Source organism: Mustela nivalis (genome assembly GCF_964662115.1).
Source record: "Mustela nivalis genome assembly, chromosome: 18".
Lineage (NCBI taxonomy): Eukaryota > Metazoa > Chordata > Mammalia > Carnivora > Mustelidae > Mustela > Mustela nivalis.
The window spans coordinates 26433208-26574172 of record NC_139037.1 but is presented as its reverse complement, the minus strand read 5'-3'; the positions used below and the strand labels follow the sequence as shown (position 1 = coordinate 26574172).

General features: G+C 45.9%; 5 protein-coding genes across 12 annotated transcripts in view; 3 read left to right on the top strand and 2 right to left on the bottom strand.

The window, feature by feature from the left end:
- CPNE2 (copine 2) overlaps nucleotides 1-19625 on the top strand; it is a 44563-nt gene extending 24938 nt beyond the window's left edge. The window contains exons 9-16 of one of the 2 annotated variants that reach the window (XM_082712431.1): nucleotides 76-162; nucleotides 1577-1636; nucleotides 2779-2912; nucleotides 4998-5052; nucleotides 9896-9947; nucleotides 11511-11644; nucleotides 17555-17788; nucleotides 19063-19625. In XM_082712431.1, the coding sequence (XP_082568557.1) occupies nucleotides 76-162; nucleotides 1577-1636; nucleotides 2779-2912; nucleotides 4998-5052; nucleotides 9896-9947; nucleotides 11511-11644; nucleotides 17555-17788; nucleotides 19063-19170 (864 nt within the window). In that variant the 3' untranslated portion in view covers nucleotides 19171-19625. Of the gene's footprint in view, nucleotides 1-75; nucleotides 163-1576; nucleotides 1637-2778; nucleotides 2913-4997; nucleotides 5053-9895; nucleotides 9948-11510; nucleotides 11645-17551; nucleotides 17789-19062 lie in introns of both variants that reach the window. The other variant, XM_082712430.1, reaches the window with a different exon arrangement.
- A 5644-nt stretch (nucleotides 19626-25269) lies between these two features.
- PSME3IP1 (proteasome activator subunit 3 interacting protein 1) lies at nucleotides 25270-60995 on the bottom strand. Of its 5 annotated transcripts, XM_082712481.1 has the most exons (8): nucleotides 60663-60879; nucleotides 59866-60068; nucleotides 49595-49736; nucleotides 48967-49065; nucleotides 48436-48557; nucleotides 43114-43247; nucleotides 35731-35795; nucleotides 25270-26022 (listed from the first exon to the last, which is right to left on the bottom strand). In XM_082712481.1, exons 3-8 carry the CDS (start codon nucleotides 49719-49721, stop codon nucleotides 25805-25807), a joined length of 765 nt encoding a protein of 254 aa, XP_082568607.1. In that variant the 5' UTR covers nucleotides 49722-49736; nucleotides 59866-60068; nucleotides 60663-60879; the 3' UTR covers nucleotides 25270-25804. The 5 variants fall into 5 exon arrangements, with proteins under 5 accessions (XP_082568607.1, XP_082568609.1, XP_082568608.1 ...); XM_082712483.1 differs by lacking the exons at nucleotides 59866-60068; nucleotides 60663-60879 and adding an exon at nucleotides 60973-60995; XM_082712482.1 differs by lacking the exon at nucleotides 59866-60068 and having other exon boundaries at nucleotides 60843-60931.
- Nucleotides 60996-61026: 31 nt separating this feature from the next.
- RSPRY1 (ring finger and SPRY domain containing 1) lies at nucleotides 61027-107029 on the top strand. Of its 2 annotated transcripts, none has more exons than XM_082712423.1 (15): nucleotides 61027-61507; nucleotides 75039-75543; nucleotides 80481-80533; nucleotides 81215-81327; nucleotides 82379-82505; nucleotides 83557-83615; nucleotides 85507-85573; nucleotides 85985-86116; nucleotides 87028-87143; nucleotides 88263-88406; nucleotides 94041-94152; nucleotides 96807-96909; nucleotides 97206-97358; nucleotides 102171-102275; nucleotides 105485-107029. In XM_082712423.1, exons 2-15 carry the CDS (start codon nucleotides 75194-75196, stop codon nucleotides 105579-105581), a joined length of 1731 nt encoding a protein of 576 aa, XP_082568549.1. In that variant the 5' UTR covers nucleotides 61027-61507; nucleotides 75039-75193; the 3' UTR covers nucleotides 105582-107029. The 2 variants fall into 2 exon arrangements, with proteins under 2 accessions (XP_082568549.1, XP_082568548.1); XM_082712422.1 differs by having other exon boundaries at nucleotides 61058-61605.
- A 4368-nt stretch (nucleotides 107030-111397) lies between these two features.
- Nucleotides 111398-117774, top strand: ARL2BP (ARF like GTPase 2 binding protein). Of its 2 annotated transcripts, none has more exons than XM_082712486.1 (6): nucleotides 111398-111796; nucleotides 112526-112587; nucleotides 114070-114176; nucleotides 115441-115526; nucleotides 115745-115841; nucleotides 116352-117774. In XM_082712486.1, exons 1-6 carry the CDS (start codon nucleotides 111759-111761, stop codon nucleotides 116451-116453), a joined length of 492 nt encoding a protein of 163 aa, XP_082568612.1. In that variant the 5' UTR covers nucleotides 111398-111758; the 3' UTR covers nucleotides 116454-117774. The 2 variants fall into 2 exon arrangements, with proteins under 2 accessions (XP_082568612.1, XP_082568613.1); XM_082712487.1 differs by lacking the exon at nucleotides 111398-111796 and adding an exon at nucleotides 111905-112206.
- A 2056-nt stretch (nucleotides 117775-119830) lies between these two features.
- On the bottom strand, nucleotides 119831-138125 carry PLLP (plasmolipin). Its single transcript, XM_082712485.1, has 4 exons — nucleotides 137813-138125; nucleotides 124940-125113; nucleotides 122442-122564; nucleotides 119831-120969 (listed from the first exon to the last, which is right to left on the bottom strand). The coding sequence occupies exons 1-4, from the start codon at nucleotides 137945-137947 to the stop codon at nucleotides 120853-120855; spliced, it is 549 nt and encodes a 182-aa protein (XP_082568611.1). The 5' UTR covers nucleotides 137948-138125; the 3' UTR covers nucleotides 119831-120852.
- Between the last annotated feature and the right edge of the window lie 2840 nt (nucleotides 138126-140965).

Genomic DNA, 140965 nt, shown 5'->3' with positions numbered 1-140965 from the left:
ATCCTGGGGCCCAGGAGAGGGTTAGTCGCCCATAGAAGCCCCAAGCTGAGCTTCTCTTTCTCTTATGTTTTCCAGCTGGAGTTTGAGTGCATCAACCCCAAGAAGCAAAGGAAGAAGAAGAACTATAAAAACTCGGGCATCATTATCCTGCGTTCCTGCAAGGTGAGCCAGCGGGGTGGGCCCAAAGCCGGGGCCTGGCTTGGGGTGGGGATCATACAGGGAGCTGTTGCCACAGAAGGTATAGACAGAGCATTGGGTGTGGAGCCAGCAAGGCCTGGATTCAAATCCTGGTTCTGCCACGTCCTAACCCTGGGATCTTCTGAACTTCACCTCTCGGGGCCTCAGTCTCCTCCTTATCTGTAGAATGGGGATGTTAACAAGGTAAAAAGCAAAGGTGAAGGGTTAGTCTCTTGTGAGGTTCAGGAGGGCATGAGATGACCTTCCAGGGCTTCTCCTGGTTGGAAGGTAACTGCTTCCCATGCTGGCAGCTTGCCCGTTGCATGTCTGGCTCCCCAGGGGCAGAGGGACGTCTGGCAGGGGCCCAGCCACCGAGGGCTCAGGTCGCTGTGATTCCTGTGCTACAGCTGGGGCCTCTAAGGCGTGGGAAGGGAGCGAAGTTCACAGCAGCGGTGGTCATGGCCATCCCTGGATGCTGGGTAGCCACCATCTGCTGGGATCGGGCAGGTAGCCCAGACCAGGGCAGCAAGTCCCCATACCCTCCCCGTGACGGCTGCCGGCCCCCGAACCCCCAGGGCCTCCGTGTCCTGGTCTGGCGACTATGCGGTCTGCCAGGGGCTTCCGTAACCGCTTGCTCAGTGAGGTCACAACGCCAGAGTGCCCTGGGAAAACTAAGCTAGCAGCTGGCAGCATCGTGGTGTGGAGTCCTTGTTCCTGAAGCTTCTGTTACTCCTGTTCCCTTTCATGATTTTTGTCACCTGCCTGCTTTACTACTTTTTGTGATCTGCCCTTCTCCCCCCATCCCATTCTTGGTTTCTTTTTTTATTTTCCCCTTAAATACATTTATTTTGGAAGGAACCCCCTTATAACTCCACCCAGATGGGAGGCCAGTATCCCTCCCAAAAGGAGCAAAGACCATCAACACAAGCAGGGTGTGTTAGCATCTTACCACTTGATAGTAGAAGGCCTCCACGTGGAGGCCTGGTCTTTCCCTACTCAGGGTGGAGGCCCTTCAGGGCTAAAGAGGGCTCTCAGGACTGAACAGCAACAAATTGAGACTTTTTCTCTGCCATGTAATTGGTAGGTACAATGGACACTAGGCCCTGGGGCCCTGCCTGGAATGAGCGTGTGTGTGTGTGTGTGTGTGTGTGTGTGAGAGAGAGAGAGAGAGAGAGAGAGAGAGACCCACCCGCATGGTTGATCTGAGTACTTTGTTATAGAGAGATCTGCATTTGGTTGTAATCAGCCCAGGTCTTCTCTTGGTCTCCTTGACTCTACCAAGGTTTAAGGCCCCAAAGCAATCAGCTCCCTCAAGGTCATTCTTGGGAACTATGGCCAGGTGGAGGGCTAGCCCTCGGATACAGGCCAGGGACCCACTGACTCCCCTGATTCCTTCTAGATCAACCGGGACTACTCCTTTCTGGACTACATCCTAGGAGGCTGCCAGCTCATGTTCACTGTAAGGCTCTGCCTGCCACCCCCTGACCCCCACCCCCAGCCCAGTGAGGGTCCTCCCTGAGGGCTTGGGCCACACAGGAGGGACTGGGGTGAACTTCAGGAAGGACTTCCCCAGGGCAATGGGAGTGTGTGGCCCAGAGGAGAGGGCAAAATGGCTGAGCCTGAGTCAGGCTTCACTGCAGGTCAGGGCATGGCTGCCTACCTCCCCGCCTTGCCTCACCGCTGTCCGCCACCCTCTCTTGATCCCATGGGACTGGAGGTCCTCTGCATGACTCTGTGGAGTCAGGGGATTGGCCTTGTTGACCTCTATGGGGCAACCACTGCCCCCTCACTCCGAGAGGCTGGGCCCTCCTGTTCCTTCTGCATATATTTTCAAAGGTTCACCAAGTGGATACCAAGCACCTCTCTGTGCCTGACCCACCCCACGTGACCACCTTCCAAGGTGGCCATCCCTCTCCCTAGAATCCGCCCCCACCCCCGCCCATCTGTGCTGGCCTTCCAGGGGCTGTGCTGGAGTTCCCTGGGGGCTGAGAGAGCAGATCTCAGCCTCAGACCCAGGGGAACCCCTTCTCTGGTAAGGTCTGCCTTGCCCTGGACCTGGCTCTTGGGGCATGTGTGTTGCCTTAGTGAGCACCCAATCTGGGAGATGGGCACTGGCCTGCCAGGCAGCCCCAGGGCCCAGGGCCCCGTGGGGGTCTGAGGGGCAAGTGGAGGTGGCTTGGGGTGGGAGTAAGGTACCTAGGAAGGCTTCAGTGGGACAGCACCAGCTGAACTGGGCCTGAATGATAGAGGAGAATGAGAGAGGGAGAAAAGATGGCCTGGCTCTTTAGGTAGAGGGAACCTCACGAATAAAGGCCTGGAAATGGAGCAGTGACAGTGAGGGGAGCAAAGGAATTTGGGACTGTGAGTTGACTTTGTATCACATCAGGGTAATAGACTTCATGCTTGGGCAGTAGGGAGCCACAGACAGCATTAGAGCTAAAGGAGTGATGCAGTTGCCAGGTTTCAGACCACCTTATGGAAGGGTGGGTTGGCACAGGGAGATGAGTGGCTTCCCATGTCCCGTCAACCTCTATTCCCTGGGGATGATATAGGAAGCTGGCGTGTCTGGCCACACTCTGGCCTTTTCCCCCTACTCTGCAGGTTGGGATAGACTTCACAGCCTCCAACGGGAACCCCCTCGACCCTTCCTCTTTGCACTATATCAACCCCATGGGCACCAACGAGTATCTGTCGGCCATCTGGGCTGTTGGGCAGATCATTCAGGACTATGACAGGTAAGCTTGAGGAGGGACTCCGAAGGTCAGCTCCAGCTCCATCCAGCTGGGAAGCTCAGCTTGTCAGAGCTGGAAGGGACCCAAAGATCCTTCCTACCCCTGTGGCAGACATTGCTAGTCGATTGTTGATCCCTTCCCTGTGGAGCCAGATCCACACTGGAATCCTTCTGCACATGGTACACCAAGGAGCCAGTAAAAAAAAGGAATCAAGATAGAGAATGAAACGTGTTGCTATTGTTGCAACTTTTCCTTTGAGAGCTGGGGAAATGTAGGCCTGGGATGCAGGCCTAGAGAATTTATCCAGTCAAACAGATTAGGAAGACCAGTACCCAGGCATTCTGATTCCTGAGCCTGGCACCAAATGTTCTAATATTTTCACTCCTGCTGGGAACTTGGAAGGAGCAGCCATCAGGTGTGGGCCCTCCACTTACCATGACCATGCTTCCTGGAGATCTTTGGGTTAATGTGCGGGGTCGGGGTAGAGGGGACAGTGGAAAGTCAGTGAAGGAAAGCTGTGTAGGGGGTTTGGCCTTGGAGAATCAAAAGTCACTTGAAGGGGATGGCATCATTGCCACAGCTGGTGCTTGCTGGGACCTCCAGGCTGGAGGGTGGAAGGATCAGGAGACTGAAACATAGGACACTATGAGGAAGGTACAAGTACCAGAGATTTGGCAGAAACAATAGGCTCAGGAGTCCTGCATGCACTTGGCCTCCTTGAGAGAGGAAGCCTGAGGACCAGCGTCTGACTCCCAGGGCCTAAGGCAGTTGTGTGGGGGGTGGTGGTTACTGTGTTCCCCGGCCACATTAAGAGAGGTATAGCACATAGGGCAAAGGAGGTGAAAGTCCCCATCTACATAGTTGGGTGGAAGAGTTTGCTGTTGCCACTTTGGAGTCCCTTGTATCCACCTGCCCTCTCAGTCCCTTCACCGAGCCTTCTCGTGGGCATTCAGACTTAGGAAGGAAGGCCTAAGTGAGCGCTGGGCACCTGCCCCAGCCCTATCCCTCTGATGCTCTTCCCCATCTCAGTGAGAGCCACCATCACTCACCCAAAACCCTTCGCTTTTTCCTTCCCTCATCTCCCCCATTGTTCTTTCCACAAATCCTTTCAAAACACTCCAATCTAACCCCTTCTCCCACCACCACCACTACCAGCCTGTTCAGACCACCATCCCCTCTTGTCCGGATCACTTCCATAGCTCCTCACTGGTCACCCTGCATCTGTCTTAGCCCCTGGCAGTTTGTTCTCAAACAACAGCCAGGGGATTGCTCAGTATCCACCTTGAGTGAAAGAACAGGTGAGACATGATCCCCGCCCTCAGGAGTTCCCACTCAAGGAGGAAGATGGGAAAAGTCACTGGAGTTTTGAGAGACTAGCTTACCTGTAAGGTAGGAGCTGTAGGAGCACTAGAGAGAGAGAGAGGAATTCTCAGGTCTCAGGGAAACTCACAGAGAGAAGGTGCCATTGGAATTGGGCCTTAAAGGATGAGTAGGAGTTTGTCACAGACAAGTAGTTCAAGAGGGGGCACAACATGATTGAAATTAGAGCGTGAGAGTGCCCTGTGTGTATGGGGCTCAGCTAGTGGTCTGTGGCCAGGATTGGGGCAGTGGGGAGTAAGGGAGGGGAAGGGGAAGCACGTGAGAGTAGGTCCTAGGGCTAGATCATGAAGGGCCTTGAAGCTAAGCCAGGGTTCTCAGAATTTTCCCCAGCCACAAAAGGGAGGTTCAGAGACAGGCAGTACATTTCCATAATGACTGTGGTGTGGTGGATGCCGGAGGTCCCAGTGTGAGAAGGATCTAGAAGCCGCACCCAGGTCCACTTGTTAGAAGTGCTGTGATTGATTAGTCATGTCTGCTGCAGGTGTAGGTTGGGTCAAGCCCCATCTGGTACTTGCAGGTGGGTGTGATCTTGGTAGATCATGCCAGCAGAGCTCTTTCTAGAAGTGGTGAGCTTTTTCCTTCTGTCCTTGGAGGTGTGCCCGGAGGAGGGGGCCCAGCCCTGGGTGGGGGCTGGGAGGGGTGAGTGTGGGCGGGTAAGGCCTCTGTCCTGCTGTCTCATAGTGGTTTTCTTCTCCTCTCTCTGATTAGTGATAAGATGTTTCCGGCTCTGGGCTTTGGAGCCCAGTTACCCCCAGACTGGAAGGTGAGTGGAGCTGGACTGTTTCCTTTTGGTCAAGGTGGGATTTGTATGTATGGCCTCTCTTGGATCTGCTTTGGAAGGGGCTGGGGATCCAGTCTTCCTGCCTTCTCTGGATTTACCGCCAACCTACACTCACGACCCAGCCTGAACTTCACGCAGGCACTGGGGCTGGAAGAATGAGCGGAACACTTATGGCCTCTGTCCCCTGGTATTCAGGTCAGGTGGAAAAACAAGTAGGATGCCGGATCTGGCAAACAAAAGTCTAGGACACCCAGTGAAGTTTGAATTTCAGATCAACTTCTCAAGTATAAGTATGTCCTAAGTATTGCCTGGGATATTAAAAAGTCACTCATTGCTTATCTGGAATTCACACATAATGGGGCATCCTATATTCTGTGTGGCAGCTCCAAAGACAGGCAGGGTCATCAGTGCTGAGATGGGGCAGCATGGGCCTGGGAGGAGCCCAGAGGAGGGCCCCAACCTGGCCTGGGGGTAGCCGGGAAGGCTTCCTGGAGGAGGCAGGGTCTAGGGGAAGGGAAGGAGGAGTTTGCAGAATGACTAGAGGTGGTGATGAAGCAGGGAGGGTGTTCAGAGCAGAGGGAACCCGTGCAGAGCCTGGGAGGAAGAGGGGCAGGGCGAGGTGGAGGAACAGCAAAGGTGGGCGTGATGGACTCTCCGTGGAGGATGGAGAGAGCCATGACTAGCGGGGTGGGAAGCTAGCTGTGCAGGGCCTCAAGCGCATGCTAAGTAGCAGTGGGCGGCCCCTGCGGGGTCTGTGTGGGGTGTTCTCAGCCGGCTGGCATTTTGCAGACCCGCTGCTGAGTGGGGACTGGCTGGGGTGAGGCTGGGCAGGATGGAGAGATGAAGAGGAGTCCTGTCCATTCTACAGGAGGAAAAACAGAGGCTCAGGGGACTTGCCTAAGGCCATGTTTAATTCCAGCTGGGCAAATGGACCCTTAAGTTTATTCTCAGAATCTGCTGCCTCTCCAGTGAGAAGCCTGGGGATGGGCACACCGGGCTCCTATGCCTGAGTGTCTCAGCTGGTGCCCCCTCTTGTCTGCCCTGCTGTGCCCCATGCTGTTTTCCAGAGTGAGCCTTTCCCTCCCATCCTCCCTGCGGGAGGACAGTCTTCACCTCGGATTTCAGGGAGTGGCTGTGTGGCCTACTGGCCATTGTATGATGGGGGACAGGATCCTACAGGACCAAAGCCGGGCCTCTGGGCAGATAGTGATGGCATTGGGGGCGGGGCAGGCTGGTGGGGCCAGGCCCGGGCAAGGCCCTGCAAGGCCCCGCAGGAGCCCGTTGCTAAGACACCAGCCAGCTTTGAAAGAACTCTGGTTGAATGAGATGTTTTCTCACTCAAAAGCCTCCTTGAAAATGTCACAGGGCAACTCTGGGGAGTCTCAGGGCTTGGCCAGGCTGGAGTGCCCAGTGCTGCCAGGAGGGTTGCCACAGCCAGGCTGCATGCGGACAGATGCTGCATCCCACCTCCCCTGCCAGCACTTCACCTCCCTCCTGTTCTAACTTGCCTGGCTCCCGCCACTTGAGCCTTTTTTCCCGTTCATTCCCACCTCAGGGCCTTTGCACATGGCCTTCCGCTGGCCTTTTGCTCCTTTTCACTAGAGGCCAAGGGGGCATTCCCTCTGGGAGGCCTTCCCCAAGGGAGCTCATGGGCAGCCCCTTCTCTTGTCCCTGTCCTCACAGAACTTGATGGTCACTTCTGTACGTGTGGGTTTGCTTATTTGTCATCTCTCTCCAGAGCTTAACCGTCTGGGAGAGCCCCTGTTTTCCACACACGCTGGGTGTGTCCTTGTTTGTTGACAGTGAATCTGGGGCCTAGCAGCCTGAGGAGACAGAGCTGTTGGTCCTCTGGGGATAGGAAGCTGGAAGGAACTTGCGAATCAGCCGCTTGCCCTTGGGACTTTTGTTCCTCCCTGGGGCTGGGCCGGGGGTACCCAAAAAGGACTTCTGTCCTGGTCTGCAGCTGAGGGACTCAGAAAGCCTTTCCTGAGGAGATGACATGAAGCCTGGATGTTCAGAATGAGCCATAGTTGGTCAAATGAAGAGAGGGGTCAGGTGGGAGGAAAGGGCTGGGATGGGGAAGAGCCCAGGCTGTGTCCCTCCCTGCTGTAAGGCTGGGATAACTGAGACTCGGAGAGGACTGTCCCTCTGGGATCCCTTCAGCTCCCTTTCTCATGCCCTGCCCCCCGACGGGGCCACAGGGAGCAGCGTTTTAAGTAACCCACTGACCTGGGCCCAGGCTGGGTGAACAGAAGCACTGATTGTCAGAAGGCAGCGGGGAGTCCCAGAACAAAGACCTGTGGCCAGCAGGTCCCCAGGGGCCCCTAATCTGGCTTAGGGCCTCCAGGAAACTTGTCCTGTTAACTGACCTTTCCCAGGCAAACCAGGGAAGTAAGCATGGGGGGTGGGGGGATGGACTGCTGTAGGGGCATGCACCTGTCTCCCAGATCGGAGCCTGGCTCTGCTGTGGCTCACTGGTGTCACCTGGGCATTCCCTGACCCCTTCTGAGCCTCAGTTTTTCTACCTGTGAAGTGGAGCTGCTGGAGGAGGTGACCTGAGGGGCCTCTGGGCTGGATGTGTGACTTTCACAGCCCCATCCACTTGGACCACCAGGCCTCTCTGCAAAGAAAGGGGAAGGGGGAGGAGTGAGGAATGAAGAGGTTGAGTGGCCCAGAAAGCAGAATATTACTCCATCCTTATCAGGAGGGGGCTTTCCCCCCTTGGTCTCTAAAATCTCAGAAAATCTGATTTTGTGGGAAGTCATTGGCCCAGGAAGGCTGGTTTCCTTGGCAACCATTTTCCTCTCTCAACCCCTCCATACGAGCCCCCCTCTTAGTCTCTATAGAGGCTCATCAGGTTGCCATGGCAATGAGGACCTCCAGCCCCCACAGCTGGAGCCCAGAGACAGGGGACAGGGTGAAGGGGGCCCCAGAGCAAGGGGAAGACCCAAGAGGGACATCAGGGGACTGGCTCCATGCCAGCTCTTAGGGCTGAGGGAGCAAAGAACAGAAGGCTCTTCCCCCAAACAGTGAAGGGTCTTCTCCTCAGGCCACCCACCACCCCTAGGGTCCTGCTGGGGTGAACTCCCCGTGCTGAGTTGCACCCCTCTTGGCCCAGGAGGGTTCCACAAAGGCCAGGATTCCCAACTCCCTCTCCAGGCATGGGGGGCTCAGGTCTTAGGCCTTTTCTGCTGTGTGGCCTTGGCACTTGGCTTTCCCTCTCTGGGCCTGTTTACTTGTGAAATGGGCACACTGGGCTTGGTGGGGCCTTCCAGCATGCACACGGTAACATCTGGGAGGGTTTGCGCCCAGACTAAAGCCCCCACCTGGTAGATATTCCCTTAGACCTCTTCATCTTCCTAATTTAAAACCCATGGGAGAGTGTGAGAAGACAGAGGAGGGTCAGTAAATATCCTCCAGTCTGAGAAGGCACTTTCAGACCAAGAAACGATGGAAGCCGCTCCATACTGTTGACACAGTTTAATTCAGGGTAGCTTACTGGGGGGCCGGCTCTCCAGGCGGCCGGCCTGCAGCCCTCCCCCAGCCAGGCGGGACCTCCAGCCACAGCTTGTAGAGAGCAAGGGGCATGGTGGTGAGGCCCGGGGTTGGTGATCTAAAGTGAGGCCGCCTGTGTGGCCGCCATCTCTACTGCTTAGCTCAAGTAGGGCCTTCTGTGCACCACTTGAGATCAGAATAAGCCCTCCGCCCTCCCCCGTGGGCACACATTAACCTCACGGGGCCCAGAACGCGCAGCCCCCGAGGAAGGGCATTGCGCAGGCACAAGCAAGATGGCGTCACTGTCTGCCCTCCTACAGAGAGGAACGCTTTGTGAGGTTAGTGGGTTCCTGGAACATGGGCTCAGGAGGCAGCCTGACCTCGGTTCTGGTCCCAACGTTGTCTTTCAGTAAATGTGAGACCCTGGGAACATTCTAGACCATTCTGCGTCCTGCGTCATCAGGAAACGGGGTAGTAAGAGACCTTTCCCCACTGAGTCATGGCCAGGAGCGAGGGGATGCCTGCAGAGCTCTGAACGTGGGGTGTGGTGTGCAGTTGGGAGGGGGGCTGGGTGGGCCTGAGACTGCAGCGGGAGGGAGAGTGGGGAGGCCTCCAGCTGAGCTGTGGCCCCCCAAAGCCCCAGGTTCTGCAGCCACCACAGTCTTACTGTGGCCCCGAACAGTGTCTGATTGGTGTTCCTCTGTGTTTTGGGATCGGGGCTCTTGCAGGATGATCCACAGGGCTGGGGTCTGGGGCTGGAGGCAGAGAAACAGGATGGGCACCCAGGGGAGCTGAGCAAGCCCTCTGTGTCCCCTGCCCCAGGATGCCTCCTGATACCCAGTCCCGCTGAGCAGGTTGTCTGCTAATCCCTGGTTGGGCTCGCTGGCATAATGCCGGCTCTTTTGCTAGCTCTCATGGTGTCCGTGAAGTTGGGGAAAGCTGGTGGGGCCCAAGAAGTGAAACTTCAGAGATAGATACGACCAAGAGGCTGTCCAAGTGCACCCACCTGGATGCCTCCAGAGGCTTCTCTGGCCCATTCTGGGACTCTTAGTGGGGTGGGGAGGCATAGGCAGTGCTGACCACCCCCCGCAAGAGATTGGGGAGATGTGCACCCATTATGGGGTGAAAGTAGTCCTTTCTGTGTGGCTCAGCCCCAGCTGTGCAGTTGAAAGCAGATGTTGAGGGGGGATCAGTAGCCTTGACCTGGGGTGGGGATGGGATGTGAAAAGCCAGGTGCCCTCAGAGGGAGCCTTGGCCGGGCTGTGGGTGGGCCCGGGTCCCAGACCCAGGGCCAGAAGGCTGCCAGCCCAGCATTTTCTTTACATTTCAGGTCTCCCATGAGTTTGCCATCAACTTCAACCCCACCAACCCCTTCTGCTCAGGTGAGTGCCAAACCCACCTGCACCTGCCCTGGTAGGAGGGAGGGGCAGAGTGTAGGTTTTGTCTTTTTCTCCCATCCCCTTCCCCTCATGCTTGCTCATAATGACAGATAGGGAAGAGCTGGAGGTTGGAGTCAGGTGGTCCTGGACCCTTTCCTAGCTGTGTGACCTTGGAGAGATCACAGCACCTCTCTGGTTACCTGCCCCAGGGAGTGTGATACCTGCTTAGTTCACCTCATTGGGTTGGTCAGGTAAGACTTAAGCGTTGACAGGAAGCCCTGTGTAGAACTGGAGGAGGTAAGGGCAACAAATTCTATACCTCCAACCGCTCTACCTGGCCTTGCTGGAAGAGCCCAGGTCTGCCCCTCCCTGTCCCTTTATCTTCCACCAGGTGCTTTGGCACTCAAGGACAGAGGGTTGCCGGTGTGGGAGTGGGGGCAGAAAGGGGCAGGCAGTGAACAGGGTGTCTGTGCACACCCTGCCCCCTCCGTCTCAGAGGATTTCAGAGCCTCCAGAATCAGTTAAGAAACTTGGAGGAGGAAGGGGGCTCCAGGTGGATATGGAAGAGGGTGCTGCCATCATGAGACCTTCCAGCCTAGGATTTTTTTTTTTTAAGATTTTTATTTATTTGTTTGACAGAAACAGTGAGAGAGGGAACACAGTAGGGAGAGTGGGAGAGGGAGAAGTAGGCTTCTGCTGAGCGGGGAGCCCGATGAGGGGCTTGATTCCAAGACCCTGGGATCATTACCTGAGGTGAAGGCAGACGCTTAATGACTGAGCCACCCGGGCACCCCTACCAGCCTATGATTTGGCTTGGATATAGCATCTGCCTTCCCTGGGTATTCCCAAAGCTGGGCCCAGTTTTTACTTGGAAGAGAAATGCATCAAGTCACCAACTTGAGAACGATGCTGTGATTCAGAAGCCCTGGTGTCTGTTGGCCAGAAATGTAGCCTCTATTACTCCTGGGCTTCGTCTGGTTTGGGGCAGGTCTCCAGAGACTTTGTCCAAAATCAGGTCGATCAGCTTCTTCCCCAGCCAGAGGCCCCTGGGACAGGACCACAAGGCTGTGGGATATTCTTCTTATAATGGTGGCTGTTTACAGAGCACCTACTATGTGCAGGGGCTGTGTAAGCCTCTCTGTCCACACCACCGCCCCGGCCGACCCACCGTGAACAACCGACAAAACCCATAGCATGTCCAGAATGGAGCTCAAGATGGCTAGCTGCCAAGTCCCTTCTCTGAGCCCCCCTCTGGCCAGCTGCCCAAGAGAGAAGATTATCAGTCCCATTGCCAGAAAGATTAAACAGCTTGCCTCAGGTCCCACAGCTAAGTAGTGGCGAAGGCAGGATTCGAACTCAGGTCTGTGTGACTCCATATTCATGGCTCTTTGCTTTATGGCATCTTGGCCCTGCCTTCTGGGAGCATGTGGTCTCATGGGACCCACGCTGGCCACTGTAGGGGCATTTGGGGCAAGCATGAAGTAGAGGGAGGGTCTGCAAATAGGATGAGGGTGGGTGAAGGGTTGAAGGGGGGACCAGGCTCATGCAGTCTTCTCTCCGAGGCAGGTGTGGATGGCATCGCCCAAGCATATTCAGCTTGCCTGCCCCACATCCGCTTCTATGGTCCCACCAACTTCTCTCCCATCGTCAACCACGTGGCACGGTTTGCGGCCCAGGCCACTCAGCAGCAGACGGCCACGGTGAGTAGGGAGCTGCAGCCTTGGATGTGCAGGAAAGGGCTGGCCCCAGGCTGAGGTCCGCCCTACTCTGCCCACCCACCCCCACCCCAGCCAGGGGGGCTGGTGTGCTGGAGAGTCGGACTTCTCTGTCTTAGTTTACCTGCGGGTGGGTATGATAAGGGGATTGAACCAAGCTCAACGTGATTGGTCCTGGCTTTCTGGAGCACAGACTTGAAAAAGACATACTGATTCCATTTGTGCTTAGCAGGACAGGGGGCTGTGATCAGTGGGAGGTGTCTTCCCAGGGCAGGGGGTATTCGTTAGTCCCGGGACACCTGGGAACCAAGAGAGGTCCCAGCATCCCTAAAGCTGACCCTGTGGGCCACGGTCTGGCCCTGTGTGTTTGCCATCACTTGGTCTGTGGCTGGCACTCAGCGTGCCTGGGGATGGATGAATCAGTCAACCCCGCCCTGGACGGTGCGCTGCGTAAGGCTCGGTAGGCAGGAGGAAGGGACTCAGCCAGGGCCTCTCCCAAAGGGAAAAGGACTTGGTCCTGTTGGGCCCACCAGTGGAGTGAGACACCTCCCTGGTTCCTGGGGAGCCGGAGGTTGGCTTCTGGGAGTGGTGGCCAAGATGGAGGAGGTGAAGGGGAGGTTACGAGAGAGAAGGGGACACCCAGGCTGAACTGGTGAGGACAGGACAGCAGGACACGGTCTGGTTGTTTGGGAGGCAGAAGGGACCTCTCTGGTTAGGCTGCCAGGATTTGGATCCTGTCCCCACTGCTTCCTTGGTGTGACTTGGGCAAAGCACATAACCTCCCCAAGCCTCTGTTCTGTTGTTCGTACGGTGGGACTGGTAAGACCTACTCTGAGGTGTTCAGATGAAACAGGCTCACACAGCCCCTGCTCTGGACAGGGAGGAAGAACAGGCCCAGCAGACCGCAGAGGCCGGGGCCGGCGGGAAGGAGGTCACTGGCAAGGGTGGAGGCAAAGGAAGGCGATCCTGTCTCTTCAGCCTCCGGTGCCAGGAGCTGCTGTAGCGCCAGCCTCCTGGAGACAAGCCCCTTCCTGCTCCCAGCCGATGTCCTTTATGAAAGAGGGAAGTAAAGCCCCCATGGGTGCTGAGGCTCTGGGGCCACCTGAGTGGGACAGCAACCAGGGAAGGCCCGGGAGGGGCTGGTTTTTGATTCCTGGGGGCGCAGGGCTGGAAGTAGTTGGAGAGGCAGCCCTTGGGCTCACACTGCTTGGATGCCTGTGGTCTGTCAGCCAGGCTGTTTTCCACCAGCTGAGAGAGGGGAGGGAGAAAGGGCCTCCCTTCTTGTTGAGAAGGAAGAACCGTGGTCTGGGAGCAGGAAGGAAGCCGGTGTCCTCGCCAGGCGGAGCCAGGGTAGGAAGGCGCGGGAGGTGTGCTCCGGAGAGAAAGGGGCCTGGGCTGGCTGGATCCTAGGTCGCCAGGGGGCTGGGACACTGGGGAGGGCCAAGAAGGGGCTCCTGGTTTTCCTGAAGAACAACTGCTAAGGCCTCCCCAGAGCGGGGAACTTGCCCTTTCTCTGCCTAGTCTTTATCTGCTCAGCACCCCAGCCCCTTTGAGGCAGCTTCCTGGTGGTCTTGAGGCAAGGGTCCGGCGCTCTCTGTGCCCCAGCCTCTTGGGTCATGACCCAGTCCTTCCAACCTGGGAAGGCAGCCTTCTCTGGGCACTCTCAGCCTCCAGAAGCCGTGCCCCCTACCTTGTGTGACGTGGGCCATGTCCCAGTGGGAGTGGGCCTGGAGAGTCTCTGATGTCACAGGAACGCTTCTCCACCTCTGGCCCATCTCTAGCCCGCATGTCCCCACACACCAGAGGCTGCACTGCCTGGCAGTTCAGCATCGAGCCCCTGGGCCCCATTGAACCCATTCAGACCCCAGCTCCTCCTCTGCCTGGCTGTGTGACCCACGGCAGCTTGCTGAAGCTCTCTGAGCCCGTTTCCTCATCTGCACCGTGGAGGTGCTGGAACAGGAGCTGCTGCTAGAAACACTGAGGATTCAACCAGATTGGCACGTGAATCGCTCAGCACGGTGCCTGGCACACAGCAAGCACTCGAGGACTGTGGGCGGCCGGACCTTCTGGGTACACCTCTGGCTAACACCGAGCACGGTTAGACCCGAGGCAGACGGAAATAATCTGTGCAGTAAGTGCTACTTTTATACAGCGGCAGTGAGGCGGCAACACTGGGTGGGGCATCACCTTCCCTGGCCCAAGACACATGCACACGCGTGCACGCCCACAGACAGACACTTGAGAGCATGTGGTGGGAGGCTTCGCTCTCCCGTTCACACACACAGCCCATTTTTCCAGAACAGGTTTCTGTGTGGCATAAGGGAGACTGTGATGCGCGGCCTCTGCCCTCCCAGAGCCTGTAGTCTGGGGCGGAGGGGATGGTGCGTGGCGGGGTCTGTCTGGTAAGCAGCCGCTGTGAGGCATGGCCATCACACCTGGGCTGACAGAGGCCTGGCCTCACAGTGGCACCTAACCCAGCAGGCTCAGGAAGGCACCTTGGAAGGGAGATGTCCAGGTTGAGACGTGGAGGATACTTAAGAGTTAGCTACATAAAAAGCATGCATGCTTGTGCTGTGGAGTGCCCCAGGCAGAGGGAATAGCATAGGCAAAGCCCAGGAGGCATGGTGTTTTGGACCTAACTGGAGGAGCGGGGAGAGGGGGTAAGGGAGCGCCAGCTACCACAGGGCCTTGGAAGGCAGTGAGGAACCTGGATTTTCTCTTGAGGGCCATGGGAGGCCATTGAGGGTATGAAGAGGTTCAGAAAGGGCTAGAGGACCCTCTTCCTTCCCTCTGCCCAGAAGCCCTGGGTCTTGCCATCCATAGCTCGTTGCTGGTTTGCTATCTAGGTATCTGGTGTCCTAGTGGAGGGCGAGCTGGGACTCAGGACCCTGGGAATTCCCCCCACCCTAAGGGTCTTTGGCAGCCAACTTCCAGAAATAAGCCAGGGAGCAGCTTCCCCAGACTCTGCCTGGAACTGTTGTGGTTGGTTTCTTACCGATATGATCATGTATTAAATGCTTTAGGGGAAATGGCTATTTATAGTCCCAGGAGCCTGAAGAACCTCTGGGTAAAGGCAAAAGCTACTCCATCCTTGAACTGTCGGGTGCTTTGCTTTGTGGTTGAACCGGACAGTGACTGGCTGTGTTTCTGGCGCAGGGACAGGGTGCTAGACCTGAGAGATGTGGAAGAGGGTGCAGAGGAGACCTCCCCCAGGGGTAATGCTGGCAGGGGAAGTGGAGCTCCGGGCTGGAGAGGGCCTTCGACCTGCTTGGGACAGAAGGTGTAGATGCTCAGTTGTGTCTAGGAGCTGTGGCTGGAAGGGTATACCCGGCAGGAGGAAGGGCACAGGAAGGGCACGGAGGTGGGAAAGCTTGGGGGGGGCGGTGTGCGGTAAGGGATACCAGGGTTGTCTGCAGGGACAGCAGAGCCCTTTCCCGCCTACTCCTGCCCAGTTATGCCCCTCCTTCTTCTTGTCTACGGCCCCCTCCCATTTCTGTTTGGGGGTGCGGCTGTAGACCCTGGCGTTGTAGTGGAACATAGAGGCTCCCAGACAACCTTGGCTCCGCCTGGGGGTGCGTGAGAAGCATGGGACATGTTAGCTGCAGGTCCCTTGCCAAGGCTGGCCCAGCTGGGCAGAAACTGAGATCAGGCACGTGGCTGTGGGTATTGCGGCTAGCTGGCGTGCGGGAGTGAGGGTTAATGTCTGGTGCCATGGCTCGGGCTCTTCCCTGGGCCACTATCCTAGACAGTGAGCCCATCTCACAGTGGGATGTGGGGTGAGAGGATGCAGAAAGCTCCTCCCAGCTGGGGCCCATTACTGGCGAGGTCAGGCCACCAAAATGGGGGTTGGGATGACGGGGACACTGTGGAAAGAGCCCCAGCTTTGGAGTCGGCAGGCTTGAGTTTGGATCAAGACTGTACCAGTTTCCAGCATGTCACTGAACCGCCGATTAGCGCCTTTCCTCAGCTCTGGAACAGATTCACAGCGTAAGGATGTTCAGGGAGGGTCTGTGCACTGCCGCGCATTAACAGGGACGTTCTTACCCAGTCAGGTGGTGGTCATGGTCCTGTGGGAACCCAGACACTGTTTGTGCCCACCTCCTTGGGAAGAAGGATCCAAGGCCTGAGGCTCCCATCTCAGAGTACAGACATGTGACTGAGTGAGAGGAGAAAGCTGAGGGCTGGGTGGGGAGGAGGGTGGGAGGCCAGCCCCACCCCGAGTGGTGAACCTGCTGATGAAGGCCAGGCATTCTCCCCCCTCGTCTTCCCTCCAGACAGCTTAGGTGCCCCAGAAATCTTGCCCTGGACTATTTCTGGCAGGATGGAAGTGGGGTTACTTGAGGGCCACTTAGGGAAGGGGTGCTAGAACGATGGTGGGCTGGGGGGGACAAGGGTGTAGATGGGCTTAGAAGGCCCCCCAACCACAGGGATGGGGGTGCTGACAGCTGCTGCCCTCCACTGCAGGGATGCAGGCTGCCATCTCCATAGCAACAGGTATCCCCAGCGCCAAGGGCTCTGTCTCTTAAAGGCACAGTGCAGGTGTTGCACTGCTGCGCCCGCTGGGCATAGAGGGTTTAAATGGCAGGTCTACACGTCTGAGTGGCTTGCTCACTCCTTCCAGGGCTGTGCGTGGGGGACAGGCAGGACAGCAGGGCATCCCAGGGGGCACTTGTAGCCTCTGTATGTTTTCCAGGGAGCAGATGGCTTTTCTGGGTAAGGAGGTGGCCAGGCATTGATTTGGGGTCTGGCTTGGTTCTGCCCTCTGTGACCTGGACTAGTCTGGGCCCTTCTCTCTTCTCCTAAGAGCCAGAAGATCAGACTAGAAGGTAAAAGCCTCAAAGAGTAGTAGGGCCATGTAGGGCCGTTCTGTTTATTTTACAGATGGGCAAAACCAGGTTCCTCAAAAAGGGGTCAGAGGGTGCTAAGCACAGTGCTGAGTTCACAGTAGGGTTTCAGCCTTAGTATCCTGGGGCCTATGCCTAGATCATTCAGGGATCCTTCTCAAACCTCATGTGCCCAGGCTGTCCCGGTCACAGTTCATGCTGTGGCCATGCATGCCCATGCTAATTATTCAGTATTTTAAGTAATTTTTTAAGGAAACAGTACAGTCCACTGTGAGTGAGAAGTTACCACTCGCCATATGTAGTATAACGGTAAAAACCAACACCACACCCTGTACCTGGTTGTTGAAGTCTAGCCAGAAGCTCGTCCCCTGAGGCTCTGCTTCTCACCGCCGCTGATAAAGGAAGCACACAGGACCCGAACTGAGACTGCCTGCTGAGGACAGGCTGTGCAAGCGAGGGACCGCAGCGGAAGTTATTTTGTGCCTTGAGGCTGTGTCTGCTCTGTGATGCCCTAGTCCACTTACTAGCAGCCGAGGCCACTAGCCGGAAGGGCGGGCCAGCCACACAGACAGGGTATCTTGTGTGTGGGTGGAGCAGAGAAGGCGAGGCTGGTCAGAGACGAGGCAGCCATAACATGCTGCCCTCCCTGGTCATGGAGGGCTGCTGTGGGCCAGGCATGTCTTCTCTGAGAGGTACAGCAGCTGTCCCCGTGCAGATGACGAAGCCGAGGCATGGTGACATCGGTCAGTTGCCCAGGGTCCCACGGCAGAGTAACCAGAGGGCCGGGCCTGGAGTTTGGGGCTCTGACTCCAAGCTGCAGAGTCTAAGATCTCAGCCAGGGCATGAGGAAGAGAGGGGTCTGTGCGGGGACCAGGTCAGGGTTCAGCCGTGGAGAGGCCTGCCGGGGTGGTGTGCTGACAGCGGGGACTGGGATTTGGCTACAGCTGGGGAAGAAGCACTGCCTTTCTCCCAGGGGTCAGAGGATTTGGGGGAGGCAAGGGAGGGGGAACCAGGGGCCTCAGAGCACCCGGCTGCCTCCTCCCTGCAGCAGTACTTCATCCTCCTCATCATCACGGACGGCGTCATCAGTGACATGGAGGAGACACGCCACGCCGTGGTGCAGGCTTCCAAGCTGCCCATGTCCATCATCATCGTGGGCGTGGGCAACGCTGACTTCGCCGCCATGGAGTTCCTGGACGGGGACAGCCGCACACTGCGCTCGCACACCGGGGAGGAGGCGGCCCGTGACATCGTGCAGTTCGTGCCCTTCCGAGAGTTCCGCAACGTGAGTGTGGGCCTGGGCTGCGGAGGGGGCACTTAGGGGACACCAGCAACCAGAGTTAGTAAGGATGAAAGTCTTGGGCTCCTCTGGTTTCCGCTCCATTGACCGTGTGCTGCACAGGGCCTGCCCCCATGAGGTCCTCCGAGCACATGAGCACTGGCTTCAGCAAGCTCATGGAACCCAGGGAACAGTGTCCAACCCACACTGGGGCTCTAGGGCAGGGTTTCATGGAGGCCCTGCCCTCCAACCAAGGCCCCGAACCAGAACTTGGAGTTATCCAGGTAGGGCAAAACATTCCAGGCAGATGGAGGTTGGGGGCAGCTGAGAGCAAAGGCCCAGGAGTCAGAGAGACTTTCGTGGTAGGCGCAGCTCACCCAGCCTCCTTCACAGATGAGATGGCCTGCTCCATGGAGGGGACTGGTGGTACCACCTTGTTCCTGGAGTTGGCTCTGGGCCTATCTGCAGGTAACCCAGGGTCTGCCCACCGCGTCACTGCCTAGCAGCTGGATCCACCAGGATCCCAGAGGGAGCAGTTTCAGACCCCTGTCACCTGGGGGCCTAACTCTTAATTAACTAGAAGCTTACTGCATAGCCTTGGACAAGTCCCTGACCTCTCAGACCTTGGTTCCCTCAGCCATAGAGCCTCTTGGGCTTGTGTGGCACAGATCCCACCAGCCAATCCTAGCAAGAACTTATCACTTTGTTATATACCCAGTAGTGCTCACGGGTCTGCCCAGTGTCCTCTGGGTTTTACCTGAGGTGGTCCAACTCCATCCTCTGGAGCCTTAGCTTCCTGAGGACAGATGCTGGGCCACGGGCCTCCATTCATGCACAGGCCACTGAGTAAGCACCTCCCCAGGGCTGGCCTGGGGCTGAGCATTCAGCAGTGAGCCAGACACTCCCAGCCCATTTATGTGGGCCAAGAAGGTGCTCAGGAAGTGTCTGTTAGGTGAGTAGGCTGGGTGGCTCACCTCCACTGACTCTTTCCCTGAAAAGCCTCCCACAGACACATTCATCCTAAGATGCGATCCCCAGGCCTCTCAGGTGCTCAAGGAAAGAAAGAGACTTCACATAAAAGAAAAGTACTGCTAGCAGTGGGGTTTCAGGCCCTGGACTGGGACAAGGGTTGCAAGTTCTAGAGCCCTGGCCCTCGGCCCTGATTCTGTCCTCCAGGGCCATCCGTATTCTCTAGGAGCAGACTGGGCACAGTGTCTCTCCCCACAGTCTTCCACTGACCTTTCCTTTTTCCCCTCTCCACCTCACCCTCGGCCCCGCAGGCAGCGAAAGAGACCTTGGCCAAAGCTGTGCTGGCGGAACTGCCCCAACAAGTCGTGCAGTATTTCAAGCATAAAAACCTGCCCCCCACGCACTCGGAGCCCGCCTGAGCGCCAGCCCGGGCCCAGCAGCAGCATGCCGGCTGGGCCTCCCGCCCTCCCCAGGAACGTGCACGCTCACCCTGCTTCCTTGTGGGTGGCCTTGTTTTTAACCGATCCACGTTTTCATTTTTTACAACCGGACTTCCACTCCCCCTCCTTCCCCCAGCCCAGCTGGGCTTCCTTTGTTGGAGCCGACAGATGATGCTTCCGGGCCAAACTGGCTTCCTCCCTACCCTTAAGTATTGAATGTACTTTGTATAATTTTAGTGGAATTATTGTTATTAAAGAGAAAATTTTTACAATCCTAACTGGCTTTTTCCAAGTAACTAGCTACAGACCCTGAAGGAGTGTGTGTCCCAGTGCATACTTTGTGTCATTGCCTGCACCTACTTCCTGCTTTGTTTTTTTTATACTGTGACTGTGTTCTATTTGTTATACTCAGGGTAATAAAGGAGTTTCCAATGTCCCTGTGTCAGTGCCTTCCTCAGCTGGGACCTGATGGGCTCACTGATCTGGGGAAGGAAACCTAAAAAGCTCTTTCCCCCAGCAAGGTGGGGCCATCGTTTCTTCGCAGGGGCACACGGTCCACACGCCCAGTATTCACTCTGATAAACCAGCATGGGACTTGGCACAGAGCACAGGCTCCATAGGTAACTGTGCACAGACAAAATGCCCCCGCTAGCAACCGGAGCCCCTGCAGAGCCTACAGTGGTCCCAGGGGCCTCAGGCCTAGCCACTAGCCCCTGTGCCCCAGGCTTCTGTGCATCCAATAACAACGGTTCTACTAAGTGCTGTTTCCAGCTCCCCATTAAGACCTCTGCAGGCATAATCTTGATGAACTCTTCCAGTAGCCGATAGCCTATGCCTGTGACCATTGCAGAGATGAACTGAGGAGAGCAGCTCATCCAATCCCACAGAGGCGGAGCCAGAACTTATATCTGGATCTGCCCGATCCCAGAGCCTATACTTACTCCACAGCATCTTCCTCTGACTCTGCAAGGGAGTCTGCTCGACTTGCTAATGAATTTGTCCTTTCTCTGCACTGAATCCAGGAGGTCTGTTATCTTGATCCACTCTCCCACGTCAGTCATTGTCACTGGGGCCTGCTAGACCTGAGCGCCCACCAGCATGCCACCTCTAGCCTCACGCCTGGTAGCCTCAGGAACTACCTGTTCTACCTGGTGAGAGCGAGTGAGGGAGACCTTCATCCTCAGCTTCCAATGCCCTACTGGTTCTGTTGCCACAAGTCAGCTGAACTATCCTTTAGGGACACCTTCATTTCTGAGAGGGCTGCAGGAGTGCACAGAGCCCCATTTCCCCCAAGGACCTTTGGGAAATTAGAGTACAACAGCCCAGGGAGCTAGCTGGCAACACGGGATAGAATTGCAGGGTGAGGGTATCTGGCTTCTTCGGTCCGGGCCTAACCCCTGCTTGGGCCAGCTATAAGACTGTGTGTCAGTCAAAACAACAGCACAAGTCTGCTTCTCTGCCCACTGCTCAGCAGCTGGGGTGAGCTGGATGTCACATCCAGAGAAGTTTGTACCCATCCAAACCTGGAATAATCTGTCAAATTCTGCAGTCAAATGCTTTACCCCTAAACCATACCCCCTAATCTGTCAAGCTATGATTTACCAGAGGTCTCTAAAGGGAAGTAGCTTTCTCCTCCTTAGCCCCCAGGGGACAGGCGTATTGGGGGAACCAATTCTCATGCAGACCTCTCCTCTATACCTCCCCGTGGGAGGAATTTACCAGACTGGTAAAACTGGACAGACAGACATCAACTGGGCCATGGGTTGAGTCCCTGCCTTATGCTGGTATCCATCCCCAACACTCAAAACTCTTATGGACCCCCTACCTTGGGTGTGGTGGCCATGGCCCTCACCTCCAGGTTTCACAGGAGCAGACCCCAACGTCTCTTTCTTCCCCCTTCTCTGCCCAGGTTGAGTGGATCAAATAAGCAAGTCCTCTCCCAGTTGGCTCAAGTTCACAGGGGAAAGCAATGTACCTGACTCCTGACCAGGCCAAATCACCACTTAAAACAAAACAACAAACCAAAATAAGTCCCAGGGATGCAACGTACAGTATGGTAACTACAGTTCATAACAACACTGTATTATATATCAGAAAACCACTAAGAGCATAGATCTTAAAAGCCCTCATCACAAGAAAAGTGGATAGATCGTTCGGTAATACATACAAATACTGAACTGTACACCTGAAACTAATGTCAATCATACCTCAATGAAAACAGACTTGGTGATGTTGATGCTTGGTTTCTGGTACATGGACAGCAAGCTGAAAAGTGAACTTGGAAATGGAAAAGATCCCTTCACCCTTGCATCACTGCTGCTAAGGCCTAGACACTAGCATTTGTTTTAAAATTTCCACTGAAACCAGAGAAGGCCATACTGAAAGAGTTAAAGGCTCAAAATTCTGGTCCTCTCAACTGTGCAACTTCATGCAAGTCACTGAACCACTATGAATTCCGATTTTCCCTATAAAATATAGAGAAGGGCTGTTTCACAGGACTTTTTTTTTTTTTAGGATGAAAGACACTATAGTCCACAAATGTCCCAAACCTGGGCACGGAATGGCTCAGTTAAGCAGCTGTCTTTGGCTTAGGTCATGATCTCAGGGTCCTGGGATTGAGCACGGAGTCGGGCTCCCTGGTTAGCAGGTAGCCTGCTTCTCCCTCTGTCCCTCTACCTCTCCCCCCAAAATAACTTAAATCCTTAAAAATCAAAAACCAAAACCAAACTGTGCCTGGCATACACAGCAGGCCTCAGTATCAAATGAATGAATGAAACAAATCCACATACGGCATAATGATGTGCCTATTACTGAAACAGCCAGTGTGAAGCCCTGCCAACAGCTCAGAGCTGTCTCTGCGTCTTGCTGCCCTTCTCCTCCACAAAGCTCTGAGGCTGGGCCACATTCTGCCTGTCACTGCTGTAACACTCCCATTCTCCTCACCCATAGCTCCAGCAGGTAAGGGAGCAAAACGTCAGCCCTTGCCAGCATCACTAAGGCATGAATGTGCAACTGGCTTGTGTTCACCCTGTGACTACAAGGATGTTGCCAAGATTCTAGCCTCCCACCAAGCAGAACTTACATTCCATACTGTTTCACGTAAGTAGGCTGGGCACGCCAGAAAATCAAGACAACACTCAAGTCCAAATGATGGTGCACTGCCACTGAGCTCTCCTTGTTGTTTTTCTGGAAGGGGCTTAAGACAACAGCTGAGCCATATACCCACGAGTAGGACACCCGAGCCAAGGAACCGGGTGTGCCTAAGCAATTAACATTTAGCTGAGAGGGAAGCGTACAGCAGAAGCTGGTGGTTGGAGCTCCGACGACCAGATCTGACCCTTCATCATGTCAGTGTTCTAGCTGTAACTGAGGAGTGCCAGTAGGAGGGGAAGACCTGTCATATAAATCCCCACTATGGAAGTTCTGGCCACCCTACCCAGAAACGGGGGAGGCCAGCACTATCAGGGCTACTGAGGATGGCTACCATTTACTGAGCACTGTGCCAGATCCCACACCCAGTCCCTAAACCAGGCTATCTTTCTCCCTCACCAGAAAGTTGTATCATCATTTCTATCCACCAATGATGGAACTGAAGCCCAGAAAGGTTAAGAAGCTTGCCCCACTGACCCAGCTAGTAAATGTCTGGCTCCAAGCTCCTAACCACTGCAGTATAATCCAGGGAAGGGGGAAGTAGGCTTCATTCTCAGGGAGAAGCAGAAGCATTGGGGGGGGGGGGGGGTTCTGAGGCAAAAGCAGCTTGTCCTGGGTAGAAAGGAGGTAGCCAGAAGGGAAGAACCCACGGAATGAGGATGCAAAGAGCTGGCCCAGGTCACCCCCTAGATAAGGGACCAACTTCCAGTCTAAGACGCACCTGAAGCCAGCTCTTCTCTCTCCTACTGGGACCCAAGAAGAAGGAAGGGAATGGAAACGGATCACCAGCCGCCTCTCTGGGTCCAGTCACCTCAGCTCCCCTGCTTTTTATAGATGGAAAAATGGATGCTCTGAATTTCATGCTTTCTCCCCACCCACGTGGGTAATAGGGTCAAAAGTCGGAAGTAGTTGATAGGGCATGGCGTGACACAGGCTAAATAATATAGAGAGAACTGGCAAACAGGCTTTCTCCCTTGCCTGGTTCAAGAGTTGTAAGAATATTACCACTCAGGGGCACCTGGGTAGTCGGTTAAGCAGCTGCCTTTGGCTCAGGTCATGATCCCAGGGTCCCAGGCTCTCTGCTCTGTGGGAAACCTGCTTCTCCCTCTCCCTCTGCCTACTTCTTATGCTCTATCAAATAAAATTAAAAAAAAAAAAATACTACCACTCAGGACAATGTAAGCAGGTTTACAGAAACCCCACCATACGGGTTGTCTTTAGCCTTTCTTTCCTAATTATAAAACCCCAATTATTTATTTATTCAGGCCTGAGGGCTGCACTTTATGGATTAAAGCAGTCCCTGTTTTTTCTATCCTTTGGGTTTGAACCACACCGTCTACACTGGCTGCTTTTCAAGGCTGCTTCCTCCCAGGGAGACCTAGTCTTGCTCTGCCAGTCATGGTTCTATGGGACATGGGTCTCCCAGGAGTCTACACCAACAGGGACAGTGAACACGATGAGACGATCACCACTGACAGCCTCCCGTGATACCAGAGAGCAGAAATCTCCCTCTGTGGAGCCTCAACCTTCTGAACACAATCTAGCTATGTTAGTAGACGGGGAGGGAGTTGGGACCCAAGATCCCGTACAGGAAAAGCAAGATCTTGTTCTCAGACAGGTGGATTAGCTTTCAAGTTTTAATCCCTATCACCTTTTGTCCCCTTCTCCTAACAAGAGAGGCCACAAGGTACAGTTATGGCTTCTTAAAAATCAAATCACAGGGGTGCCTGGGTGGCTCAGTTGGTTAAACATCTGCCTTAGGCTCAGGTCATGCTGGGATCGAGCCCCTCATCGGGCTCCTGGCTCAGTGGGGAGCCTGCTTCTCCCTCTCCCTCCCCACACCCCACTCATGCTCTCTCTCTCAAATAAAATCTTAAAAAAAAAAAAAAAAGTCAAACCACAAAGAGATGGTGACTCTGACTCCTCGGTCTGCCTCCTGAAACGGCGTGAGGTTGCTCTGGGTACATGCTGTAATGATGACAGCTCAATCGCAGGAACAATGGAGCAGAGAAGCAGAAGGTGCCTACACAGTTTTACCTAAATGTCTTGTTTGTTAGGATGGAGCCGAGGCGCCTGTGCTGACAGTCAGGAACAATTAGCACGGTCCTGAAAAGGAAGAAGGATTCACAAGGCATCACTTGTGGGTGAAGGGAAGTCACCATCTGCTAACGGGCACCAGAGTGTCACTGCATTGGAAGGGGAGAGGCAGTGGGTTGGAGGAGATCCAGGGGCCTCTCTGCCCACATTAAAAATGAGTAGCTGCTCTGCCTGCCAGCACCACAGTGTCAACACATTCTGTGTGTGTCTCTCTCCGTCTCACACCCAAAAAAGTAGAAACAATTGACGTAGGAACCCAGGGGAAGAGAGAACTGTACAGACTCATTCTCCCGGAGCAGGGGAGCTTATAGATGTTTTTGTTTTCGCTTTTCAAGATCATGCCTCCCTCTAATTTCATCTCTCTCCATCCCGGAGGGAGAGCCTCTGCCTCCCTTAAGGAGACAGGTGAATAGTGCTTCAAGGTCTTGGCTGTGCACAGTCGTGAAACAGCCCTGTGCAGGAAGGCGGGGCAAAGGGGAGGAAAGGACAGGGCAGCACCTTTAGGCCACAAAGAGCTTCCACAGTTAGGAGCCTCAACTATAAATGTTCCAAACAAAGAGGGGCCTTGACAGAGCACAGAGTCGAGTCAGAACAGGCAGATATGTCCCAATGGCTGGCACTCAGAATTCCAGAAGCTGCTAGAAATAAGTCATCTCATCTACATACCTACAAGGGCTCCTGCTTTCTGGTCATGATGAAATAAGGTAAGGCCCATGTTTGTTTCTCTAAGGTTTAGGGTCTTAAATGGCATTGGGTGGAGGGAGTAGGAGGAGAAGGAATAAGGAAAAACTCCACAATGAGTGCTGAGCGCTGAGTGACACCCCTGGCAGATGTAGTTTATAATCTTTACTTAGTCACACAACATTAAGAAACGGTCAGTTCCAAGGGGGCTTTCCTCCCTCCACCCCCCAAAATGCTCCACAGCGCAGTACAACCACACGGTGCGCTCAGCTAGAAGAGAAGGGTTAAATGATGTCTGTCCCATAACTGCCCTTGCTTCTCTGTGCCGTCAGGAAGGGAAACAAAGAAAACAAGAAAGCAACAGGATCCATACACTTTGCACACCAGCGGGTGGCTGTCTTCCCAGGCATTTCCGGGGGAACCTCAGCAGAGCCGCGGCCCCCGTCCCACCACCGCGGCAAGGGAAGGAAGAGGCAGCAAGACAGGGCCGCACACCTGCACTGGAGTAGAAAGAGAAACCAAACACAAGTTGGGCCACAGTGGATTCTGGCACATTTTTAGATGAGGTTAAAAATGTCACGGTGTGCACAGGAAGCGGGCAAAGGAGTTCTGAGGGAAGGGATGCCCGGAGGTGGAACAAACCGACCGGTCTACTCGGGCAGGAGCTTTGGGAGGGACAGAGGAGCTACGGGGCCTCTAGGAAGGTGTTGGTTCGGAAGATGGAGGAGACGATCTTGCCGGTGGCGTTGATCGTGCCTTCGCTGTCTGAGCTGGATTCGGAGTCGCTGCTCCCAGAGTAGGCGCCCAAGCCCGGGAGGATGCCGATGCAGACTGCAGCGGAGGGGCAGTGGATAGAAGGGGCGCTCAGGGACGTGCTGCCAAGAGACATGCAGGACGGGGCTTCTGCAAGACAGGAGGAAGGGCCGTGACTTCACCTGCTTTCCCAGAGCTGACCGAGAACTTGCCACTGTGCCCCAGGCTTTACCGTGAAGCCCCAACCACCCTATGCAGTCAGCACCACCGGCACCCGCGTCTGACAGCTGTTCCTTTTTCACCATTGACAAAACTGACACCATGCTCAGAGAATGTTTTAAGACCGTGCAGAATGTGACCAAATAGCTAGGGTTCTTCTTGCCCCGGGAAACCCAGAACCTTGGCAGTACCTGAGAGATGGAAAACCTCAATCTAGAAAACATGGGGACTTGAGGATGAGATGAAAACTTACAGACTCTACTCCACCCCTGTCATTGCCTCTACATGTTTCCAGCTTCAGTGAGTCTCTACAACAACCTGATATATAGGGATCCCCCATTTTACTGATGAGGGGGGTCAAAGGACTAGGCCAAGGTTAAAGGCCACTGAGAGTAAAAAATGTTAAACCAAACCTGACTCAAAAAATTGGGATGCCTAGGTGGCTCAGCCGGTTCAGCATCCAATTCTTTGTTTTGGCTCAGGTCATGAGATGGAGCCCCACATTAGGCTCCAACCTGGGCATGGAGCCTGCTTAGGATCCTCTCTCTCCCTATGCCTCTCAACACCCAACCCCCACCAACTCACACATGCATGCTCTCCTTCTCTTAAAAATAATATTAATAATAATGTACTAAAACAATACCAGAGCTCACCATGGAGTAAGGGTTGGAGTTCAAACCTTACTATCTCAGGCTGACAAGCATATACCTTTCTAGGCTTTTGCCTTAACAAGCCCCTAAGGAACACTTCATGTAAATGTGAAAAGGACACGTGGCTCCAAAGTACATGAAGTCAGGAGTAAGTCACAAAAATACCACTGAGAGGCAAAAAGAGATCTCCGGTGGCCAATACACGGAGTTCAGGAGCTCACTGTATTCACTTGTCTTACAGGAAGTTCTTTTTTTTTTTTTTTTTTAAAGATTTTATTTATTTATTTGAGAGAGAAATCACAAGTAGATGGAGAGGCAGGCAGAGAGAGAGAGAGAAGGAAGCAGGCTCCCTGCTGAGCAGAGTGCCCGATGCGGGCCTCGATCCCAGGACCCTGAGATCATGACCTGAGCCGAAGGCAGCGGCTTAACCCACTGAGCCACCCAGGCGCCCATTACAGGAAGTTCTAATAGGGGAAAAGATGCTGCTGAAGAAAAGCAGCAGCGAAACACGGAGACACAGAAAAGTGAAATGACAGCTGACACCGCTTGTAGAGATGGTGGTAACGAGACGACAGGAAAGCAGAGGCAGAGTGGCAACAAATACATGAAAGCAGATTTCTTTGGGATACAAAGAATTCTTCCAAAACCAACCAACCAACCAACCAACCAACCAATCAACCGCTGAATAGAAAAGGGGACAGGGTGCCTGGGTGGACTGAGTGTCTAACTCGTGATTTTGGCTCAAGTCATGATCTTGGGATCATGGGATTGAGCCCTGCGCTGGGCCCCACACTCAGCAGTCCTCTGCTTGAGGCCTCTCCCTCGGGCCCTCCCCACTTTGCTCACTTGTGCTCTAAAACAAACATAAATCTTTAAAAATAAGTGGAGAGAACTCATGAACAGTTCACAGGAAAAGAAAAAATGGCATTTAAACTTGGGAGAATGGGGGAACCTGGGTGGCTCAGTGGGTGAAGCATCTGCCTTCAGCTCAGGTCATGATCCCAGAGTTCCAGGATCAAGCCCCACATCGGGCTCCCCGCTGAGCAGGGAGCCTGTTTCTCCATTGGACCTTCCCCACTCTTGTGCTTTCTCTCAAGATAAATAAATAAAATCTTTAAAAATTAATAAAAAATAAATAAAATGAACTTGGGAGAATAAACAATCTATAAGGAGGGAAGTTATGGGCAACAGGCATCTTCGTGTGTTGCTCAGAAATGCAGGGCAGTGTCCTTCGAAATTAAACTATGTTCATATAAAGCCATTCCCTCCAGCACTGTTAATAGCAGGAACCAAAAGATTCATTATGACCGGGGGTAGGGGGCACCTGGGTGGCTCAGTGGGTTAAGCCTCTGCCTTCGGCTCAGGTCATGATCTCAGGGTCCCGGGATCGAGCCCCACATTGGGCTCCCTGCTCAGCAAGGAGCCTGCTACCCCCTCTCTCTCTGCCTGCCTCTCTGCCTACTTGTGATCTGTCAAATAAATGAATAAAATCTTAAAAAAAAAAAGACCAGTGTAAGGGACTATGATTCAGCCATAAAGAAGAGTAATGCCTCTGCGTACTGGTATGGAATGGTCTCCAAGACACCATGCTATATGAAAGAGGTAAGGCTATGTGTAAGCTACAGTCTGTGGGGAGAGGGAATGCCCACAGACACGCATGATAACATCGGAAACAATACATGTAAGACTCTAACAGTGACTGCCCGGGGAGATCAGCTGAGTGGTTAGATAATAGGGGAGACTTAACTTTTACTCCACATACTTTTGCCCCTTTTGAATTTTCTATTATGTGTGTATACTACCTATATAGATAATTTTTTAGAAAAGCAAACGCAAAAGTTCAAAGAACATCATCATCTACTTAAATTATGGAGGAAGAGTCCCACATTATCTGTCTAAGCCCAAGGGCAGCTCTGTATTACAGCCAGGCTGTAGAAGAAGGTAAAGTCTAATGATAAGAAGGCCTGCTGGTCTGTATTCTCCATCTGTAAGCCTGAAGGCAAGGGCTTTTTCTTTACCACTCTGTCCCTTGGGCACACAGCATGGGGCCTAGCACAGAGCAAGTCAGCATTTACAATGCATTGAAGACATTTTACAGAAGTTCACTGCAAATAGCTAAATTTGGGGGTGGTGGTGGTGAAAATTTGGGACACAACATCAAGTTGCACACCATTCACTACTTGAACATCCATTATATTATTTTCATATACTCAGTGACACTTTCATTCTGTTAGAAATATTTGGTTAAGGGGCACCTGGGTGGCTCAGTCCTTAAGTCTCTGCCTTCAGCTCAGGTCATAATCCCAGGGGCCTGGGATCCAGGCCTGTGTCAAGGGGAAGCCTGCTTCTCCATCTCCCACTATCCCTGCTTGTGTTCCCTCTCTCGCTGTGTCTCTGTCAAATAAATAAATACAATCTTAAATAAATAAAATAATTTAAAAAAAAAAGAAGAGAAAAAAAATATTTGGTTAAGGGGCACCTGGGTGGCTCAGTCAGTTTAGGGTCCACTGTCAGCTCAGAGGACCCCAGGGTCCTAGGATCAAGCCCCAAATCAGACTCCCAGGACAGTGGAAAGCCTGCCTGCCTCTTCCTCTCCTCTCCACTTGTGCTCACTCTCTGTCACTATCTCTCAAATAAATAAATAAATGAACAAATAAATAAAACCTTAAAAAAAAAACCCAAAAAACAAAAAAACAAAACAAAAAAAACTATTTGGTCAAAATAAAACCAACTGAATCCACAACCTGGGGCACCTGGTTGGCTCAGCATTAAGCGTCTGCCTTAGACTCAGGTCATGATCTCAGGGTTTTGGGATCGAGCCCCGATCAGACTCTCTGCTCAGCAGGGAGTCTGCTTTTCCCTCTCATTATCCCTCTCTGCTCTCCTTCTCTAAGATTTTGAAAAAATCTTTTTTAAAAAAGCTGCTATCTTATAAGGTATGAATCAGTTACCCAGAAAAGTAATTTATGCGAAACTGTTAAGTGAGATGTCATTTTATTAAGTATTTCAAGGGTGAATTGAATTTTAGTCTCTAGCTTAGACACAAAAGGAAGATTAAGTTCAGAGTATCTGTGCAAGTCTAGAGGTAGCCTAATGGAAGGATGGAAGCCAGCCACAGGATGAAACCAAGGAGGGGTGCCTGGGTAGCTCAGTCAGTTAAGCATCTGACTCTTGGTTTCAGCTTAGGTCATGAGACCTGTCATAAGACTGCCTGAGAGTCTCTCTCTCCCTCTCCACCCCGCCCCACCCCGCCAAATGAATAAAGAGAGAGAGAAAGAAGAGAGAAGAGAAAAAGAAAAACGAAACGAAACCCAAGGGATCTGGACCATGGTGGCATCAGCAGAGTTTCAGCAAAAAGACCAAATCCCTCGATTATCTAGGTTTCAAGAAAGAAAAGAGACTGCAATTCTGACAAATTTCATTCCAAAAATAGTTACACTGTCCAAAGAGAACAAAATGGTGCCCTCTGATCTCACCCATTTGGTGAAGTTTCCTGCCAACTTCTGCATTTGCAGGACCACGTTGTCATACCAAATTAACACCGAAAATTACTAACAGAGAATGTTTTTGGGATTCAAACAGACGCGTGACTTGACAGCCAATGGGGCCAATTGTGCATTCATTCACGGGCTCTGTTTGGAGCTGAAGCCCAGAGCCTCCAGTGGGGAAGCCTGAATCTCCATTAGTGTCACAGAGCTATCTTCTGGGAGAACCAAAGGAATAAAGCCTTCTGCCATGGACAAGACTCTCAAGCAAGCTTTCAGGGAATGTTCTTCCTGTGGGGCCTCAGTGTCTATCAGAAGAGGGTATTTCATGCCCAGCTGTAAGGATGCCGCTGTGAGAATGGAGTGGGGGAGGACAAAGGGATTAAGAAAGGTGGCTCTGAACATGGTGTCTACCCGAGATAGTTTAAAAAAGCCACACAAGTTTTCCTTTTCTACTGACTGATGCGAATAGTTCCTATAAGGGAATAAGCACCAGATACAGGGCTACTAATTAACCAGTTGAAGTACATTCAAGATTTCTGTAAAGTCTTATATACCTATGTGCATACAGACACAATATACACGTAATCCTATTTAAGCAGCCAATTTAGCAAGTTTCCTATATATTGAAAAGATACCAGTGAAATGGAGCTCCCATATGGCTGATAAGAATGTAAACTGACATAACTTCTTTGCAGGGCGGGTTGCAATATTTATCTGAATTACAAATGTATATCTTCTCCATCCCAATAATTCTTTTAAGTACTTACGCTAATATATCATGAATGTGATGAATGATGTATGTACAAAGTTATTTAATGAAACCTCAAACCAGAGAAAAAATGGAAACAATCTAAATGTTCATCATAAAAAAAACAGGATAGGGGCTCCTGGGGGGCTCAGTCTGTTAAGCGTCTGATTCTTGATTTCGGCTCAGGTCATGATCTCAGGGTTGTGAGATCGATCCCTGCACTGGGTTCTGTGCTCAGTGGGGAGTCTGCTTGAGATTCTCTCTCTCCCTCCGTCCCTTTCCCAACTTATGTACACAAGCTCTCGCTCTCTCTAAAATAAACAAATCTTAAAAAAAAAAATAAAAAGGATAAATATACTACGGTGCAGTCATATAATGGAATACTATACAGTCTTATAAAAAGAATGAAGCTCTTTGTGTAGAGATATGTAATGATCCCCAAGGTACAAGTGAATTAAGCAATGAACAGAAGAGTGTGTTAATTAAAATACTAACAATGATGACAGGAAGTACAAACCAACATATGAAGTATTCTGGCCAAAATACCAACTTGAATTAATTGAGCTCTAGATCTGGTTACCATTCTACAGGAAAAAGAGGAACAAAGGAACACTGTGGAGATGCGATCACCAAAATCTAGAGTATGGGAAACTGCACAGGACAAAGACCCAGTTTCTTCACAAAAACAAAGGAAACAAAAAAACAAAAAAGGAACAACTTCTTATAGGTCAAATGAGACTCAGAAGATGTAATAGCCTATTGTAAAATGCCACATGATGGCAATATTCTAATAGTGACCTATAGACTTATAGATTTAAGCAATCCCTATCAAAATCCCAACTGCCTTTTTTATTGAAATGGACAAGTTGATCCCCAAATTCATGTGGAAATGCAAGAGACCTCAAATAACAAAAAACGATCTTGAAAGAGAAAAAGTTGGAGGACTCACACTTCCCAATTTCAGAACTTCCCAGAGGCTATAGTGATCAAGACTGTATGGTAATGGCATAAAGAAGGACACATAGATCAACTGAAGAAAGGAGTCCAGAAATAAACCCATACATGTTAGTTAACTGATTTTCAGCAAAAATGCCATGACAATTCAGTCTGGTAAAAACAGCCTTTTCGGGCGCCTGGGTTAAGCCGCTGCCTTCGGCTCAGGTCATGGTCTCAGGGTCCTGGGATCGAGTCCCGCATCGGGCTCTCTGCTCAGCAGGGAGCCTGCTTCCTCCTCTTTCTCTCTCTCTGCCTGCCTCTCTGCCTACTTGTGATGTCTCTCTGTCAAATAAAAACAACAACAACAACAACAACAACAACAAAAAACCAGCCTTTTCAACAAATGGTGCAGACCAACTGGATATACATACAGAATGAAAATGCATCCCTACTTCAAACCATAAACAAAAAAATAATGCAAAATGAATCAAAGACCAAAATGTAAGAGCTAAAACCGTAAAACTTTTATAAGAAAACACAGGTGTAAGTTTATAAGAAAACACAGGTGTAACTTTTCAAGACCATGGATTAGGCAATCGTTTCTTAGACAGGACACCTAAAGCATAAGCAAACTAAATGAAAAATAGCTAATTTATATGTCCTCAAAATCTAAAAATTATATGTTTCAAAGGACTCAATCAAGAAAACGAAAACACAAAAAAGAAAAGAAAAAAGGAAAAAAGAAAAAGAAAATGAAAATACAACCCACAGTAAGGAAGACAGTATTTGTAAATCACTTATCTGACAAATGTCTAGTATCCAGAATACATAAAGGATTCTTACAGCTCAACAATAAAAACCCAAGTAACCAATTTATTTTTTTAATTTTTATTTTTTAAAGATTTTATTTATTTATTTGACAGACAGAGATCACAAGTAGGTGGAGAGGGAGGCAGGGAGAGAGGAAGCAGCAGGTTCCCTGCCGAGCAAAGCGACCGATGTAGGGCTCGATCCCAGGACCCTGAGATCATGACCGGAACCAAAGGCAGAGGCTTAACTCACTGAACCATCCACATGCCTGACAAGTAACCCAATTTAAAACAGGCTCAGGATTTGAGTAAATACTTCTCCAAAGAAGATATACAAATGACCAATAAGTACATAATGCCATCATCATTAGGGAAATGGAATATCGCGCTTCACACCCACAAAATTGAACAGAATAAAAAAAAGACAGTAACAAGTTGATAAGGATGTAAAGGGACGCCTGGATGGCTAAGGGTTTGGGGGTCTGCCTTTAGCTTGGGTCCTAATCTCAGGGTCCTGGGATCAAGCCCCACCCACATCAGGCTTCCTGCTCAGTAGGGAGTCTGCTTCTCCTTCTCCCTCTGCCCCCAACCCCCACTGCGCTCTCCCTTTCTCTCTTGTGCTCGCTTTCAAATAAATCAGTTTTTTGTTTTTGTTTTTTAAAAAAGGATGTAAATCGGGGCGCCTGGGTGCCTGCATCGGGCTCTCTGCTCAGCAGGGAGCCTGCTTCCCTCTCTCTCTCTCTCTGCCTGCCTCTCCGTCTACTTGTGATTTCTCTCTGTCAAATAAATAAATAAAATCTTTAAAAAATAAAAATAAAAAAATAAAAAAGGATGTAAATAAAGAAACTGGAACCTTGGGTGCCTAGGTGGCTCAGTGGGTTAAAGCCTCTCCCTTTGGCTCAGGTTATGATCCTGGAGTCCTGGGATCCAGCCCCGCATCGGGCTCTCTGCTCAGCAGGGAGCCTGCTTCCTCCTCTCTCTCTCTGCCTGCCTCTCTGCCTCCTTGTGATCTCTGTCTATCAAATAAATAAATAAAATCTTTAAAAAAAAAAAAGAAAAGAAACTGGAACCTTTATATATTGCTGATAGAATGTAAAAATGGTACAGCTGCTTGAGAAAACAGTTTGGCAATTCCTCAGAAAGTCAACCATATAAACACTGAGTTACCATATGACCTAGAAATGCCATTTCTTGGTATACGCCCAAGAGAACTGAAAATAGTTGCTCACACAAAAATTTGTACATGAACGTTCATAGCAGCATCATTTAGAATAGCCAAAAAGTGTAAACAACCCAAATGCCCATGAACTGATGACTAGACAAACAAAATGCAGCATACCATACAACGGAAGATTATTCAGCTGTAAAAAGCACGGATACATGTTACAACATGGATGACCTTTGTACAGTGAAAGGAAGCTAAATTCCAAACACCATACACTACATCATTTCATTTACATGAAATGTCCAGAAAGGACAAATCCAGAGAAAAGTAGAAGAGTGGCTGACAGTGGCTGGGGAGAGGGAAGAATGGGGAGTAACTGTTAAAGGCATGGGGCTTCTTTTTGGAGTGATGAAAATGTTTTGGAATTAAATAGTGATGATGAATACACATTCTTGTGAACATACTAAAAACCACTGCATCCTTTAAAAGAATGAATTTTATGGTTGTACCTCAATATTTTAAATTTTTTAATTTTAAAAGAATATATTTATAATTGCTTGTATATACATACAATAGCTCTGGATATATACGTAAGAAATACTGTTTCCCTCTCAGAAAGAACTGCATGGAAAAGGATACAGAATGTTGAAGGGGGACTAAGCCACCCAGGTGCCCCTCAATATCCTTTTTAAAAGCAAATTCTAGAGGTGCCTGGCTGGCTCAGTTAAGCCTCTGACTCTTGATTTCAGTTCAGGGAATGATCTCAGGGTTTGAGATCAAGCCCCAAGTTGGGCACCACACCCAGACTGTCTCTCTGCTCCCTGCTTAAGATTGTCTCTCTCCCTCTCCCTCTCCTATTCTCTCTCGCTCTTTAAAAAAAAAAAAAAAAGTAAATTCTAAGAGCAAAAAGTTATCAGCAACAGCTCACCATTACTGATGTCAGAAGATTTTTTTTTTTTTGCATTTTAAAAAGTTTTTACTTAAATTCCAGTTACAGGGCACCTGGGTGGCTCAGTGGGTTAAAGCCTCTGCCTTCAGCTCAGGTCAGGATCCCAGGGGCCTGGGATCGAGCCCCACATCAGACTCTCTGCTCAGCAGAGAATCTGCCTCCTCCTCTCTCTGCCTGCCTCTCTACGTACTTGTGATCTCTCTTTGTCAAATAAATAAATAAATAAATAAAATCTTTAAAAATAAATAAATTGTAGTTACTTGGCCAATACATTATTTTTAAATATCCATTATTTTTTCAGAGAGAAATAAATGTAAGCCCCATTTTAGAGATGACCCACTGAATTTAGCATACCATCTCAATCCCACAGAGGGTCACAGAACTAAAAACACTCCTGAACTTCTCATCCCTGATCCAGCCTTCAGGAACACTCACCTTCACTTACAACTCTGTGCCACTTAATACAGTGCCAGATTTGATTGCATACAAGTAACCACCCATGAAAGTGTACTTCTGTGAGACTGTATTAGGCTATTAGCCTCAATCCAATCCAAGATGAGCAAAAGCCAGGCATTCTACCTCTCATTGGTAGCCAACCAGGTGAAATCAAGAAACCTGACATTTGGAGGGGACTGAGAGAAACCCTTTGTAAGCAGGAATGATATGACCAGGGCTTTGTCTGTGGAAGCACTTCTGGGGGATCACTATTGTCATTTATCAATTCCACTGGTTTCTAACATATTAATCAGCAGGACAGCTAACATACCCGTGGGTGTAAATCCTGCTTGGTAGAAAAAAGCTTGCTTAGATCCTTCACAGATACAATGCAGCCCAGCCCTGTACTATGGTTCACGTGTATTATGAATAAATAGTGAAATGGAAGCTGCCACCTACCTTGACTCTTGTCATCTGGGTCAGGGTCCGATTTCAGTCTTTTCACACTGTTGCCACTCTCTGAGCTGTAACAAAAAATATGGTAATTTGAGCTATGTCCAATCTTGGGGATTAAAACTTCAGGAATCAGGAGCTCCAATAACCATTTATATGGGTCTCAGGTAGCCTCAAAGGGGTGGTCTGAAATGAAAAGTCTTCATTTCAGGTTCTTAATCTCCTTCCAGTTACATTATTGTTATAAAAACAACTTAAACTCCTGGCCAATTCAAGGAGTGGAGTATTGTATCTTCAAGCATCACCTAAACTTCAGATTCTTTGTTGTCCTTATCATTCATCTTGGTTAGAACCACAGATGGACCGTGGGAGTATGTGGACACACTCACAAAAGACAAAAATTTAGTTAAGTTCCTAAAGATTAACGGAAATCTCTCCTTTAGTGACATGCTAGAGAATCTGAAAGTCACTCAAAAGATCTTCACTGAATGTTGAAAGAATGTACTTTTCCTGCTGTGTAGCATAGAAAAGGCATAATCATACTTCCAGCTCCACCATTACGGCTAATATTGAGGGCAGTCAAAAAAAGAAAAAAAAGAATGCACTTCAACTAGGAAGAAATGATCTCAGAAAGAAGGCCGTAATCACAGAAGGAAGGGTTAGTGAACAAAGAAACCGGCAAATACAATCTAATTTGTGTGTTAAACATGACCATACTAAGTCCTGGGCAGCAGTAGTAGCATGTGAGAAAGACGTGATTATAGCTCCAAGTTCTAAGGTCCACGTATAATTTTGTAGGAAAGTAAGATAGCTATTTAACTTTAGGTTTTGCGAAGTATTCCTGGTAAGCTGCAAGTTTAGGCACCAAAAACAGAACACAAAACCTTGAAAGAAAACGAACAAAACGTTTTAAAATTTGTAATTTTTTATAAAAAACAGTAAGAGGAAAAAATATTTTTAAGGTAAAATGACAACATTAAGATAGCAGAAACTATAAAAGAAAATGCTAAAAAATCCAAGCCTACCTGTTAAAAAAGATCAACATCCTCAATTTAAAACCAGCTATTTGTAAGACACACCAAAAAATTTAACAAAAATAAAACAAAAACTTGAGACCCAGAAAGACTGAAAACAAAAGAAGAGGAACAGAGTTACCAAAACAAATACTAACCCAAAGAAGGCTGAGCTACCTATTATAATTTTAGGGAAAAAAAATTTAAGAGCAAAAACATTATAAGACATAAAGTAGGTCAGTTTATAATCAAACGTATTTTAATTCACTATGAAGAAATAACAATTCTGAACATGTATGCTCCTAATTAAAGAGCTTAAAATATATATTCAACAGAATTCTGAAGAAAAATCAAGAAAACATCACTATAATGAGAGATTTCAAAATACTCAAGTACTGAGAAAGCAAGCAGACAAAGATGTAAAAACACAGAAGATTTAAACAATACAATTAACAAGCTTTTTTGGTTTTACCTACATGAAAACTAGAACAATTGCAAAACACAGATTCTTCTCAAGCTCACTTAGAACATTTACAAAAATTAACCTCAGGAATGGGTCACAAAGGGAGTTTAAAGCAATTTAAAAATCAGTACATATAAATCACAATGCAAGTAAGGCAGAAATCAGCAACAAAAGACAAGTATTACGTATCACAGACTCTAAAACACCACTGCTATAAGGTGTTAAAATGTGGGGGTAGGGAGGGGGAGTGCCTGGGTGGCTCAGTGGGTTAAGCCTCTCTCTGGCTCATGATCTCAGGGTCCTGGGATCAAACACAGCATCAGGCTCTCTGCTCAGCAGGGAGCCTGCTTCTCCTCTCTCTCTGCCTGCCTCTCTGCCTACTTGTGATCTCTCTCTGTCAAATAAATAAATAAATAAATAAATATTTAAAAAAATGTGTGTGGGGGGAAGGTTCATCTTAGAACCTATGAAATATAGTTAGGTTACCCCGATATGTTTGGAAACTTTAAAAAACTGTTTCTAATTTAGGAGTCAAAGAAGAAACCATAATGGATATTTAAAAATACTTAGCTGGAAATACAAAATTGTGTACAATAAAAGCTGAGGAATAATTAGTTTTAGGTGCCTATAATTGAAAAGACAAGCTGAAAATTAATTAGCTAGGTACCTGACACTCATTTGTAACAGAAATTATAAGAGAATAAACTTGAGGGAAGTAAAGAATATCCCAAAGAAGTTAGGAGAAATTAAGAAACTAGCCAAAATATGAATAAAATAATCCATCAATATCTGGGATGAAAAAGGGAACAATTATAGATAAAGCTGCAATCAGAAAAAAAAATACCAACTTTAGCGAATGCATGTGAAACAAGACAAAATGGACAAACTCCCAGAAAATATAACTAAATAAAACTGACTCAAAAAAACCATGAAGATGGTCCCAGGGTCCTGAGATCAAGCCCTGCATTGGGCTCTCTGCTCAGCAGGGAGCCTGCTTCCTCCTCTCTCTCTGCCTGCCTCTCTGCCTACTTATGATCTGTCTGTCAAATAAATTAATAAATAATCTCTAAAAAACAAAAAAAACAAACATGAAGAAACCTAAATAGCCCTATAATCCCAAATCTTAAAAGGCAGGGACCAAATTGATTATATAGAGGAGTTCTACCAAATTTTCACAAAACAGAACATTACCATCTTACACAAACTCCTCCAGAGAACAGAAAAAGACAGAACACTCCCTAAATCCTTCTATGAAGCTACTTTTAATCTTCATATCAAAATCAGAAAAAGTAGAGGGGGGAGGGAAGAGACCAAGTCTCACTTATGAACACAGACGAAACAACCTATACAAAATATTAGCAAACCAAACCCAGTGGAGTTAATAATTATAATACAGCACAACATAGATTATAGTTAATAAGACTGTAATAATGTTTGGTAACTACACTTATAGAGAACCCTGAGTAATGCACAGAATTGCTGAATCATTACGTTATACATCTGAAACTAATAATGCTGTATGTTAATCATAATTCATTTTAAAAAATTATTTTATTTTATTTTATTTTTTTAAAGATTGTATTTATTTGACAGATCACAAGTAGGCAGAGAGATAGGCAGGGAGAGAGAGAGGAGGAAGCAGGCTCCCCACGGAGAAGAGAGCCCAATGCAGGGCCCAATCCCAGGACCCCGGGATCACCACCCGAGCCAAAAGCAGAGGCGCCCGGCCCCCCGCCAAAAATTTCAAAATAACACATCACAGCCAAGCTAGTTTTTTGGGTTTTTTTGTTGTTTTTTTAAGATTTTATTTATAGCAGGCTCCCTGCTGAGCAGAGCACCCAATGTGGGCCTCAATCCTAGGACCCTGAGATCATGACCTAAGGCAGAGCCTTAACACACTGAGCCACCTAGGCACCACAGCCAAGCTAGTTTTATCACAGGAATACAAGATAGAAAAATCCTTAAATTTTTCACCATAACAGAGTAAAAAAAAAAAAAGCCACAAATTCAAAAGCAGAAAAAAATTGACAAAATGTAACAATTTGTGCCTACAAAAAACCTTATCAAACTAAGAACATAATTTCCTTAAACTACTAAAAGATATCTGATCAGCATCTGAAGTTCATTTTTCAACCTATGATATGACAATGTGTAATAAAGCCTTCATGAGCTAAATAAATAAATAAATAAATAAAAATAAAAGAGATCTGAAAAAACGAAAACAATAACAACTATTCTTAATGGTAAGAAGTTATAAATGTTCTGTCTAAAACAAGAATGTGCACAGTAATTGTTTCTAACATTTTACTGGCGGTAATTGCTTGGTGCACTAAGATATGGAAAAAAAAAAAAAAAAAAAAAGAAATCAGGGGTTTCTGGGTGGCTCAATCAGTTAAGCATCTGCCTTTGGCTCAGGTCATGATCCAGGGTCCTGGGCCCACATTAGGTTCCCCGCTCAGTGGGGAGTCTGCTGCTCCCTCTCCTACTTCCTCTGTGCTCTATCAAATAAATAAATAAATAAATTCTTTAAAAGAAAAAAGGAAGTTAAAAGGTATAAGAGAATAAAGCTGTCATTATTCACAGATAGTGACTCTCTACATAGAAATTTCAAAGCAATCCACCGATAAAAGTTAGTAAGAGTTATTAGAGTATTACTGCTCAGGTTAGTAAGAGCTGTGTAGCTAGATGTAAATATTCCAAAATCAACTGCACTTTTATAAACCAGCAGAAAAATAAAATCTAAAACATCTAGGAATAAATCTAACAAAAGATATATACAACCTTTTGGAAAAAAATCTGTTAAGACTTGTATCAAGTGACATTAAAGAAACAAATAAATGTAGATATATGCCATGTGTAGAAAGACATCCATAAAGATCTGTTCTCTCCATAAATCCATCAACCCATTTAGTAAGATCCCAATAAACATGAGACCTTAATCTAAAATTTAATCTAAATCTAAAATTTTAACATATCAAAATCTAAAATGTATATGGAAGAACAAAGTGGTCAACAGTAGACAATACACCTCCAAGAAAAATGTAAGAGGACTTGTCCTACCAGATACCAAGATTTTTTTGTAATAAAAACTACAATAATTACAGAGTGGTACTGGTCCAACAGACCCAAGGGACAGAAAACAAGGAACACCCATACAAACCCAAGGATTTAAGATAGAGGTGACACTGAAGGTCACTGGGGAAAGGTAGAAATATTTAGTAAATGTTGCTAGAGAATTAGCTTCTGGGGCCCTGGGTGGCTCAGGTGGTTAAACATCTGACTCCTGATCTTAGCTCAGGTCTTGATCTCAGGGTCGTGAGTTTAAGACCCACATTGGGCTCCAGGCTGGCAGTGGAGCCTACTTAAAAAACAAAACAAAAACAAAAAACTGACCACCTTAAAATCAAATATATTGACAATCTTAAAATTAACTAATGAAAGTAAAAAGAAAAGATATAAATGGTGAGAAAAATACAAATAATCCAGTAGAAAAATGGCAAAATATATGAACAGACTTTCCACATAATAGGACATATGAATGGTAAATCAACATACAAAATATGTCAGCTACATTTGTTACCAGGAAATGCAAATTAGGACCACGAGGAGACAGTACTTTACAAAATCACTATATATTGCTGTATCTGTGCTGTCCAGTAGGGCAGCAATTAGCCACATACTAATTCCAATGGGTTTTTAACACCTGAAATGTGACTAGTGTGGCGAAGGACCTGGATTTTAAATTAGAACTAATTAAATTAGTTCTAATTAATTTGAATTTAGATAGCCACAGGTGGCCAACGACTATCATACTGGACAGCAGAGCTCTGGAGAAACATTTGCACATACATAACAAAGCATGCCCTGGACCTTTCAACACCATCTGTCATGGTTCAAACATCCATCCACAAGAGAAAAGACACATTTTGGTATCTCATATAAAGCACAATCATACAACAAGGAAAATGAATGAATTACAGCTATATATATGTGAACAAACACACAAAATTGTTTCAATCACAGAAACAACTGGAGTGAAAACCAAATTCATAGATCATATACAGAATGAAATCATTTTTATAAAGTTCAAAACCAAGCAAGCCATTATACTGTTTAGGGATACCTATATAGGTAGCTGAAACCAAACCAAACACCACCCCCCCACACACACCCCAAAACTACTAAAAGTAAAGACATGAAGAACGACCAAGCAGATCTGGAAACATGGGGTGAGGAAGGCAGGGTAGGAAAAGGGAGCACAGAGGTTGGCTCAATCAGCTGATCATGTCCCAGGCACACACCGCCATCAGACTTTCTTTTACAAGCACCAGAATCATCCATGCGATTTGAAAGATTAGACTCCAAGAGCTCACTTCAAACTTAATGAACCAGAGTTAGTGAGAGGCCTAGAATTCACATTAACAAACTCCTGGGTGATTCTAATAAACCCAAGCCTGGGTAGATGAGGAAATGCTGCCCCAGGAGACTCATTTAGCATCTTGCCACACAAAACAACAATAAATGATGATCTAATAAAAGGTGAGCTAAGGACTAAGTAAGGGAGGCAGTCCTAATAGCAAGGTCTGCTAACAGCAAGACACTGCTGAGAAGTATCTAAGTGCCCACTTTGGAGAAGTCCAGTAAAACGACCCAGGACCAAATGCCGAAATACACTGGACCAGGCATGAAAGCTTCTGTCAACTTAAAAGGAAGAGTGGCACCTGGGTGGCTCCGTCAGTTATGCATCTGCCTTGATTTCGGCTCGGGTCATGGTCTCAGGGTTGAGAGATGGAGCCCTGCATCGGGCTCCCCGCAGGGTGTGGAGCCTGCTTAACGTTCTCTCCCTCCCTGCCTCTCCCTCTGCCTGCCCCTCCCATGAAAAACTTGAAAGGAATAAATCATGGCTCAGGTAACTGGCCCTTTTCAGGTTATTGCTACTCCTCCCCTGCACTGCTAAACCATGACAACATTTTTATACGGAAGTAATGTTCCTAGGAACATCTGCAGCAGACGGATGGGGCGCCAAACCACAACAGTGCATCAACACACTTCCCTGAAAACATGTGGCTAGCTGCCATATTGATTTTCCTAATAGACTGCACTAACAAGTAACATTATTTCATCCATGGTATTGTAGGTCAAATTGAAACAACCAGATTTCATTACTTTGGAGCCATTTCAAGATTTAGCAGGGAGGAGCAAAACTAAAACAGAACTTACAAAACCTCTTAGGCCATGCCACCACCCCACATCAATCAGCAAGGAGCCCAGTCAGGTCTGTGCCACAGTCACAGCTTCCATGGTCTCACAGGCCACAGTGCCTTTGTAGCTGCTATTCCCGCTGCCCAGGATGTTCTCCTCCTTGTCTGCCTGTCAAAGCCCTAGTCATCTACCTGGTCAACATCCCCCTCAAACGCCCTCCCCAACCTGAGCTCACAGGCCCTCCCCAGGGAGCTGTGGGTTTCCTCCTCCCTGCTCCCATGACACCCTACCCAAATCCCTTCACACAACTCGCTATCTCATTTGCCTAGAAACAGATGCTCAAACATTGAAGTCCACCTCTCCTATTACTTTGTGACCTTGGACAAAGGTTTTTAACAGTTAAACCTATACTATGTAGACTTGTGGAAAGAGTTAAGATCATTAACACAATGGAAAGCACTTAACACAATGCCTGCCACATGACAGGTGCCCAATGAAGAGTAGCTATTGCCCTGCTGAATGAACAATCAGAGAGACAAGGTTCCAAGAATACAGAACACACCAAATCTGGGGGGGAGAGAGCGGTAGGGCTACCAAAGAAAAGTCACCAAGACTGCCGCTTAGGTAACCGTTTGTTCCGGCTATCATTGTAAGTGGCATTTCAGAGTACACAGTCAGAGGGAGACTGAAGTGGTGTGAGTGCTGGCTGACCTCTTATGTTTCACAGCTCCTGCCAACAGCTTGGCCTGGGAGAACTTGTTCTTGGTTTCAATGGGTTTCACAGCCACTTTCTTCTCCACCTCCTTCTTGTTTTCTGGAGAAATTCCAACTTTGTTGAGATTACTGTGTTAGAGGTTAAGGGTCAAACTAAACAAAAAGAGCTATAGCAGGACAATGGTAAGTCAAGGAGAGACACATAATCCACTAGCTCTTCCTGTCTGCCATGTAATGTTTACTCTGTTTATATCAAAACAATACTCTTTCCTCTTTATTCTGCCTATCATATCCAGCTGATTTGAAGAGAAATGAAGGTAATCATGGAGAAAGAAGGCAAATCAAGCTAAATCTATTACAGAAAAGCAGCCTTTTCCCCTTTGATTCTCAGTGAAAATCTGAATTACAGTCAGAAAACCTCCCCCCAAACAGGGCCAGTTTGCTGGGGTAAACAAAGATCCTAAGAAATACAAAAGCCACAGAAAAAAATGTGGCTTCCCTGAAAATTTTTAAGTATTTGCTTTTTTTGCTCAAGGGTAAAATAAAATCTTGCAGAATGTCCTATGACCATCAGTGGCGTTCAATCTTGGATACCACAAAGACAGATGGCTCTGATGGTACAAGATAACATCAGAAGCACCTTAAGGCTCATTAAAAAAGAGTCCCTCCCATGTCCCAAATCTATTGAATGAGAACTTCCAGAGGCCCAGGAAATGATTTTAAACCTCTCTTCAAGGTGATCTTTTTATTTTTTTTAATTTAATTTATTTATTGACAGACAGAGATCACAAGTAGGCAGAGAGGCAGGCAGAGAGAGACAGAGAGACGGAAGCAGGCTCCCCACTGAGTGGAGAGCCCGATGCAGGGCTTGATCCCAGGACCCCGAGATCATGACCTGAGCTGAAAGCAAAGGCTTAACCCGCTGAGCCACCCAGGCACCCCTCTCTTCAAGGTGATCTTAATGAGAAACCCCAGTGCATATACAACACATGAACCAAAAAGTTTTTATAAGTTCAACGAGGGGAACCTGGGGGGCTTGGTCGGTTAAGGATCTGCCTTTGGCTCAGGTCATGATCCTGGGGTCCTGGGATCAAGCCCTACATCAAGTTGCCTCATCTTCTGCCTACTCTTCTGTGAGCCTGCTTCTCCCTCTTCCCCTCCCCCTGTTCATGCTTTCTCTGGAGTTCACTTGCACCTTGAGAGTCTCTCTCCCTCTCCCTCTGCCCCTCCTGTATACGGTCACATGTGCACTCTCTCTCCTTCTCTAAAATAAATGAACACATCTTTAAAAAAAAAAAATAAAGTATAACCAGCTCACTTGTAACTTCACTGCTTACAGGCATGCGACCCATCTCTGCGTGTCAAGGTCTGTCACCTTCTTCTGTTCTCTCCACCAGCCCTTCCCCTCCTTCCATTTCATATTCTCACAATCCATTAGGCAAGAATTTTAAGTGTTAGATGTGGTGCAATTCTTTAAGAGGTAGCAGTGCCTTACTGGAACAATAGTGACATCTAGTGACCAAGAAATCTAAGAAGGAGGTATTATCAGTCCGAGCAGGTGGGCAGAGAGGTATATGGTCTTTGAACACTAAGAAAACTAGGTACCAGAAATCAGGAAATTCTCATTCTGATCACTCTTCAGGCACTAACTCTGCTCTTACAAGCACCAGTTACCTTAAATATTTGCAGTATTCATGGGGATTATGCAAAATGCTCAGTACTATTCTGTGTTTTTGAAACCAGGTTTCAAAGTCAACATGGAAGCTGGTAATGTTAGCATTACACGTTTGGTTTTCTAGAATAAAAATGAAAGAATCACATTTCGTCCTTCTAATACCAATTGACAAAAAACACCAGCATGCAGATTTTTACCTGCAACTCCATCGGTAAGGGATAAACTCTTACAGAATTCTTAATATTGAAAAGTAAAACAAAAATGGAAAAAATTAACAACAAAACACATGCATTTTTATAATAGTAGGACACGAGCAGAAACCAGCACTTCACTTTTTATTCTTTTAAAGTGGGGGGAAAAAAAGCCTCTAACTTTTCTTTTTGGGGGACATGTGGGGGTAAAGTTATTACTTTTGATCCATAGCCAAAGCATAAGCCATTTTTAAGCTTAAAGTTCTTCTCCCCCTAAAATGCTTTAAAAACACAAACACCCCTCAAAAATATCAAAGAATTCATTAGATGAGGCACTTTTTAAAATTACATAGTTCTTAACACATATAATAATTGCTAAATGCTGGTTTAACCTAAAGCAAACAAGAGTTCTGTTGTTTTTATGGCACAAACCACAGCTTCTCTGCCTTTACAAGTATCACATCATAAAATGTGTCATATTATAACAATCGAACCAGCTCCTGATTTAGAGCTTCAAAAAACAAACGGCTAACCCTTCAGTTCCATCTCCTCCAACTCCACATGTCTCTGGCTACCTGCAAGCTAGGATGCCTGCTTTATGTATCAGTGGGTTAGAATGCTGTTCAGTTCTAGACAGTCAGAACTTACCAAGTTTCCAAGAAAATCCAACACCTCTGGGGCCTCCCCAATGTTGTGCTGTAATGTCAGCAGGGCAGGAAAGCTTCTCCCACCTTACTGCTGCCCTACTTACTCCTCCCTTTGAGCTGAAAACTGAGGGGCCCTGCACCTTCACACCAAACCAACACTGCTCCCCAGAACGCTGCTTTGGGAGATGCAGCTTATTTGCTAGGCTGCTGAATTAAGCACATAAAAGAAGACATTATTCTAGTGATTGGTATAATTAACGTATTTCCTGAGGTGGAAAAAGTCTGGTGCCTGACACAATTCAATCCATCTTTCTGCCCCCTCTACAAACATCGATGCACACTATTATTCTGGAGTCACCAGGGAGGGTAGGAGGGGAGGGGAGCTCCAGAAGAGTCAGCTTCAATCCAGCAGCTGGGATTGAGGTGTGACTTCCCGATCTTCAGTGCCATGCCAAATTCCACTAGGAACTCTGGGACTGGAAGACATGTCTTTTGCTACCAGTTCACAGCAGGTTTTGGGGCACCCATGCTGCCCCCTTATCTCAGCCACTGTCAGTCACCTTGATTTAAACCAAATCCCTGAGAATCAGCCCACACCTTCTCCTACATAGCTTTTTTTTTTTTTTAAGATTTTATTTATTTATTTGACAGACCGAGATCACAGGGAGGCAGAGAGGCAGAGAGAGAGAGAGAGGAGGAGGAAGCAGGCTCCCTGCTAAGCAGAGAGTCCGATGCGGGGCTCGATCCCAGGACCCTGGGATCACAACTTAAGCTGAATGCAGAGGCTTGACCCACTGAGCCACCCAGGAGCCCCTCCTACATAACTCTTTAATGGGACATACTACATGCTCCCTGAAAAAAAAAAACAAAAAACAAAAACAAAAAACAACTAGCACATACAAGCAGCTGTATCATTCATTTTAGAGGTAAAGCCTATTCAATCACACTAGTGAGGTTATTCAACATACAAGCTTGAAATAGTCAAATAATCCTTCTCATAGGAAAAAAGCTGTGGTGGCTTCACTCACCTCTCCTAAGAGTCATTCATTAATTTGTTCACATATACAATAAGAACCTACATGCCAGGCATTAAGGAAATCAGTGATGACCAGATCACTATTTTTATGCATCTTACATTTTAGTGGTAAAGAGGCAAACAAGCCAGTAAGCAAATTGAGATTTTCAGATAGTGAAAATTACTATTAAAAGGTGACATCAGGGGTGCCTGGGTGGCTCAATGGGTTAAGCCTCTGCCTTCGGCTCAGGTCATAATCTCAGGGTCGGGGGATAGGGCCCGCATCGGGCTCTCTGCTCAGTGGGGAGGGTGCCTGCTTCCCCCTCTCCCTCTACCTGCCTCTCTACTTGTGATCTCTCTCTGTGTCAAATAAATAAATAAAATCTTAAATAAATAAATAAATAAAAGGTGACATCATACACAGTGACATGGTTCAGTGAAATGTTATATGGGGTACCTAGGGAAGGTCTCTGGAAGGAAGGAGATGTGAGTTGACACTCAAGTGCTACAAAATGCCAGCCTTATAAAATCTGAAGGCAGAGGATTCCAGACCAAAAAACAAATACAAAGGCCCTGAAATGAAATCACAAAGCTCAGTGTGACAGAGACATAAAGAAGACCAAAAGGCTAGAGTCGAGTAACTATGAAAGAGTGAGTACAAAACACAACAGGAAGGAGGTCTGGCCTAAACTGTGCAAGGCCTGGTTAAGTCTAACTTAAGTCTAAATATCACAGGAAGCCACTAGTGTCTCAAACAGGAAAGTGACATCATTCCACATATGTTTTCAAATGTTCCTTTTGACTGCTGTCTGCAGAATGGATTGTTGCAGGCGAGAGCAGAAGCAGAGACTAATCTGGTGGTCACAGTGGTCCCAAGCAGCACGGAGGGAGCTGAACTGCACAGATCTGGAGTACATTTTGGAAGTAGTTTTTGGCCCAGGCACGTGGGGGCATAGGAGTGCTGTTACTGAGATCAGAAAGAGCAGAAAAAGAAGAGATGCGGGGGCAAGGGCAGTGTGATGAGTCAGGGGGTGTGGCACACAGAATTGAGAATTCAGACTCAGCCAAGTTCTAGATGGGATGCCTATTTAATGCAAGCGGAGGAGAAAAAGGCAATACTGAGCCAAACTGAAGTCATCTTTGTTGTTTTCTCTACCCTTCTGTGGGGACAGACCAGGCTACACTTCTAGGGAAGGTCCTAATATGGACACAGGAGAGTTGCTAAACATTTCCTTTTAAAACTCAGAAGCCAATTTTTCCCCTGGATGAGTTTTCTGCATTGCCCATCTGTTTCAGAGTCTAATCCCTCAAGGCAAAAATACCCGGGTACTATTAGGATTTAGGCCTTTAGTTAATCCTAAAGGATCTAGACTTTTGAATACAACAGACTCTCACATGCAACATAACCCCATAAATCACTTCCGGTAATTCAATCAGAGGGACACCAGTGTTGAAAGGGAATGCAGGGGTCACTGGACAGAAAAACCTTATTTTCACTCAATCTGTGAAGAAACTCAAATCCAGGGGCACCTGAGTGGCTCAGTGGGTTAAAGCCTCTGCCTTCAGCTCAGGTCATGATCCCAGGGTCCTGGGATAGAGCCCTGCATCAGGCTCTCTGCTTGGCGGGGAGCCTGCTTCCTCCTCTCTCTCTCTGCCTGCCTCTCTGCCTACTTGTGATCTCTATCAAATAAATAAATAATTTAAAAAATTTTAAAAAAGAAGAAACTCAAATCTATAGACGTTGATGAGAAGAAGGGACACCGTACAGATTTCTCAAAACACAAAGGATATTCTGTATTCCTTTAGTTCTTTCAGTTCTTCTTCTCTCCGTTGCTTTTCCAGGAGCTCCTGCTGCCGGGAAACCTCATCAAGGAAGTTAGTCTCATCTTCATCTAAGCCTCTTACCATGTTTTCTGAGGAAATAACCAAATAAGGAACACTTAGCAAGCTAAGGGGAAAACAGTCAAATAAGATTTTTCTTTCTCCTTTTTTTTTTTTTTTTTTAAAATAAACAGCCGATCTTTTAGAGGATTAGAAGAAAGAATGTGTAAACACCTCGGCTTCTGGAGAGGTAACATGGCATAAAATCAAGGCATTTCTCCCATTACTAGACATTAGCACAGAATTAAAATGGCTATCTTGAGCTCTAAACAAAAATGCTCAATGTGGTCTAGAAGGCAGAAGGTTGTCTCTTTTCCACCAAATGAACGTCTAGAGACTAGACAATCAAGCCAGTTCCATGGCTAGTTGGAAAAAGTGTCGCATGAGGCAAAAGGCTTCGAAGAGGCCCTGCAGAGTGTCGGACTGTTTTCGGAAGCTTACTGAATTTGAACTGCTCCTCATACTCCTGCTGCTTCCTGTCTTTCTGTTCCTGCAGCCTTTCATAGAGAGACCGAGGGTCATAAACCTCCTCTGGACATTCTGAAAGGAAGGGAGGGGGGAGAAGGGAGGGGGAAGAAAAAGCACATACTTTAGAATTTTTCACATTATTTTCGAATCACAAAGGATTTTAAAGATCAAGTCTCTGCACGATCTGAGGGCAAGGATAACACAAAAATAGTACAAAGCCCATGGCTTCCCTTGGGAGCTCGGAGAGGGGCCAGCAGTTCTAAGACAACTACCAATGTCAATAGGGCTCACTGCCTGAGACACATTAACTGGATGGGGGGGCAGGCCCACCCTACAAACTAGCCACATTCTCAGTCACTCAGATCCTATATCCACTTGTATAGACAGAAGGGACTAGCAGAATCTTCTGGAAGGCAGCAAGTGGAGTGGACAGTGAGCACCCTGGTTCTGCTTATGGCCACAGAGGCCTTATGTAGGTTCCTGCACGCCTCTGAGCCTCAGACCCCCTTACTCCAAAGTTAGGACATAAGTACCTACTCTGCAGGGCTATTAGGAAGATTAGAGATCTTTATGTTGAATGCTGGACTATAAGCCCATATACCTTCTGGATCTTCAGGTTTTCGAACTTTCTCCCATTCTTCTTGCCTCCTTTTGCGCCGTTCATCTAGTTCTGCCTCCGACACAAACCTCTTTTTGATAACAAGATTACCATCATCCCCTCCATCCATAATGGAGCAATAGGTCTACAAAAAACAAATGAAACACTTTAAGTGAGAACTGCAATTAAAATTCTAAAGAGAGGGGCACCTGGGTGGCTCAGTGGGTTAAAGCCTCTGTCTTCGGCTCAGGTCATGATCCCAGGGTCCTGGGATTGAGCCCCACATCAGGCTCTCTGTTCAGCAGGGAGCCTGCTTCCCCCTCTTTCTCTTTGCCTGCCTCTCTGTCTACTTGTGAAATCTCTCTGTCAAATAAATAAATAAGATCTTTAAAAAGAAAAAATTCTAAAGAGAAACAAGGAGCTTTAACTCTGTCTCACCTTGCAAGACTACCTCAAAATTCCCTTCAACTTTGAAGAAATCTTCTAGTCGTTTAATTTATAGATCATTGGTGAAGCACATGATTACATTTTTCTTAATGTATCAGGCAGTTTTATTAACCTTTATGTTATTTATGAAGTCAGCAAGAGGACCTGGAATGATTCTTATCATGTGCTGTTCCATAGTAAGTCCAACACTGCAAATACTTCTTGGTCCCTCTCTAGAAAAATTGGCCTCCCAGGCATCCTATCTTTTTCTTAGATCTCACTTCCTTTATTTCTGTGACTTCTGACATTGTTCCTTCTTGAAATTCCTGTTTCAGGAACATTCCACTATCTCCATTTGCATGTTATTGTTTCCAAATGGATTCAGAATGGAAAAACTCAGGTATTCAAGGAGCCCTGGAGATGAAGTCTAGTCTGTATAGCAGGGAAGGGATATGCCTAAAGGCACACAAAACCCCAATTGGAGAAAGTGAAACTAGAGCCCAGACCTCCCAACTTCAGATTCAGTGTCCTCTGCACCAGCCTACATTGAGTCCTCCATCTCTTTCCTGACCTTCCTTTCTGTGAGCTACAAATCTATGCCATTAAATAGTCTATCTTCAGGGCGCCTGGGTGGCTCAGTGGGCTAAGCCTCTGCCTTCAGCTTGGGTCATGGTCTCAGGGTCCTGGGATGGAGCCCCACATTGGGCTCTATTCTCAGCGGGGAGCCTGCTCCCCCCACCCCGTCCCTCTGCCTGCCTATCTACTTGTGATCTCTCTGTCAAATAAATAAAAAAACCTTAAAAAAAAAATCCAGTCTATCTCTAGTCCTTCTCTTTTCTCACTCCCACCATGACCTCAGCCACTTTATGCATATCTTGATGCACAAGATTCCCAAATCCCAATCTAGATACTTCCACCTGAACCTCTCTTCAGAAAGAAGGGAGAAGGAAATAGTAATAGAGTGTGAATTACTCCTTTTAAGCCTTTCTGCTTTTCTTTGCTAATTTCTTTCCTTTTGAAGAAATGTGGAATTCACTCTCTACTCAGACATATTATTCATAGCATTACACCCTAACAAGGAAACAAGTACTCTGCACAACTCAATGTCCATTCCAAGATGACCCCTAGTAACAAAAATAAGTCTCCACTGGGGCGCTTTGGTGACTCAGTTGGTTAAGCTTCTGACTCTGATTTTGGCTCAGGTCATGATCTCAGGGTTGTGAGATCAAGCTCTGAGCTGGGCTCTGCACTCAGCACAGAGTCTGCTTAAGATTATCTCCCCTCCTCTCTCTCCCCTTCCCCTCACCAAAAAAAAAAAAAAGTCTACTGACAGCACAAAAATAAAGTAGCTGCCATTTTACTGAGTCTCTTATCATGCACTAAACACATTTTTATGCATAGTATCTCATTATGCTCCCACTGATCTGTGAGAAATATTATCTCTTTACAGGTGAAGAAATGGGAGCCCAGAGAAGTTAAGTCACTCTTCTAAGGTAATAAAAGGTGGTAAATGGTAGAGCTGAGAACAAAATCCAGGTATGACATAAAAAAGTCATACTCTTACCCACTTCACTAGTCCCCTCCCCAGAAACCTGGGAACCTGGCTGAAAAGAAGGACATGTCAATTTCAGCTTTCTTCATATACCAAATTTCAGGCTGAAAATGTTCATGTAGACATTTTAATAAAGGTGAAAATGGAAGCTGAGAAAACAAACCCAAACGTTCTGAACAAGACAATAGTTTTAGCCTAAATCCCACTGCAGCTAAAGTTTAGTTCAATGTAACAACCCTGAGAGAGAATTTTGAAATTTACTACAAACAAAACCAAATTCATTGGCAGAAGCTATTGTTTCCACCTAAAGTCCACAACCTGGATACTCTGATTTAGCCTCATTCAATGTCTCCAGCCAGAGGCCTGTTACAGAAACAATTATTCTGTCTCTGCTAACCATGCCAAAAAAAAAAATCCCTCAATTTCTGTAGAATAACCTCTTATGAAACAAGAGCCAATGCATTCTTAAGTGTCTTAAATTGGGACTCTCATGAATGGGAGAGACACACTGGACTCTCGATGTCCCCCTTTCTTATTGTCTGTTAGTTGGCTATAGCTCTCCCCCCTCACCCTAAATTGACTATCTGTTTCTTCCCCTCACCCTTGTTTCCTGGTAAGTAATTCAGAGAGGGTCAGGTCCTTATGTTCCAACTAATATGATTTTCCATCCAACATATGAATCTACCACACATCCCCAGATTTTCATCCAACTCATATTCTAAAACTTCGGAACAGGGACCAATGCACTGGCTCCCAGCCAGCTGACACCCTAAGTAGATCAGACCAGTAGAACATTTCATCCTTAAATCAAATTGAAATGTGTCTCCCTATAAATTCCACACATAGGTTCTATCCACTGGGACTACAGAAAAGGAGCCAAATCCTTTTCTCAACCCAAAAATGCTTTAACTGTTTGAAGACAACTCCCACGTTCCTCCTAATCTGCCACTTTTCTAAGCCAAACATCCCTAGTTCTCTTAATCTTATGAAATAGAGAAAAAGAATAGTGTCTCAAAGCAGTGAACTTATCACAGTGTACAGGATTTAAACCTGGGAAATAAATATTAGGAAATGACAATGCCCTGGCATTCCTATTAAATCATCTCTTCATTTTCATTGTACATTTTAATAAATGAAAAAATACATGTATGTTAATACTGAAAAAAGTGTTTTAGCAGGCCAAAATGAAGAAAACCTAAAATCTCATGTGCTTCCATCTATATAAGAATGCAGACTGATTTATTCTTATAACTCAAAATTAAGAAAATATCATTAATTTTTACGGCCTGCTGAATTTTCTGGAAAATGAAGAACCTACCTCCACTTAACTTTAACAAAGATCCCTGAAACTCAAGGGACAAAGCCTTCAAGATACACGTGCAGAGGGTTTGAATTTGAAATATAAACTCTAGAGAAATAACCATCTTCCCAACACTTATCAATTTTGGGAAAAGATAAACATATAGGATTCCAAGAAATTCTTATTCTCTTTCTCACCAATCTTTTTCTCCTACATGTTAGAATTCAACTTCTACCCAAAGAATTGAGTCTGTGCTATTAACTATTAACCATCTTTCACACCACAGGGACAAAACCAGGAATCAGAGATGGTTACTGAAAATGTAAACATAGAAGCACACTGAAAAGAGGAAACTGAAAGACAGGGGCTCTAGAATTTGACAGAGAAACTACTGCTCTCAAAGGGAGGCCTTCCTGAAAACACAAAGTCAAAATAATGAACACTTAGGAAAGTCTGCTCTTTACAGCTAGTATTATAATCCTTATATTCCTTTGATCTCAAAATAAAACAAGCTAGAAGGCCAACCTAATTATAATGAATTTCTGTGAGTTTAAAAGGGGCAAGACTAGGGGCATCTGGGTGACTCAGTGGGTTAAGCCTCTGCCTTCAGCTCAGGTCATGATCTCAGGGTCCTGGGATGGAGCCCTGCACTGGGCTCTTGGCTCAGCAGGGAGCCCACTTCCCATTCTCTCTCTGCCTATTTGTGATCTCTCTGTCAAATAAATAAAATCTTTAAATAAAAAAATAGATTAAAAATAAAAGGGGCAACATTAGAATTCACACTGGTCAATCCTCTCTTTCTAGACTTTACAGGTCCTTCCACAGGTCCTCATTCCCTGGTGCTTCAACCATCATTCCTCCTTGCCTTCACTGTCACCAGTGGCACTCCTGGCTATCTGATCATCTTTCTGTGTTAGGAGAGGTCAGAGACCGGGACAGAAATGTTCATGAACAAGGGGTCACACTCCTGAGTATTCTCGCTAATGTTCAGGATATTCCTTCTCCAGAAATATTCAGATTTTCTCAGAAGTCAAAAGGTCACTGTCAAATACACATAGCCAAGAAGCACACTTCACTCCACACACCTTTCCCTACGACCTAATCCAGTCCCCCTAGTGTGTAACGAGTACGTTCTGGGATGGTCTCCTTACACAAGGCAGCACAGGTAGTGATAAATACTATACTCTGAAATCTGGAGGCCTGGGTCCTGCCAATTACAAGCTGTATACCCTGTATGCCCTGGCAAGTCACTTAGGTCCTTGGAGTCTTGGTTCCCTCATCCACAGGTTGCACTCCCCAGTGGGGATTAAAACAGTCCGGCATAACAGAGAGCTTTGGGGAGGATAAACAAGGTTATTCACGCAAAGCACTTAACACAGTGTTTGACACATGCTTTCAAAATGTTTTGAAAGGTTGGCCATTACTACAAAATACTAAAGCTAAGCCCTGGACTGGTTACGGAGTGAGAGAAATACCAAGGAGTGGAGAGCAAATGCATCAGTGATATAAACACAGGGATTAGATACATAATACATAAGCAAAGGGATCACACCAAACAGAGAAATTAGGAAAATTTACATGTATATATAATTGGGTAATTCTGTATTTTCCCTTTAGCATGGTTCTCTATTTTACTGTTTTATTAATAGTTCAATTTAAATAAACTGGACATTGTGCTGAATGCTGAACTCTGTGTCCAGCACTGTGCCAGATCCTATGTGGTGCAGAGAGGAAATCAACTTCAAAAGAGTTAGTACTCTTGAACTAGTTACCACGAGATAACAGTACACATAATGAATTGCCAAAGTGAATGGTACAGGTACGGGGCAATGATGAAGGGTATAAATATGGATCAATCCCGTTTCCCAGGCTGAAAACCCAGACATGAACCTAGACTCTTCCTCCCTTCAATTCACTACATCTCCCCAGTCACCAAGTTCTGCTGTTTCCACCTCATAATGACCTCTTTTTAATCCTCCTCTAAGAGAAGAATTCTTGCTAATCTCTTCTTTTCAGGGCCTCATCCAGCAAGGGCTACTACAACACCCTTCCATCAGCCTCCCTGTTTCTCCTTTCGCCCCTACTCAAGCAATCTGTTAACTTGCCACCCATTATGTTCTGTCATTTGTGATTGTTCCAGCGGCCCTTTGTATCCACAGTGCTTATTAGAGTGTCTGGCATATATTAGGCAGATAATAAACACTTATTGAATAAACCAACCATAAAGGGAATCTGAAGAATTCAAGCAGGGAAGAATGATCTCACGTGAGTATTCCGAGGTATCGTCCAATGTAAGTTATAGAAAATGGTAGATGTTACATAAGCATTTGCTCAAGCTTCTATGTCCCATAGGGAATTCTATTAAAACATGACAAAATTTTATAGCTGGAAAGACATGACCAAAAATTAAATCGCTTTCCTGTATTATACAGTTGGTGTCTTCTTCAAGAATAACTCACTACTTTCCTTTAATTTCTACTGACTAAAAAATGCTCTGTTACACTGACAAATATCTCCCACACAAAGCATTTTTGAGTTCAATTTTCATTGGTTGTTTATTCTGCAAGAGGGAGGTGATAACTACCTATAGCTCATTTACCTCATTCTGGAAGGAGGCAAAAACTGGAAATGAAATTGTTTATTTCTAATTCCAAGGGCCTAGCTAAAATTTTCACAAGTCTCTTATTTTTCCCCTTCATTTGCTAGGACAATTAAAAACACAAAGCCCAGAAGTCTGGGATGAAGATTCATGTAGGAACAAAGAGGACTTACATTGGGAATATTCATTTTGTTCAGTGTGTTTAATTGTAAAAAGAATACATGTGCCTGGGTGGCTTAGTCAGTTAAGTGTCTGCATTTGGCTCAAGTAATGATCTCAGGGTCCTGGGATCGAGTCCCACATCGGGCTCCCTGCTCACTGAGGGAGCCTGTTTCTCCCTCTCCCTCTGCTGCTCCCCCTGCTTGTGCTGTCAAATAAGTATTTAAAAAAAAAAAAAAAAAGAATACATGTTGTCAACCTTCCTCTACTCATATAGCTTTTTTATTTCCAAGGTAATTCAAGTCTAATTACCAGACTAAACATTACATTATTTTTAAAAAGGATTATCTAACTTCTCCAAATAGAGAACTCATGGAAAACCAAAACCATACCAAAATCACTTTGTCCAAACTTAAAAGTTTCAAACCGACACAAATAAAGAACATAGTTTTCAAATTTGCTTGACATCCAAAAAAAAAAAACAACAAAGTTCTTATATTTCAAGCCAAAGTAACTGTTAAACACTGCAGTCTTGTGTTTGTACTGGAGACTGTGGTATTTAATTTCCAGATTGGTGGGACAAAACGGGCTCAGTGTCTTACACAGCATGCTATACAAGACAGAAAGCTTACATTGCTACCCCCAAAGTAACTGTTATTGCTGACTTGAAAAATTATTCCTTTTACCTAGTGCCATTATACAAGTTAATGAGATCTGGCTTCCTACGGAACTGAATTCTGTGATGATAGACTACTTAAGTATTACATCACTGGCCACTACCCCCTCCAAATTCTAACATTAGACAGACAGTAGTATAAAAATACACCAGAGGGGATCGGATTTCTGTGTTATGGTGTTGTAAGGCTTCTCTCTGGGTAGCAAAACAAAAGGCCAATCTACTTTCCTTTTATCAGCAAATATACTTAAGTATTGCCCTTCCAACATTTTTACCATGATGTTTAAGTCACATGGGACTTCAAAATGCAGGACAGCAATTAAGAGGAATTTGCCATCTGGCAAACTCAACTCGATTCCAAATAGATAGCTTTCTGCTGGAAGTCACTTCTACCAGGCCAAAGTAATTCAGATCAAGAGGGCTTTCTCTATACATTTTAAAACTTCAGAGCGTGACAACTACTAACAGGGAACACTACTAGCATTTATTACTTGACAAAGGAATCCTCAGTCTAACACTAAGGCTTATTTAACATACTCCAGCAGCAAAGGAGACTAAAAGAATCTAAACATCTGCGTAGAGCATATGCGATTTCAGTCATATTTAAAAATGTTTATTATAAAGAGCAATCTGTAGTAATCTTCTGGTTGTCCAGGCATCTAAAAAAACACACACAATAAAAAAAAATTTTTTTAAATAAATTTATATATACAATGAGCTTTCCATAGCACAAGAACAGTCTCACCATACGTGCAATTACCCTGAATTTATCTATATGCACTGGAAGAAAAAGAGAACATAAAATACCAATCCCCTTAGCTGATCCTCAGTTCTCCAGTCCACGTAACCCTCTTAGTTAGTGTATAAGCACTTCCTTCATTATGTACAATTCTATTAGTTTTTGTTTTGTTTTGTTTTGTTTACACACTATGACTCCTAAACGCAAACCAGCTACTTCACCTGAGACTTAAAGAAAAACAGCATCTGTTTCAAAGTTGGAGGAAAAACCTGGCCATGCTGGAATTTTGCTGTGCGGGTATACCTATATCCAATATGATGCCTCCGCAAAAAATTTTCGAAAGTAGCTCTGATTATACACTATTTTACTGGCTAGGCTGGCTTTGGAACATAAACCACACTAAATTACTCCCCCTACACCTCCAACTGCCACTAGGTTTTGTCTAACTCCTAAGACTAAATATAAGGGGAAAAAGGCTTTTCATTTCAAAAGCCATACAAGGCCAACTAACTCATTCAATTGTATTGTTGAGGTCAATCTTGACAGGTGACCTATCACGTACAAGAAGCACAGAGTGCGAGGTACTCAGCTGGTACTCTACTTTTTAGCAAATGAGGAACTTACATTCAGAAAAAAAGATAAGGTTGGCATGTAAGCAATTTGGGGAAAAGAATGAGGTTAAATGCTATAAGAGAATAGACAGAAGCTAAGCACTGAGGAGTTCACAGAAGGAAGACTAAAAAAAAGAACCAGGGAAGCTTAACGTTGACAGTGGCTCGGACACTGCATAGGGAACAGTGGTAAAAATTTTAGGTATACAGAGAAAAATGATCTTTAACTCAAGATTCCCTGAAATCACAAATTTCAGATTCCAAAAATCAAAATGAAATGGGGCTGGGGCATGTGGGCAGCTCAGTCAGTTAAGCGTGGGACTCCTGATTTAGACTCAGGTGGTGATCTCAGGGTTCTGGGATCTAGCCCTGCAGGCTCTGCACTGGGCCTGGGGCCTACTTAAGATTCTCTCTCGGGTTAAAGCCTCTCTGCCTTCGGCTCAGGTCATCATCTCAGGGTCCTGGGATTGAGCCCCACATTGGGCTCTTTGCTCAACATGGAGCCTGCTTCCCCCTCTCTCTCTGCCTGCCACTCTGCCTACTTGTGATCTCTCTTTCTGTCAAATAAACAAAAAATCTTAAAAAGGTGGGGGACTTTCATTTCCAGAAACAGCGGGCTAGGTAGTTGAGACCAATCCTCTACCTCTATGATAAAAACAAAATCTGGAAGAAATTTTTAAATAATTCTTAAACACAGAGATTAACCAGATAGTAAAAAATATGGCCAAAACCCAAGAAAAGGTGATACCAGAAATTAAGCCCAATATTCAAACTGGTTTTCATACTAAGGATTTCTCTGACAATGACTTTGAAAACTGCTGTTTTGAGGCCCTTATGAAGCAACAGAAACAAAAGTCAAAGCCAGGAGTTCACAAAAGGTGCAGAGTCTGCACCCTTCTCCATCTTACCCAATACCCCAAAGAACTAAACCATAAAAGTAAAGGTGAAATGGGAAGAAAAAAAGCCGGAATAATGAGCAAAAGAAATAAACCCAAAGTGAATTCACACAGTGGAACTGGCACACATAGATTATAAAACAACGCTTACTGTGTTTAAAGAATAAAAACCAGACCTCAAAATTAACAGCAGTGAATAAGAAACTGTAAAATAGTGGCATGGCACATTTGAAAAAGGACCAAATAGAACCTCAGAAACCAAAAAACGCACTAACTGAATTTAAGATTTCAGTGTAATAACAGATTAGAAATAAACTGAGATTTAATGAAGAAGAAGTTATCCAGGATGTAAGTATGGAAAAATTAAAAGGGAGTAAGAAACACAGACATTAGGGGGGCCTCGGTGGCTCAGTGGGTTAAAGCCTCTGTCTTTGGCTCATGATCCCAGAGTCCTAGGATGGAGTCCCACATCTGGCTCTCTGCTCAGCAGGGAGCCAGCTTCACCCCCTCCCTCTCTGCCTGCCTCTCTGCCTACTTGTGATCTCTTTTAGATAAATAAAATCTTAAAAAAAAAAAAAAAGAAAGAAACACAGACATTAGAGTGAAAGGCTCTGTGTTAAATCAGCAAAGGCGATATATAATGAGGCATAAGCAATATATGAATATAAACTCGCCAAGAATTTTACAGGACTAAAACAAAAACACTTCCACAGTTGCATCATGAAAATGCAGAAAACCAAAAACCAAAAAACCAAAAACACATTCTACAATAACGAGTGAAACTGACCATATATGAAGAACTGAAGACAAAGCATTTTCAGAAAGTGATCAATAGTGAGCAGACTAAGTTTTTTAATTCCGCTGCCCCAGAGGCATAATTACAATATGGTGGAGCCTATGGCGGAACCACACACTAGTTACTTCTCTTACCAGCTATGTGGTTTTCAATATCTGAGGCAACAGCTTAACTCTAACCAAACATCAAGATTCTTAGAAGGAGAAAGGAAGACTGCTAGCCAGGTGAATGGTCTTGACACAGCCCCTCCTGGTTGTAAGGAATTAAGGCAACACCACTTCAGCTGAGAAAAATAATTGGCCGGCCTTTGCTTGCAGACCCCTAAAAACTGTCAACAGCTCCTCTTGTGCTCTATTTAAAAGACTGTAAAAGCTGTCTTTATTTTAGTTCAATTCCTTGTATCAAAAAGGAGTATAAACACTGATTCAAGGATTTCAGAAGCAGTGCCCTCCAAATCATTTTATGGGGTTCCTGTCAGCACATCAACAAGCCAAAGAGCTGAAGAATGAACAAACCTTACCTCTCAGCTGGTACACAAGAGGTCATTGGGAATTCTGACCACCAGGCCCGCACTTGGCTTCCCCCGTCCCAACTCCAGACCTACTCAGTCAGACTGTCTGGGGGCAGGGTCGGAGAATCTGCATTTAAACGGGCCGCTGAAAATCTTGTTTTCTACTAGATTAAGAACCACTGCTCTGAACGAGTCGGTCTCCACATTTACACCTGTGTGCACAGACATTCACGTGGGCAAACAACTCTCAAACAATATCCTTCAACCCTCGGTCTTAGTTTCCTAAGTTTTCTTTTGCAAAACGAGTATGCTGGCTTGTTATCTATTAGAAGAAAATGCACTGAGCACAGCAAATGGTACACCGTACATAGTAAGTGTGTTTCCCATCCTACACTTGAGTTCTGTGATTCAAAGATTTCCAGTCACTCCCACATCGCCTGAGTCGCCTGGAGCCCTCCCAAGACCCCTGCGAGAGAGCCCGCTCCTCCCTTGGAGCCTGGGTGTTCCCAGCTAGCAGAAACGGTGGAGGAGAGCCGACAAGAGGCCCGAAGTCCCCAGACCGCTAGAAAGGGTCGGGATGCTTCCCCACACGACTGGGGACGCCCTCCCGCGGGCTCCCTCGGCTCCACTTAGGCGGACCCCAGCAAGCCCCTGGCCCCAGTGACTCAGAGCACTTAGGCGAGTGCGCAGACTGAGAACCGGCTTCACCCTAAACCTCACATTAAACGTAGCCCCCCATCTCCTCAGCGAAGAAGCTGGAGCCCAGGTCTCTCTGCCAAGCTAAGTAGGGCCCAGGCCACACTCACCTACCAGCGTGCGGGAGGCGAGACCCCCTCACCTCGGCGACGCCCACCCCTAAGCCACTGCTAAGACCGCTCGCTCTTTAGGACAAAAAAGAGAGAGAGAGAGAGAGAAAAGAAGAAAAGAAAGAAAATAGCCTTTGCTTTTGTATTCCTTTTGACCCTTCAGGGCTTCCTCTTCCTCACCGCCACAACAAAATTCCGCCCCGCTTCCGGCGGCGTAACCCAATCCGCATCCCTCTTCCTCCCCGGGAGACAGATGGAAATCCGGTGTCCCGGAAAGCTAGCCCGAGAGACTTGATTGGGCCATTCTCACCTCAGCAAGGGGATTGGCCGGCTCACGCTTGAGGGGCGGGTCGCCCCGTGTGGTCACGTGGTATCCTCCCTGAAAGATGACTGGCTGTCAGCGAGAGGGCTTGCCACCGAGGAAGGGGCGTTTCCTAGGGGACTGAGGGAGGGCAGGGGCGGTGCGAAGCGGGGGTGGGCCCCAGCGCGTAATGGCAGCGCCGTGGCCTCGCGTCCATCTTTACCGCTCTCTCGGACCTGTCACAAAGGAGTCGCGCGCCGCGGCCGCCCCCTCCCTCGGGTGGGCCCTGGAGCTGGATAAGTCATTGCCGTAGCCCGGCCGCGCTGCTCTTGGGAAACCACTGGGGACACGGAACCGGGGGGAGTCGGAGACCTGGGAACGTCCGTGAGGGAGGGGAACAGACACCCTGGTCTGCGGCGGGGAGACCCGACTGGTGCCGGAGGAGACTCCAGGAAGGGGCCCGGGAGGGAGCGGCGTTGGGCAGAGCCCAGGAAGCAGCCCGGAGGTTCTCCGCTGAGGCCCGTTGCTGAAGGCGCTTGAAGAGGTACCTGGAAGAGGGTGTTCCCCCCCTTAGGGGGTGCGTGATCGGCGGAGGTTTTTGGGGGTCGCCCTTCCGAGGAGGCCGCGGCTAAAGGGGCCCAGGTGAGAGGCAGGTAGCTCTCGGGAGGTTCCTGACATTTAGGGGTTTTCCTCGGGAGTGTCCTGGACGCAAGGGGTAACTGGAGGAGGCGTTGGGAGGGTTTTCTTTTGTGGAGTTTAAGGTTTAGGTGGCTCGGGTTGGAGTCGGACCTTCCCCTGGGAGACAGAAATGCCTTGGGGTCGAGAGATCCCTTAGAGAAAAGGACTAGGAGTTGGGAGCCAGAGCTAGCGGATTCTTTTACTCCGGAGGCCCGATGTGAAAAATGGGTAAGGGCCCTCGGGAGAGGTTGCTGAGCGGTTCTGGAAAGCAGAGACCACCATCTGTAGGAAAGCCCGGGTGGGGAGTAGAGAGGGAAGCGGTAACGGCAAGGGTTTTCCTCTCTGGAGACCGACCTGTGTCTCAAACACAGGATTAAGCTGTTTCTGGGTGTAGTGCAGGTGGGTGAGTGGGTGGGTGGGGGAGTCTATCCCAGCATCAGTTCTTGTGTGACTCTAGAGGAGGCTTTTGTTCTACCTGGTGCCTCGGTTTCCCTGTCTCTGGGGAGGGAGAGGGGGGCAGAGATGGTACACTGAGACTGTCCAGTTCTATCCTATAGAGCTGTCTGAATGAAGCTGCTCCCTCTGGAGTGTTGTACTTTGAACTTTAAAAGGTTGGAAGTGTCTGTGACTGAATAGAGTCCCGCAGTTGTCCAGGCCCCTCACCTACCACGTACACGTTCATAGACGAGTATCTTAATCTCTTGGGTCTCTTCTGTAAAATAATAGCGCAGTGTGTGAAGATACTTTCCAAACTACAAGCTGTGGGAAAGTAAAGTACTGTGATTCTACCACCAGAAGGATTGAGGAATAAAAGTGAAAGCACTGTCTATAAAGTGTAAAGCAGTATGTAGATGTAAGGGATTAGCATTAATACAATTGTTGATCACCTAGGGTGCTGGGAGCCATATTGTACTGAAAACCTCAAGGTTCCAGGCTTTCTAGGTCATATTATGGTCTAAACCCCTGGTTTCAGCCCCTGCTTAGATGGGAGTGGAGGGATTTCCGGTTTTTACTCCCAGAGTTTTAATTTACTTTGAACTTCCGATGGTGCTGGCAAGAGGTAGCACTATAATATAATCTTTTCCTCCAGAAAGTTTTTCTCTGACGGCTGAAATTTGATCTCAATATTATAAACTACTTCCCCTTTTTCCGTGTATGTGTGTGTGTGTGTGTGTGTGTGTAGCCTTTGGGTGTCTACATGTAGTGAGTATTATGACCTTTGGCTGTTAAATGTAGTGAATATCATGCTTCCTCTCTCAGTTGTGATTTTGTAGATGAGACCTTTTTTGAATATTATGCCTTTCTGTGCTCTGTGCTGGCTTCAAAATATGGGTTATGAGCATGTTAGATAATTGCTTTTAAAACTCTCCTACAGTGGTTCGCTATTTCTCACCATATATAGAATTTGCATTTCCTGGAATGACATCTTTCTTTGTAGCTCCCCCTATGAGGTTATAAGATAATTGTGGCCAAGTATGACATTTTCCTAATGTTTGGTTAGTGGCATTTGTTAGAGCTGGTTTTCCAAATGTTGGGTAATTGGTGATTTTTGAAGTTTGGTTTCTTTGCTTTTCTTTTTTTAACAAAAAGCTGGCTTGCATGTCCTGTTTTTCTAATTTTATATTCCATGGGTCTTTAAAAAAAAAAGTGCACTCTGGTGATTTTATGAGCTTTCTGATTTCTCAGGATATATGCGTAATACCTGCGTCCTGCTTTTACTGTTTTTTAGAACCCTTCATTATTTCTGTACTCTATGATTATTTTTAAGTTATTGATTAGGAAGTGTTCCAGCATACTCTCTGTGGACTTTTTTCTGATTTGTCAACAAGATGACTTTTCCCTTAGTAAGTTGGCCAAAAATCAAGGAGAAATAAGAGCTTAGCATTGTGTGTAAAACTTTGTTATTCAGTAGTGAATTGGGAAAAACAACAGCTCTGAAGTATGTTTTGGCAAGAGAATAACAAATTGTTGTGTGTTCCTGAAGTGCATTTCCAATACTCTGTTTCTACTCATGAGCCTAAGTCAGCCTATCAAGAATTAGAAAAATAGAGGCGCCTGGGTGGCTCAGTGGGTCAGAGCCTCTGTCTTCAGCTTGGGTCATGATCTCAGGGTCCTCGGATGGAGCCACATCGGGCTCCCCACCCCCTCACCCTCCCCGCCCCCCCACCCTCCGGCTGTCTCTCTGCCTACTTGTGATCTCTCTGTCAAATAAATAAATAAAATCTTAAAAAAAAAAAAAAAGAATTAGAAAAATAGGGGCGCCTGGGTGACTCAGTTGTTAAGCATCTATCTGCATTCAGCTCAGGTCATGATCCCTGGGTCCTGGGATGGAGACCCACATCGGGTTCCCTGCTAAGCGGGAAGCCTGCTTCTCCCTCTCCCACTCCCCTTCTTATATTCATTCTTTCTCTCTTCTCTCTCTCTCTCTCTCTCTCTCTCGCTGTGTCTCTCTCTGCCAAATGCATAAATAAAATCTTTTTTAAAAAAAGAATTAGAAAAATAATGGGAAGTAATTTTTTTTAATTAAGTGAGAAGTCACTTTGCATCCTTTAAAATACAACTCACCTTGATACTCTATCTATACTTTGAGGAATTATTAGGAATTCTTATGGATGGTAATGACTATTGCTACTTTAAATAGGAAGTTTTCTGCTTGGTTGTGGTCAGAGCCTTGTAAAGTAGATATGAGAGTCACAGGGCTGAAAATGTAAATGGCAAATCATTAGGCACCACAGATGGGAACCACAATGGAACCAGCAATCTATTTCAAAGAGTTACTTGAGGGTAGTAAACTATCAGTTGAGCTTCTCTTCAAATATTTGGCATTTTTGCATTTACCATTGAGTTTGGATAGCTTTTTCCTTTTGTACAATTTAGAAAACTGAAAAACAAGAGGAAGTCAGGAAGTAGTGCTAAAACTTGGGCCCCAATTATTAGAAGAAGACTTGTACAATTTTAGGAGTGCGGGAAGAATGAATATTTTCCCTTTGGTTTATCTATTCAATAAGTCATCTTTTCAAAAGCTTTTGAAGGGTGCCTGGGTGGCTCAGTGGGTTAAGCCTCTGCCTTCGGCTCAGGTCGTGATCTCAGGGTCCTGGGATCAAGCCCTGCATTGGGCTCTCTGCTCAGTAGGGAGCCTTCTCCCCCCACCCCCGCCCCCGCCTGCCTCTCTGCCTCCTTGTGACTCTCTCTATATCAAGTAAATAGATAGAATCTTAAAAAAAAAAAAAAAAAAAAAAACTTTTGAAATAAGATTAGGATAAAGGTTACATATTGTGAAATTTTTCTTTGTCCATTTTTTTTTTTTTGCTGGTTAAATATGTAAAAGCATATTTAACTGTAGATAACTGTATATAACTGTGTGATATATATAAGGCTAAAGGAAGCAAACATTTTATAAATGGTGGTTGGCTGTTAGAGAATATTCTCCTTTCTCCCTTACTGAGCTTTTGAAAATGGAGAATGCATTTGAAAAAGCAAAGAACAGATGCACTCCTTAAGTTTGTTAATGAATGAACGTTGCATGGAACTTTTTGTTGCTTGAAATGATAGTTTCCAGGCATAATTTCATGGGTCTTACATCAAATAGAAGGTTTGAAACACCTTACTTGGCATGTTTAGTATTACCACAGTTTAATGTTTCAATGTTAGTTTTTTCTTACCCCTTCCACCTCCTGAAGAGTTAAGTTTCCTCTCCTGGGCTCCTTCATGCAGTCACTCTCCAAGTATGGCTTCCACTCCACCCTTCTTTGTGAGAAGTACCGCTCCTTTCTTCAGTTCTTCTTGCTTCATAGTTATTCATACTTATGTATGCCTAAGGGCTACTTATTAATAACCTACCAAGTGAATTATTAAGAATTACTAAAACATGGTATTCATAAACTAAAACTAGTAGAACATTAGAGCTTACTGTTGTCTCCCAGAGTCTATCCCGGGAAACTTGACACCAGAGCAGAGCTGCTTACATGTCCCGTGCAGAATGGGGGTTCCTGCCATATTCAGGAAGGGTGCTTATTTGGGAATCATCCTCAGTATTGTCTCAAATGAATCTTGGTTTTCCACTGTGCTTCCTTCCCCCCCCACCCCCTTGAGAGTACTATGAGCTTCATTTTTATCAATTTACGGGCTTTTGGTTAACCTTTTACTGTGTGGTTGAGAATATTCACACCAACAATGTTTTGCCTTGTAATTTAATGTATACCTGAATGTGTAGCAACATAAGTATAAATCTTCCATTCCCCTTTTGCTAATGCTGGTATATACAGTCACCTAAAAACTTGCTTATGAGAGATACTTGAAAGTCACTAAGTTCCTTTTCCACAGGAAAAAATGGTGGAGGGAGAGGTCTCCACCTCACGGACCTGACTCTTTATCCATAGGCTTCCACGGCAGGTACTGTAGTATGGATCAGGCGCTCAGTGTTGCTGTGTTGCTGTCCTTCGTTCTTTTGCCAAGAGCATGAGGGACTTCCTTTCATCTTTGCGTGGTGCCTGCATATAAGTATTGGATTTATATTTATTGTATGACGTCTGAGTTTTTCAAAGTGATAACTCCTTTGGAAACCCTCGGTTTTTACAGATTTTAGAATAAATTCACTTAAAATACTTATTGACTACTGTTAGTTTCTACTAAATATCCAGTTGAGTGTGCGATTGAATGACTTCAGATACTGTTTTAAATAGATCTCTTTAAGGAAAGTGTTGCTATCCATGCTGTCATCACATTTTGTTTTAACAGCAAAGAGTTCTCTGTAATAGTAAAGTCCCTTGATTTGCGTATCATGAATGTGTTTGAATTAACAGATCTTTATGATTTCCTGTTATCTGGCCTCCTGTGGGGGGAGGAGGATGTCAAATAGTATGGAGTACTGCATTTGTTTTTCTCCTCTGTACTGATCACTGGGACTTAACTCATTTGTTCCATAATATTACCTTTCTGGGTTCAAGGCAATTTTTTTTCTTTTTTTTTTTTTAAGATTTTTACTTATTTATTTGATAGAGAGAGCTCACAAGTAGACAGAGAGGGAGGCAGAGAGAAAGGGGGAAAAGCAGGCTCCCCAATGAGCAGAGAGCCCGATGTGGGGCTCAATCCCAGGACCCTGGGATCATGACCTGAGCCTATGGCAGAGGCTTAACCCACTGAGCCACCCAGGTGCCCCTCAAGGCAAATTTTTCAGTCTTTCAGATCAGGCAAGTATCATTTAGTTTTCCTTTTTTGCTTTTATTTGCTTCTGCGAATTCCTTACTTTATCCCAGCCCTAAATTTTATTGTTACATTTTTCAAATGCTAAAAGGATTTGTCTTTTCTCCTTTGTGCTGTTTCAGGTCAGGGCTGTATTCTATAATTTGTTCTGCGAAAAAATCTCACTTGACCACAGATACTAGTGCTACCAAGTTAAAAAGCTCTTAACATTTTAGGAGAAGCTTTTTCAAGATAATCCTTCTGTACCAGATCAGCCATAAAAGTTAACTACTTCCCCCCTTCAAAGATGTACTTTCTCTTCTTTTAAGATTTATTTATTTGAGAGAAAGAGCAAGAGGCAGCACAAGTTATGGAGGTAGACAGAGGGAGAAGCAGGCTTCCTGCTGGGCAGGGAGCCCGATCCCAGAACCCTGGGATCAGGACCTAAGCTGAAGGCAGATGTGTAACCAACCAACCGAGCTACCCAGGTGCCCCCAAAGACATACTTTTTCTTTTCTTTTCTTTTCTTTTTTTTAAAGATTTTATTTACTTATTTGACAGAGATCACAAGTAGGCAGAGAGGCAGGCAGAGAGAGAGGGGGCAGGGAGCCTGATTCGGGTCTCGATCCCAGGACCCTGAGATCATGACCTGAGCTGAAAGCAGAGGCTTTAACCCACTGAGCCACCCAGGCGCCCCAAGACATACTTTCTTAAACTAACCTCTGTGTATAGCAGAAGGATCAGAATCACCCAGTCCTTGTGAAAGTTAGTTAAAATCCCAGGGATAACAGGACCCTGTCTGGCTTAAACCTCAAGTGTCAGTGCCACTGCAGACAGTTTTTGCACACCTAGGTGACATGTAAAAATATCTTATTATCAGAATTGCTTTTCTTTTTGGAGGAAAAGTGAAGTTACAACCAAATATTTCACAATCTTCCCCTCTCACCACCACCCCCCCCATCCAGCCAGAGCAGATCAGATGCCTTAGAGTCTAGAGACAAAAACACCCTTGTTAAAGTGTCTTCAGGTGGTTTCTGTTTCAACTTGCAAGTATACTCTTGACATATAAGACACTTTTCTTATCCACTTATTGTACTACCAAATAATCTTGATCTCCTAGGTTTTCCCCATTTATTTTTATTTTTATTTTTTAAATATTTTATTTACTTATTTGACAGAGAGAGAACGATCACAAGTAGGCAGAGAGGCAGGCAAAGAGAGAGGGGGAAGCAGGCTCCTGCTGAGCAGAGAGCCCAATGCAGGGCTTGATCCCAGGCCCTGAGATCATGACCTGAGTCAAAGGCAGAGGCTTAACCCACTGAGCCACCCAAGTGCCCCTGTTTTTATTTTTTTAAGATTTTATTTATTTATTTGACAGACAGAGAGTGCACAAGCAGGAGAAGCAAGATCCCCGAAGACCAGGAGGAGCCTGATGTGGGACTCAATCCCAGGACCTTGGGATTATGACCTGAACTGAAGGCAGTCACTTAACCAACTAAGCCACCCAGGCGCCCAGTTTTCCCCCATTTAAACACAGTCTTCAGTAAAAAAAAAAAAAAAAAAAAATTGGGGCACCTGGGTGGCTCAGTGGGTTAAGCTGCTGCCTTCGGCTCAGGCCATGATCTCAGGGTCCTGGGATCGAGTCCCGCATCGGGCTCTCTGCTCAGCAGGAAGCCTGCTTCCCTCTCTCTCTCTGCCTGCCTCTCCATCTACTTGTGATTTCTCTCTGTCAAATAAATAAATAAAATCTTAAAAAATAATAATAATAAAAATAAAATAAAATCTTAAAAAAAATTATGGTGCTTGGGATGTCCTGTAGAATATTTTAAAAGCAAATATATTTATGGGTATATTTACCTTGATACGGTTTGAATTACATAGGTGTATGCTTTGGACAAAATTTGGCACGTATGGGGCGCCTGGGTGGCTCAGTGGGTTAAAGCCTCTGCCTTCGGCTCAGGTCATGGTCTCAGGGTCCTGGGATCGAGTCCCGCATCGGGCTCTCTGCTCAGCAGGGAGCCTGCTTCCTCCTCTCTCTCTGCCTGCCTCTCTGCCTACTTGTGATCTCTCTCTGTCAAATAAATAAATAAAATCTTTTAAAAAAAATTGGCACATATATGCTTAAGACTTGTATATTTCATTATGTGTACATTTTAACTTCTAAAAACATATTGAAGTCCAGTTGGTGATATGCATGCTGAATGATTTAGGGGGTAGTATACTGATGCCTATAATTTGTTTCAAAATGCATCAAAACCAATTAGCTGGACTGATGACAGATAGAGATGGGTAGGTATGTAATAAAGCAACTGTAATAAAATATTGTTAGAATGTAGATGGTGGGTATATATATGTTCACTGTGAAATCCAGCTTTCTCTATATTGGAAATTGTTCATAATAAAATGTTGAGGGGGCACTAAATATGACACTGGAAGCTATCACTTGTAATACATTCACTGCCTTAGGATAAAATCCAAAACATTTTCTAAGGAAAGAAAACCATTAAAATTTCCAGTATATTACATGTTGTTACTGTTCATCCTGCAGGATTTAGTCTTTGGGAATTGGGGAGTGGACTGGAAAAAATTATGGCATCCTGTAACACTGTTTTGGAATGATGAGGCAAAGACGACAGCAGTAGTAATTTCATGCCCAAAGTTTGGTTTTTCTTCTTATGGCCGTTCATTTAACCAGCTTCTCCTTTCTTGGCAGCATAATCCTGAAGTCTTATTTTCAGAGAAAAGAAAGTTTTCTTAATGCCACTGAGCTGTATTATGATTGAATGCAAGCAAATATTTGAAGAGGTGAATCACTGGTTCCTGGACCATTGTGAGACAGGGTTAGACCAGTTGGCCAGATGTCTCTGTGGTGAGCTGTTTACGATGGTAGAGGTCTATGTGTTGACTACCAGACCTCACCACTTCAACACTAAACTTACTGAGCAGCTCACTTTGATTTTTTTTTCCTTTCAAAGCAGCTTTAAAGTAGATAAAATGTAAAAACTGAACAAATCATAAGTGATATAGAAGTGGAAAAAATAGCCTTCACTTTCTTTTGTAAAAGGAAATGCTTGATTATAATTACGCTCTTGTAGCAAAATGGCTATGAACAGTATAATGATTTACAAAGCATTATCATTTAGATGGGAAAAAGTGTCTAAGCTGTGGCTTCCAGCAGTATCATTATAATCAGTTGATGATTGCTACAGCCACAGATCTAATCGTCATGTCTATTTAAATTATGTGACTAGCTTTTTTCCCCCCCTCAAAATTGAGACTCGACCAGTCTAATGCTAAGTAGTCTTAAAGTTATGGGGAAGTATACAGGTATTTGAGATGTTTTGCCTTTACATAAGCTCTGTTCTTACTCATTTTCCATTCTGCCTGTCAGCAGTTGAATGACATTACCCATAAGCAGAATACCCATAAGCAAGTTATGATACTTCATAGGGTGGATCTGGTGGGAAACATAGGGAGCTGTCTTACTCACCATGTTGATACATACTGTATATAATCATTAATGGATGTAACTGTATTCTGATGGTTTCTTTGGCTGCCCTCTCCAAAAGGCTATGTGGGAAGATAGTCTTAGTCCATTTTTCTGGAAAGGGAGATTAACTTCTTTGACCCCAGATGAATCACTCTGTAGTGTTTCAGTTTGTCCCTTCATTCCATCCGTATGTCCTGCCTGTTGTGACAGGTTCTGTGTTAGATACTGTAACACAATGATTTCCAGACCTGGCCACCGTCAGAATCAACTGGAGAATTTTAAGAGAACACATGTTTGGCCACATCCTAGAAATTTTGATTCTGGTGATTTGGAGTGGACCCAGGAATTTGCATTTTAAGAAGTACCTTAGCAATTCTAATGCCCACCGCCTTTGGGATGATTAAGCTACAATGCCTCCCAAGTTTCTTTGTCTAAAAGTATAGATACGTAAAAATTATTTTAGTATAGAGTAGATGAGAACTATAAAAGATAATTTCTTTAATTATCTTAGTGTTCTTAAATCAGGTCTTATTTTGGAGTCCCCACATCCCAGATTATTTAGTTACTCATTTTATAATGACATCTTGCATTTTTGGATCCAGTGCATTAGGCTCTGTGCCACATGTATGACATGCTCTATTACATTTAATCCTCACTATAGTACTATGTAAGAACTATTATTATCTCCATGTTTTAAAGTGTGTCAATAGCCAGGGTAATTAGACTACATAGCTGTATTACAGGGCTGGGACCTGAGCCCAGTCTGTCTGACTGCAAAGACCATGCCCTGTGCTGGAGCTGGCCTCTGGCGTCCTATAGAAGATCTGTAGGCTCATACTGTCTTCAAACAATGCCCTTGGGAAGAGGACCACATAATGCTTTTTGGAATGAGATAAAACAAAGCTGTGTGAAGTATAATTGTTTAGTTTCATTACCCAGTCTTTTGCCTAAAGTATTCACAGTTTGTTCCCTGAGAAAAATACCACAAGTGACAAAGATTTCCAGATGAAAAGCTATACATTCTTTAACGCTGAATAAATCTAAAGGATCATATGCTTTGTTCACTAATGTCCCTAGCCTTTAGCTGTAATCCTTAAAATTTTCTGTATGTGGGGCGCCTGGGTGGCTCAGTCAATTAAATGTCTACCTTTGGCTTAGGTCATGATCCCAGGGTACTGGGATGGAGCCCCACATGGGGCTCTCTGCTCAAATGGGGAGCCTGCTTCTCCCTCTGCCTTTGCCTGCTTCTCTGTCTGCTTGTGCTCTCTATTTCTCTCTCTCTCTGTTAAAAAATAAATAAATAAATAAAATCTAAAAACAAAAAAAACTAACAATTCAATGGTAAAGAATCCTGATTTATATATAAATTATCAGAATAATAAAAAAGTGTTTTAATATTTTCTGTATGTTCATTTCAGGAGATTTTTTAAAGATGCCAGCTCTCATTTTTTTCTTGTATGTTTCATAGACTTTCCTTTGAAGTGCCTCACAGCTCCTCCCACCTAATTAACCTCTTCCTTACACCTGGTCTTTACAGTTAGTCCTTAAAAGAGAAAGTCTTTGGTTTTAAAATATTTGAAAACTTAATTTTTTTTTTTTACTTCATTTCCTCTAATGGCAAATTTTGTAATTGGCATCATCTTCTGGTTCATTTAGGGAAAATGACTCTTGGAAGAAACTGACCTGAACTACACTTGAATTCAATATGAAAATAGAAAAAAAAAAAAAACCTGAATTCTTGTCATCTTCCTCCAAATTTAGTCAGATTTTTAAAAATAGCTGTAGATATTGATATTTTCCATGTACTTTGGAACTGTATTAAAAGGAAATCTGCATAGATTATTCTTTATCCAGTTAGCAAAAAAATTTTGGATGAAATGATGTTTAAGACTGAGATTCAACAAACTTTTTAACCCATTGCTTTTCTCACAGGCATTCCCCCGATTTCTTGTTAATCTAAATAGCTTCACAAGCATTGGTATTAAACTGTAAGGATCCTCTGTTTTCTTCGCTCTAACACTTTGTTTTCTGGGACTTAATCTCACTTGACATTCTCAAATCATTATCAATTTTTTCTAATACCTGATTGGTCTCCCTTCCTTAGTGTGTCCCCCATTTAATGTGTCTGGCTGGACTGACACTGCTATTTGCTTGTCATGCCTGTCCCAGCTTCCATACTGAGCATGTGGAAAGGCTCAGAAGCTTTAGAGAAGCCAGTAAAATTTCCTCTGCTCTAGTAACCTTGACACCATGGAGCAGTTTAGGGTTAGAAAGCACTTGGCCAGGAGACGAAGCATCCCCAGAGTTCCTTTGTATTGAATCCTGGACCACTCCTTCTACCATACCCAAAGTACTAGTTGGTTTAGACACAGATTTTTATGGCATAGTAAGAAACTATGACAATCCAGCATGGATTTTGATACAGTCTTAATTGGAATGAGGAGTAGTTTTTAAAATTCTCATGTAGAAAGAGGTGTTGGTAAGGGGAAAAAAGCAAACCATAGAACAATGGTCATGGCATTGTCCTAATTAAGTTTTAAAAAAAGTTTTGTGAGTATATAATACTAGGTATGAAAACAGACACATGAAGCTTTTAGCAGGGGTTACCTCTGGGAAAGAGAATGGCCTATGAAGAAAGCCTTTCTTCTCAGCAGCTTTCACTTTTCTATAGACTGTATGCAGCATTTGGGTCTTAAAAATAAGCGTGCATCCATTTTTTGTTTTAAAAAGTTAACAGATAAAGTTTTAGTAAATACTTGGGCATTTCAAGGAAGTGCACTAGGGGCATATCAGCTGGGCAGACCTGCGAGAAAACCTTGGATTCTTTACCCCCTGTCCTCTGAATTGTTTGAACAGTATCCTCTGAAAATTGTGTGAGAAGGACGTTAGGTTTTGGTCTTTTTCAGAAAGAAGCATAATGTATAAGATCAACTGAAATTTATACCAGGGACCCTGTCCTTTAAGCACTGAAATCTCTTGGTTATCTGCCATCTGGGGGAATTGTCTCCCATGGTCCCTGCAGTAATGGGACTGCTTTCCGGTTTAGAATGTGGACACATACTCCAGTAAACATACTCCAGTTACATCCTCTTAAGTATAATCTCCAAGTTTTAAAGACAGCCTGACTGTTTGGTGGGAAAAGAACACCAATGGTATTATATGGTTAGGCTCTTGCTGTCTTGGTAATCTGGAGGGAGATAATGTCTGTTGCCTCTTTTCTCACTTCCCATCCCCCTCGCGCCCTTCCTTTTCTTGTCCCTCCCCTCTCTATACAAATTAGATTATTATATGTATGTGTAAAGACGTTCTATCACCATCTGTCTCCTTTGCTTCGGTTTTCCTCCATGAGCAGTAATTAAACTGCACAGATATTTAGAAGAATTTGCTGCAAATCTGTCCCCATAATGGAAGTAACTTCTCTGGCCTCCAATTCCATTGAATTACACATTTTACTTATATCTGCCCCTGAGTGGGTACTCAATATATGCAGATTTAATTATAAATAACCAAATGTAGAGAGTCTGGTCTCCAATAATCTAGTCTCTATTCCTCATGTGTCCATTTGTGCCCTTATGGGCCCTGTCTCCAGGTCTTGGTGTGATTACTTTCTGTTACCAAGCCCACCCTGTCCATTTTCTTCTTCCAGATTCTCCTTTCTAAACTTAACCAGATTTTCTCAGTTTAATGAAGAGCAGCTTCTATCATTAGGTTTTCTGTTGATGAACATACTGTATGGGATGAGACTGGCCATCCATTAATTCCTGGAAGACAGGGGCTGTGCCATGTCCTTCTTTGTTCTCCCAGTGCCTCCATGGTGGGGGCACAAGGTGCTTAGTCAGTATTTTTAAACAAAGAGAACTGGTGCATCCTTCTTTGTAACTTTGTATCAGACATGTCCTACAACAGACTGATCATTGTGAAAATGTAACCTTGTGATACATGTTTGCCTCTCCCCAGTCTTGCTAATATAACAGAAAAACTTTGTAACTGCTTGTGTAAATTCTGTAAATTCTCAAGAGTCCCTCCAAATGGGAAATCTGTGCAGTTTGGTGATTGCATTCAAGAGAAACACTCTGCCTTTTATTCTTCTGGATATTGAGAGGGTGCTATATCATTTGTATCATAAGTTTGTAAGCAACAAACATCTGTAATTTGATAGTCTGTTTGAAACATCTAACTTTTCTCCTACATTTAAATTTAAAAAGGAGTTCATTTTTCAGAATCCACAGAAGGAGCCCTTGAAACTCATTCTTCTAATGTATTTCTGTATGGGTAGAACCAAACACACGGTTTTTTTGTTTTGTTTTGTTTTTAAGATTTTATTTATTCGTTTGAGATCACAAGTAGGCATGCAGAGAGAGGGGAAGTAGCAGGCTCCCTGCTGAGCAGAGAGCCCTCTTCAGGGCTCGATGGAGATCATGATCATGATCTAAGCCGAAGACAGAGGCTTAACACACTGAGCCACCCAGGTGCTCCTCACACATACGGGTTTTTTTAAAAAATGGTAACTCCTGTTTACATGGGAATGGTTTAGCAATCAACTTTATAATGATAAAAAGGAATTTTTAATTGTTGATTTTCTTATGCAAAGGTACCTCTTTGTGTTGGAAACCTATAATAACCAAAGATGGTTTGTCATTGTAATCCTAATGCCTACAAAATCAAACTAAGAAAGTTTTGAGTAATCAAATGAACTTGGATTCATTTTTCCTTCCCTTTCTTTTAGAACTGCCACTGGATGACCCAGATTCCCTGTAACTGATAATGCTGAAGATTAGTTCTGCAACTTTCTTCCACATTGAGTTGTTAAAAACAAATAGAATGCAAGTTCCTCGACTCCAGATTATGAAAACAGTACTTGGAAAACTGAAAACTATCTAAATGATTGTCTTTGGTTGGGCCGTGTTCTTAGTGAGCAGAAGCCTTGGCCAGGGTCTGCTGTTGACTCTTGAGGAGCACATAGCCCACTTCCTGGGGACTAGAGGTGCCACTGCTACCATGGGTAATTCCTGTATCTGCCGAGATGACAGCGGAGCAGAAGACAGTGTAGACACCCAGCAGCAGCAGGCCGAGAACAGTGCAGTACCCACTGCTGACACGAGGAGCCAACCCCGGGATCCTGTTCGGCCACCAAGGAGGGGCCGAGGACCCCATGAGCCAAGGAGAAAGAAACAAAATGTAGACGGGCTAGTGCTGGACACACTAGCAGTCATACGGACTCTTGTAGATAAGTAAGTATCTGACTCCCTAGTCACCCCTCTGCAATGAAAAATGTTCTACAGGAACCATAACTTTGGGGTTCTTCCTTTCATTAGAATATATTCACCAAGCCTTGAGCTTACAAGGCAAGGGAGAATATTTTATTTCTCCTCCAGTGGCAGAGTAAATTATAAGGCTTGATGTTTTTACTTGCTACATCTACTACTATCTGGAAATGTCTAAACATTTCAATAGCAGAGAACACTAATTAAAGCTACGATCTTCATTAGGGCATGTAGTAAACACGGAGTGAGTTTGTGTTGCAAGCTGCAGTAGGAACTCGTTTCACGGAGACCAACTCTTAACTTGCTTGCCTGTCTACACCACTGACCACAGAGTCAAGATGAGTTATTTTTCCAAGAGCATAGCTGCATACACTTTCTGTTGGCAATGTAAGGACGGGGTCAAGGAGAGTATCCTCCTCCCTTTTTGTATCCCTCATTTGGCCATCTTAGATCCATTTGGGAGGCTTGTAAATTGAAACTGCAGGGCGCACCTGTACCTTTTTTATTTCTCCCCTGCTTTGTCTAACTCTACTTGTGAAATCCCAGATTGAATAACAGTGAAATGGGAGAACATGGTTCAAGTTGAAAAAATATTTTGACTTAACCATAGTTCAGTAGTTAGGAGCAAAAGTTTTAGAACCACAATGGACCAAGTTTCAGGTTTTGGCTGAGCTCTTGAACTAGCTACATGACACTGGGAGAGTTACTTCTCTAAGCCTCAGATTCCTCATCTATAAGACATAAGAAAATCTTTCTTACAGAGATTATCATGAGATAATATATATAAAGAATCTAGCATGGTGCCTTGTACATTCTAGTTGCTTAATAGATGATCATTTGTGGGTTTTCTTTTCTTTTCTTTTCTTTTTTAAATTTTTTCCTTTTTTAAAGATTTTATTCATTTATTTGACAGACAGAAATCACAAGTAGGCAGAGAGGCAGGCAGAGAGAGAGGAGGAAGCAGGCTCCCCACTGAGCAGAGAGCCCGATGCGGGGCTTGATCCCAGAACCCTGGGATCATGACCTGAGCCGAAGGCAGAGGCTTTAACCCACTGAGCCACCCAGGCGCCCCAATGTGGGTTTTCCTTTTAAGTTAGATGTGGGTTCTTTTTGCTTTAGCCTCTCTTAATTTAACTATCTAACTATTTGATCATCACATTTATCAAAATCCAGTTTTAATTCCTCAAAATTAGAGCATTAAGCAAGGTATACCTGTGCATATTTTTCTGAGGTGCTTTTTTTCCCTCATAGAAATAAATTTGTTTTGCGTATTTTTCTATCTGCTGTAGAACATGCTAGGGAAAGGTGGCTCTTACAAATATTCTCCATAACCAGTTCAGAAAGGCCTCCCTAAGTTTATTAAACCAGCCTTTGCAGTACTTCTGGTATCCCAACTAATTTAATGTTCATATTTTTGTAGAAAATATTTATTGAATATAAATCTATGCCATTTTTCACCCCTCAACCCCAGGCAAGGGGCTAGAAGCTGTTATTTAAAGTTTCTTCATGGTGACATTTAAAACATACCATAAAATTATAATGAGAAGTTGCCCTTCCCGAATAAGGAAGTAAACCACGAGCAGTGTTCTTTAAGCTCATTAAAAAAACAGGTACAGAATACTTTGCCATATTTTTTAAAAGAGTGATTAAGAGTGTGTGGGAGCAACGTAGGAGCTCTGTCTCCAAGATCTTAGAAAATATTATAGATTATAAGTGGAACTTGTTGATGAAGTACATGAAGTGAGCAGTATACATAATTTGAGGAATAGGGTCACTTTTCTCTTAAACCTGCATGTACCGAATTATCACTATGACTCTTCTGAGAATGGACAAATAGGGCAGATGAGCAGCAAGTGTGACGGGACCTGTTAGAGACTCTAATGGCAAAACAGGCTTCAGACAGTTACAAACCTAGTCACCGTAGCTTCCTTTTGAGAAGCTACTGAAGGAGACGAATTTCATAACCTATAAAGTTGATAAGGCTGTTAAAGCTAACCGTGAACGATAGGATAGATGGACTTAGTACAAGTTTACATAAAACGATGTATGTAGATGTTGCAGTTAGAGAGCGATGGGCCTTCATCATTCTCCTCTTTCTGCTTGTTACTTAGGAAGGGGTGACGTTGCTCCGAGAGGAGAGCAGTTTCTAAAGCTGTAATGAGACAGTTGCTGTAGGAAACACACTTTAAATACATTCATTTTAAAATCATTTTGAAGTTCTATTATTTGCACTTTTTTGGTAGAGACTTCATATTGAGGTCATATGACCTCAGATTGTCATATGGTTTGGAACTATACAGAGTCCTGATGGAATTTTTTTCTCAGTGTGTGTGTGTGTGTGTGTGCACATGTGTGTGCACGCGCGCGTGCTGCCTCCCTCTCCGTCACACTGTCTTTCTGCCTATCTCTCTTCCCATCACTTTCGTTGTCATCCCCATCCACCTTCAGGCTATGACTGAACCTATAATTGGTGGTTCCGAGTTCCCACGTCACTGTGAGAAGCCCACGCCTTCCTTGGGCTGCATGGCTTTCTTTGCCTTATCTGTCACTGGAGACTCGGGGCTTGTTATCAGTTGTAGCTCATATGATCATTCATAACTTATGCAACTTTGTTCACTGAGTGGGGAACCCTGTCCAAGCTTCACAGGTGGGGTTTTGGTCCCCATTGCCTACCATGCAGGCTTGTGGCTCCTGGTCACCTCTGTCTAGTTTCAAGACAGTGAGCCACAGTGTCCTACGACTTTAGCTCCACCCTCCCACCAGGAATTTCTGCTCCAGTTCTATTCCAAGAAGAACTTTATCTTTTTTTTTTTTTTTTAATGTAAGGTTGTGGGTGTCCTTTAAGTGCATCTGTGTAGAATTGAGGTCCTTATAGTCTTTATTGGTCACTGACTCTGTCATAATTTTATTATTTTTTCCTTTTCCCCTAACCCTATTGTCTCCTTTGCCCCCCACTATCCAAATATCAGTGGGAAACCATTCTCGTGAATTTAAGGTATGTTCTTCCAATTTGCCTGCCATATATTTATGTCTGTACAGGAAGTTTATATTAGTGTCTTGTGTGTGATTTTAAAAACTTACCTAAGTGAGGTACCTGAGTGGCTCAGTTGGTTTAGTGTCTGCCTTTGGCTCAGGTCATGATCCCAGGGTCCTGGGATAGAGCCCCGCACGATCCCTGCTCAGCGGAGAGCCTGCTTCTCCCTCTCCCTCTGCCACTCCCCCTGCTTGTGCTCTCTCTCTTTCTGTGTTAAATAAATATGTTAAAGAACAACAACAACAACAAAAAAACCCATAAGTGATACAGTTGTATAAATCTTGTTTTTAACTTCTCTTAACATTATGTTTGAGACCTGTGTTACTGTGTGTAAAGCTACAGCTGCTTCTGACTCCTGCAGAGTATTCCTTTGTATGCTTGAAAGTACTATTTTGTTATCCTGTAATCTGGTGATGGTCACTTTGACTAATTACAAATTTTTGTTCCTACAAATGTGGCACTGCTGCAAATAACCTCATATGCATCTATAACCTGTGTAAGAGTTTGTCTAGTATTGTTGGGTACATTTAATTTCATTATTGCCAGATTGCTTTCCAGAAATACTTGTAATTAGTCAGTTATACCATTTAAGACAAATCTTTTAAATGCGAATTTTCCCTTAGTTATGGAAAGGTACAGGATATGTCAAATAAGCAGTACCTAATGAATACCTGAAATGAACTTAATAATTCCCATATCACAAGATTTTTCTGAGGATTAAATGATTGAAGACAATAGTTTTTGCAGTTTTCTTCGTAGTAAAACAGAGAGCCACGGTATGTAAGTAAATGTGAATGTATTCCCTGAGTAATTAGATTTACCATTATTTGATGGAAAGTATTTGGTTCATTATTGAAGCTCCCCTAATGCACCTCCTTAAGATTCCTGGGATCACAGATTGAAACCCCACTGAATTAAGGTATATAATGCCATTTTAGAGCAATGTCTAGAATTTTTTTTAAAGACTTAATTACGGGAAACCTGGGTGGCTCAGTCAGTTAAGCACATCTGCCTTCAGCTCAGGTCATGATCCCAGGGTCCTGGGATCAAGTCCTGCATCTGGCTCCTTGCTCAGCCAGGAGCCTGCTTCTTCCTCTGCATGCATTTCCCCCTGCTTGTGCACTTTGCACATCCACCCTATCTCTGTCTGACAAATAAATCTTTTTTTAAAAAAATAAGGAATTTTTTACTTGAGAGAGAGAGCGAGCATGGGACAAGCCTGAGCGGGGCAAGGTACAGAGGAGAGGGAGAAGCAGACTCCCTGCTCAACCAAGAGCCCCAGCGTGGGGCTGGATCCCAGGACCATGAGATCATGACCTGAGCCGAAGGCAGATGCTTAACCAACTAAGCCACCCAGGCTTAAGTTTGGTTTCTTTTTCTTCTAACACCCATTTTATGAAGTTCAAACAAATAGTGATATTTCCCAGAAGAACGCTTAAACATGAAGATGTTTATGTAGGTCCTTGCTTCCATAAATCCTCTGTTGAGATTATAATCTCCCTTCCTGGTGTTTTTTTGAGGTAAGTTGGAGGGAGATGATGTTGACCTCATTGGCACTGAGCCTCTAAAGGAAAGCTGAAAGCAAGTATCTGGCCTCCAGTTTTAGTCCTGTGCTTTTACTTCAGGCCAGTGGTGGTCCTTTCCTAAGCCCTCCCACTCATTTGAATTGTGGGCCATCACAGAGGGTGGTTAGAAATGAGCTCATGTTATGCGTGTTGTATAAAGAGTGGAGCTGAAGCAGTCTCTTCTGTCCCTCCCCATATGCATTTCTTCTTTCTCTCTCCACTCCCACACTTTCAGTTGGAATTTTTATTTGGAATTGTTATTTCTTAGTTCTTCACTTTTGATATCTTGACTATTTGTTTTTCAGTGATCAGGAACCTCCCTATTCAATGATCACATTGCACGAAATGGCAGAAACAGGTATTCTTTTCTTAAAGTTTTCTTAAAATACTTTCTAATGAGTTAATGACTATGAAAAAATGTGGCCACTTTTTTTTTTCTTTTAAATAAGACTCCAAAAGTACTTAACACACATGATCATGAAAAAAAGCCATTAGTATATGGAAATTTTCCTGTACAGGGGTAATAATTAATAGCCACTGTATACTGCATCCTGAATATATAACTATACTTCTCAGTATTGGTTTTATTTCACCAAAATTATTAAAAGAAAAATTTGGGGGGATCTGATAGATCTTTGACCATAGCCCTTCCAGAATGGGGAGGACATTTTTGTCCCTCAATTTCCTAAGTGTCATCTGAAATTAGAGCCAACTGCTTCAGATACTTAATCTCCTCAGTAAATGCCTATGTCATAAATAAGGTGCTGAAACTATTTTAGTTATAATTTGAGAACCCAGGACCATACCTTTAGTTTTGTCCAAACGAAGATTCCTCCAAATCACCAGGCTCCTATAAGTTAAGAATCTATGACTCTACCATGATGACTACAATTAATGACGATGTCCATGCCAGTGTTAGCTGCTTAAAAGCCAGAATTGTTTCTGTTTTGTTGTGAAGTCACTTTGTGTTATAAGTTCTGTATTTTCACGTTTTTAAAATAGTCGCTCCATTCATAGAATCTTCTTGATTTGCTCTTAGATGAAGGATGGTTGGATGTTGTCCAGTCTTTAATCAGAGTTATTCCATTGGAAGATCCACTGGGACCAGCTGTTATAACATTGTTACTAGATGAATGTCCATTGCCCACTAAAGTGAGTCAATACTTGGCTTTTATGAAACTGTCACCTATGCTTAAACACAGGATGAACATCCACAAAGACTTTTGACATAATGTGTTTCCTCTTTATACATTTGGGGTCTATTTCATTCAGTATCAACTTTATTATGTAAACTTGCCTTTTATTACTAATGAAGTGCTACATCCTCTTTCTGTCAATAATTTACTATAAAGCTTTAGTTTAAAATGTTAAAAATGAAAGCATTTATATCTGAAATGGCAATCTGTATTTGAAATTAAAAGAGAACGTTCATAAAAGAGAACGTTGCTGAGCTGATTATTTTCTTACCCCCTGCTAAACAGTTTTCTCATTACAAAAGGTTTTCTTTAATGTTTCCTATTAAGAGAAAAAAAACTGTTACACTGAAAGTACTTGTGAGTCTTAAACATATTAAAGACTGGCATAACCTTGATTTTCCCTTATATAGAACAAAAGTATCAAACTTTCATTATCTTAGTCCATATGTTCTATGGACTACGTTTTTTCAAATTTTGGATGCTGGTATCTTTCATTTGTTTAAGCCTCAGACATTTAGGCACAACATGGAAAACATTACAGACAGAAGAGAAAAGCCTTTGGCCTAGTCCCTAAGCTTATAATGGGTTTCTTTTATAATTTGCATCAAAAACTCTGGTGAGATTTGCTCTTGCTTGATTTAAAAAAAAAAAAATTGTAAGTCACTTTTTACTTCAACATTACTAAGGCCCAGTTGTTATAAGTCATTTTGGCATTTGGGTGAATTTAGTCTGTTTAATGATTCAAGAGTATATCATGTATTTTTGATACAACTGGTACATTTTGAATGAAGGGAAATCTTAACAATTCATGTAAGAAAACTTCCAGGTTGATCAAATAACATTTCCCATCAATAATGACATCATTTGGTGGATTATATCATTTCTTTATGTTCCTTCTGAGTTAATTCAATAGCTGGCAAGGTAGCTTTCATCTCAAATTATTCCCTTGGGGGAAAAAAGCCTAAGTAATCTATTTATGACATCCACTTGTACATTTTTGTTTTTAGGATGCACTCCAGAAATTGACTGAAATTCTCAATTTAAATGGAGAAGTAGCTTGCCAGGACTCAGGTCATCCTGCCAAACACAGGAACACATCTGCAGTCCTAGGCTGCTTGGCTGAGAAACTAGCAGGTAACTCTGGGAACCTCTACCAGGAAAGATCTTCACTTGTTTGACATAAAGGAGAAGACTGCACTGCAGGTGTTTAAGCAAACCTGTTGTACCAGAAAGGAAGGTCTTTGTCCCAACCACCACCACCAAAAAATACATAAGTAAATAAAAATTTAGGGACAGAACTTACTGGGAAAAATTACTCAAAGGCCAAAGAGATGAGTGCAATATAATTTAGCTTTGAGGATTTTCGGAGGGACACTTAAAAGAACAAGTTTTATTTATGTGCTTTAAAATTAGGAATAAAAGGCTAAATTCAGTAAAATAAAGATTATGTAGTTATATATTTATGCATATAATAGATAAGATACATGTATTTACTTTATAAAGTTCAGCCAGATACTGGAGACATACTAAGTTGGGGAAGAGGAATAAGAACATTAAATTGGAGCAGTTCCTGAGAAGAGAAGCAGATACTTAACTTGCTTATGGACGTGACCCACTTTAGGCAAGTTAATATCCAAATACAGGTGAATACCTCAGCTAGTTCATCACGTATCGTGAAAGAAACAACGGATTCAGGGTGTTTGGGTGGCTCAGTTGTTAAGTGTCTGCGTTCAATTCAGGTCATGATCCCAGGGTCCTGGGATCAAGCCCCACATCAGGCTCCCTGCTCAATGGGAAACCTGCTTCTCCCTCTCCCACTCACCCTGCTTGTGTCCCCTCTCTCACTGTCTCTCTCTCTGTCAAATAAATAAGTAAAATCTTTAAAAGAAAAAAAAAAAAGGAAAGAAAGAAACAACGAATTCAAAATCAGGACAGCTGGATGCTGGCTCTGGTTCTTCCACGTGTACCCCAAGTGCACTGGAATGAGTCACTTCACCGTGGGTTCAGTTGCTTAGCTGTGAAATGGGAACACTGCTATTCCCTGCCTCAGAGCAGGAGGCTTAAATAAGACAATGTGCATGACAGTAGCTGTCAAACAGTTCACAAATCAATTTTATTGTTATAATTACTGATAAAAAAGAATATGGCCCATTTCATTATATCTCATGTTTGTTGTGTTGTCTAGGTCCTGCAAGTATAGGCTTACTTAGCCCGGGAATACTGGAATATTTGCTACAGTGTCTGGTAAGTAAGGTATCAAAGCCAGTTTTTCTTAGTCATCTACAACTGTGCATTTTTCTAAAATTGGCAGTTTAACCACTGGCACAGAGAATGGAGTTGGTTATAAATTTTATTTGCAGGTGTTTCCTGAGTGTTTATCTATTCCCTCCTATTAAAAAAGAAAAAAGAAAAGAAAAAATGAGGGTGGGATAGGAATTCATTACAAGCAAAAGCAGCCAAACCGGTCTGGTTTTAAATTTAGTCATAAGATAGCTACTATGACTGGCTTTTGTGTGTGTCCTTAGAGTCTGCCAAATGGTAGTAGGGACCTCCACAGTGGAAACAAAATTACATGGCATTCCCAGCCAGGAAACTGTCAGGTCAGATTGCCAGTGTCTATAAATCTCTACTCCTTCCCTCCCTCCCTGGCTACCGCTCTTCTAACTGTTGCCATAGAGTATTTGATCTATTGTCTGTGAAGCTCGTGGTTTGCTGAGGTGGTGCTGTCAGATCGCTCACACGGGCCGACTGCAGACTTGACTGGTCTGTATTTGTAAAAATTACTTTTGCAGGCCTAGTGAGCACTGGCCTTCTTCAACATCTGAAAGACCTTATTTCTCAGTACCTGTATGATATGTACTTAAAACACACACCATTATGCTAAGCAAGCACTGTGGGGATACAAAATTAGTATAACAGTCCTCTGCCCTCAAGAATCTTCCTGATTGACTGAGGGAACAAAACTGCCCTACCCAGACAAACCACTTAGCCTCCATTTTATGACAGGATGTGGTTAAGGGCAAAATCGTGTCCTTCAGACTAAGTACCATAAGAGTTCTGAGAGGGTGACAGAGAGGGGCGGAAGATAGGGATGGTGAGAGCTGAGAGAGCTGTGAGAAACAGGCTTCCTCATGAACTTGGGCCGTCAGCGGGATCACATCATAGGTCAGGATTAGTCCCTGCACCCCGGAGGGAAAAATGGGTTTCTTGACTAAAGGCATCAACAGCAGAAGCCCAGAGATAGGAATGGCCCTGCTCCTGGCATATTACATAGAATCGTTTGATCAGGAGACAGTGTTCAGAGACAGGAGGATGGGCCTGGACAGCTTCGTGGGGAGGGCTTGGGGCCTGCAAAACCAGACAGAGGGATTGAAAAGTGGGTATGGCAAGAAACAGAGTGCTGAACAGGCTTTACTGTGGGGCAGACTGGTGGTTATATGAGCTTTGCAGAACCTTTGAGCCCCAGGGAAGTGAGTAGGAATCATCGCATGTTCTGAGTTCTTTTGCTCCTAACGGAGCTGTGGGAAAGGATGGCTGCAAGAAGGTGTGATGTTAAGCAGGAGGACCTTTCTTTAAAGGGGAACACCTGTGATGGGAAGTTAACTGTAACTGGAAGAGCGCTCTCCCACCCACCATCAGCATTTGTGCAGTTCCTTTCAGAGAACAGACTGAAAACTAAGCCATTAGTTGTTCCTTTCATTTATCATTTTGGAGCTTGGGGTAACCCTTGAAGGGCTCTGAATAAAAGTCATTCTTAGCTGCAATTCTCGGTTTCTGTTTGCTTGCTTAAATGAATGTAAGAATGAGCATAGTCTTATTTCGCAAAGCCCTAATACAAGTGTTACTAAGTAGAATAACATAGTACTTTTTAACAAAATACTTTTGAAATCTGCATATCTATCAATGGACCCAGTGATTTCCAAAAAATAATAGGAGATTTTATGAGACTCCATCTTGGTTTCTCATTACTAACAGTATTAGCAAACAGACAACTGAAGACATAGAAGAGTAAAAGTTTTCTGACTGCTCCCAACAAATCTAGCACATACTGGGTACAAAGGAAATTGCTAACTTGCCACCTCTGCAGGGGAATGATGTTTTTGCTTTTTGTTTTTTATCTTTTATTGTCTTTCAGAAGTTACAGTCCCACCCCACAGTCATGCTTTTTGCACTTATCGCACTGGAAAAGTTTGCACAGACAAGTAGGTATAGTGACTTATTGCACTAATGATCTTCTGTATCGGTTGTTAAAAATCTTATTTTTCTTACTTACTGGATGAGCATATACTCTCTGAGCCTCATCAGACATGCACCTGTTCTGTTTTTATGTGGATAGATGCCTCACGGCCAGTAAGATGGCACAGGGACAGAAGCCAAGAGTCTTCTCACCCAAGAATCAACACTTGTGACCATGGTTACTCACTTTTTATAGCTAAAAAGTTAGTGATGAGATTGCTACTTCCCAGAAAATAGTTGAGGCTCTTGGACTATGTCATTATTCTAGTTTCCACGTTTTCTGATGGCCTTTCCTCACTCCTTCCTACCCCTTACCTGCCCCGCAAATCCTCCTACTCTTTCAGGGTTGATTCAAGTTGTCTTGTCTTCCCCAACAGGTGAAAATAAATTGACTATCTCTGAATCCAGTATTAGTGACCGACTCGTCACCTTGGAGTCCTGGGCTGATGATCCTGATTATCTGAAGCGTCAAGTCGGTTTCTGTGCCCAGTGGAGCTTAGACAATCTCTGTAAGTAGGCGTTGTCCTTTGTTAAAATTCCTGCTTCCATGTCCAAACCCATTCTTTATATAGGATCACTGTTCTTCATTTTGTAACAGTGAGTGTGACACTTTCCTTGAAAAGGCTGATATTGTTGGTTGGCCATATTGTAGCAGTAAAGTATTCTAGGGACCCTCCAGATGAAAATTATATGGCTTAGTTCTAATTTCAGCGCTCTCCTGTTCAGAAACTTTTACTGGTACCCCACTTCCTGGTGCATCCAGGCCGTTAATCAGATGGCAGTGTCCAGTCAGCTCTTCCCTTTACAGACTGTCTCCTCACTCTCTTGCAAGTAGGCCCCAGTCATCCTGACCTCGCTAGGCCTTTCCCTCACTTGGAGTTCCCTCTCTTTACTCTTCTCCCTGTCCTGATACAGCTCTTCAAAACTCAAGACACATCTTTCCTACACCAAGAGGGCTGCTCCTGGCTTTTCTTTATCTCCTCAAGGGCTGCTAGAACTAAAACTATCCTGCTACTAAATCCTCACCCCCCCAGCGCAGTTAGCACATGTGCTAAGGCATGGCCGGATGTGTGTACCCTTCCTCCTGCCACAATGTTGTGGAGAGTTGCTTTGTGCTCAGCCTGTGTGGTTCCCATGACAGAATCATTCCAGAAAAGTAGAAAGTACATTTTGTTGCATGCACAATAACAAATACAAGGAATAGAAGCAGAAACCTGGCAGTGCCGTCGTAGTTTGTCCCAGCTTTTGCTTGATTGATCCTCTTACGGTCGTACAGCAGAAAGGCAAGGTTTGAAGTCTCCCTACCTGTTCTGCCATTTCTGGGCACCTCCACTTCATAGCTGGAATGGCAGCCCACGATGACACTAGGTTTTTCCCACAAGAGCCTGCCTTAGAAACATGACCACTTTTTCTTTTGCAGTTTTAAAAGACAGTAGGCAGCTGACCTATGAGAAAGTGGACTTGAATAGCATTAGGGCCATGCTGAACAGCAACGATGTCAGCGAGTACCTGAAGATCTCGCCTCACGGCTTGGAGGTAAAGCTTTCATGGATGGAACACGCAGGGGAAAGAGCTTGTTCTCATTTTCACACCCTGCTTCTGAACAAAGAGCCATTTCTTGCAGAATAGATGGAAGTTTTATGTCATATTCCAAGAGTGGGTAGAGGTGGAAGTGGCAGGGAGAGGGTGTCTGAGGTGTTATTTAACTCCTTAATATCCCACTTGGTGCCATACACATAGTAAGCACTATTAATATTTGACAATTTGAATTTTTTTTGTAGTTTCAAGTTTTTACTTAAATTCTAGTCCACATACAGTACAATATTAATTTCAGGTATAGAATTTAGTGATTCATCACTAACACACAACACTGGTGCTCATCACAACCCATTTAATACAGTCTCTCCCCACCCCCCACCTCCCCTCTGGCAACCCTCAGTGTGTTCCCTATAGGCAATTTGATTTAAGTATGTCTGTTTTCAATCTCTGCCTCTTTATTCAGCTAAAGGTGCAGAGACTAGTGTTTCTAAAAGAGGCCCTTCCTTTTTGAACCCCTGCATTACCAGTTATATTCTGGCTAGCGCTTCCCTTCCTCCTGTACGTTGGAAATGCTGCCGTTTTGGTGGTGCAGTTTGATGAAAGCTGCTTATGTACAGGAAGGTGGCACCATCAGGCACAAGACACGTCAAGATTAAAGAGCCGTTTGAAGAGTGGCTGCAGACAGCTCTTTGATCTTACGTTATTGCCAAATGCCTGCCGTAGTTTTCTGCTTTCAGTTATTTTTAGGTACCCCATCTTATACCCTTCAGTGTCTTCCCCTCTCTGCATCCTAACAAGTGCAGGCTTAGGCCATGTTGATGCATTCATAAAAGATTCTATCGGAAGGGTACTTCAAAAAGTAGCCCTCGTTAATGCTTACTACAGCCATCTTTGAGGCCTTCCAGCCCTGTTAGAACTCCCTAGATGTAAAGCTACAAAAGAGATATGTGTGCTTCATTCTGTTTTGCACTTTGTGTCACTGAGGATGCACGGAGAAAGAAACGAGTGTCCACGAGAAGCTTTAATAAGGAAAAGACATTCCACCTCTGGGTGTTCACCTAACTTCCACAGTCTCGGGCACTGATGGTGGGCTGTTACACACTTTGGTTTTGCCAGGCTCGCTGCGATGCCTCCTCTTTTGAAAGCGTGCGTTGCACCTTTTGCGTGGATGCGGGGGTGTGGTACTACGAAGTCACCGTGATCACTTCTGGTGTCATGCAGATCGGCTGGGCCACACGAGACAGCAAATTTCTCAATCATGTGAGTACCCTAGAGAACGGTGTAAACAGGGCAACAGCAGCTTTTTGGAGAGTGGGTGGAGGACACAAATTTTCCGGAGAGTTTTGCACGATAATCGTTTCTCAGGCTGAACCAAATGCTGCCAGACACCTCACAGGGGTTTGCTAACCTGGTTCTGAAATAAGAAGACACAAGGGAAATTGTCCTTTGGGTTTTTTCCCCCACCTTGAGTTTTAAATTTGCACCTAGAGGTTGGGTGTTGGGTGTGTCCTTTGTCTTTGTAGGCTCTCCTCCAGCCCAGCCAGATCTCTGGCTCAGTTGGTATTTTGTTTTTTTTAAAGATTTTATTTATTTATTTGACAGACAGAAATCACAAGTAGGCGGAGAGGCAGGCAGAGAGAGAGAGGAGGAAGCAGGCTCCCGGCTGAGCAGAGAGCCTTCCTGCTCGATGTGGGGCTCGATCCCAGAACCCTGGGATCATGACCTGAACTGAAGGCAGAGGCTTTAACCCACTGAGCCACCCAGGCGCCCTTCTCTGGCTCTGTTTTTATACTGGAACCCGTGATGCCTTTTGCCTCACGTGTAAGCTCTAAGAACTTTGTAGGAATTCTCTTCCTTTCATAAAATACTAAATGTTGGCTTGACTTCTTTTACTTGATTTTTACTTTGTAACTAGTGGGCACATTTGTTTCCAATATTTAGCATTTATCTTCTGTTGTAGAAAGCTGTCATGTAAAGAGGGAAGATGAAACCCACTAGAGGAAGCAGGATTTGGCTCCCGCTACTTGCATGTCCGAGGCTGGGGTTCCTCCCTTTCCTACAGATGTTGATTTCTTGCCAGTTTATACCCTTCAGATGCCCAGCCTGAACAGCTTTCTTGAGTTATTCCAATTTTAAGCTGTTTGGAATTAATCCAGTTTTGATCTGGAATCTTTTATGGACATAGGATTTTTGCCCTTTGAACTGGGAAAATCCCTTGGATTATTTTGTTCATCTAAACACCACTCTCCCATATGGATGGGTTTTAGAAGTGAACCAAACTGAGCTTGCCTGCCAGAAGTGTAGTTTGAAAGGGCCCCTTTCAGTGAGGCTATATAATGTCTTAGAATTGTGCATGGTGTTTTGCTAAACTCCTTGCTGGAGAGACAATTGGAGGAAGAGGGCCAGTAGAGAGGTCAGATTCTTGTCCAGGACAGAAAACTAGACTCCATCTACAATTGCTTTCTTTGGGAACTTTCCCTGATGAAGGGCCTCCTCATTGACTGGACCTTCAGTAAAACCTGGAAGTGTGGGGCTCAATTGTGGCAACATGAAGTCAGAAGTACATGGGTCTGGAGAACAATGCCAGTTAGTCTCTTAGTTCTCACCTTGGGCCCTGATTTAAAGCAGGTGGTATCAGTTTCCCTGACAGCCCTGAAGACAGTTTTTTTAGGACTTGGGGGGGAAAAGTCTTTATTTCCAGAACATTGTCATTTTAGAGCCAATCATCTGATTCCCACCACAGTGTTTACGGTCATAATTTCCATTTCCCGAATGAGAAAACTGAGCCTAAAAGAGGGACCTAAAGAATCTCAGACTAGAATTCAGGCTCCTTTCTGTTCTACAGTAGTTGTTTTATTCACATTTGAAAATGGGAAAAATCTCAGAGAATTAGAGAGCCGCCTCCTTTGGATGTAAAAAATTGCTCCAGAACTAGAAGAAAGATGGATTCCTTTAGGGGGGAAGCTTTGATACAGCATTTGTTTCTCTTCATTTGCTAGCAAACACACCACAGATCTAGGTGTAGTATATCTGATTCTGAATATCAAAAACATTTTATTTTAATAACTGGTGAAGCTGGATCATTTTTTCTGGTGGATTAAACTGATTTCTCCCAATAGTTGCAAAAACTTCAGCTCCTCAAATTAAGAGGCTTAAAATCTGTTTTCCTGTCCTCTGAATTGTTTAGTAGACTTTTAATTTCTTTCTTTAAGTAACGAATAACATTTTTTTCCCTGATCCAAGTACTGGTTGATTTCCTGTTAGAAATCAGTGAAGTCTGAGATCTCCTTTCCCAAATGTAGGATTGTAATCATGTTGCCAAACTTAAAACTTTGCTTCAAATGGACATTGTTCTGGCAATTCTGAATCTTTTTGCTTGTACAGACAGGGTGTGGTTTTATGGAATAAGTCATCCGTAGATACACCCAGTTTCTTGAAGACTTGAAGTCCATCCACACTGCCTCTTGTTTTAATTCTTACTGCTTAGGCTTTGGTTTTGAAAGGATGATCAAAGTGTTGGGCTCAGAGATCAAGCATTAAAATGAGAAGCTGAGGGGTGCCTGGGTGGCTTAGATGGTTAAGTGTTTGCCTTTGGCTCAGGTCATGATCCCAGGGTCCTGAGATGGAGTCCTGCATCGGGCTCCTGCTCAGCAAGGAGTCTGCTTCTTTCTCTGCCTCTCCCCTGCTTGTGCTCCCTTTCTATCTCTCTCCCCCCAACCCCTGCTTGTGCTCCTGTCTCTCTCTCTCTCCAGTGAATAAATTTTAAGAATCTTAAGGAAAAAAAAAAAAAAAGAATTTAAAATAAGAAGCTTAAGGATAGCCTTTGTTCAGGTCACCTTAAAGACTATTTTGTCTTACTGAGCTGTATATTTTATGGAGGTTTCGGTGGAGCAAATCTTTAAGGTACATTTTGAGTTATCTAAAATATCTTTTGCCTTTTCATAAGCATCTACCATGTGACAGGTCTTTCACATACTGTCTCTAATCTTCTCAAGACTTTGGGAAGGTATTATTCTCCCATTTAAAGTCTGACAAATTAATTTACAGACTTGCCCATTGTCACCTAGTCCCCAAGTGCTGGAGAAAAATCCAAGCCCTGGTCCAAATAACCCATGCTCCTTCCCCTGTTGTAGCCCCTTGCCTTGGAGAAAATGACTCTGCTATCTTAAACAGAAAGGGGGAATAACTTGAAAGCCTGTTAAAAACTCCCAGAGTCTTGAGGGGTTTGGAAGCAAACGGGCACCAAGGCAACATCCAAGAGTCAAGAGACAAGAAATACAATAGCCAGTGTTTTAGGGGCCAGGATGCCAACACCTCTCCCACAAGTCCCTCAAAATCACTCCATATGGGGTCACTCAGACCACCCTGGGTGTCTGCTGGAAGGGTCCAGTTGGCCAAGCCTACATCCTGCCCCTCCACCTCTAGAGCAGGAAGCAGGACACTGTATCTTCATTACACTTCCTAAAACCAGAGGGGGTTAGAATGCTGGACAGTAGAAAAAAGGATGGTGTTCACCACATGAGAAATGATTCAGAATATTTCCTAAGTGACAAGTTATGGATAAAACTTTCTTTGTTTTGGGCACCTGGGTGGCTCAGTTGGTTTAGGTGACTGCCTTCAGCTCAGCTCATGATCCCGAAGTCCTGGGATCAAGGCCTGCATCGGGATCCCAGCTCTACGGGGAGTCTGCTTCTCCCTCTGACCTTCTCGCCTCTCATGCTCTCTTTCTTTCTCTCAAATAAATAAATAAAATCTTTAAAAATTTTTAAAAAAACTTTGTTTTTAGTAATGTTTTCATTACTAAAATATACATGACCATAAACAAGTAGATCAAAATGATCACTCCAAGTGCTAAGCTAGCTACCCTGTTGTCTCATTTACCTGTCTCAATCAATGAAAACCATACTTAATCCTGCTAGAAATGTTTTCAGGTTGACAGAGGGTACATCTAGATTGCTCTCTGAGATGTCATCTTAAAGGGATCTTTAAAGTGCATCTCTGCTTGGCAGAAGGACCTACATCTTAGTCTGTAGAGTTGATCTGTGGTTGAAATTATTAGAGTTCCATGTTTGTCCCACAATGTTGCTGTATCATGAAATTCATCCCGGGATGGAAGACATTGTGTGGTAAAGTCTGCTCTTAACCAACTCTTGTCGCTAGGAATCTTCTAGGAATTTCTTTCCATTGTTCCATCGAGGACTTTGTAGGACATTAGAAAGTGAAGGTAGAAAAGAATTGCTTGCCTTTGCCTTTGCCTTTGCCCAACACCCATAAAATAAAAAACAAGTTTTTTACAATAGGTTGTGAAAGGAGGCAATAGCAAGGTGTTGTTTCTAGTAGATTGATGAATTTCTTCTCTGCCTGAAGACAAGTAGATGCAAGTTTATTTAACTCTTGAATAGTCTGAGTAGTGCATTCAGAACAGCTAGTTCAGAAGCCTCACTTGGAGAACACTCACAGAATTCATTATATTGTAGTCTTAAGTAGTCAAGGAATGCGTTTGAGTCTTTTCTCCATTTGATCTCCCCACTGGGGCACCTGGCTGGATCAGTTGATAGAGCATGCGATTCTTAATCTCAGGGTCATAAGTTCAAGCCCCACATTAGGCACAGACCCTACTTTAAAAAAAAAGAAAAGAAAAAAACAGGTGGGGGCGCCTGGGTGGCTCAGTGGGTTAAGCCGCTGCCTTCGGCTCAGGTCATGATCTCAGGGTCCTGGGATCGAGTCCCACATCGGGCTCTCTGCTCAGCAGGGAGCCTGCTTCCTTCTCTCTCTCTCTCTCTGCCTGCCTCTCAGTGTACTTGTAATTTCTCTCTGTCAAATAAATAAATAAAATCTTTAAAAAAAAAAAAAAAGAAAAGAAAAAAACAGGTGGATTCAATCTCCACTGCATTATTTATCCCCATAAAACAAGCAGACCATCACCAAAACCTGAGATCTTACTTGGATTTAGCCCATATTTTCAAACCTTTTTTCCACTAAGAATCTTTCACTATTGACCTTTAAAGATAACAGCTATCTGATCTACATGGTTCTTCTATTTTTTCACAAGCACTTAAAATGGGCGCCCCTGGTGGCTTAGTCAGTTAAGCATATGCCTTTGACTTAGGTCATGATCCCAGGGTCCTGGGATCAAGCCCCATGTCAGGCTCCCTGCTCAGTGGGGAGGCTGCTTCTCTCTCTCTCTGCCTCTCCCCTGGCTTGTGCTCTCTCTCACTCATTCTCCTTTAAGGAAAAAAAAACACTTAAAATAATTTCTTAAGATCCCATCCATGTTTTAACTGTAAAACAACTGAAATAGTTAAAAGGCAGTAAGTAATAAAAGGAGCTGCCAAGGACCTAAATGATGCTCCAATTGAGCTCACCTCAGAACAGCTATTAGTTGATCGTCCACTATAACCTTTCTCTTGTCTCCAGGGTTGAAATTTCTGAGCATGTCGTTGTTATTCAGTCTGCTACATCCAAGAAAGACATTTGCCCAGCTGCAATGAAGTGGAAAGCACCAGTCTTGGAATCAGAAGATTCCAGCATCCAGACTTGACTTTCTGAGTAATGATTTGCCACTGGGCAACATGGTTGACCTCTCGGACCTTTGAACCCTCTATTTTTTCTTAAAATGTAGTATCGTGCCACCAGTCTCAAAGTGGTTAGTGAGGATTCAGTGAACTAACACATGTGAAACCCGGGAGATATTTGTTGGTGAAGTCATTATCTAGTCACAGAGAACCAGGCCTTGAGGTCAGAATTTTGGTATCTTCAAAGAACCATAGACTCCCTTCATCCAGAAAGCTTCAGATTCCAGCCACCAGGTTGATGGTTACAAAAGACATACCATCTTTTCCCAGAAAACAGCAGGCAGAGCTTGCTAATCTTCTGGGCCTTGTCTCCCTCCAGGAAGGCTACGGCATTGGGGACGACGAATACTCCTGTGCTTACGATGGCTGCCGGCAGCTGATTTGGTATAATGCCAGAAGTAAGCCTCACCTACACCCATGCTGGAAAGAAGGTATTCATTCCTCTCTGTCATGAATTTATCAACCAGGTGAAGACATCTGATTATGATGAGGCATCTGTGATGTTAGGCCTTAAAATATTTTAATGGACAAAGATGTGATGTATAAGGGATATGAGCCTTTGTATTCCCTGTCGTGGATGTGAGCATTATTCTTCCTGATAAGTTCACTTCTGCTGGGGCCCCTCCTTTAACAAAATCATTCCCTGCTAGACAGGGAGTCTGCTTCTCCCTCTTCCCCTGCCCGCCACCCCCCGCCACCACTTGTGTGCTCTCGCTCTCTCACGCACTCTCTCAAATAAATAAAATCTTAAAAAAAAAAAAAAGATAAATATGAATTCTAGCTTCCTCAAACTCACAATGCCAGGATCAAATGTAGCACATTCCACGGACTGAGCCAGCCAGGTGCCCCCTGGGAACATGCTTTGAATCAGCATCCAGGGAGGTACTGAAGATGCTGACATTGTAATACCAGTAAAATGAGGAGTTTTCAGAGCAAGATAGGAGCAGGCACTCTCTAGTGGCCACATTCTGGTCCCCTCTAGAGCAGCTTTTAAGGACCACTTGAGCACTTTCAGCCTCAAATATACCTACCTGCCCAGCTTCCATTCTCCAAACATCAGGCTTGGAATGCTGAGGGGTCATGTGCTGTCAGGACTCTCATCATGGCTCTAGGATTTTGGCAGGAGTATATCTTATCAATTTACCTTGTGATCTCTTTTGCCCCAGTCAGTGTTCATTCCATCCAAGACCTTAGACCCATGAAAACATTTATTAAGAAAAGATTCAAGCAGCAAAGTTAGAGCCATGCAGTTTGTTAAAGGGTTTAAATTAATGAGTCTTTTTACCCCCAACTAAATACAATGAAAACCTCCCTGCTATAGCACCATTGCCCCGAAGGATGGTATTCTTGGGGGGCCTTCTAGTGGCCCTACTTTGTTTGAGGATGTAGAGCCATGTAGTAGGGGATGGAGCCCCTGGAAAGATTTTACTCCCAGCTTTGAACAATACAGGGGAGAGAACTGAGCTCCTTCTCCAAGCATCTCTTGGTTTCCTGCCCTGATTAGCATTATAGATGTCAACTGAATTTTCAGACATGCTAAAAGAACAGGAATCTGGTCACTGCTGTGAGGGGATGGCTCCATTTAATTAACTCAGTTGACAGTGTGGGAAAAGAGAAAACTGGAAAAGCCAAAATAAGCCCTCCTTTTAACAGCTGGCAGGTTCTTAAGGGAACATAAAACCTCTCCCTTTAGCAGACCATAAGATAGAGGCACTGTCGGCAAAGATTACCTCATTTGTGTTTTTAATAATTTTCAAAAGGATTACTGAAATAATGTTTAGCATAAAACTTTGGAAAATGGGGGAGAAAAGCAAAATGAAAATCCCTTGTAATCTTTTTTAAACATTTAAAATTTGGCATCTGTATTTTTTGCTGTCGTTATATGCCTTGAACAGCTTTCCAGGTCATTAAATAACATTTTTTTAAAAGATTTTATTCATTTATTTGAGAGAGAGAAAAGAGCATAAGCAGGGGAAGTGGTAGAGGGAGAGTGAGAAGCAGGCTCTCTGCTGAGCCGGGAGCCTGATGCAGGGCTCGATCCCAGGACCCTGAGATCATGGCCAGAGCCGAAGGCAGATACTTAACTGACTGAGCTACCCAGGCACCCCAAAATAACATTATTTTTAATGGCTTTTTCAATAACCCGTTATATCATTGAACTATACCAGCCAGTGCCCCGAGAGGTTGGAGAGTTACATTTTTTATTTTTATTTTTTTTAAACTATGATGAAATAATATAATAAGCCATTCTGGTTTCCCAGGATAAACCCCTGAAAGGGAAACTCTTCTGCCTAGGAGATACAGGACTTCATGGCTTTTGCCATCTATTGGCAAATTCTCCTCCACCAGCTTTGAGTATCCATATTCCTTATCATAATTTCATGTGCTTACCTTTGACAGTTGAAAAAGCAAAAACTGGGGCACCTGGGTGGCTCAGTCATTAAGTGTCTTTGGCTCAGGTCATGATCCCAGGATCCTGGAATCAAGCCCCCACATCGGGCTCCTTGCTTAGCGGGAGAGCATGCTTCTCACTCTCCCACTCCCCTAGCTTGTGTTCCCTCTCTCGCTGTCTCTCTCTTCAAATAAATAAATAAAATCTTAAAAAAAAAAAATTAAATAACCTCTTAAAAAGAAAAAGAAAAAGAAAGTAAAAGCAAAAAACTTTGAGTAAAGATGAATGGTTTTTTATATGTATGTATGTGTGTATGTTTGTATGTATGTATGTATGTATGTGACCTGCTTTTGGACAGTTTTTACCTCTAGGAGTTAAAACTCACTAGAGAGGCAAGGAAGCACAATATTTTGACCTTGCCATATTTCACTGATCCCAGAATGCACATTTTCCCACATTTTAACATCCTCAAATTTGGGATACAGCTTACAGTTGATTAATTAGCAGCATTTTCTTCTTCATGGTACATTAAAATATTAGATCAGCTGCAGAAAAAGCAAGGAGGATGAATGTGTTAATACATAGCTACAGATGCAGATTTAATACAGTGACATAATTAACCCTGAGACACTAAGCAGAACCCTGGCTGGGGTGCACACCCTCACCCTAACAATGTTCCACTTTATCCACTAGGAGACACAGTGGGATTTCTGTTAGACTTGAATGAAAAGCAAATGATCTTCTTTTTAAATGGCAACCAGCTGCCTCCTGAGAAGCAAGTTTTTTCATCTACTGTGTAAGTAGCTTTCCTCAGTCAAAAATTTGGTAGATTCATGGAATTCACTTTTCTCCAGAAGAAGACTTTTTCTATTTATGTGGTCAGTTGTGATGAGAAATCATTTTATTTCGAGTCATTGAGGGCCCATATAGGAAGATGAGGGCAGGATATTGTCAGGGTCACAGTGCTGTCTAGGTTAGTAAACAGAATCTGTTACCCTTTTCTGCTAGGGTACATCTCAAAGCCACTTTGTGTATGAACTTTATTCTGTTTTCATGAATTCTCTTGACCTCTGTCCTTGTTTTTATTTGTAGGTCTGGATTTTTTGCTGCAGCTAGTTTCATGTCATATCAACAATGTGAGTTCAATTTTGGAGCAAAACCATTCAAATATCCACCATCTATGAAATTTAGCACTTTTAATGACTACGCCTTCCTCACAGCTGAAGAGAAAATCATTTTGCCAAGGTAAGGAATCTGCTTAGGCTGTCTCCAGACTTTCACGTGCCTCTCATGGGAAGCTGAAACAGCAGTTCCTTGAGAGACTTTTTTCAGCTTTTTATAAATAATTTTGAAAACTTGAGTAAAGTGGATGACCTCCTAGGAAATAAAAGTTACTCAAAGTAATCTTGGAAGAATTATAAACAAACCAGTTATTATTGTAAAATTAATTGAAACAAAGTAAGGGGTAAGTCCCCAAAAATACCAGATCCGGCTGGTTTCATAGGAGATTTTCACCAAATTTTTAAGTAACAGATAAATTACTATTTAAAATGTTACAGAACCCTCCGGGCACCTGCATGGCCCAGTTGATTAAGCGGCTACCTTTGCCTCAAGTCATGATCCCATGGTCCTGGGATTGAGCCCCATAACAGGCTCCCTGATCAGTGGGGAATAATGCTTCCCTCTCTCACTCTCCCTCTGTTGTAGGTCTCTCTCTAGTAAATGAATTTTTTAGAAAATGTTGCACAATCAGTTGCTCCTCACAATTCAGTTGCTCCTCACAATCTCAGGTGAGCAGTTCCTCCTGCCCCCCTGCTTTAATAAATTCACCTTTTTGCACCAGAAAAAAGAAAAAAAGTTACAGAACCCAGAAAGAAAGAGCACTTCCAAATAATTTTTATGAGCTAAATAACATCGGTATAAAAACCAGACAATATAACACATGCACATACACAAAAAAGCCTCTCCAACTAACTTTATCTGAATGTCAGTAAAAAATCCTAAATATCAGGAAATCAAGTACATTTTTTAATGTGCTTTTAACTTTGTGATTTAATGAAACATATTTCTTTTTGGGTTTAGCCATATGGCAAAGATGCTGACACTGTTTTATAGTCCTTAGGACAGTGAATTTTACCCGTCATGGGTAAAATTTCATAGCCCTTCTTTGCCAGAAACTGTGATTGGCATTAATTATCTCCTTGGATGAATACCTGGTTTTCTCCCTTAGGAGATGACATGATCTTTTCCTTAAGCTGGGAAAGACTCCAGATGCTTGCTGGCAGTGACCTCAACTTGAAGCTTGTTTCACGATATGAGCCAAAGGTTATCATTTTTTAACAGAGCTGCTTTCTGGCCCTGTGTGAGGAAGAGAGTTCCTGCTACTAATGCCACACATGTTATATCATTGACAGAGATTGCTTCAGCACTCACAGAGATCACAAAGGCCATGGTGTAGCCAGGGTTGGGCCGCCATGCCCCTGAAGGTATCTTTAACATACTGTTATAATCCTCACTCCTGTTTTGTCTGAAAAAGCAGGTCTGTAAACAGCCCTTCTGGGCTGTGCTTCACCTTGGACTCAGTGTCTCAAGGCTGAAAAGCGGGTCAGCAGTTTCCAGATGAACCAGAAAATGTCACATGGTGACCCAGCAGCATTGCCTGTGACAGTGGAACCTCTATAATATTGAAAGAACAGAAGGGCCACTTACATACCAGCTCAGGGACCAGAGGGTCATTCCTGGAACTCCCCTTCAACTTGTGTTGGTCCTGACAGAGATTCTGAACTTTAAACTCTTCTTGGTGATGGTCTAAATACCTCACTTGTCTGTCATACCTTGTTCTTTTTTTTTTGCTTAGCCTGTCTGCTTGGATGTAGCCCAGCAATTGGCCTGCCTTGTGACGTACACCCTGAGAGGGGAGGGCAGGCCCCAGCAGTTCCGCTGGAGGCTGGCCTCAGTTCACACTGCTCCAGCATTTAGGGAACCGCCCCTGTAGAATTAAACTTTGCAAAGATCAGATGGCAATAGGCGTCACCCATTAAAAAGTCTCCTAATTTTATGGGCAGCTTCTCCGTAATATCGTAGTTCTCTGTCAGCTTGGCCCCAGGTGCAGCCTGCCCCGAGCGAGAGGCAAGCTGCAGTTGAGGGCGAGCTTACTTCGCCCTGCTCTGACAGTGACACCAACATGGGAGTCAGGGGAGACTGAATGAGGGGTCTCCTCCAGGCCGCAGGAGCCGCCTGCTGCTACCTTACACCTTTTTAACGTTCCAGTTGCCCCACATTACGTGTTGTGACATTAGATGTGGATGTGCTTGAGACCATTTGCTGTGCCATTAATATCTTCAGCCTATGCTCCAGAAGCTTCTCTTCAGCTTGTATTCGTTTACTCATTGGAATATATTCCTTTCTGGTTTCCTGGCAGATCAAGGCCCTGTGACTATCTGGAATCTTGTAAATTGTTCTATATTGTATGTACTCTCTTTCTCTCATGCTTTTCCTTCATTTATTCTTTTTCCCCGCTTCTTAACCTTTTTGTTATATGAAACTTCAAATACCCACAAAAGAAAACAAGAAGAGCACAGTGAAGCACCATACCCCCACTTTTCAGCAACAATAGTCATCCACTCACACCAGGATGTAGGAGACCTGCAAGCTTCCTTCATCTGTTACTAACTCCATTGCCATTCCAGGTTCCCTGTCGGAATCCCAAAGTGTCTTTGACACCTTACTTTCTGCTATTCCTACGTCCTGTCCTGGGAGCTGTGCCTTCAGAATACATCCCAAATCCACCCTGGGAGCTGTGCCTTCAGAATACATCCCAAATCCAACTGCTGCTTATCACCTTCACTGCTGCCGCTATAGTCCAAGCTGCCATCCTTTCCCACCTGGATTATTTTTTCCCTGCCCTTTAGCTGGTTTCCTTTTCCTGCCTGGGCCCCCTTCAATCTATTCAACACAGCCTCCAGAAGGATTTTGTTACAGCTTAGATCAGATCATGCTCTTCCCTGCTCAGAAGACTCTAGTGACTTCTCATTTCACTTAAGATGAAAGCTTAAATCCTTACAGTGATCTAGGAGGCTGTATGCAATTTGTCCTGTCCTCTCCCTTATTACTTCTCTGATTTTATCTCCTACCCTCTCCCATTTGTTCATGCTCCTTATTCAGCCACCCAGGCCTCCTTGCTGTTCCTGAAACATACCAGATCTATTATAGCCTCAGGGCCTTTGGCACTTGTTCTTCTTGCTTCTAGAATGGGCCAGTGTTTGTTGTCCAACACCAGCAAGCAGTTAGCTCTATTCTGACACCCTCTACCTGGAGATAGTGTCACATCCCACTGGTTAAGTGCTCAGTCCTACAAGGCTGCCCTCTGCAGATTTTACAGTTCAGATTTTACAGTGCTTCTGACTATGTCTAAATTGGAGGTTCCCATGATTCCCTCATTAGGTTTGATTAATTTGCTAGAGTGGCTCACAGAACTTGGGAAAACAGTTTACTTACTAGTTTACAATAAAAGACTATAATAAAGAACAGAGGCAAGGCATGTGGGAAGGGGCAAGGAGCTTCCATGTTCTTTGAATGGACCATTCTCCTGAAAGCTCCACATGTTCACCAATCCTGAAGATTTTCAAACCCTCCCCTTTTGGTTTTTTATGGTGGCTTCATTATGAAGATGAGATTGTTGAGAACATTGGTTATTAGTGATTGAACTCAATCTCCAACCCCTCTGCCCTCCTGGGAGGTGGGGGGAGGAGTGAAATTAGGAATGAACCAACCCACTAATTACAAGGCTGGTTCCCTTGACAACCAGCCCAAAACCTAGGTTAACTAGGGGCTTTTTAAAGGTGGCTGATTAACATAACAAAAGAACTGTGTTGCTCTTGTCTGGGGAAATTTCCAGGGTTTTAGGACCTCTGTGCCAGGAACCCAGATGAAGACCAAATATATATTTATTGTAAGTCACAATATCACAAATGGTGTCTCTCCAGATATCCACAGGTTTCATTCCCTCACACCCTTCCTGTCTTAAATGTCACCTTCCGTGGCATTTTAAATACGTGGCCGTATTTAAAATGGTATCTCCCTGCTCCTCCTGTACAAACTACCTTATCCTTCTCCCTGCTTTTTGTTCATACTGCTCATCAGCACTTAAAATTCTGTGTTTTACTCTTTCACCTAGTTTCTTTCTAGTCTTCCTTCACTGGAGTGTAAGCTCTCTGAAGGCAGGGATATGTTCTTAGTCCTCTCTTCACTGCTGCATCTCCAGGCTTTGTCCCAAGGTGAACAGAGTGAATGTTTCATGTTTCTTTCACCCAGGCCTCAGGGTTGTACCTTCAGCAAAGCAGTTCTGTCTGCTTTTCCACATCAAACAGAGTCAAAGTGTGATGCAAGGATTCTAACCGTCTAGTCAGAAGAGTCTGCGCTAGACTAGCAATAAACACCTTGAAATTGTTTTGTTTTTAAAGATTTTATTTATTTGTCAGAGAGAAAGCATGAGAGCACAAGCAGGGGGATGGCAGGCAGAAGGACAAGCAGATTCCCTGCTGATGTGGGATCCCCGGAGCCTGAGATCACTAGGCAGATGCTTACCCACTTAACCAACAGAGCCACCCAGGCATCCCAACACCTTGAAATTGTATAAGAACTTGTGTATGTGCATTTTCTTGGAAAAGTCTCCACTGCTTTTCATCAAACTCTCAGAGCTGTAGGACTTAAACGTGAAAATTTGCTGATAAAATAAAACTGTACTAGCCTGAGAATCAAAAGATTTGAATTTGAGTCCTGAATCTTTTTCCCATGTGTGTGACCTTATGCAAATCATTTCCATGAACTATGCCTTTGTAAAATGGGAATGACCCTGCCTCTGTCGTTCTGTACTGTAGAAAATTACTGTAAGGTTGAAATGAGATGCGTGTATGAGAAACTTACTGGACAAAGCTTAAGGAATACGTAGTATACTTCACATGAACAGAGTATTTTCAAAGCATTTAATATGCATCACTGCTAATAGGTCCATGTATTTGTTGACCAGATAAGTTTCAAACTATATTCTCTACTCAGGCACAGGCGTCTTGCTTTGTTGAAGCAAGTCAGTATCCGGGAAAACTGCTGCTCCCTGTGTTGTGATGAAGTAGCAGACACACAACTGAAGCCATGTGGACACAGGTGAGAGGGTTTGGTCATTTCTTTTGTGTATTACATTAGGCAAAATTTCATCCTATTCTAGAAATGCTTTTATAGTTGTTGGGGAAGAAGGAATTTGGTGCTGTCCAGGGTTCCTCAAATTGGAGTCAGAATTACATTTATATGATACAGAGAAAATAAAATTTAGTTTTGTATGTATGGGGAATCCACACAGACACAAACCCCAGAGACAAGCAAAATGAGGTATATATGTCTTCATAAACTAAGGGAAGGGTAGTGGTTTGGGAGTAAAAAGGGGAGGAAAGCCATGAGTAGGAAGGTGAGAGGGGATGTTTGGAAAACAAAGGTTGCCCAGTTATGCAGGTAAGTTTCTTAGTGTGCTAATAACTGGTAACAGGTCCTCTGTTTAAATTATTTTTAGGCAGTTGCAGGGAGGTCAGAGTCTCTCAGACCTTGACTGTTTTCAGCTCAAAGTAATCCGCACGTCTTTGTGGCCCATCCTGGGGCTGTCTGCTCTTGGACCCTGCACAGTGTTTCTAGTTCCTTAGCTGTTCATTAAAGTTGATTATATACAAAGTGGGCTGAATCAGAAGTTAGTTTGCCAGGTAGTGAATGGCTGTCTTCTAGAAAGTACCTAAAGCTGCTTGATGAAAGGCCTCTGTTATTATTTTGTTTACTCAGTACTGTTTTTTAATACAGTTTTCACCTCACAAAATGTAAATGCTTTAATACTATTTATGAGCCTCTTGGGAAATCCCTTTTAGTTTTATTTTTATAGCCTTCTTATGTACAATTTACCCTCCTAACCATTAAAAAGGCAGTGCCTCCCTCCCATCTAACCAAGTTTCAGCTATATGAGAGGAACCAGAGGGCAACCTGGATCCTACAGAAGAGTGTCCAAACACCAGCAAGAGCAACAAGTACAGTGGCCCCCAAGAAGGCCTCCTGGCTGAAGCTGGAAATGGGAAGAGGAGCTCAGCAGTGTGCTGGCCCTGACTTGGCCCATGTGGGCTGACTGGATGAGCTGTACCCAGGCTGATGTTCCGGACCAACTCCCTATAACTCCTCATATCCCTTATTCTGCCCTGCTCTCCCCCGCAACCTTTTACATTTGATAGAGCTTTAACCACTGGGTCTCCTGGGGGTCCAGAGCCTGCAGGGATGGACCCCAGTTTGTCACCTCAAGATGTGGCTCAACCTGGGCCTTTGTCTCTGCCCTGCTGATTTTTGCCATGCACGGTTAGCTAATTGGCTATTAAGGGAAGTGCAGGCAGTGTATCTCATGTCCCCCTTCGCTGTACCAGTTTCGCTTCTGAAAGAAAGGCACAGTGACTCCAGCTGTGGCTGTTCCTTGGCAGCAACTCTATAGCCCAGAATTCTCAGTTAAGCACCTTTGAAGGTTTCAGTCATTAGAGTGACAGCACCCTTTTTGATCTTTGTTTCTGGGAGGTTGTTAAGGTCCCAAAGAGCAGTATCTGGTCTTACTCATCTTTGAGCTTTCTGGCCCTTCTCAGTGGTTTTGCACACAATAAATGCTCAGGAATGGGGGCCAAAATCTAAAAACTTAGAACCAGGTATTTTAAGTCTGAGCAGTCTCCATAACAGATAATTAGAAGAGGAAACTTAAAGAGTTGTAAGAGAATTTAGCTCAACTTTCAGCAGCAACAACAATTTTTTTTTTTTAAGATTTTATTTATTTGACAGAGAGAAACCACAAGTAGACGGAGAGGCAGGCAGAGAGAGAGAGAGAGGGAAGCAGGCTCCCCGCTGAGCAGAGAGCCTGATGCGGGACTCGATCCCAGGACCCTGAGATCATGACCTGAGCCGAAGGCAGCGGCTTAACCCACTGAGCCACCCAGGCGCCCCTAGCAACAACAATTTTAATTAAAGTGGGGAAGGAGGCAAAAGGAAATCTGGATAAATTGAATGACTCAAGCTGACCCTGGGAAGAGATGGACAATTATTAATTAATTATTAATTATTATTAATTAAGTATTCCTGTTGCCATAGAAAAAATTGAGATGATTATCAAAGCTACATTTGCACTTGCACTGTTTCCTCTCCGCGCCCCCCCACCATCCCCAGCAAAAACACTAAGACCAGATGGTTTCAGATGAATTCTTTCAGACTTTCTGGGAATAGATAGATTCTATATAAACTTCTCCAGACCAGGGCTGCCTGGCTGGCTCAGTTGGTGGAGCATGTAACTTTTGATCTTGGGGTTATGTAGAGATTACTTAAATGAGTAAATAAAAACTTTAGGGGGGAAAAAAAGGCTAAGAATACATACCAAGAGATATGTGGTGCCTACAAGAAGAAAACTTGTAAGCTACTAAAGAATGCAATATGAGGCTTGAATAAATGGGTCTGTTCTTAGAAGACCTCTCAGTGCTGTAAAGGTGATAATTTTCCCTAAACCAACTTAATTTGGCTCAACCTTTTTTTTCCCCTAGAAATAGAAATGCTAATTTAAAAGTTTATGTGATAGGGGCGCCTGGGTGGCTCAATGGGTTAAAGCCTCTGCCTTCAGCTCAGGTCATAGTCTCAGGGTCCTGGGATCTAGCCCCACATCGGACTCTCTGCTCAGCAGGGAACCTGCTTCCTCCTCTCTGCCTACTTGTAATCTCTATCAAATAAATAAATAAAAATCTTAAAAAATAATAAAAGTTTATGTGATTTAAGGCAAGAAAATTCTGAAAGAGTAGAGTTATGGAAGGAACGCACCCTGCCTACCACATCTTAAGATATATTAAAATAAAGGTTTATAGTTTACTCTCAGTATATGAAAAGAATGACAGAACATTGGAACAGAATAGAAACCCAGAAATGGAACTAACTACATACAAATGAAAATTTAACATATAAAGGCCTTGTGTCAGTTCTGCAGTGCAAAATGGACTGTTTAATATTGGGATAAATGGCTAGCTGTCTGGGAAACTAAGTTGTGTCTCTACCCATATATACACATCTGTAAGTTTTTGCTGTGTATGTACAAACTTTCTGGAAGAATGTACTTGAATTTTTTACTTATTCCTCAGAAGAGAAAGATGGGGACTCAGAAATGGGAGGGAGACTCATTGTTGGTTTATATATTTAGTTCCTTTTTTAACCATGTGTAATGATTACCCTTTAACTGAACGAACTTGTTAATATTTCAGATTGAGTAGGCACATTGTCGGTTTGCCTTTTGGAAGCACTAACCTAACCAGCGCTTGTGTCTTTCTCCTCAGTGACCTGTGTATGGATTGTGCCTTGCAACTGGAGACCTGCCCGTTGTGTCGTAAGGAAATAGTGTCTAGAGTCAGACAGATTTCTCATATTTCATGACACACGTGAAGAGGCATCATGGACTTATTTCTACTCAATTCCAGCCAATGTTGAAGAGAAAAACAAAAAAAAAAACTCTAATCAGTTGTGCGCACATTGAAACTTATAGCCATGGCCAGATTTTATGCTAAAAATGGTAGTTTGTCAAAGACAAAATTCTCTTAGAATCTAACCCAACTTGCCAACCCTGAGAAATTCCTGTTAAAGCCAAGGAAAGCTGAGTGCTAACAGCTAGGCCTGTGGTCCTTCCATCAAAAACCATAGGAGACCGTGCCCTCCCAAGTGCTGAAACCACACTGGAATTCTCCATGTTGGGTGCATTTGATTGTTTAACAGAATGTTTTGTCTCATTCTAAAGTTTTTATTTGGGGCAGAAGTCATTATGGAGAAGTAAATGACAGCATTTCTGGGTTAAGCATAACTCCCGGTTGGTCAGAGAGACAGTGGTATGTTAATGGTGGATATTGCACTGCAAGACTTGAATCTATAAACTAGAACCACACAGGTCAATTCTACAAGCAACATGGAGGGCCTGAAAGAAGGTGCACAGACTGTGGAAAAAAACCCCAATTTTTGATATTTCTGTGATTCCAAAGAACATTGTAGTTTTTTTTTTTTAACTGCAGAAAACTGGTGGTATTTTCACATTCATGGTGTTTCTATCCAGTTTCAGTACCTGCATTTTCTGAGGAAAAAAATGTTTTAACAATACAGGAGGAATTCTTAAATTAATTGCAATGTTAGACTGGAGCAAATTTGGTATTTAGGGTATTTGTAAGGTACCATCAAATCAGGTTTTTTGTTTTTTGTTAAAAATTTTTTTTAATCAGTATTGTTTCTGGAAGTAATATACTTTGAAACTCTTGAACTAACAGTCTCAAAAACTCTTAGAGGACAGTCTGAGAGCGTGTATTTCTATTGTTTTAAATAAATACATGTTTTTGAATAGTAAATTCAATCATGGATTGCTGACTATGTCTTCATCAAAAGTGTTAATCCCTCTCAGGGTCTCTGGTGAAGACCTTCAAGAGTTTGGTTTTTTCTCCCAGAAAATTGGAAGGTAGAATTGTAAATTCATAGAACTTATTTTATAATGGTGTACCTCAGCAGCTGCCTTTCAATTTATGCCAAGTCCTTACTGAGTTTATACTTGAATAGTAAATATGTCTTCTGAGTTTTACAGTGTCTTAAACTCAATGCACATTTTTATTTTCTTCCTTTCCCACCCTTTCTTGTTTGTAATTCATTAAACTGTCCTATTATAGAGCTGATTTCCTTCCTGGCCGTACTTGTTGGGGTGCTGGATTTTTTTCCATGTCTTTAGTCTTCCGTAAATTCAAATATATATATAAATATATATATATATATATATGTTCCCTTCTTTAGCTTGTGGTGAATACAGTAATTTGCATTGAAGAAATAAAACATTTGTTGCCTTTTTTGACTAAGATTTCACAACTTTCATTGATGCCTACTGCTAAGGTTCCAAGACCTCATCCTCTGAGTTTTAAGGGCTCCTTTCTAGGGTAGGAGAGGGTCAAGTAAAAAGAATTAAGAAGCAAAGGTAATCATTTACTCATCCTGCAGATCTTTACTGAGCACCTAATATTTTCTGGGCACTGGACCTATGTGGTATACAAAACAGATCTGTTCATGGAGCTTATGTCTGATAGTGGGGGGAAAACAATGTATTTGTTTAACAGTGCCTTAAAAGAAAAGATTAGGGTACTATGAGAGAGAATGGGGGCACTTCATCTAGATGGGTGGAAAGAGGCAGAAGGAACCTCACTGAGTAAGTTAACTATCAGTAAAAACTCCAAGGAGTAGGACATAGCCAGGTAGAGACACTGAGGACAAGCTTCAAGGACTATATAGCTGTGGGAACACAACATTCTAGGTGAAGGCCTAACAAGAAGGAAAGCTCAGTGAGCTTCGGGATCTGATGGGAGGCCCCATAGCTAGTAAGGTAGGAACTGAGATGGTACAACAGTGTGCTCCCCTGTTGGAGAAGTCAGGGGACCAGTCATGAAGCCATGCTAAAGATTTTGTATTTTATCCTAAGTGCAGTAGAAAACAGAGTTTAAGTATGGAAGTGCTTTGATAAATAACTTCAAAAGATACTCTGGCATCTATACGGAGAATGGAGAAGGCGTGGGGGCAGGCTGCGGCGGGGTATGCAGGACAGAGGACAAGCAAAACATGGAAATTTGAAGTCCAGTAGGGAGACTTTGAAGTGAAGTGAAGTGAAGGTGGTCTATAAGTTCAGTGGAGAAAAGTAGAATTAATAGGTAATCTGTCACAAATCAAAGGAATACGGGAGCCTATTAGCTTTCTAGAAATCTACCCTTGAATTTTGTTCATAAGTTTTAATCTTGGAACTGCTTCAAAGGGAAAAACCACATAAAAGAGAAAAAAATTAGGGAATAACAATGTGGAAGAGAATAAACAGATCAATATTCTGCATTGCATGTTAAGCAAAATTGAAAGCTAGGCTTTTACTGATGATACATTGTACCACATAGAAAAACAAAAAAATTAAGTTACGGCATTTCTCCAATGATTGGGGAAATGCTCCCAGAGTTCTAGTCAAAAAAAAAAAAAAAAAGTTTTTAATGACTTACTATCTTTTTGGAATGATATTAGTAAAGCAAGGTAAAGTTATGGTGCCATTTGCATGCCAGGAAACAAGGATTCAATCAAAGAAAAATTTCATCTGCAGGAAATGACTTGCATGAATTTCCAACATCCTGAGTATGTATCTAGGAAACAAACTGTTCAACAAAGTTCAGCTCTTTCCAAGATTGTCCATTTTTATTCACTTAAAACAATTGTTTTTAAGATTTTGAGTCAGAGCACGAGCTGGGTGGGAGGTAGGAGCAGAGAGAGAGGGACAAACAGACTTAGCACTGAGTATGGAGCCCAACAAGGGGCTCCATCTCACAATTCTGAGATGGCAACCTGAGCCAAAGTCAAGAGTTGGATGCCTGACCAACTGTGCCACCCAGGAGCCCCCATTAAACAATTTTTAATATAGGAACACCTGGGTGGCTTTGTAGGTTGAGTGTCTGCCTCTTGGTTTTGGCTCAGGTCATGCTCTCATTGGTTGTGGGATCAAGCCCACAACCTGGCCTCTCACTCAGCAGGGATTCTCCTCCTCTGCCCCTCCCCCCTTCAAATCTTAGAAAAAAATTTTTAATGCTTACCCACAATCAAAGGATTTTTAAATGATTATTGATGAAAAACATATATTCAAGTAAGTGTTAAATATTTTCTTTAAAGGCCACCATTCTATTTTTAGCAGAAAAACATCACGTTCTGATTTCTAGGAGTATTGTATGAAAACTCAGGAATTGGAGCAATATATAAGCATGACTGGTTAAACATGCCCTTGGGAGTAAGCCTGGACCCAGTCCCAGCTCCATGATTCCACTTACCTTACCTCCCATATGTAAGTACTTCTGCGTTTCTCAACCTTTTTTTTCTCGTAGAGTTTCAAGTATTTAAAAAAAAGACAATGTATTTATAAGTGTTTAGCACAGTAACTGGCATATGCCTAAGTAAATGGGTCCTATTATTAACTTTACGCCCATTTGTTCTTAAAGGCGGACATGGTGGGGGAGCCCCAGTGGCTCAGTTGGTTAAGCGTCTGACTTCAGCTTAGAACATGATCTTAGGGTCCTGCGATCCAGCCCCATGCTGGGCTCTCCACTCAGCGGGGAGTTTCTTTTTCCCTCTCCATCTCCCCCTACTTGTGCTCTCTCTCAAAAAAAAAAATCTTAAAAAAAAAAAAAGCCAGACATGGTGAAGTGGATTATAAATAGCCACAAGTTGTTTGACATCCCTCCCATCTATAAATGACGTTTATGTCCCCTCCCCTAAAACCTGGATAGGCTCTGTGTTTGTTTGTTTGACCAATAGAATTCAGTGGAAGTGAGACTGTGCCAGTTTCCAATATCTAAATGGCAACTTCTTGAAATATTTGCTCTTAGGCCCAGCCACCATAGTATGAAACAACACAAGCATCCCTGGGAAGACGTACAGGGAAAGAGAATAAGGAACCCCCTTCCTACCAGCCACCAGTCCTCTAATAAACATTCACAGCTGAGCTCCCAGCCAAGAGCCAACAATAATTTGCCAGTCATGTGAGTGAGCGTGTTGGAAGAAGCTCCTCCATCTAGCCCCATTCCAGCTGCCCCAACTGTAACAGAGACTAGCTATCACTACCAAGTCCTGCCCAAACTGCAGATTAGTAAGCACATTAATTGCTGTTTTAAGACACTAAATTTTGGGGTGTCTTGTAACAGCAACAGAAAACCAGAACAGATGAAATCATCAAGTTTCCTACTCCACTCTGATCCCATACATGATTTAGAAAAAGGGTAGGCAAGTTCATTTAGTCCAGAAGAAATAAGTGGTTTATAGAGAAAAACAGGTCATGAGGAAATGCTGAGTTTGCTCTGAGCTGCAAAACCGCTTAACTTAAATATAACTCAGTCTAGTTAATCAGCAAACCTTTATAGATACCTGTCCTCTACCTGGAGCTAAGTAGAGTATCTCTGAGAATTGATCTCATTCACCCTGGATGCAACTGTCTTGGTAACCAGGTTTAGTTCCAGATCCCAATGTTATTATTTATTTATTTGAGAGAGACATTACGGATGCGTGAGTAGGGGAGGGGCAGGGGGGAGGAAGAGGGACAAGCAGATTCCCTGCTGAGGGAGGAGCCCTATGGCGGGTTGAGGGTGGGGGACGCAGGGGTGAGGGGAGGTGCTCCATCCCTTGACCATGACTAGGAGATCACTACCTGAGTCGAAAACAGAGGATCGCCCAACCAACCCAGTGAGCCTCCCGTAGGCACCCCTCACTTTTATCTATTTTATATACATTCAGAATATCAACCCATTCAGGCTGGCCATCTGACCCTCAGATCAAACCTAAACCTAATGCAACCAGACACATAAGGCCTAGTAGTCCAATCAAAAGAAATCAGCTCTAGGGAATCCTTTTGCAAAATTTGGCAGTTTGGGAGAGGAGTTTTCCTGGAAGTTATTCAATTTCTGATTAAGTTGGTTCAATGATTGTCAACTTTTATCTCGCCTTATTAGCCAAGAAACTAATAAATGCCAAATAATATTTATGATGTGTGTGACTATTATCTTTATGATGTAAATTACGTCTACTGCTTGTGGTGGCTTTCCTTCCACTAAAGAGAGTCACTGGGGCACCTGGGTGGCTTAGACGTTAAGCGGCTGCCTTTGGCTCTGCTCATGATCCCAAGGTTATAGGTTGGAACCCCGCATCACGCTCTCTGTGGAGAGCCTGCTTCTCCCTCTGCCTGCTGCTCCCCCAGCTTGTGCTCTCTCTGTCAAATGAAGACAATCTTTCATTAAAAAGATTTTATTTATTTTAGAGAGAGATAACGGGGATTTGGGCAGAGGGAGAAGGGAGAGAATCTCAAAGCTGACTCCGCTGTGAGTGCGGAGTCCCACGCAGCGCTAGATTTCAGGATCCTGAGATCATGTCCTGAGCAGAAGAGTCCCACCCTCAATGGCTGAGCCACCCAAGCGGTCCCCATTTAATTTTAAATCCTATAATTTATTCCCGAATTGCAAGTGAAGAAATTGAGGCTCTTCGCTTCTATTCCTTCTTCCGTAAGATAGGGGCAACGTGAGATTTAACCGCCACAACGCCAGAGAACACTCCAATAACCCCAAACGTCCCATTGAGTCCCATAGGGTTACCCTAACGCCTCTCTACCCCTACCCCTCACTTCCCTTCCCCATCTTTGCCCCGCCCACGTCGTCAAATAGCGCGCGCGGGGGATTGGCTCCCGGGAAGCGCGAGGCGGCGGAAGGGGTTTTGGTGGCCATGGTGACGGGAGGAGGGGCGCGGCGCGGGGCTGTGGTAACTGACGCCCGGACCCCGCAGCGGCCGCGACGCACCCTGAGAGACCTGGTTGGTTGTGAGGGCCCCGCAGGCGCGTGGCCGCTCCAGGGGAGCCTGAGGCCCGGGCCTCGCACGTAGGGCCTACCCCGGCTGCGCCGTGAGCGGGCTAGGCCTCCCAGATGCGGGTTGCGGCTCTACAGAGCCGAGCCGAGGCTGGGCCCGGGCCGCGGACGGGATAGGAGGCCGGCGGGCCCGCTCGCCCTGCGGGTGGATGCGGCGGCGGCGGCGGCGATGGACGCCCTAGAGGAAGAGAGCTTCGCGCTGTCCTTGTGAGTGATGCGGCCTGGCGCTGCCGGCGCCTGCCTGGGCCTCCGCCCTGAGAAGCGGGTGTCCTGGAGGGGTGGGATGGGGGCGAGGGACCGCCATGGCTCCGCCCAAGTTCCTGCTGCCGAAGGCGCGGCCGCAGCGACGCTGGGTTCAAGCCGGGAGTGCGGGCGAGTATCATGCTTTGAGCAACGCCTCCATCACAATCCCTACACCTGCGACCCCTAGTCGTCAGCAAAACCTGGCAGCTTTGAGCTGCCGAGGCAGACCACAGGTCAGAGGACCCTCCACCACTACCACCTCCTCCATCACCACTTCTGGGGACTCCTGATCCGATTGCCCCCCTGGCCAGTATCTCGCTGGTGCCAGGTTTACGCTTACAAGACGATAGGTGTGGGGTGATAGTGAAGATGCGGTGAGTAAACCCAAAGGACAAACATGAGGAGCCTTAAGATGTGCCCTGAGAGCCGCTGCTCCCCTTTATTTGTCCCTTTTGTCGTTCCTTGTGTCCTAACGGGTTTTCTGAAAATGGAGCCATTCAACTTCAATATCACGAACATGTCAAACATGTTTCCTGTTTGGAATTGCTGCTTTAGCCAATAATCATTCTTAATGGCTAAAGCTGGGTGATGGGAAGTTCCTTTTGCTGTTTTTAGGCACGTTTGAAAATGTCCCTCATGCACTTTTTAAAGCGAATTCTTTGAAACAGCACCTAATCCAGGTATATTTTTCAGCTCTTCCGCCTCTGATGCAGAATTTGATGCTGTAGTTGGATATTTAGAGGACATTATCATGGGTAAGCTGCCTCGAGCCTCCGTCTAACCTGTGCTCTTCAGTTCTTAGACCCTTGTGGTTTGGAGAGTTAATATGGAGAGAAAACAGCAAGCTGCATATACATCTTAAATGTAGCAAAGAGTAGTATTAAGTAAGCCATACTGTGATTATAGAGGCAAACATCCCCCCTTGTTTTAATAACTAATAACCATGGATTCAGGTAATGGGCCCTAGAAGTTAGGAGGCACTTGGCAAAACTGACCTACATTATTTCAGAGAGTAAGAGGAATCCCATTTTCAGTTTTGAGCATTAATGTTTTTGTCACATAAACCACCAGCATAATACCATAGCCATAGCACATGTTTCCATGAAGAAAATAAAATGCCATACTTGAGCTGGTTCTGTATTTTCCTAGGTTCTGAGTTCCTTTTTGTGCATTCGTTTTGGTGCATACAGACCTAAATATAATAAGCAGTAACAGGCACCCAAGGTTTAAGACAAATACATGGGAGTGGAAAACTTTGAGTTTTCTTAAAATTAGACAAAAAAGGACTCCATTATTTTAGTGGTATTTCATAGTCTCTAGTTTAGTCTGAAAATTACTGACCCAAGCTTTTGTATCTTCAGAAGAGGTCGCAAAAATGTTGACACCCTTAACACATAAATACAGAGGTTTCACCAGTAAGCTCTTGTCCTGTGTGAATCTGAGGGTTGCTGGGGAATCTTCAGGAATACTTTCGAGTTCTTCTGTCCTTTTGGGCACCCTGTGTGCCATGGAAAAAGGAGCCATCTTTAAGTTCAGGTATTTCCTTTTATTTTCAGGAGTAATATTCTCTTGTTAAAATTCCCTATTCTCTCACATTTAGGTGTTTTCTATAAGCTAATGAATCCATCCAAATGCCACCTGGCAGTCCTTTATGATAGGTACTCTGATCATCCTCATTTTCCAGTTGACAAAAGTAGGGCTTAGAGATACTAGAAAATGTGCCCAAGGTCACACAGTTTAAGCGCCTGAGCTAGGATCAGAGCACATATGCTTAATCACTACACTGTTTCTATTATAGCTAATGAAATCCTATTATAAGAGAACCATTCCATTCCCTTGTGGAAAAGGAATGTGAAGAAGTTCCCAAGCCATCCTATATGGGTATGTTTAAAATGGACCAAAGGACAGTTGTAATGGTTGCACAACAATGGGGATGTACTTAACGCCACCAAACCATACTCAGAAACAGTTAAAACCATGAATTTTATGTGAGGTATATGTTATCACAATTTTTAAAAATATTGGTATTTTTTACTAATTAATAATAAAGACTGGATAAGGCTATTTGAACACTGGTGTCGTAATGCACACTTGGTTAGAACATCTATAGCTTTCCCTCTCCTAGAGACCGGCCACTGAGAAAGCAGTTGTGCTGGTACAGAATTCCTGCTTGCTTACGAGTCAGAAAAGTTTTTAGTCTCCACCAAAAAGCCTAACATTTTCCTGTTGTGGTTCAGATGATGAGTTCCAGTTATTACAGAGAAATTTCATGGACAAGTACTATCAGGAGTTTGAAGACACAGAAGAGAATAAACTCACCTACACACCTATTTTTAATGAATACGTAAGTGGTTTTGTTTCTCTCCTCAGAGATTGGGAGTTCTTTAAAATGTGAATTTAGAACCAAAAGATAATGACATTCACTGCACTTTTAAAAGCTGCCACCAATACCTGCCAGGAATTGTTTAGAATTCAGTCTAGTTCTCACCTCCCATTGCTTTCCTCTGCAGTGTTTGATGATTGCTGTCCAACTTCTGTTTTTAAAAAATGGCTTGATCATAATCCTGTTTTCAGTTATTATATATGGGTTCGCCATACCCTGCCTTTATATGCTTTGACCTTTGGACTTGCACACACTACAGTTGACCCTTAACTAGGGGTCCTGACGCCTATAGAGTGGAAAAAACTTTTGACCCCTCAAAAACTACTAACAGCCTGTTGTTGACTGGAAGCTTAACCAATAACAGAAATAATTGATAAACACATATTTTGTATAGGTATCCTATACTGTGTTCTTATAATAAAGGAAGCTAGGGAAAAGAAAATATTAAAGTCATAAAGAAAATGCAGTTAAAGTCCTATATTGTATTTATTAAAAAAAAAAAAAAGTCCAAGTATATGTGCAGTCACACAATTCAAACCCTAATCGTTCAAGGGGCAACTGTATTTTTTTCTACTAAACATCTAGTCAGGTACTACCTGTTAGGCAGAAGTGAAGACCAAGACCATTAACTAGTTGGTGTGAAGACCAAGACTAGAACCCAGAGGTCTCAAGTCCAGGCCCTCGGGTCTTTCCATTGTGTTGAGGCCTCAAATAACCTCTTGGAATGATCTCATCTGTCTGAGCAAAGGTTTGATCCTCCAGACTTTCTTAACCTTGGAAACATGGCGAACTCGATGGTTTTCTCCACACAAGCCTCGGCTTATAAGGAGCCTGTGATTACTTCCAACAATATACCTCTCTTTACGTTCTTTTTGCACATATTCCATCTACCCGAGAAAAAAAGGTCCCACTTACTTCATTCTTCACTTCCCGCCACGGAGGTTGTTGCGAGCCCTGCAGTCCCCTGCCTCCACCTACGTCAGCGTGTTCCGTTCCGTGTTCCTCCTGTCAGTGTAAATCCCTGCGCAGGCGCTCTCCGGCGTGGGCCAGGGCGCATGCTCACTGAGGACGGGCGCTCTGGTTCGTTTTATTGGTATCCTCGCGCTGAGGATGTAGCCTGGCGCATGGAATAGGCTCTTACGCAATGTTTGCAAAGGGCTAGAGGCCGGGCTTTCTGAAAAGCAGCCTTGTTTTCCTAAAACCAAGATCCTTTCCACCGTGACAGATTTCTCTGGTAGAAAAGTATATTGAAGAACAGCTGCTGGAGCGGATTCCTGGATTTAACATGGCGGCTTTCACCACGACTTTACAGTGAGTTGAGCTAGACTCTGCATTTTTATCTTTTCCCCCCTTCCTCCTCCTCCACTCTGAAAAAGACCCTTATTTTCCTTCATTGCGTGAACCTAAAGGCTGAGAGCTCTGGGTGGTCAGGTTCTGGGATGGAAAGCCCTCAAAACCGTCTAGTGGAATCTTGAAGAGAAAGAATCTGTTTCTGTCGTTCATGAAACGGCCATCCTTTTCTTTTGCAGGCACCATAAAGATGAAGTGGCTGGTGACATATTTGACATGCTGCTCACGTTTACAGATTTTCTGGCTTTTAAAGAAATGTTTCTGGACTACAGAGCAGTAAGTCACACTCCTGTTCACTTTGTCAGCCACATCGAACCAGAGAAAGTTCCAAGTAGGCCTGTCAAGCACAGACCAACTGCCAGGTTTCTCCCCACAACTGGCCAGTGTCAGTTTGGCAGCTAGTAAGGTACTAGGAGCGTGAGCTGCGGTGCTCCCCACAGGGATCCCACACCCTTACTGAGGAACTGCATGCTCATGTGTTGTCGCAACAGGTCCCAGTACCTCTTATAGACCCTCACTAATTAAAAGAACAAAATCAAAGAGGTCTAATTGCCTTGCCTTTCTTATAAGGCAGGCTTTTAATAGGAAAAAAATATTTCAGCTAAGGGAGAAACACTTTTTAGAGTGATGGGGCCAGTGCCGAACAAGAATGCTCTCTAGTCTGCTCCCTCCTGGGGCCTACCCTCCCCGTGAGTACCTCCTTTCCTATGCCTGAGGCAGGGTACTGGGCTAGAAAGGACTCTCCCACCCCCATTCCTTGCTTCTTAAGATTGTTTTCTCATGCAGGAAAAAGAAGGCCGGGGACTGGACTTAAGCAGTGGTTTAGTGGTGACTTCATTGTGCAAATCCTCTTCTGTGCCAGCTTCCCAGAATGACCTGCGACCCTAGGTCCCACCACCAAGCAATGGGATCTTTCTGGATGTTGCCAGCCCAGTAGACTGGACGAGGCTCTGGCTAATGTGACAGAATACATGTTAGAAAGACCGACTGCTCTACAACTCCTTATTAATGTTAAGTATTGATCTGGGTCAAGACAATGGTCTGACCCTCCTGAGACCCTGAAGCACCTTCTCGTGTTCAGTAATCCTAGCACTCCTCCCCAAGCAGACCCCTCTCAGGCCTCTGCATTAGGCTCCGGCTCTGGAGCTTGGCATTGCCCTGGGGTCACTTCCCCTGCATATGTGTTGGTAGGTCATCTCCAGGCCTCTTTAGCTCAACAGGCTCTGCATGTCCTCCAGGTTTTTTGTGTTGCCACAGCCCTCTGTATTGATCACTCTCAGACCTGCAGCCTCAGTGGGCTTTTTGCCTGTGGGAGAACGTATCTCTAGGCTCTTAGTCAAGCCAGCTGCCTGCCCAGCTGAGCTCTCTGCAGCTCTTCCCATTCTAGCTCGTTTGGGCTGTAGGAATCAACTGAGAGGTGTCCCTTTCCTGAAGCTACATGTGGAAATCATTTCCTTGTCTTACACTTGGCAGTCCTTGCATCACTGTTTTCTGCGGTCCTGATGTGGTCTGTTTCTAGAATTCTCTTAAGCATTTTTAGAAAAATATTTTTATAGAAAAATACTCAGGCTAACCTAGTGGATATAATCTTGGAGCTTCCAGATTACCCACTTAAAGATCAAAGTATTATATGCTGTGTGCTTTTTAGCTGTTAGTGCTATGAAAGCAAAAATGCTTTCTGCGTTGGCCTTCCTGATCTACTGGGCACCAACGAGCATGTGCTTAATGCTGTGGAAGTAGGCTCAAAGGTCTCCCCTTTTTATAGCATGTTAAGTGTTTGTACAGGTTTGCTAAAACCCTTTCTATATAAATAAGTTTATTAGGTTTTCTGTTGGGGTAGGGTCTCTAGTTCCTTCCTCCTGTCAAAATCTCCCTACCAAGATGGTGTTCTACTGAGCGAGCTCAGCTCAAGTAGGAGAGAGCAGACAGCTTTACTGGTCACATGTATGTTTTGATTTAGCACGTTTCATAGAAAGTACTGACCAGGAAACACAGGTGTCACATCTCTAGAGAGAAAGTATGTAGTATTTCAATTCCCAGTGTGTACCTTCTGTGTTTTTTGTAAGTAAAATTAAGACTATACTGATCTCAGACACCCATTCTGGTTTTCAAGTATGAGCTATATAGACTATGTGTTTTTCTGTACTGATGTGTGACGCTTATTAAATACTTTTGTACCATGAGTAAACTTGGAGGTATGTTGCAAGAACCGTGATTCTTAAGGGTCTTCTTTACTGTCGCCGCTGTTGTTGGGTCACTGCTATGGTGATCTTTCAAGCCAAAGGCACTCTCAGAGCCAACTTTTTCAAATGCTCCGCCTCCTGGCCTTGCTTTCCCTTCTTGCCCTTTTCAGAGAGGACTACGTATTATAGGCCTGGCCTGGTCAAAGTACTTGATGAAAACCTGTTGGTCTGTCTGCCGGTGGAAAAAAAGCCATGGATGTTGACAGGTCCAAAGAATCGCTTATGAAAAATGAGAACAGAGGCAAACAGTTTTTTTCCGCTTAGAGGTAAAAAAAGCAGGCAAGCCTGCTGTAGCAAAGTATGAGCAGGTAGGCTTTCTGATTTCTTATAAAACAAACTAGCAGGGCACTTGGGGGGCTCAGTTGGTTATGTGTCTGCCTTCGGCTCAGGTCGTAATCCCAGGGTCCTGGGATTGAGCTCTCTGCTCAGCAGGGAGCCTGCTTCTCCCTTGCTCCCTGCTCATGCTTATGCACATGGGCTCTCTTTGAAATGAATAAAATCTGAAAAAATGAAAACAAAAAAGAAAAATCCACCAACTAGAAACCTGTCTTTGTCCACATAGGAACTTCCATCCTCGTGTGTCACCTATGATGGGGCTCAGGGCTTATCCTGGCCAGCCTCAGAGACAGCGATACAACTTACTACTGTGGCCTCCTCACCCGTAAGAAGCAATATTCACTTGAACTGCAGGGTCGAAGGATCAGGGGTGGGGTTGGGGGGCTCAGGCTTAAACCAGAAGCAAGCAGTCCAGTTGAGCATACTGACATCTGCAAGGCAATAGGCTGTTGTAGCAGGGTCAGAAACCTTGAAGACTTCCTTAGGATTTTTATTTCCTCTTTAGCCTCAAAAGAAAATGGGTTGATCCTTAACACGGAATTTTCTTCTCTGGTTGAGTCCTGGAATGACTAGCAATTGCTCAAATTCTGAGGGACTTAAGAGTAAAAGGGGATGCTGTTTGTGTTTGTTAACAGGCACGAACTGGGCATGTCCCAGGGTGAGTGGGACATGGGTGTCTGGCTACATCCCCAACCCCCAGAGCTAGAGTCGTTGCCACAACCGCGTGCCTCTACAGCGGCCCCCACACCGCCATCAGCAGGAGCTCTGTCCCAAGACCCCTGCCCCCCCATGCCTGAGATCATGGATAGCACCAAACTCTATACAGTGTCTTTCCCTCTACATCCTCCCCCCACCGTGATAAAAGTTCAATTTCTAAAGACATGGTAAGAGATGAACAACAATAAAATAAAACCTTTCTAAACATACACTGTTAACGAAAGTTACTTGAGTGTGGTCTCTCTCAAGATCTCTTACTGTCCTGTATTCCTCTGATGATGGGAGCTGATCCAGCACATACAGGAGAGGTGAAGGGAGGTGAAGGGCACACGTGCTGGCGTGCAGTGTGACCTTGCTGGGAGCCTTCTCAGCAGGAGGACCATCTGGTTCCAGACTGTCGGCCACTAGTCAAACCGCCGAAGGCGAGAATGTGGATCAGGGGAGACCACTGTATTTACATTCTGATTGTCCCCGGGGTTGTCCAAAAAGGACCAAGGGGTGCCCAGAAATGCCTTCAGCTGATCATTCAAAGCATGTTACTCTGGCAGCAAAAGCATGAGCTCAGTTGGGAGGACTGCCCCTCGCTGTGGTCTGTGCCAGCCTCCTGAAATCAAGCGTGGTCATCGGCTTTGATGACATGCTCCCTGAACTGCACAAAACCTGGAAGGGAGCTAACAGGAGGGCAGTGTTCAGTCCAGCAAGATGACCTAAGAAGCCTAAAGCTAGAGTCATGATTCAGTGTTCAACTGAGACCCTTGGGAGAGTAAAAGGTGTGTTCAACCTGTCGGGACACATGGCCAGGCAGGTAGGAAGTGGGTCAGGCCGCCTCTGGTAAAGGACGTCACTAGTGCTGCTGAGTGACTCCAGAACTGGATTTACCCACTCCAGGTACTTGGAACCTCTCACTGCAACCCTTCCCTGCACCTTCCCAGAATTTATAAGCATCTACAACCAGGATTACCCAACACCTTTTCCAAATAAATTCTTCCATCTTTATTTTTATAAAAAAAAAAAACAACAACAAAAAACCCAAAGAACAAAGTCACCACCAAGCACAGGACAACTTACCAGGCAAGGTCTTGATTCCCTCCCTCCTTCATGTCCCCCGTGCCTCATCAACAGTGTCAGGGAAGCAGTCGGCATGGTTAGCTTTTCCCCAAGGGAGTGTTACAAACAAGGGTTGGAGGGAGGGAGGGAAGGCTGGCTGGGTATTTCATCACTGAGAAGTTGCTTCCAACAGATTGTTTGAAATCACGTGTACGTTTGAAATGCAGGAAAGGAAGACCATGCCATCAGAAATCATACCCCTCTTTCTGCCAAGGTTTTCGAAGCAGCCTTTCATTTGCGGGGAGGGTCAGAATTGTGTTTTATGGGCCGGGGCGGGGGGGGCACCTGGGTGGCTCACTCAGTTAAATGGCCATCTCTTGATCTTAGCTCAGGTCTCAATATCAGGGTTGTGAGTTCAAGACTTACTTACAAAAAAAAACCCCAAAACAGCAACAAAAAACCCCCTGTGTTTTAAGGACCCAGACCAGTTTCAAAAACTTGCTCTGTAGTCCCAGAACAAAGACTAAGATAAATACACATGGTTTGTTAGGCTTATTCTACAGAAGGTCAGGGGCTGCAGGTCTGGAGTCCTTGTTAGTGTACTTAGTGTTGGTGAGAAGCCTGGGCCCCAGCCTGGGACACTGAAGTCTTCTAAAGACAAAGCAGAGACACTGAGAGGCCTGTATCCCCCGTCGCCTTCCACTATATACGGAGGATGGGCAGGCGGTCCCAGCCACTGGCCTCCTTCCAGCCCCTGTGCGTGCTGACTTGGGTCAAACCAGAGGAACGATCCTGATTCCTTAGGAGTCTGACGAGCAGAGCAGAGCAAGCGTAGTCCCTTCTAGGCCGACTCCACAGAGGGCTCAGGCCTCGGGCTTGCGGGCCGCCCCACGCTGGGACCTGGCTGCAGCCAACGGCCCCAAGGGGGCCATGGCACGCGTGGTCTAGGCGTAGCCCCCAGCCATCTGACTGGTGGCTGCATTGCTGCCCACTCCCCGCCAGGCCTGGAAGCTGAAGAAAGCGCTCACTCCGTAGGCAATCATCACTAAACACGAAAAGAACTGGAAGAGGAAGAAGACACCAAAGCTGAGTTGGTGTGCACTGTGGCAATGGGGGGAGGGGGTCAGGGGGGACAGATAGGACCACCAGACAGCCTCAGAAGGGCATATACAGTAAAACCTGGAGTAGTGCTCCCCACTTAACTAGAACAAGCTGCACTGGCAGCCACCCCAACTCCAATTAGCCACATACTCACTTCCCAAGTGTTTGTAAGGATGCCAACATTACATTCTTGTGGGGGAAACCATGGCTAACCACGCAGCAAGGTAGGTCAGACTGTGACACGGGCAACTGGACAGTGTGCTGAGAATGACCGAGGGGTAGGAACTCCTTCAGACACACATCAGGAATTTAGTTTTAAAAAGAATGTTCAGGGAACCTGGGTGGCTCAGTGGGTTAAAACCTCTGTCTTCAGCTCAGGTCATGATCCCAGGGTCCTAGATCGAGCCCCATATGGGGCTTGCTGCTTCCCACCCATTCCCCTGCCTGCCTGTCTGTCTACTTGTGATCTCAGTCAACTAAATAAATAAAATATTAAAAAAAAAAAAAAAAGACAATGTTCAAGAAGTACCGAAGAGGGGTACCTAAGTGGCTCAGTGGGTTAAGCCTCTGTCTTCAGCTTGGGTCACAATCCCAGAGACCTGGGATTGAGCCCTGCATTGGGCTCCCTGCTCAGCAGAGAGCCTGCTTCTCCCATTCCATCTGCCTGCTGCTCCCCCTGCCTTTCTCTGTCAAATAAATAAGTAAAATCTAAAAAAAAAAAAAAAAAAGTATCCAAGGAATTCTCTGGAATTAGTTTATAGGTGGACTACACTGGCCCCTGCAGCCGCATTCTGAAGCTGAGGAAACCCATGTCCTGGTCTTGCTCCTGCCCAACCTTGGACTGTACCTTGGGGTGTTTACCTCACTGAGCCTCAGTTTCTTTGTCTGTCCAGAGGAACTGGTAGTCCCTCAGTGTGGAAGTCAAGGGGTCCTGTGAGGTAATGTCTGCACAGGGCCCCATGGACTGAAGCGTGACAGGTGTGGACGGGGTTGCTGGTATGCCACTCGCTGCTTGATATGAAGCCCAAGTCGGGGCTTCCTGAGAGAGCTGTAAATCCCCCAAAATGGTTTAAACCAAAAGGTACTGTGTGCGCATTTTAAGACAGGTGGGCAGTTTTCAACAGATTCTCCAAGGGGGCACACAGACTATAAATCGGTACGAAGCACCTGTGTGCCAGAAAAGTTCAACAGTGAACCCAAAACTCCCATTTACCATTGAGAGTATCTTCAAGTGTTGCAGTTCCTTGAGGTTTACTGCTAACTGTGGAAGACAAACCCGCACGTCCCTAAGCCCCTCCTGAGAAGGAGGTCCCTTGGTGGTGGCAGATGCTGGCCTCAGACCAGGGGGTGGTGGAAGCCCAGAGGCACAGACTTGGTTTGACCCGCCCCTCCCCCATCACTGCCAAGGGCGCCCCCAGGGACCCATACTCACAGAGGCGGCCGCACGCTGGTTATACGGCCGGGTGCCCTTCAGGGACGTCAGCTCCACAGCGGCAGAGCAGGTGATGAAGGCCGTGATGTAGAGAACAGTTGCACCCACGTTGAATATCATTAACTAGGGAGTGGGGGGAGGGGAGAACAGGCTAAAGATGGCAGACTCTTTCAGTTGCCCCCAGCACACCCCTTTAATATCTAGAACAGAGGCTGGGACTCAAGGATGGGGATGGATACATGGGTCTTTCCCACTATACTCCTCAGGGTGGCAGTCCACATGGGGTCAACCCATAGGCCATCCGAGCAGGGAGCATAAACACACATAAGGCTGAGAGGGGAGGGGAAATGATGCGAAGGCCTAAAGTGATCTGGTCAGGAGAGGGGCAGTGACAGCCCCACAAGGCAAAACTCCATTCCCAATGGCAGGAGACCAAAGGAAGGCCATCTCTGAGAGCACCAGCTGAAGAATTCCAGGGCCACATTATTCCATGCGAGCCTGGCCCCCACACATGGCACTGTGGGCCTCGGTCCTGAGGCTGGCCCTGGGAAGACTTCCCATCTCTCTCTGCCCCACCATGGGGGAATCTCTGCCTGCCTTTTGGCCACATCCTAGACTCAAGGCCACCATGTCAAATGCCAGGGTGAGGGCCCAGCTGGATTCTGGGGCTGACTGGCAGAAGGGACACTTGGATGACAGTCAGGCCCAAGTCCCATTTCCCTAACACTTGGCCCCTGGAGCCCATAAACAGTCTTAGCAGAGATTGCAAACTGGTGGCCCTCAGGCACATTTGGTTCAACCTACAGATTTAAAAAAAAAAAATTATCAATATTCTAAAATGAGATTTTTTTAAAGCTTTTTTTTTTTTTTTTAAAGATTTCATTTATCTGAGAGAGAGAGAGAAAGAGATAGTGAGAGAGCGCATGAGCAGGGAAGAGAAGGAGAAGCAGGGAGCCCGACGTGGGGCTCGATCCCAGAACCCCAAGATCATGACCTGAGCTGAAGGGGGATGCTTAGCCGACTGAGCCACCCAGGTGCCCCAAAAATGAGATTTCATATGAAAACCCAAAGAGCTCATATAAAACTTTCAATCTTAAAATATCAAGATTTGGTACCAAGGGGCCTGCACGCCCACTGACAGCAGGAGCTGGCTCCCTACAGACGGATGGGTACAGGCGCTCCAGAACCCCTCCCTCAACCTACATCACTCACTCACCTTGCCCAGGTCCGGTAGGGAGCTTGTAGTCCCCATTCCAGAAAATGCCAATTTGACAATCCTAATCCAGTTGTCTCCAGATGCCGCCAAGCCTTATCTGCCAATAGGCCCAGCAGCCAAAGAGACACTGCCCTGCTATCTTGGCCCAGGAAAGGAGCCTCTTTCCAACAAGAGCTGTGGCCGGAGCCCCAGGTCTGTGCTCAGAGACACTGAGGTCCCCGCCATCTTGGGAGATTTCTTTCTTCAAGGCTCCTAGGACATGGCCATGACCGGGACTGGACCCTAGCCAGGAAGTCCGGCCGTCCCCTCCTCAGCCTAGGATCTTCCCTGCAAGCCCAGCGGCCACCACAAACACGGCCTGGCTCCTGCCAGTGATGTCAAGATCTAACAAACCCGTTCTGTCTTGAGGATGACTCACGTTTCCTCAGTTTAAACAGTCATTGAATTCCACACAATGCCGCCTAGTCCCAGCCTTGCTTGTCTTACAATCATGTGCCTCTCTTGCCTCGCCGCTCACTGAAAGCCTCAGACCCCAGCTGCAGGGGTTTTCCAGGTCAGAGAAAAAAGCCCAGCGCGAGCTTTCTGTGTCTGGCCGGGGAACTTCCTATGGTCGCTCTCCCCTCTGTGTCCCGAGAAGACTGACCTGGACAAAGCGGGGAGGCCACCCTCTCCCAAGCTGTCGGGGACTTATTCTGGGTAATTCCTGATAGTCTGGCTGAGGGCTGGGAGAGTCTTGACAGACCTCCTGAAACACAGGTTCAAATCCCAACTGCCCCCACAAAACAGAAAAACACTTTCAAGATTCCAAATGCAGGGGGCTCTCCATTCGAGAGCCCTCACAGGGACACCTGGGTGGCTCAGTGGTTAAGCGTCTGCCTTTGGCTCCGATCATGATCAAGCCCCATGTCCAGGTGCTGCTCAGTGGGGAGTCTGCTTCACCCTGTCCCTCTCCCTCTGCCTGCTGCTCCTCCAGCTTGTGCTCTCTCTCTCTCAAATAAACAAGTAATATCTTTAAAAAAAAAAAAAAAGAGAGAGAGAGAGAGAGAGAGAGAGAGCATGCCTCACTTCTCCCTTCTCTGAAGAAAGCCAAGTCTATGTCCTCCTACATTTGTGGCCATGGATCCTCCCTCCCCAACTCAGCTCTACAGCTGGCTGAGGGCCAACTCCCACCAGCCACATCTCAGGCAGGGAAGGTGCCTCTGTCACAGCTGCGCACAGAGGCAGATGGGTCAGCCTTGAGGCACACCCCCCCCCCCAACGCCGTGCTCCCACCCAGACTCACCACCAGCGGCCAGGGCACCATGTACATTTTCATGTGCAGCTGAAACAGGTAGAGGATGAAGAAGACGATTGTCACCAGCCAGAGGAAGACAGCCACGAACATGACCCAGCCGTAGGCCGGGTACAGGTGGTATGGGGTGTCGGCAATCAGGGCCCACACCAGCAGCCCCAGCACCTGGAGGGACGAGACAGGGCCAAGAGTCCCCTAGAGCCCCCAACACTCTGGCCGGAGGCCACGGGGCTGGCTCTGCAGGACACATTTCTCATTTAGTCAAAGAAACATTTATTTGGCTCCTACTGCATACCACGTAAGGGAGTTACCCTTGCCTGGTAACTCCTTTCAGATCTCAGTTGAAATGTTGCACACCATGGGACACTTTCCCCCTGGTCCTCCAGTCTGGCTTCTAGAACACTTCTTTTGTGCCCTCCTGGCCCCCCAGGCACCCACCACCCAGGACCAGATTCTGTTTCCTTCCCCTGACTTTTGAGTTCCTTAAGGGCAGGACAAATGACTGTCTCACAGCTGCATCCAGACACTCAGCACACCTCCCCAGGGAGTCATCCTGGCCTCCTCCATGGCTTTCACCCCCTTCCTTGCTGCCCGAGATCCCCGAGGCTGAGGCACCCTCCCTTCTCCACAAGGGCATGCTCTGCAATCTCTGGAGCTAGGCATGATTCAGCGCTAGCGCTGAGGCAGGGAGGGTCTAATGGGGGGCTCTGGAGAAAGGCTCCCTTGCTGACAAAGAAGCACCAAGACAACTGTCCCTCTTCTTTCTTGGATGGCATCCAGGCATTGTGGCAGCAAGGCTCACGGGGACCCTGCCACAGCTGGAGAATGACCTAACCATCAGACGGATCAGAGAGAAATGGCTCAAGAGCCAAATCCATCTCTGGCTGCTGGTTCTGGAAACAAAAAGGCCTCTTGGCCAAAAGCTCCTATACCAGCCCCCGGAGAGCTGGTGCTCACCAGCGAGCACAGCCAGCACTGGGAACCTGCTGCATGCTCCCACCCCAGCGCCCCGCCAAGGACTGAAGGCATGTTGCGTACCCATTCCCCTACATGTGAAGGGTCAGTACAGGAATGACCTTAGCCGAGTCCAGAAATCTGTAGGACAATGCTCCTTTCTCCTCATCCTGCCCCTCCTGCCCAAGAGGCCCGGGAGGGCTATGGTTGACTTTTCCTCCCAGTGGGAGGTGGAGCCCTGGAGCCTGAGAGCCAACAGCTGGGCTTTAATCCTGCCCACACTGTTGGACCCTGGGCAAGCTCCTTTCCCTCTCTGTGCAGCTCCCAGGGGACAACTCCAGTCTCCCCACCAGAATGCAGCTCCCCGAGGAGTCCAAGTTTGGTCACCGCTGTATCTCCAGGGCCCAGAGGTACCTGGTCAGCAGATGTGTGTGCAGAACTAACGAGCCTCGGTTTCCTTATCCATGAAATGGGGGTCAGAAACCTGCCCAGCACAGGAAGCAGAGGTGAATCGGTGATGTACTCCTGGCCTTGCCCCCCTCCACCCACCAGAGATGGGCTGGTAGCGGCCTGGGTGGCCCAATTTAGGGGTGAGGAAGGCGGCAGGGCCTTGCCTGCAGGCACGCAATTAAGGGACAGAGCTGTTACCAGCAAGGACCCAAAGCTGGTGTGTCTCAGCAGAGCACCGCCAGCTTTTACCACCCATCCTCCGGCACCCTGCCTGAGAAGGACATTATGAGGGCGGCCAAGAGCCCCCAGAGCTGGGTGAGGCCACTGCTCTGAAAGAGAACCACCCCCCCCAACACAGCTTGTTGCAGGACCCTCCCAGGTAAGAACCAGACTCATCAGGTACAATCATCCTTCCACTTCAAGCGGGGTCCTGATGGGCCCCCAGGCCAATGTGCTGCCTGCTCCAACCACCAAAAAAGGAAGTCAGAAAATGCACTGAACTGAAAATCAAGAGAAGACCAATTTGGCTTCACCCTAACATGTACCTACCACTTACTGGTACGATTACTCCTTGATTTGGCTGCAGAGACCACTGAACACCCTCCGGATCCATGCCAGGCCTCAGGTAAGCCACTCCCTGTTTGGTTCATGGTTTCCCCATGACCCCCTCATTGGTGTGTACTATGTATTTCCCCCATTTTTCAAACAGAAACTCAGAGGGAAATATCTGCAGCTGCCCATGGTTCCCCCCAGGGTTGGGGGTAGGGCAGGATTTGAACCCAGCTCTGACCTCTGGAACCCAGGCTACTGAGAGTTACTTAGTAACACGTGAAAGATGAGGACACCCGAGCTGTCCCCTGGCTCTGCCCTGCCCTCCAGCCCAGCCCTGGTTTCCAGATCAGCAAGCGCAGCCTCTGAGAGATAAAGCCACCAGATAAGCAGCGGGAATTTCTGGGGTTCCTCCTGGCTTTGCCAACCTGGCCCTGTGCCCTGGGAGCCGCCTCGGTTTCTGCCCTCAAACAAGGAAAGGTCCACTCTTCCCTTGGAACCAGAGAGACTGGTTTTTCCTGTCCACTCTCCCCCGGCCCCAGGAATCTGAATGGCACACTCCAACCCAGGGCCCAGGGAGACCCTACTCAGGACAGGGAGGCCCCACATTTGCCAACCCCTCTGCTAGCCTGACGGCCTCATCCCCACTCTGGCCAAAGACCCCTCCTGTAGCTGGAAGAAGGGGCTGGAGGACCTGTCCTGTGGTCTACTGGACAAGAGTAAACCCCACTTTTCAGAGGAAAGGGGACAGGAGTAGGTAGCCGAGGGTAAAGAGCAAAGGAGGGCCACCTGTCTCCAGAGTGTGATCCAGGCCCCTCTGTCCAGGATAGTCGCCTTGCAGCTCGGGTGCCCCTCTCTGGGACCATTCATTCAACAAGTATCTATCCAACACCTACTACGGTGTGAGCCAAACAGACAAAACACCTGCTCTCCCAGAACTCCCACTCTATGGAGGGGACCCAGATAAAAGCCCAGTGCATCGATGAATGTGGGAAAGCAGGCCACAGGGCAAGGGGTAAGTGCTACGGAAAAAACTGCAGCTGAGAAGGAACGGGCAGTGCCAAGAAAGATCTCACTGGGAAGGTGACTTGTGAGCAGCGGGAACAGCAAGGATTGGCCAGGAGAGAGGCACGGACCAGATTCTCTTTCAGAGCCTCCAGAAGGAACCAACTATGCAATATCTCGATTTTGAAATTCTAGCCTCCAGGACGGTGAGACAACAGATTTCTATGGTCTGAAGCCGCCCAGTTTATGGTATGTTTGTGACGGCAGCCCCAGGAAACCAGTACATCTTTCTTAGCTACTCTTGGACAGCCGACGGATGTCACAATCTGACCTGTGATACTGACATCAGTTCTGATGGAGGGCTGGCCTACTACTCCCTGGGTTCAGGCTCTGGCCCTGCCAACTTACCAGCTATGGGACCCAGGGCAAGTTGCTGGACCTCTCTGTGCCTTAGTGTCCTCATCCTCCACACGTACCTACCTCAGGGGGTCGTTCTGAGATTAAAGAAAGTAATACATGTAAGGGACTTAGATCAACACGTTCCACTGTCATTATCAACCTGAGAGGCTGGACTGTGGGTTTTCCAATCCATTCTCTGCCCATATTCCTGAGGTAGAAGTAATTGTGTGTGTAGTTCCCAGGGGTGTGAGGCCTCACTGAGATAAAGGACGTATCTAAACTTAAACACGAGGCATGGTGCCTGGCAGCTCAGGGCCCCATGCCAGTGTGGGCCCCACCCGTCTTTCAGATAAGGCAGCCGGCTTATCTGAAGGGCAGGCCCCAGAAGGGGAGCCCTGCCCAGCCCTAGAATGCCTGTGGAAGCACACTCCTTCTGTTCCTCACAGGCTGAGGGGTTCTGGGGAGAATCCTTCATCCTCAGACCTGAGTATGCCCCTCAGGACAATGGGAGCAGGGAGGTTCCTCTTAGTGCTCTCCAAGGCTCCCTTCAGCCTAGGCCTGACACTCCTCCAACTACACACCTCCCACAGCGGGGCCCAAAGCCCTCTCCCCCTGGTGGCGGAGGAACCCTTCCATCGCCAGCACTAAGCTAAGTCTTTTCCCACCCAAGGACGGTCACTCTTCTAATCCCTCTCCACTTCTTGGGCTGGGTCAGACCCTTGTGGATTTGCTGTACGACCTTGGGAAAGTTACCCAAACTTTCTGATGTTTCTTTATCTGACATGTGAGAGGACTGGGCAGGTACACCCATCCTGGTCACCTCACAGGGGTGTCATTGCAGGTAAAATGCTGTGAAGGAAAACGTCAACAGCTGTAGTGGTCGGGTGTGGTATGAGGGCCGTTGGCATCTCCGGGAAGGAGTGGAGAGGGGCTTACCTCCCGGAGTGGGGTGCCTCAAAGAGTGGCAGCACCTCAGAGCCCGGATGCTGACACTGGGGACTCAAACTCAGCCAAGGCAGGCAGGTCACAGAAATGGCCAAGGCCGTATAGGCGGGAACTGAGGAACAGAGAGCAGCCTACTGGTATCAGAGGAATGCAGCGCGACAGCCAAGACTTCTAATTTTCCAAGAGACACTAGAAATCTGAATTCCTATGTGAAATCTTCAGCTTTTTAAATGCTGGCAATGAACCCAAAGGTTTTGGAGATAATGTGAGGATGTGGCCCCACCCAAAAGCTGCCAGAACTCCCTTCTCTCCACTACACTCTCCAGGAAACTGGGACCTGCGGGCAACATGAGCCCTTCTGGGGTTCCCCCTCACAGGGACACATCTGGGCAGCTGAGGACACTCTGAACTTGGCCTGGCCAGGCCCAGCCTCCACCCCTGCCCTGACCCTTCTTCCCACAGTGAAAGGGACTTTATGGGGACAAAAGCCACCCATTGTGTCACGAGAGACAAAGGCGCAGGGGACAGAGGCTCCGGGGCGCCTGGACTGGCCACAACACACCCACACACTGGCCCCTCCCTGTACAGAGGTGGCGGACTGGGGTGGGGGGGGCAAGGAGACAGCTCCCTGGAATCCCTGCACTGTACACCCCAGCACTTGGGAGTCCTGGGGGCCGCTTCCCAGCTCCACCATCGGGGGTCACAGATTTCACTCTTCTCGGCCTTCCTTTCACTCCAAAGCTCTCATTTGGCCTCTCCCACCTGGGCAAACGGACAGGCCAACCCAGACCAACAGCAAAGGGCCTGTTAATATCCAGGGCCAGGCTCACTGGGCTGCCAAGAAAACCAGCTCACCCCTCTCTGCCCACTAAGCAGGTTCCCAGTGGCCCTGGGGACCAGGGCAGCGCCCCTGCGGCTCCCTGAGACCATTAATGAGCAGGAAATCGGGGCCTGGTCCTCACTGAGTTACAGCATCAACCAATCACCAGCTGTCAAGAAGCGACCAACACCTGACCCCTGCCACATGTACGAAATAGCCTCCATCCACCATCCATGGATAGCTTGGCAGCCTCATTTTTTTTTTTTTTTAAGATTTTATTTACTTATTTGACAGAGATCACAAGCAGGCAGAGAGAGAGAGAGGAGGAAGCAGGCTCCCTGCTGAGGAGAGAGCCCGATACGGGGCTTGATCCAAGGACCCCGGGATCATGACCTGAGGCTTTAACCCACTGAGCCACCCAGGCACTCCGCATGTTGTTGTTTTCTTTTTAGTTTCTCATCAGCATTTTATTTATTTATTTTATTTTTAAAATAAATAAAATAAATAAAATGAGAGAGGCACAGGCTTGACGGGAGAGTCCCACCTCTTTCCATGTACACCTGGTTAAACAACCATTCGAGGGCACCCAGCCCGTAACACTGAATTCAAGGCCATGCTTGCTGCTGTGTGTTCATGGGAGAGTGTCTTCCCCAGTCAGGGCCTGAGGGGCCCTCAAGGGCCGCCTTCACAGTTCTGTCACAAGCACAAACTACCTGTACTATATTTTTACACTGTATTTTCATGTATTTGGAAGATTTTTAAAGAAGGTATTTCATTTATTTTTGAAATACGTAGTCTGTATGACATTGCATGTAACAAAATGGTATTTTTAGCAAGTCTCCCTCCTACCCTGATACTCAGTTTCTTCCCCAGGGGCAAACAAAAGGGGTCTCTTAGGTATCTCTCCAGGAACTGTGCATGCACGCACGGCCGCCCGCACACCCTCTTTTAAACAGGTGCATCTCTATATATTCTCTCTTCCTCCCATACACACAATAGTATTCTACACACAGTTTTGCACCTTGCCTTTTCCACTTAGCTATACAGCCTGGAGAATGTTTGTCATTACAGACAGCTGCCCTCCTATTTTCTCCGAGGGCTAAGACGTTATCTTTTCACAAACTGCAAGATATGCCACTGTACACATGTGTCATAATTTACTATAACAGTATGTATCAACTATGTTTCTATTAAAAAATAAATAAGGGACACCAGGGTGGCTCAGTCGGTTAAGAATCTGCTTGGGCTCAGGTCATGACCCTAAGGTCCTAGGATCAAGTCCAGCATAGGCCTCTCTGCTCAGCAGGGAGCCGGCTTCTCCCTCTGTGCTCTCTCTCTCTGACAAAATAAATTTTAAAAAATCTTTAAAAATAAATAAATAAAATGCTGATGAGAAATTAAAAAGAAAACAACAACAGTGGCACCTGGGTGGCTCAGTGGGTTAAGCCTCTGTCTTTGGCTCAGGTCATGATCCCAGGGTCCTGGGATTGAGCCCCACATCCACCTCTCTGCTCAGTGGGGAGCCTGCTTCCTCCTCTCTCTCTGCCTGCTTCTCTGCCTATTTGTGACCTCTCTGTCAAATAAATGAATAAAATCTTTTTTAAAAAATAATAAAGAGGGACACCTGGGTGGCTCAGTTGGTTAAGCGGCTGCCTTCGGCTCAGGTCATGATCCCAGGGTTCCTTGCTCAGCAGGGAGCCTGCTTCTCCCTCTGCCTCTGCCTGCCACTCTGTCTGCCTGTGCTCACTCTCTCTGACAAATAAATAAATAAAATCTTTTAAAAAAAATAAATAAAAATTAAAAAAAGAAAGAAACAGAAGTCCATGCGGCATAAAAAAACACCATGAGCAAAGTCAAAAACAACACTAGGAAAAAAACATTTGCAAATCATCTGGAGGTCCTAATAACTGGTAAGACAGACTTAAGACTCCACAGAATGGAGAAAGAGGACAAACAGACGACAAATACAAACAGCTCACCAACATGTTTTTCCAAGGCCAACCTCACTCATAAGAGAACTAGAAAACGCTACTACCCTGAGTGATGGCGGGGATTGGGGGGGTCCTGATTCACCAGGCTGGTGACCTCTCCAGAGGGAGTTTAGCAAGCTCCATCAAAATCACGAACACTCAGACCCATGGCCAACAGTCCCGCTTCTGGAAATGTACTGGACAGATGCACTCAGTAGCTTGTGTGTGCTCATTCACTGCAACAGGGTACAAAACAGCAGGAGTGGGAACCCCAGGTGTCTGTCCACAAAGGAATGGGCCCCATGAGTCCCAAGGCAGCAGGTAATGGACCGCTGCAAAGCCCTAAGCCAGCCATCGTACTCCATGCACGGAGAGCAGACCACAAGACATTTTCTGTATGAAAAAGGAGCAGACACAGAAGGATGTGCATAGAAAGACTGTACTCCTTGGGTCAAGTGAGGAGAGGTGGCACTCTCCCGCCAAGCCTGTGACTCTCTCAAGAGTCTGAAATGGAACCTGGGAAACCAGGGCAGGCATGGGCGGGGTGACTCTAACTGGAAAGGACAAAGATTTTTCAGCCTGCTCTTTCCCAGCCCAGTAAATAAATATATTTACTACGGTTTTATTCTGAACCGTAGTAAATATATTACCTATTAAAGAAATTCAGAACAGGAAGGATTAGAGAAAGAAAACACCCAGCACACTATGTGCTGTCAAGGGGGAAAAGCACCGTGGGGCACACGCACAGAGTGTTCCCATCTGTGGTTTTTAAAGTAAGGACAGGGGTCACGTGCAGAAAAATGCATAGACTCAGCGTGGAATGCTGCCTTCCTGCAGGTGGTTACCTCGGGGGACTGGTCCAGGACTGATCCAGGAGGAGAGAGATGACATTCGAATTAATTACTCTTTGTATTGTTGGACTGTTCTGCTGTGTGCCTGTGTGATTTTCTCAAGGAATACAATTTTTTTAAATGCGCCCATCAGTAGAGAAAGGGCTACATGAACACTGACTGACACCAGGACATGCCCTGAATCGGTTAACAGGGAGGGACAGTAACAGAAGAGATCTCAGGTGGTCTGGGTGTAAGAAATGCAACTTACCAAACAAAGGAGAGGGCATAAAACCATCCCCGTTTTTCACAATGCACAGGAAAAAGAACTGGCAACTCCCTACAGGGGTCCCCTTGGGAAGAGGGGCAAGCAATCCAAGAATAACTTTGGCCTTATCTGTAAAAGGTTTTCATTTTGTAAGGAGAATGTGTTCACATATTTATTCCAAACACCCAACTCCCTCCAGGCCACTACCAGTGGGGTGTATGGGTGGAGATAACAAGACCAAGCACTGGTTTCCTCTGGGCACAGGAGGTGGACCAGCAAGCTTGCAGGGCCTGGCATGATGTACCCAGGAGACTGAATCCACATAGCTCAGGGCGAAAGAACACCCTGGGAGGCTCCAGCACTGCACTTCCAACAAGACCGAGCTCTGCTCACACCTCGGAAACCCCCACAATCTCCTCCGGGCAGCCTCTTGTCGGAGGACAGAGGGGACTTGCAGGCCTTGCCCTGACCCCCACTGGGAGAGGAAGGTGAAGTACCTGCTGGGACTGGGGACAGAGCCAGGATTACAGCAAGGAAGAACCTTCTAATACTCCCAAATGCACAAGGATGGTGCTGGCAGCCTTGAGAGTGACTGAGCTCCCCGTCGCTGGAAGCATGTAAGCTCGCGGGACCTCTGGGAGCAAGCATGAAGAACCCTATGATTCTACGGCTCTGTGAATCCTAACTGCCCTTCATTCCAACACACATGGCACTAAGCCCTGTACAGCACCATATTCCACATTCCTCACTATTCCATAGTCACTATTTTACCAACAAGGAAACAGAAGCTCTAGGGTATTAGGGAAGGTGCAAGATCACACAGCCAGGAAGGGGCAGCCAGGATCTGAACCCAAGGCTCTCTGCTTTCAGGCCAGTGCTCCCACCAATACTCTCCATCACCCACGGGTCACTGTGATCTAGTGGTGGGTGAAGCTTCTGATAATTTGTTCAAAAACGAAAATGGTGTGGCCACCTCCAATTTCAAGAGGTCCAGCAAAAAAGGGCAAAGGGTGCAAACACTGATTGGCCCATTTATATGGGCTTTTATGCCCAAGGCCTCAGGGATGCCTTCTGACTGCAAGGCTTTTGGGCAAGCTATTCTAAGGTCCATCTGTTTGGAACCGCCTTCTTACTACTCCCTTCCTTATAACTAAACCCTTCAGAGCCAACTTCTGTCAGGAAGCCTTCCTTAGTGGCCCTGGCCCTGAATAAATCTCCCTTCCTGAAGGTCGTCTCCCTCCCTTCCCCTCCAAAGCATCCCAGGAATCTGTAACCTCTACCAAAAAAATAAAAAAAATAAAAACAAAACAGGAACATAGCTAGAGCCTCGCTTTGGATGTGAGTGCAAATTCTGACTGCCACTCTACCCTGTGTGACTTTATATTCAAGTTCCTCACTCTTTGCTCATCAGTAAGCCCAGGTTAAGATAATCCTTCTCCCCGGAGCTGTAAGGATCAGTTAACCACACCTTCCACAAGATTCCTTCCACCCCCTAGCCACACCCCTGCAACATCAAAACCTCCAAATTTTTTTATTTTTTTTTAAGATTTTCTTATTTATTTGACAGAGAGAGAGATCACAAGTAGGCAGAGAGGCAGGCAGAGAGAGAAGGGGAAGCAGGCTCTTGGGGCTCCCAGGATGCTGGGACCATGACCTGAGCCTAAGACAGAGGCTTTAACCCACTGAGCCACCCAGGCACCCCAAAACCACCAGATTTTTATGACCAAATGAGTTGTCTCTAGCTCAAACTTGCCTGCTTGTTTTTTAGATGCTTATCTGCATAAATCCATCATGTTTCCCTTTTTGCCTAGGCTGCTAGGAAACTCGACAAAGAATCAACAGCCTCAAACGTGCCATAGATTCCTGGTACAATGACCTCTTTTGGGTCTCAAGTCAATACTTTCCCCCTCTACACACACAACACAAACTTTTAGAAATATATGACTTTAACTCCTGTTGTAAGAAGCTGAGTATCACATTCTGCCCAATGTTCTTTCTGGAAGCAGATGGTGTGTGTGTGTGGGGGGGTGATAAATCAGTTAACACTGAAGTTGGTTCTTCAGGACCCACTTCAATACCAGACAAAGAGCACATTTCCTCTCTGCCCAACCCACCTCCCTCCTCCCACCACATCCTTTGAGAGACAAAGGAGAATTAGCTTTCATCTTCCCATTTACTGCCTCCTCCATGCAGCCTGATCCCTTTGAGAAAAGCTCATCCTCTGGGCACCTCCCTCAGACCAAGAGTAAGCAGGTGCTGGGCCTTTGGGGGTTGGGAGGGATGACCACTCCATCATACCCTCAAAAGCATCACACCCTGTACCCTGTGGGAGCACAGCTGAGTGTGGTGATTAAGAGCATGGGCCAGAAAAGTCAGCCCACACAGGGCTTAGATACCAGTTCTATCACTCTTAGACCTTGGGCAAAGAACTGACCTCTGAGTCTCGGTTTCCTCACCTATAAAATGGGGAGAACGGAATATATAAAGCCCTTGCCAGGGAACCCAGAGCCTAGTTCACACCTGACTGGTGGAAGCTTTTTGCTTCTCAGCAGATGGTGGTGCCCCCTAGGAAACCAGGAAGCTGTCCACTGGAATTGTCTGTGGCCAGAGAAACAGCTCAGGAAGCAGCTTCTCCCACACGTAGGTTGGTTAAGGCACTAAAAGGTGGTCTTCAGAAGTCTAATAGGAGACCCTCATCCCCCCACCCCAGCTCCAAAAGCACTGCAGGGGGAAGGGAGCAAAGGAAGGCCATCTCACTCACACCCAGTCCCTCAGTGTCTGGACACCTAAGCAAGGCCTCCCAGCAAGTCGCACACCCTGTGTAGACCCAGGGTTGATTTCTGTGCAATGGGACAGGAATATTCAGGACTGCGCTGCTGGGCCCACAGAGACTGACAAATCAGAAACAGCAGCCTCTTCCCAAGGTATCTACCCAGGTCCTAGCAGACACAGCAGGGCCCTCTTACTCTCAACTCCAGTTCTCACTGTTCAAATGTGAAAGCAGCCCATGCTCAGGTCCCATCAAGCAGGAGCTAAGCCTAGGGCTCCATGAAACCGCCCCCCACCCCCAGACCCCAGCAGAGCTTTCTCCCTATCTCTCCCCATGGCACTCAAGGCCCTCAGCTTCTGACCACCTCAGAAACAAGGGCTTCAACTCTAGCTGTACCAACCCAATCCCCCCCAACTTCCTTTCCAGTAGTCCATCCCCAAACTCTGGCTCCCACATGACTGGTGGAAGCTCTTAACACCCTCTCCCTTCCTCTGCTAGAGTTCAGTGAAATCAAAAGTTCCCTCTCCTTCAGGAACCTCCCAGGACTCCAAATTCATCTGCCTCTCCTCTGCCCCTTCAGTCCAGCCCTGAGGCTATCCTTCCTGCTCCCTGCCACCTTCTCAATGGTCCTGGAGTGCAGCATGCAAACCTGCCAATTTAAATCAGGCCCCATGGGAGGTCTTACCCACCCTGGGAATCTCCAAAGCAACTCTGGGAGAAGATTACAAATGTAGATTTCTGGGCTGCACTTCCTGAAATTCCAATTCCACATTTTTTCCAAGGGGGTGGGGATTAAGACTCTACATTTTAAACCTTTCCAAGAGAGTCTGAGGCTGGTGTGGGGGCTGAGGGGCCAGAGACAGATCTGTGAAACCCTGAAACAGAGCTAGCACTGACCTAGGTGGAGACAGGGGCTGGGGAGGGGAAGGGGTACGATGTGTCAGACTACCGAGCCTCTCAGCCTTCCAACCAAACCAGGATCAGGCAGGATGGGGACGACCGACATGCCCTAAAAGAAAATGGATCCTGGCCCACCTCCAGTTCCACCTTAGTCCTCTGGACCCTCAGTTGCTGGGGAAGTCTCCCACAGGGGCAGCCACCCGGCTTCCTGACCCACCAGAGGGTACCGTGGTAAGAAAGAGAAAACCGCCAGGCCTGAAACCAGTGTGTGGGGAGAGGGATGTTCCCATCAGTCCGACTCTGCTGGGATCCGCACAGGGTCTGGGAGGCATCGGAACCTTGCAAATGCCTCTGGTTTCCCACAAATCCCTCCGCCGGCGCTGGGCGCGGTATCTTGGCCCCATGGGGCCGGCCAAACCGGCTGGAACCCGGTGGGGCAACCAGTGGAAGCCAGAAAAGCCCGGTCCCCGCGCGAGAGGCCTGGGGCCGCGCCTAAAGGTACGCGCCGGAACCGAGGTGCACTCTCGCTTGGAAAAGGAGTGTCTGGGGCTCCGCCACGCGGAGCCCCTCGGAGTGGACTTTGCTTCACTCAGGCCGCGTGTCCTGGAGGGCTGGGAGCACTGCCGTGGCAGAGAGAGACAGAGAGACAGAGACAGAGGCTGGGGGACAGAAAGGCTGGGAGACAGAGCGAATTGGGCGCAGTGACTGTGCGTCTGTGAGCGCTCCTTTGGCTGGCCTCCAGTGACCACCTCGCGGGACGATGGGGCGCGCGCCGAGTGGGCACTCTGAACACGGGTGCTCGCGGCGACGGCAACGGGGATGTGTCGAGTTGAGAGGGCTGAGGGTGGTCTCGGGGGCGTGCGTCCTGGAGGCGCCCGGGGGACAGGGGCGTCGCGGCGCGTGGGAGCCTAAGGTGAGGGAGTACTGGGAGCAAAGGAGGCAGCCCCGAGCCCTCCCGGCCCGGCCGTCCCCCAGCTGGACCCCGCGGCCCCGCGCGCGCTCACCAGCTGCAGCAGCATGAGCGCACCGAGGCTGGAGCGCACGAAGCCCAGGTCCGGGCGCAGCGCGGAGACCGAGGCGCCGGCGCCCTGCGCGGGGCTGCTGGTCCGCGTGCTCACTTTCGACGGGAACTCGGCCATGGTGGTTCCGCTCGCTTCCCGACGTCTCTCCGGCCGCCGCCGTCGCCGCCCCTCCCCGCGGTGGGTGCCGGCTGCCGAGCCGCTCCTCCCCGGGGGCTCCCGCTCCCGAAGCGGCTCCCGGCGCGACGCGCGGCGTCGGGGCGGGAGGCGGCCAGCAGCCAGGTGCGGCCGAACTCCGGCCCCGCCCCCACCGCGGGACCCGCCCCTTTAACCCTCCGCCTGCCGCCGGCCGGCTCCGCCTCGAGCCGCTCGTGGCCGCGTCCACTTTCCAGATGGTGCAACTGAGGCCGCGGTCAGTGAGACGGATCCGCCACAGCCAGCCTGGAGAGCCGCACTTTTCTCTCCCAAGGAAAGCCACCTCCTGGGAATCTCCCTCAGCGTCGGTGCGGCTTTCACCGATGCTCCGGCCCCTGCCAGCCGGTCACTTCCAAGCCGGAGGTAAGCGGGGCTGGGGAAGCGCAGTAATCTCAGGCCTCTCCTGGATGCCTCTCCTGGATGCCTCTAGGGGCCTCTCTGAAGTTTCTCCTTACAGCGTGATCCGCATCTCTGCAGGAGTCCTGGGAGATGGGACCTGGCACCCAGGAGTTGAGGGTCTGAGTTGACTGAGGCTGCTCGTGACTCAATTTACGTGGTTTCCACTTCTGAACATACTAAGCAGTAACTTAGAAGATCATTGAGCCTCGGCTTCCTCGTCTGTAATATAGGGATATGAAAGGACCTCACTTCACAGAAGCTCCTGGCACAACGTGACAAGGGCATGCGTGAGGGGCATTAACAAGGTGGGAGATGATGTTGGAGTTATGGTCTCATTACTCCACCTGCACCCTGAAATGCGTGCGCGCGTGCACACACACACTCACAAGCACACACAAACCCCCTTCAAGCCATAAAGGCTTGCACACATAATTTATCAACCAGTGTTTGCAGAACCTCTACTATATGTCAGGCCCTATCCTAGTCCCTGGGGATACAGCAGGTACAAGCCAGGCAAGGCTTCTTCATACCCATATCCATATCACTGGGTATGACAAGTGATAGACTGGGAAGAAAAAACGTCAGTGACGTAAAATAGATGTGACAGAGATGGCCAGGAGGCAATTTTTAGATAAACTGGCCAGAGAAGACCTCTCAGAGAGGTGACATTTAGGCAGAGAGCTGAATTATCAGTAGGGCCGGCCTTGGAAAGAACTTAGTAAGTGCAAAGGCCCTGGAGCTAGAGGAAGCCAGTTTGAGGATCATTGGTGGGGTGGGGGTAACATGAGCAAGGGGGGAGGCTCAGCAGGAAGGCAGGGACCAGTTCCCAGAGGGCTATTTAGATGATGGTCCTATTAGTGTCCTATGGCTGCCACCTGACTGTGGTATCTTTAAACAAAAACAAACAACAACAACAACAACAAAACCAACCCAGAAATGTATTCCCATATAGTTCTAGAGGTCTGAAATCTGCAATCAGTTTCAGTTAGCCAAAATCAAGATGTCAAAATCAAGGGCTGCTATTCCTCTGAAGGCTCTAGAGGAGAATCTGTTTCTTGCTTTTCCAGTTCCTGGTGGTTGCTTCTGGCACTCCTTGACCTGTGACCTCATCTCCTGAATCTCTGCCTCAAGGACCACATTGATGACTTCTCTTCTGTATGGATCAAATCTCTTTTGGTCGCCCTTGTAAAGACAGCTGTGATTGGGTTAAGATCCACCCAGGTAATCTAGGATGACCTCCCACCTCAAGAACCTTAATTTAATCTGCAAGGACCCTTTTTTCTTTATACAGTAAAATGCACAGATTCCGGGGATAGGGTCTGAGACATTTGGGTAGTTATTTTTCTGCCTACTCAGTAATGGAGGAGAGAGGTTAGCATTTTATTTAAGGCCTGGTGGGTTTCTAACAGGAGAGTGACAAGATCTGATGGCCAATATCTGATGAAAATGTCACTGGTGGATGATGACTGAGCCCTTCACCTACCCTGGATGTCCTACCCCTTCGCCACAAGACCCCTGAGACCCTCCTCCCGACCCCTGAGACCCTCCTCCCCACCCCACAGGCAGTGGGCACTTGAAATGAACGGTGCTTCTTGGTAGCTGCAAACCCAGAGACCAGCCTCCCTGTACACTGCACAAGGCCAAGTGCAGAAGAACAAAGCTCTTGGGTAAACCTTTAATTTTATTATGACACAGAAAACAGTAAGATGATTGTTTCCGAGGCAGAGTCTAAAACAGTAGAGTGTTTTTGTTTTGGTTTTGGTTTAGATTTTGTTTTTTTGGTTAATCCCACTTTCATTCCTTTCAAATGGCAGCAAGCGAGAGTCAATTACTGCATTGTTTTTTACTTTGACATTTTCTTCCAGACCAGCTTCACTCTCGCCCTTAGTCAGAAAAAGTGGGAAGGAACCTGTCCCCAGGCTGGAACCTGCCACCCACCCAGAGTCTCCACTGGCGCCTTAGAAGTTCTGGGATGGGGTGGGGGAAAAAGAGAGCTGGGAATGAGGCCAGGAATGCCTGTCCTTTCCCAGGCTTGACCCCCTCTCTGGGGTCTGAGCCAGCCATCTCCACACAGAACACATGGCTTTGTCTCAGTTCTCCTCCATTTTATAAAGACTTCCTAGTTTGGCCAAGCCCCTACTGTGTGCTGGACCTCCCTCCCTTGGGGTAGGGTGGGAGCACGCTGGAGAGGCAGTGGCGATTCAGGCACTGAGCAGATGTTTAACCTGTACCTTGGGTGTTCTGGGCCCTGAGGATAGAGCTGTGAGCCTGCAGATAAATTGATAACTATCAATTGTGATAACATCACTTCAGGAAAAGAGCAGGGCCCCATGGGAAAGAATAGTTGAGGTTTGGGGGTTGTCAGGGAAAGTATAAACATTTAAACAGAGACCTGAAGGATGAATAGGAATCAGGCAGAGAAAGCTACCATATGTGCAAAGGCCCTGAGGTGGGAAAGACTGGGGTCTTTGAGGAAGGACAGAAGGTTATGAGCTGAAGGATTGGGGAGAGATGAGGTTCAGGTAGGAGCCAGGACCCAGATCA

Bases quoted from the DNA above. Each gene is read 5' to 3' on its own strand.
- PSME3IP1 (XM_082712484.1), bottom strand. From the start codon at position 49,721: ATGGATGGAGGGGATGATGGTAATCTTGTTATCAAAAAGAGGTTTGTG. The intron at 35,796-43,113 runs GTCAGCCAGCAC...TTTTTGTTACAG, and splicing joins GGAGCTGTGAAACATAAGAG to CTCAGAGAGTGGCAACAGTG. The intron at 26,023-35,726 runs GTGGCAGCTTCC...CCTGTCTTGCAG, and splicing joins GATGACAAGAGTCAAGGTAG to AAGCCCCGTCCTGCATGTCT.
- RSPRY1 (XM_082712423.1), top strand. From the start codon at position 75,194: ATGATTGTCTTTGGTTGGGCCGTGTTCTTAGTGAGCAGAAGCCTTGGC. The intron at 86,117-87,027 runs GTAAGTAGGCGT...TTTCTTTTGCAG, and splicing joins GTGGAGCTTAGACAATCTCT to TTTTAAAAGACAGTAGGCAG. The intron at 102,276-105,484 runs GTGAGAGGGTTT...CTTTCTCCTCAG, and splicing joins CTGAAGCCATGTGGACACAG to TGACCTGTGTATGGATTGTG.
- ARL2BP (XM_082712486.1), top strand. From the start codon at position 111,759: ATGGACGCCCTAGAGGAAGAGAGCTTCGCGCTGTCCTT. The intron at 111,797-112,525 runs GTGAGTGATGCG...TATATTTTTCAG, and splicing joins GAGAGCTTCGCGCTGTCCTT to CTCTTCCGCCTCTGATGCAG. The intron at 115,842-116,351 runs GTAAGTCACACT...TTTCTCATGCAG, and splicing joins TGTTTCTGGACTACAGAGCA to GAAAAAGAAGGCCGGGGACT.
- PLLP (XM_082712485.1), bottom strand. From the start codon at position 137,947: ATGGCCGAGTTCCCGTCGAAAGTGAGCACGCGGACCAGCAGCCCCGCG. The intron at 125,114-137,812 runs GTGAGCGCGCGC...TCGTCCCTCCAG, and splicing joins CGCTCATGCTGCTGCAGCTG to GTGCTGGGGCTGCTGGTGTG. The intron at 122,565-124,939 runs GTGAGTCTGGGT...CCCACTCCCTAG, and splicing joins TGGTGCCCTGGCCGCTGGTG to TTAATGATATTCAACGTGGG.